The sequence below is a fragment of the Bufo bufo genome, chromosome 6, assembly GCF_905171765.1.
Source record: "Bufo bufo chromosome 6, aBufBuf1.1, whole genome shotgun sequence".
NCBI classification, from domain to species: domain Eukaryota; kingdom Metazoa; phylum Chordata; class Amphibia; order Anura; family Bufonidae; genus Bufo; species Bufo bufo.
This window is the reverse complement of record NC_053394.1, coordinates 2,346,606-2,490,784: the sequence shown is the minus strand read 5'-3', so window position 1 is coordinate 2,490,784 and position 144,179 is coordinate 2,346,606. Positions and strand designations below refer to the sequence as shown.

General features: G+C 39.1%; 1 protein-coding gene across 1 annotated transcript; it reads left to right on the top strand.

Annotated features, from left to right (window-relative positions):
* The first annotated feature begins 35,332 nt into the window (after window positions 1-35,332).
* On the top strand, window positions 35,333-107,284 carry EMX2 (empty spiracles homeobox 2). Its single transcript, XM_040435668.1, has 3 exons — window positions 35,333-35,792; window positions 95,081-95,265; window positions 106,912-107,284. Exons 1-3 carry the CDS (start codon window positions 35,420-35,422, stop codon window positions 107,077-107,079), a joined length of 726 nt encoding a protein of 241 aa, XP_040291602.1. The 5' UTR covers window positions 35,333-35,419; the 3' UTR covers window positions 107,080-107,284.
* The last annotated feature ends 36,895 nt before the right edge of the window (window positions 107,285-144,179 follow it).

Genomic DNA, 144,179 nt, shown 5'->3' with positions numbered 1-144,179 from the left:
GGTAGGGGACTTCATAGACTGGTACTGGGAGGAACCCCAGTCGGCAGGTGGAGATGGGACTGTAGTCACTCCACCGTCCCAACAGGGTGGCTGGGCAGGCGGCCCAGATCTCCAACTGCCACTGGGAATACAGGGAGAGGAGATTGTCGGTCCCTCATCTCTGCAACAACCAGATTCACTGGTAGTGGAGACAGCCGGTCTCACTACCCAGCGGCAGTATACTCTACAGGTAGAGAAGACAGTTGGTTATCCAGAGGAGGAGGTAAGCGATTCCTCCTCTCCACAGCCGATCTGCAACAAGGTCCTGGGGATATGATTCCCTGACCACATCCCAGCGGAAGAGCTAGCATCTGGGCAGAGCTCAGTCGGCCTCTGCCCTCCTCTATCCTCTTCTCCAGAGGCTGACTTTCCACAGGCTACCCCAGTGGAAGCGCTTGCATCTGGGCAGAGCGCAGTCGGCCTCTGCCCTCCCCTATCCTCTTCTCCAGAGCCGGACTTCCCATAGGCTACCCCATCGGAAGAGCTGGCATCTGGGCAGAGCGCAGTCGGCCTCTGCCCACCAAGTACCTACAGCTCCAAGCTAGAGAACCACAAGGAAGCAAGGAGTAGCAGATGCCCACTCAACAGCTGGGGACATACAGAACAGAGCCAGGCTCTAAGATTCAACAGGTCCAGTATTGGGGTGTGGTTGGACTGCCAGACTAACTCAGGTACTGACCGTGAGGTCAGGTATCTGGTTAGTCTTCCCTGGGAGGGGGAGATGTGTGGCGAAACCAACCTCGCCACTGGGTTTTGGAGAGGCCTGTTTACCAGCCTCTTGCCCTACGACTATGGCCCCGGGACATATTACCCTTCAAGAACAGTGTAACAGAACTATGCCGCATGTCTGGACTGTTAATAGGACCGAACGCAGTCAGCGGTGTATACTAAAGATTCTGTGGAACTAAAATCGGATGCGCAAATACACGAACACCGCTGACCCTTACTTCTTCCATACAGAACTTTCAGCTCCAGAGACTAAGTCCCGTTCGAAGATGGGACTTAGTCGTTTTTCTGCATGAAATTGACCGACCGCACAGCCCAAATCTATGGAACTGTTTTGGGCAGGAAATTGTGCTTGCGGTCGGTCATAAAGGACTTCCACTTAACTGTTGATCCGCTGGAGGGATTTGTGTGATTTTTCGAAGTGGTTATATTTGATGTATGCTGAGTTTAAATATGTAATTTTTATGGAGATGGAATGTATGGTTTTAAAGTTATAGAGTATGTTAAAAAACTGTATTTTTACTGTCTGTGATAGTTATGTTAATCCATAATTATATCCCAGACAGAAGGGAGGATTTTGTGTGTTTGGGTGGGGATTCCTCTCCTATTGTTCCCACATGTGTATTGGTGATTTCCCTTTGTCCTGAGAGATAATTGGATTGCTTCTTACTGTGCTTACAATAAGCGCAGTATATAATAGTACAGTGAGATATAAGCACAGTATAGAATAGTACAGTGAGATATAAGGACAGTATAGTATACTACAGTGAGATATAAGTAGTGTATAGAAAAGTACAGTGAGATATGAGCACAGTATTGAATAGAACAGTAAGATATACGCACAATATTGAATAGGACATTAACATAGAAGCACAGTATAGAACAAATCTGTGATAAATAAACACAGTACAGAATAGTACAGTGAGATATAAGCACAGTATATAATAGTACAGTGAGATATAAGCACAGTATATAATAGTACAGTAAGATATAAGGACAGTATAGAATAGTACAGTGAGATATAAGCACAGTATAGAATAGTACAGTGAGATATAAGCACAGTATATAATAATACAGTGAGATATAAGCACAGTATATAATAGTACAGTGAGATATAAGCACAGTATAGAATAGTACAGTGAGATATAAGCACAGTATATAATAATACAGTGAGATATAAGCACAGTATATAATAGTACAGTGAGATATAAGCATAGTATAGAATAGTACAGTGAGATATAAGCACAGTATATAATAGGACAGTGAGATATAAGCACAGTATATAATAGTACAGTGAGATATAAGCACAGTATAGAATAGTACAGTGAGATATAAGGACAGTATAGAATAGTACAGTGAGATATAAGCACAGTATAGAATAGTATAGGGAGATATAAGCACAGTATATAATAGTACAGTGAGATATAAGCACAGTATAGAATAGTACAGTGAGATATAAGGACAGTATAGTATACTACAGTGAGATATAAGCACAGTATTGAATAGAACAGTAAGATATACGCACAATATTGAATAGGACATTAACATAGAAGCACAGTATAGAACAAATCTGTGATAAATAAACACAGTACAGAATAGTACAGTGAGATATAAGCACAGTATAGAATAGTACAGGGAGATATAAGGACAGTATATAATAGTACAGTGAGATATAAGCACAGTATAGAATAGTACAGTGAGATATATGCACAGTATAATTTAGTACAGTAAGATATAAGCACAGTATATAATAGTACAGTAAGATATAAGGACAGTATAGAATAGTACAGTGAGATATAAGCACAGTATAGAATACTACAGTGAGATATAAGCACAGTATATAATAATACAGTGAGATATAAGCACAGTATATAATAGTACAGTGAGATATAAGCACAGTATATAATAGGACAGTGAGATATAAGCACAGTATATAATAGTACAGTGAGATATAAGCACAGTATAGAATAGTACAGTGAGATATAAGCACAGTATAGAATAGTACAGTGAGATATAAGCACAGTATATAATAGTACAGTGAGATATAATCACAGTATAGAATAGTACAGTGAGATATAAGCACAGCATATAATAGTACAGTGAGATATAAGCACAGTATATAATAGTACAGTGAGATATAAGCATAGTATATAATAGTACAGTGAGATATAAGGACAGTATATAATAGTACAGTGAGATATAAGCACAGTATAGAATAGTACAGTGAGATATAATCACAGTATAGAATAGTACAGTGAGATATAAGCACAGCATATAATAGTACAGTACGATATAAGCACAGTATATAATGGTACAGTGAGATATAAGCATAGTATATAATAGTACAGTGAGATATAAGGACAGTATAGTATAGAATAGTACAGTGAGATATAAGCACAGTATAGAATAGTACAGTGAGATATAAGGACAGTATAGAATAGTACAGTGAGATATAAGCACAGTATAGAATAGTACAGTGAGATATAAGCACAGTATAGAATAGTACAGTGAGATATAAGTACAGTATAGAATAGTACAGTGAGATATAAGCACAGTATATAATAGTACAGTGAGATATAAGCAAAGTATAGAATAGTAGAGTTAGATATAAGCACAGTATATAATAGTACAGTGAGATATAAGCAAAGTATAGAATAGTACAGTGAGATATAAGCACAGTATAGAATAGTACAGTGAGATATAAGCACAGTATAGAATAGTATAGGGAGATATAAGGACAGTATATAATAGTACAGTGAGATATAAGTACAGTATATAATAGTACAGTGAGATATAAGGACAGTATAGAATAGTCCAGTGAGATATAAGTACAGTATAGAATAGTACATTGAGATATAAGCACAGTATAGAATAGTACAGTGAGATATAAGGACAGTATATAATAGTACAGTGAGATATAAGTACAGTATATAATAGTACAGTGAGATATAAGGACAGTATAGAATAGTACAGTGAGATATAAGCACAGTATATAATAGGACAGTGAGATATAAGCACAGTATAGAATAGTATAGTGAGATAAAAGCACAGTATAGAATAGTACAGTGAGATATAAGCACAGTATAGAATAGGACAGTGAGATATAAGCACAGTATAGAATAGTACAGTTAGATATAAGCACAGTATATAATAGTACAAGGAGATATAAGCACAGTATAGAATAGTACAGTGAGATATAAGCACAGTATATAATAGTACAGTGAGATATAAGGACAGTATATAATAGTATAGGGAGATATAAGCACAGTATAGAATAGTACAGTGAGTTATAAGCACAGTATATAATAGTACAGTGAGATATAAGGACAGTATAGAATAGTACAGTGAGATATAAGCACAGTATAGAATAGTACAGTGAGATATAAGCACAGTATATAATGGTACAGTGAGATATAAGCATAGTATATAATAGTACAGTGAGATATAAGGACAGTATAGTATAGAATAGTACAGTGAGATATAAGCACAGTATAGAATAGTACAGTGAGATATAAGGACAGTATAGAATAGTACAGTGAGATATAAGCACAGTATAGAATAGTACAGTGAGATATAAGCACAGTATAGAATAGTACAGTGAGATATAAGTACAGTATAGAATAGTACAGTGAGATATAAGCACAGTATATAATAGTACAGTGAGATATAAGCAAAGTATAGAATAGTACAGTTAGATATAAGCACAGTATATAATAGTACAGTGAGATATAAGCAAAGTATAGAATAGTACAGTGAGATATAAGCACAGTATAGAATAGTACAGTGAGATATATGCACAGTATAGAATAGTATAGGGAGATATAAGGACAGTATAGAATAGTACAGTGAGATATAAGCACAGTATAGAATAGTACAGTGAGATATAAGCACAGTATAGAATAGTACAGTGAGATATAAGCACAGTATAGAATAGTACAGTGAGATATAAGCACAGTATAGAATAGTACAGTGAGATATAAGTACAGTATAGAATAGTCCAGTGAGATATAAGTACAGTATAGAATAGTACATTGAGATATAAGCACAGTATAGAATAGTACAGTGAGATATAAGGACAGTATATAATAGTACAGTGAGATATAAGTACAGTATATAATAGTACAGTGAGATATAAGGACAGTATAGAATAGTACAGTGAGATATAAGCACAGTATATAATAGGACAGTGAGATATAAGCACAGTATAGAATAGTATAGTGAGATAAAAGCACAGTATAGAATAGTACAGTGAGATATAAGCACAGTATAGAATAGTACAGTGAGATATAAGCACAGTATAGAATAGGACAGTGAGATATAAGCACAGTATATAATAGTACAAGGAGATATAAGCACAGTATAGAATAGTACAGTGAGATATAAGCACAGTATATAATAGTACAGTGAGATATAAGGACAGTATATAATAGTATAGGGAGATATAAGCACAGTATAGAATAGTACAGTGAGTTATAAGCACAGTATATAATAGTACAGTGAGATATAAGGACAGTATAGAATAGTACAGTGAGATATAAGCACAGTATAGAATAGTATGGGGAGATATAAGCACAGTATAGAATAGTACAGTGAGTTATAAGCACAGTATATAATAGTACAGTGAGATATAAGGACAGTATAGAATAGTACAGTGAGATATAAGCACAGTGTAGAATAGTACAGTGAGATATAAGCACAGTATAGAATAGTACAGGGAGATATAAGGACAGTATATAATAGTACAGTGAGATATAAGGACAGTATATAATAGTACAGTGAGATATAAGGACAGTATAGAATAGTACAGTGAGATATAAGGACAGTATATAATAGTATAGGGAGATATAAGGACAGTATAGAATAGTACAGTGAGATATGAGCACAGAATATAATAGTATAGGGAGATATAAGTACAGTATAGAATAGGACAGTAAGATACAAGCACAGTATATAATAGTACAGTGAGATATAAGCACAGTATAGAATAGTACAGTGAGATATAAGCACAGTATAGAATAGTACAGTGAGATATAAGTACAGTATATAATAGTACAAGGAGATATAAGCACAGTATAGAATAGTACAGTGAGATATAAGCACAGAATAGAATAGTACAGTGAGATATAAGGACAGTATATAATAGTACAGTGAGATATAAGCACAGTATAGAATAGTATAGGGAGATATAAGCACAGTATAGAATAGTACAGTGAGATATAAGCACAGTATAGAATAGTACAGGGAGATATAAGCACAGTATAGAATAGTACAGGGAGATATAAGCACAATATAGAATAGTATAGTGAGATATAAGCACAGTATAGAATAGTACAGTGAGATATAAGCACAGTATATAATAGTATAGGGAGATATAAGCACAGTATAGAATAGGACAGTAAGATATAAGCACAGTATATAATAGTACAGTGAGATATAAGCACAGTATAGAATAGTACAGTGAGATATAAGCACAGTATATAATAGTACAAGGAGATATAAGCACAGTATAGAATAGTACAGTGAGATATAAGCACAGTATATAATAGTACAAGGAGATATAAGCACAGTATAGAATAGTACAGTGAGATATAAGCACAATATAGAATAGAACAGTGAGATATAAGCACAGTATATAATAGTACAGTGAGATATAAGCACAGTATATAATAGTACAGTGAGATATAAGCACAGTATATAAAAGTACAGTGAGATATAAGCAAAGTATATAATAGTACAGTGAGATATAAGCACAGTATATAATAGTACAGTGAGATATATGCACAGTATAGAATAGTACAGTGAGATATAAGCACAGTATAGAATAGTACAGGGAGATATAATCAAAGTATAGAATAGTACAGTGAGATATAAGCACAGTATAGAATAGTACAGTGAGATATAAGCACAATATAGAATAGAACAGTGAGATATAAGCACAGTATATAATAGTACAGTGAGATATAAGCACAGTATATAATAGTACAGTGAGATATAAGCACAGTATATAAAAGTACAGTGAGATATAAGCACAGTATATAATAGTACAGTGAGATATATGCACAGTATAGAATAGTACAGTGAGATATAAGCACAGTATAGAATAGTACAGGGAGATATAATCAAAGTATAGAATAGTACAGTGAGATATAAGCACAGTATAGAATAGTACAGTGAGATATAAGCACAGTATAGAATAGTACAGTGAGATATAAGTAGTGTAAAGAAAAGTACAGTGAGATATAAGCACAGTATAGAATAGTACAGTGAGATATAAGCACAGTATAGAATAGTACAGGGAGATATAAGCACAGTATATAATAGTATAGGGAGATATAAGGACAGTATAGAATAGTACAGTGAGATATAAGCACAGAATAATTTAGTACAGTGAGATATAAGCATAGTATAGAATAGTACAGTGAGATATAAGCACAGTATAGAATAGTACAGTGAGATATAAGTACAGTATATAATAGTACAGTGAGATATAAGCACAGTATAGAATAGTACAGTGAGATATAAGCACAGTATATAATAGTACAGTGAGATATAAGTACAGTATAGAATAGTACAGTGAGATATAAGCACAGTATAGAATAGTACAGTGAGATATAAGCACAGTATAGAATAGTACAGTGAGATATAAGCACCATATAGAATAGTATAGTGAGATATAAGGACAATATAGAATAGTACAGTGAGATATAAGGACAGTATAGAATAGTACAGTGAGATATAAGGACAGTATATAATAGTACCGTGAGATATAAGGACAGTATAGAATAGTACAGGGAGATATAAGGACAGTATAGAATAGTACAGTGAGATATAAGCACAGTATTGAATAGTACAGTGAGATATAAGCACAGTATATAATAGTACAGTGAGATATAAGCACAGTATAGAATAGTACAGTGAGATATAAGCACCATATAGAATAGTATAGTGAGATATAAGTACAGTATATAATAGTACAGGGAGATATAAGGACAGTATAGTATAGAATAGTACAGTGAGATATAAGCACAGTATAGAATAGTACAGTGAGATATAAGCACAGTATAGAATAGTACAGTGAGATATAAGGACAGTATATAATAGTATAGGGAGATATAAGGACAGTATAGAATAGTACAGTGAGTTATAAGCACAGTATATAATAGTACAGTGAGATATAAGGACAGTATAGAATAGTGCAGTGAGATATAAGCACAGTATAGAATAGTACAGGGAGATATAAGCACAGTATAGAATAGTACAGTGAGATATAAGCACAGTATAGAATAGTACAGGGAGATATAAGCACAGTATAGAATTGTACAGTGAGATATAAGCACAGTATAGAATAGTACAGTGAGATATAAGGACAGTATATAATAGTATAGGGAGATATAAGGACAGTATAGAATAGTACAGTGAGATATAAGGACAGTATATAATAGTACCGTGAGATATAAGGACAGTATAGAATAGTACAGTGAGATATAAGCACAGTATAGAATAGTACAGTGAGATATAAGCACAGTATAGAATAGTACAGTGAGATATAAGCACAGTATAGAATAGTACAGGGAGATATAAGTAGTGTAAAGAAAAGTACAGTGAGATATAAGCACAGTATAGAATAGTACAGTGAGATATAAGCACAGTATAGAATAGTACAGGGAGATATAAGCACAGTATATAATAGTATAGGGAGATATAAGGACAGTATAGAATAGTACAGTGAGATATAAGCACAGAATAATTTAGTACAGTGAGATATAAGCATAGTATAGAATAGTACAGTGAGATATAAGCACAGTATAGAATAGTACAGTGAGATATAAGTACAGTATATAATAGTACAGTGAGATATAAGCACAGTATAGAATAGTACAGTGAGATATAAGCACAGTATATAATAGTACAGTGAGATATAAGTACAGTATAGAATAGTACAGTGAGATATAAGCACAGTATAGAATAGTACAGTGAGATATAAGCACAGTATAGAATAGTACAGTGAGATATAAGCACCATATAGAATAGTATAGTGAGATATAAGGACAATATAGAATAGTACAGTGAGATATAAGGACAGTATAGAATAGTACAGTGAGATATAAGGACAGTATATAATAGTACCGTGAGATATAAGGACAGTATAGAATAGTACAGGGAGATATAAGGACAGTATAGAATAGTACAGTGAGATATAAGCACAGTATAGAATAGTACAGTGAGATATAAGCACAGTATATAATAGTACAGTGAGATATAAGCACAGTATAGAATAGTACAGTGAGATATAAGCACCATATAGAATAGTATAGTGAGATATAAGTACAGTATATAATAGTACAGGGAGATATAAGGACAGTATAGTATAGAATAGTACAGTGAGATATAAGCACAGTATAGAATAGTACAGTGAGATATAAGCACAGTATAGAATAGTACAGTGAGATATAAGGACAGTATATAATAGTATAGGGAGATATAAGGACAGTATAGAATAGTACAGTGAGTTATAAGCACAGTATATAATAGTACAGTGAGATATAAGGACAGTATAGAATAGTGCAGTGAGATATAAGCACAGTATAGAATAGTACAGGGAGATATAAGCACAGTATAGAATAGTACAGTGAGATATAAGCACAGTATAGAATAGTACAGGGAGATATAAGCACAGTATAGAATTGTACAGTGAGATATAAGCACAGTATAGAATTGTACAGTGAGATATAAGGACAGTATATAATAGTATAGGGAGATATAAGGACAGTATAGAATAGTACAGTGAGATATAAGGACAGTATATAATAGTACCGTGAGATATAAGGACAGTATAGAATAGTACAGTGAGATATAAGCACAGTATAGAATAGTACAGTGAGATATAAGCACAGTATAGAATAGTACAGTGAGATATAAGCACAGTATATAATAGTATAGGGAGATATAAGGACAGTATAGAATAGTACAGTGAGATATAAGCACAGTATAGAATAGTACAGTTAGATATAAGCACAGTATATAATAGTACAGTGAGATATAAGCACAGTATAGAATAGTACAGTGAGATATAAGCACCATATAGAATAGTATAGTGAGATATAAGTACAGTATATAATAGTACAGGGAGATATAAGGACAGTATAGTATAGAATAGTACAGTAAGATATAAGCACAGTATATAATAGGACAGTAAGATATAAGCACAGTATAGAATAGTACAGTGAGATATAAGCACAGTATAGAATAGTACAGTGAGATATAAGCACAATATAGAATAGTACCGTGAGATATAAGCACAGTATAGAATAGTAAAGTGAGATATAAGCACAGTATATAATAGTACAGTGAGATATAAGCACAGTATAGAATAGTACAGTGAGATATAAGGACAGTATATAATAGTATAGGGAGATATAAGGACAGTATAGAATAGTACAGTGAGATATAAGCACAGTATAGAATAGTACAGTGAGATATAAGGACAGTATAGAATAGTACAGTGAGATATAAGCACAGTATAGAATAGTACAGGGAGATATAAGCACAGTATAGAATTGTACAGTGAGATATAAGCACAGTATAGAATAGTACAGTGAGATATAAGGACAGTATATAATAGTACAGTGAGATATAAGCACAGTATAGAATAGTACAGTGAGATATAAGTACAGTATATAATAGTACAGTGAGATATAAGCACAGTATAGAATAGTACAGTGAGATATAAGGACAGTATAGAATAGTACTGTGAGATATAAGGACAGTATATAATAGTATAGGGAGATATAAGGACAGTATATAATAGTACAGTGAGATATAAGCACAGTATATAATAGTACAGTGAGATATAAGCACAGTATATAATAGTATAGGGAGATATAAGGACAGTATAGAATAGTACAGTGAGATAAAAGGACAGTATATAATAGTATAGGGAGATATAAGGACAGTATAGAATAGTACAGTGAGATATAAGGACAGTATATAATAGTATAGGGAGATATAAGGACAGTATAGAATAGTACAGTGAGATAAAAGGACAGTACAGTATAGAATAGTACAGTGAGATATAAGCACAGTATATAATAGTACAGTGAGATATAAGGACAGTATAGAATAGTACAGTGAGATATAAGCACAGTATAGAATAGTACAGTGAGATATAAGCACAGTATAGAATAGTACAGTGAGATATAAGGACAGTATATAATAGTACAGTGAGATATAAGCACAGTATAGAATAGTACAGTGAGATATAAGTACAGTATATAATAGTACAGTGAGATATAAGCACAGTATAGAATAGTACAGTGAGATATAAGCACAGTATATAATAGTATAGGGAGATATAAGGACAGTATAGAATAGTACAGTGAGATATAAACCCAGTATAGAATAGTACAGTGAGATATAAGCACAGTATAGAATAGTACAGTGAGATATAAGGACAGTATAGAATAGTACAGTTAGATATAAGCACAGTATATAATAGTACAGTGAGATATAAGCACAGTATATAATAGTACAGTGAGACATAAGCACAGTATTTAATAGTACAGTGAGATATAAGCACCATATAGAATAGTACAGTAAGATATAAGCACAGTATATAATAGTACAGTGAGATATAAGCAAAGTATATAATAGTACAGTGAGATATAAGCACAGTATATAATAGTACAGTGAGATATTTGCACAGTATAGAATAGTACAGTGAGATATAAGGACAGTATAGAATAGTACAGTTAGATATAAGCACAGTATATAATAGTACAGTGAGATATAAGCACAGTATATAATAGTACAGTGAGACATAAGCACAGTATTTAATAGTACAGTGAGATATAAGCACCATATAGAATAGTACAGTAAGATATAAGCACAGTATATAATAGTACAGTGAGATATAAGCAAAGTATATAATAGTACAGTGAGATATAAGCACAGTATATAATAGTACAGTGAGATATTTGCACAGTATAGAATAGTACAGTGAGATATAAGTACAGTATATAATAGTATAGGGAGATATAAGCACAGTATAGAATAGTACAGTGAGCTATAAGAACAGTATAGAATAGTACAGTGAGATATAAGCACAGTATAGAATAGTACAGTGAGATATAAGCACAGTATAGAATAGTACAGTGAGATATAAGTACAGTATATAATAGTACAGTGAGATATAAGCACAGTATATAATAGTACAGTGAGATATAAGCAAAGTATATAATAGTACAGTGAGATATAAGCACAGTATATAATAGTACAGTGAGATATAAGCAAAGTATAGAATAGTATAGTTAGATATAAGCACAGTATAGAATAGTACAGTGAGATATATGCACAGTATAGAATAGTACAGTGAGATATAAGTACAGTATATAATAGTACATTGAGATATAAGCACAGTATAGAATAGTACAGTGAGATATAAGCACAGTATAGAATAGTACAGGGAGATATAAGTACAGTATAGAATAGTACAGTGAGATAAAAGCACAGTATAGAATGGTACAGTGAGATATAAGTACAGTATAGAATAGTACAGTGAGATATAAGGACAGTATATAATAGTACAGTGAGATATAAGCACAGTATAATTTAGTACAGTAAGATATAAGCACAGTATATAATAGGACAGTAAGATATAAGCACAGTATAGAATAGTACAGTGAGATATAAGCACAGTATAGAATAGTACAGTGAGATATAAGCACAGTATAGAATAGTACAGTGAGATATAAGCACAGTATAGAATAGTACAGTGAGATATAAGGACAGTATAGAATAGTACAGTGAGATATAAGCACATTATATAATAGTACAGTGAGATATAAGCACAGTATAGAATAGTACAGTGAGATATAAGCACATTATAGAATAGTACAGTGAGATATAAGCACAGTATAGAATAGTACAGTGAGATATAAGCACATTATAGAATAGTACAGTGAGATATAAGCACAGTATAGAATAGTACAGTGAGATATAAGCACAGTATAGAATAGTACAGTGAGATATAAGGACAGTATATAATAGTACAGTGAGATATAAGCACAGTATAGAATAGTACAGTGAGATATAAGCACAGTATAGAATAGTACAGTGAGATATAAGCACAGTATAGAATAGTACAGTGAGATATAAGCACAGTATATAATAGTACAGTGAGATATAAGCACAGTATAGAATAGTACAGTGAGATATAAGGACAGTATATAATAGTACAGTGAGATATAAGCACAGTATAGAATAGTACAGTGAGATATAAGCACAGTATAGAATAGTACAGTGAGATATAAGCACAGTATATAATAGTACAGTGAGATATAAGCACAGTATAGAATAGTACAGGGATATATAAGGACAGTATATAATAGTACAGTGAGATAAAAGGACAGTACAGTATAGAATAGTACAGTGAGATATAAGCACAGTATATAATAGTACAGTGAGATATAAGCACCATATAGAATAATACAGTAATATATAAGCACAGTATAGAATAGTACAGTGAGATATAAGCACAGTATAATTTAGTACAGTGAGATATAAGCACAGTATAGAATAGTACAGTGAGATATAAGTACAGTATATAATAGTACAGTGAGATATAAGGACAGTATAGAATAGTACAGTGAGATATAAGGACAGTATATAATAGTATAGGGAGATATAAGGACAGTATATAATAGTACAGTGAGATATACGCACAGTATAGAATAGTACAGTGAGATATAAGTACAGTATATAATAGTACAGTGAGATATAAGGACAGTATAGAATAGTACAGTGAGATATAAGGACAGTATATAATAGTATAGGGAGATATAAGGACAGTATATAATAGTACAGTGAGATATAAGCACAGTATATAATAGTACAGTGAGATATAAGCACAGTATATAATAGTATAGGGAGATATAAGGACAGTATAGAATAGTACAGTGAGATATAAGTACAGTATAGAATAGTACAGTGAGATATAAGCACAGTATAGAATGGTACAGTGAGATATAAGTACAGTATATAATAGTACAGTGAGACATAAGCACAGTATATAATAGTACAGTGAGATATAAGCACAGTATATAATAGTACAGTGAGATATAAGCACAGTATAGAATAGTACAGTTAGATATAAGCACAGTATATAATAGTACAGTGAGATATATGCACAGTATAGAATAGTACAGTGAGATATAAGTACAATATATAATAGTACATTGAGATATAAGCACAGTATAGAATAGTACAGTGAGATATAAGCACAGTATAGAATAGTACAGTGAGATATAAGGACAGTATATAATAGTACCGTGAGATATAAGGACAGTATAGAATAGTGCAGTGAGATATAAGGACAGTATATAATAGTACAGTGAGATATAAGCACAGTATATAATAGTACAGTGAGATATAAGCACATTATAATTTAGTACAGTGAGATATAAGGACAGTATAGTATAGAATAGTACAGTGAGATATAAGCACAGTATAATTTAGTACAGTAAGATATAAGCACAGTATATAATAGGACAGTAAGATATAAGCACAGTATAGAATAGTACAGTGAGATATAAGCACAATATAGAATAGTACAGTGAGATATAAGCACAGTATATAATAGTACAGTGAGATATAAGCACAGTATAGAATAGTACAGTGAGATATAAGCACAATATAGAATAGTACAGTGAGATATAAGCACAGTATAGAATAGTACAGTTTGATATTAGCACAGTATAGAATAGTACAGTGAGATATAAGCACAGTATAGAATAGTACAGTGAGATATAAGCACAGTATAGAATAGTACAGTGAGATATAAGCACAGTATAGAATAGTACAGTTTGATATTAGCACAGTATAGAATAGTAAAGTGAGATATAAGCACAGTATAGAATAGGACAGTGAGATATAAGGACAGTATATAATAGCATAGGGAGATATAAGGACAGTATAGAATAGTACAGTGAGATATAAGCACATTATAGAATAGTACAGTGAGATATAAGCACAGTATAGAATAGTACAGGGAGATATAAGCACAGTATAGAATAGTACAGTGAGATATAAGCACAGTATAGAATAGTACAGTGAGATATAAGGACAGTATATAATAGTACAGTGAGATATAAGCACAGTATAGAATAGTACAGTGAGATATAAGCACAGTATAGAATAGTACAGGGAGATATAAGGACAGTATATAATAGCATAGGGAAATATAAGGACAGTATAGAATAGTACAGTGAGATAAAAGGACAGTATAGAATAGTACAGTGAGATATAAGCACAGTATAGAATAGTACAGTGAGATATAAGCACAGTATATAATAGTACAGTGAGATATAAGCACCATATAGAATAGTACAGTGAGATATAAGGACAGTATATAATAGTACAGTGAGATATAAGCACAGTATATAATAGTGTAGGGAGATATAAGGACAGTATAGAATAGTACAGTGAGATATAAGCACAGTATAATTTAGTACAGTGAGATATAAGCACAGTATAGAATAGTACAGTGAGATATAAGTACAGTATATAATAGTACAGTGAGATATAAGGACAGTATAGAATAGTACAGTGAGATATAAGCACAGTATATAATAGTACAGTGAGATATAAGCACAGTATATAATAGTATAGGGAGATATAAGGACAGTATAGAATAGTACAGTGAGATATAAGGACAGTATAGAATAGTACAGTGAGATATAAGCACAGTATAGAATGGTACAGTGAGATATAAGTACAGTATATAATAGTACAGTGAGACATAAGCACAGTATATAATAGTACAGTGAGATATAAGCACAGTATATAATAGTACAGTGAGATATAAGCAAAGTATATAATAGTACAGTGAGATATAAGCACAGTATATAATAGTACAGTGAGATATATGCACAGTATAGAATAGTACAGTGAGATATAAGTACAGTATATAATAGTATAGGGAGATATAAGCACAGTATAGAATAGTACAGTGAGATATAAGCACAGTATAGAATAGTACAGTGAGATATAAGCACAGTATAGAATAGTACAGTGAGATATAAGCACATTATATAATAGTACAGTGAGATATAAGCACAGTATAGAATAGTACAGTGAGATATAAGCACATTATAGAATAGTACAGTGAGATATAAGCACAGTATAGAATAGTACAGTGAGATATAAGTACAGTATATAATAGTACAGTGAGATATAAGGACAGTATAGAATAGTACAGTGAGATATAAGCACAGTATAGAATAGTACAGTGAGATATAAGGACAGTATAGAATAGTACAGTGAGATATAAGGACAGTATATAATAGTATAGGGAGATATAAGGACAGTATATAATAGTACAGTGAGATATAAGCACAGTATATAATAGTACAGTGAGATATATGCACAGTATAGAATAGTACAGTAAGATATAAGCACAGTATAGAATAGTACAGTGAGATATAAGCACAGTATAGAATAGTACAGTGAGATATAAGCACAATATAGAATAGTACAGTGAGATATAAGCACAGTATAGAATAGTACAGTGAGATATAAGCACATTATATAATAGTACAGTGAGATATAAGCACAGTATAGAATAGTACAGTGAGATATAAGCACATTATAGAATAGTACAGTGAGATATAAGCACAGTATAGAATAGTACAGTGAGATATAAGGACAGTATATAATAGTACAGTGAGATATAAGCACAGTATAGAATAGTACAGGGAGATATAAGTACAGTATATAATAGTACATTGAGATATAAGCACAGTATAGAATAGTACAGTGAGATATAAGCACAGTATATAATAGTACATCGAGATATAAGCACAGTATAGAATAGTACAGTAAGATATAAGCACAGTATATAATAGTACAGTGAGATATAAGCACAGTATAGAATAGTACAGTGAGATATAAGTACAGTATAGAATAGTACAGTGAGATATAAGCACAGTATAGAATAGTACAGTGAGATATAAGGACAGTATAGAATAGTACAGTGAGATATAAGCACAGTATAGAATAGTACAGTGAGATATAAGGACAGTATAGAATAGTACAGTGAGATATAAGCACAGTATATAATAGTACAGTGAGATATAAGCACAGTATATAATAGTACAGTGAGATATAAGCAAAGTATATAATAGTACAGTGAGATATAAGCACAGTATATAATAGTACAGTGAGATATATGCACAGTATAGAATAGTACAGTGAGATATAAGTACAGTATATAATAGTATAGGGAGATATAAGCACAGTATATAATAGTACAGTGAGATATAAGCAAAGTATATAATAGTACAGTGAGATATAAGCACAGTATATAATAGTACAGTGAGATATAAGCAAAGTATATAATAGTACAGTGAGATATAAGCACAGTATATAATAGTACAGTGAGATATAAGCAAAGTATAGAATAGTACAGTTAGATATAAGCACAGTATATAATAGTACAGTGAGATATATGCACAGTATAGAATAGTACAGTGAGATATAAGCACAGTATAGAATAGTACAGTGAGATATAAGGACAGTATAGAATAGTACAGTGAGATATAAGGACAGTATATAATAGTACAGTGAGATATAAGTACAGTATATAATAGTACATCGAGATATAAGCACAGTATAGAATAGTACAGTAAGATATAAGCACAGTATATAATAGTACAGTGAGATATAAGCACAGTATAGAATAGTACAGGGAGATATAAGCAAAGTATAGAATAGTACAGTTAGATATAAGCACAGTATATAATAGTACAGTGAGATATATGCACAGTATAGAATAGTACAGTGAGATATAAGTACAGTATATAATAGTACATTGAGATATAAGCACAGTATAGAATAGTACAGTGAGATATAAGCACAGTATAGAATAGTACAGTGAGATATAAGGACAGTATATAATAGTACAGTGAGATATAAGTACAGTATATAATAGTACATCGAGATATAAGCACAGTATAGAATAGTACAGTAAGATATAAGCACAGTATATAATAGTACAGTGAGATATAAGCACAGTATATAATAATACAGTGAGATATAAGCACAGTATAGAATAGTACATTGAGATATAAGCACAGTATAGAATAGTACAGTGAGATATAAGCACAGTATAGAATAGTACAGTGAGATATAAGGACAGTATAGAATAGTACAGTGAGATATAAGCACAGTATAGAATAGTACAGTGAGATATAAGTATAGAATAGTACAGTGAGATATAAGGACAGTATAGAATAGTACAGTGAGATATAAGGACAGTATAGAATAGTATAGTGAGATATAAGGACAGTATAGAATAGTACAGTGAGATATAAGCACAGTATAGAATAGTACAGTGAGATATAAGCACAGTATAGAATAGTACAGTGAGATATAAGGACAGTATAGAATAGTACAGTGAGATATAAGCACAGTATATAATAGTACAGTGAGATATAAGCACAGTATATAATAGTACAGTGAGATATAAGGACAGTATAGAATAGTATAGTGAGATATAAGGACAGTATAGAATAGTACAGTGAGATATATGCACAGTATAGAATAGTATAGGGAGATATAAGGACAGTATAGAATAGTACAGTGAGATATAAGCACAGTATAGAATAGTATAGTGAGATATAAGGACAGTATAGAATAGTACAGTGAGATATATGCACAGTATAGAATAGTATAGGGAGATATAAGGACAGTATAGAATAGTACAGTGAGATATAAGCACAGTATAGAATAGTACAGTGAGATATAAGCACAGTATAGAATAGTACAGTGAGATATAAGCACAGTATATAATAGTACAGTGAGATATAAGGACAGTATAGAATAGTACAGTGAGATATAAGCACAGTATAGAATAGTACAGTGAGATATAAGGACAGTATAGAATAGTACAGTGAGATATAAGCACAGTATATAATAGTACAGTGAGATATAAGCACAGTATATAATAGTACAAGGAGATATAAGCACAGTATAGAATAGTACAGTGAGATATAAGGACAGTATATAATAGTACAGTGAGATATATGCACAGTATAGAATAGTACAGTGAGATATAAGTACAATATATAATAGTACATTGAGATATAAGCACAGTATAGAATAGTACAGTGAGATATAAGCACAGTATAGAATAGTACAGTGAGATATAAGGACAGTATATAATAGTACCGTGAGATATAAGGACAGTATAGAATAGTGCAGTGAGATATAAGGACAGTATATAATAGTACAGTGAGATATAAGCACAGTATATAATAGTACAGTGAGATATAAGCACATTATAATTTAGTACAGTGAGATATAAGGACAGTATAGTATAGAATAGTACAGTGAGATATAAGCACAGTATAATTTAGTACAGTAAGATATAAGCACAGTATATAATAGGACAGTAAGATATAAGCACAGTATAGAATAGTACAGTGAGATATAAGCACAATATAGAATAGTACAGTGAGATATAAGCACAGTATATAATAGTACAGTGAGATATAAGCACAGTATAGAATAGTACAGTGAGATATAAGCACAATATAGAATAGTACAGTGAGATATAAGCACAGTATAGAATAGTACAGTTTGATATTAGCACAGTATAGAATAGTACAGTGAGATATAAGCACAGTATAGAATAGTACAGTGAGATATAAGCACAGTATAGAATAGTACAGTGAGATATAAGCACAGTATAGAATAGTACAGTTTGATATTAGCACAGTATAGAATAGTAAAGTGAGATATAAGCACAGTATAGAATAGGACAGTGAGATATAAGGACAGTATATAATAGCATAGGGAGATATAAGGACAGTATAGAATAGTACAGTGAGATATAAGCACATTATAGAATAGTACAGTGAGATATAAGCACAGTATAGAATAGTACAGGGAGATATAAGCACAGTATAGAATAGTACAGTGAGATATAAGCACAGTATAGAATAGTACAGTGAGATATAAGGACAGTATATAATAGTACAGTGAGATATAAGCACAGTATAGAATAGTACAGTGAGATATAAGCACAGTATAGAATAGTACAGGGAGATATAAGGACAGTATATAATAGCATAGGGAAATATAAGGACAGTATAGAATAGTACAGTGAGATAAAAGGACAGTATAGAATAGTACAGTGAGATATAAGCACAGTATAGAATAGTACAGTGAGATATAAGCACAGTATATAATAGTACAGTGAGATATAAGCACCATATAGAATAGTACAGTGAGATATAAGGACAGTATATAATAGTACAGTGAGATATAAGCACAGTATATAATAGTGTAGGGAGATATAAGGACAGTATAGAATAGTACAGTGAGATATAAGCACAGTATAATTTAGTACAGTGAGATATAAGCACAGTATAGAATAGTACAGTGAGATATAAGTACAGTATATAATAGTACAGTGAGATATAAGGACAGTATAGAATAGTACAGTGAGATATAAGCACAGTATAGAATAGTACAGTGAGATATAAGGACAGTATAGAATAGTACAGTGAGATATAAGGACAGTATATAATAGTATAGGGAGATATAAGGACAGTATATAATAGTACAGTGAGATATAAGCACAGTATATAATAGTACAGTGAGATATAAGCACAGTATATAATAGTATAGGGAGATATAAGGACAGTATAGAATAGTACAGTGAGATATAAGGACAGTATAGAATAGTACAGTGAGATATAAGCACAGTATAGAATGGTACAGTGAGATATAAGTACAGTATATAATAGTACAGTGAGACATAAGCACAGTATATAATAGTACAGTGAGATATAAGCACAGTATATAATAGTACAGTGAGATATAAGCAAAGTATATAATAGTACAGTGAGATATAAGCACAGTATATAATAGTACAGTGAGATATATGCACAGTATAGAATAGTACAGTGAGATATAAGTACAGTATATAATAGTATAGGGAGATATAAGCACAGTATAGAATAGTACAGTGAGATATAAGCACAGTATAGAATAGTACAGTGAGATATAAGCACAGTATAGAATAGTACAGTGAGATATAAGCACATTATATAATAGTACAGTGAGATATAAGCACAGTATAGAATAGTACAGTGAGATATAAGCACATTATAGAATAGTACAGTGAGATATAAGCACAGTATAGAATAGTACAGTGAGATATAAGTACAGTATATAATAGTACAGTGAGATATAAGGACAGTATAGAATAGTACAGTGAGATATAAGCACAGTATAGAATAGTACAGTGAGATATAAGGACAGTATAGAATAGTACAGTGAGATATAAGGACAGTATATAATAGTATAGGGAGATATAAGGACAGTATATAATAGTACAGTGAGATATAAGCACAGTATATAATAGTACAGTGAGATATAAGCACAGTATAGAATAGTACAGTAAGATATAAGCACAGTATAGAATAGTACAGTGAGATATAAGCACAGTATAGAATAGTACAGTGAGATATAAGCACAATATAGAATAGTACAGTGAGATATAAGCACAGTATAGAATAGTACAGTGAGATATAAGCACATTATATAATAGTACAGTGAGATATAAGCACAGTATAGAATAGTACAGTGAGATATAAGCACATTATAGAATAGTACAGTGAGATATAAGCACAGTATAGAATAGTACAGTGAGATATAAGGACAGTATATAATAGTACAGTGAGATATAAGCACAGTATAGAATAGTACAGGGAGATATAAGTACAGTATATAATAGTACATTGAGATATAAGCACAGTATAGAATAGTACAGTGAGATATAAGCACAGTATATAATAGTACATCGAGATATAAGCACAGTATAGAATAGTACAGTAAGATATAAGCACAGTATATAATAGTACAGTGAGATATAAGCACAGTATAGAATAGTACAGTGAGATATAAGCACAGTATAGAATAGTACAGTGAGATATAAGCACAGTATAGAATAGTACAGTGAGATATAAGGACAGTATAGAATAGTACAGTGAGATATAAGCACAGTATAGAATAGTACAGTGAGATATAAGGACAGTATAGAATAGTACAGTGAGATATAAGCACAGTATATAATAGTACAGTGAGATATAAGCACAGTATATAATAGTACAGTGAGATATAAGCAAAGTATATAATAGTACAGTGAGATATAAGCACAGTATATAATAGTACAGTGAGATATATGCACAGTATAGAATAGTACAGTGAGATATAAGTACAGTATATAATAGTATAGGGAGATATAAGCACAGTATATAATAGTACAGTGAGATATAAGCAAAGTATATAATAGTACAGTGAGATATAAGCACAGTATATAATAGTACAGTGAGATATAAGCAAAGTATATAATAGTACAGTGAGATATAAGCACAGTATATAATAGTACAGTGAGATATAAGCAAAGTATAGAATAGTACAGTTAGATATAAGCACAGTATATAATAGTACAGTGAGATATATGCACAGTATAGAATAGTACAGTGAGATATAAGTACAGTATATAATAGTACATTGAGATATAAGCACAGTATAGAATAGTACAGTGAGATATAAGCACAGTATAGAATAGTACAGTGAGATATAAGGACAGTATAGAATAGTACAGTGAGATATAAGGACAGTATATAATAGTACAGTGAGATATAAGTACAGTATATAATAGTACATCGAGATATAAGCACAGTATAGAATAGTACAGTAAGATATAAGCACAGTATATAATAGTACAGTGAGATATAAGCACAGTATAGAATAGTACAGGGAGATATAAGCAAAGTATAGAATAGTACAGTTAGATATAAGCACAGTATATAATAGTACAGTGAGATATATGCACAGTATAGAATAGTACAGTGAGATATAAGTACAGTATATAATAGTACATTGAGATATAAGCACAGTATAGAATAGTACAGTGAGATATAAGCACAGTATAGAATAGTACAGTGAGATATAAGGACAGTATATAATAGTACAGTGAGATATAAGTACAGTATATAATAGTACATCGAGATATAAGCACAGTATAGAATAGTACAGTAAGATATAAGCACAGTATATAATAGTACAGTGAGATATAAGCACAGTATATAATAATACAGTGAGATATAAGCACAGTATAGAATAGTACATTGAGATATAAGCACAGTATAGAATAGTACAGTGAGATATAAGCACAGTATAGAATAGTACAGTGAGATATAAGGACAGTATAGAATAGTACAGTGAGATATAAGCACAGTATAGAATAGTACAGTGAGATATAAGTACAGTATAGAATAGTACAGTGAGATATAAGGACAGTATAGAATAGTACAGTGAGATATAAGGACAGTATAGAATAGTATAGTGAGATATAAGGACAGTATAGAATAGTACAGTGAGATATAAGCACAGTATAGAATAGTACAGTGAGATATAAGCACAGTATAGAATAGTACAGTGAGATATAAGGACAGTATAGAATAGTACAGTGAGATATAAGCACAGTATATAATAGTACAGTGAGATATAAGGACAGTATAGAATAGTACAGTGAGATATAAGGACAGTATAGAATAGTATAGTGAGATATAAGGACAGTATAGAATAGTACAGTGAGATATATGCACAGTATAGAATAGTATAGGGAGATATAAGGACAGTATAGAATAGTACAGTGAGATATAAGCACAGTATAGAATAGTACAGTGAGATATAAGCACAGTATAGAATAGTACAGTGAGATATAAGCACAGTATAGAATAGTACAGTGAGATATAAGCACAGTATATAATAGTACAGTGAGATATAAGGACAGTATAGAATAGTACAGTGAGATATAAGTACAGTATATAATAGTACAGTGAGATATAAGGACAGTATAGAATAGTACAGTGAGATATAAGCACAGTATAGAATAGTACAGTGAGATATAAGGACAGTATAGAATAGTACAGTGAGATATAAGCACAGTATATAATAGTACAGTGAGATATAAGCACAGTATATAATAGTACAAGGAGATATAAGCACAGTATAGAATAGTACAGTGAGATATAAGGACAGTATATAATAGTACAGTGAGATATAAGCACAGTATAGAATAGTACAGTGAGATATAAGGACAGTATAGAATAGTACAGTGAGATATAAGCACAGTATAGAATAGTACAGTGAGATATAAGCACAGTATATAATATTAGAGATTATTTTTTGTACAGTATTGGTGCTGCACAGTTTTTTTCTTGGGGACATCCTTTATGTGTAGTACAGGAGATGGTTGTCTGGCTTGTTGTAATGCAGCACTATTTATGGCTTCCTCATTCCGTATTTTCCCTCCATATCGGACCCCTGCCTCCCTGTTTTGCAGCTTGCAGACCCGTCTCTGTCCACTGGGTGGCGCTGCAGACACACAGAAGGTTTGCCGTTTTCTTTGGCAGGGTCTCCTGTTTCAGAAGCCTCTGGAATCGCTGCACTTATCTGCTATTCCTTCAGTTTCTACTTTATCTTTTTCTATGGTCTTTAAACAGATTTTTCCTTTTTCTTGAATTTATTATTTTGATTTTTTATCACTTTTTTTTTTTAATCTTGTCTTTATAATATATTCTTCACTGCCTTTTCCCTTTGTTTTTACATCTTCTTCAGTAAGTTCTTCTGTCGGTTCTTCAGCATATTATTGGACATATCCTGTAGTATTTTTGCAATATTTACTGTTTTCCTATATTTTCCTCACCTATTCTTCTTTATATAATTATTTTTTTCTTATTGCTTTAAAAGACGTTCTTCCTTATTTCCTATTGTGCCTTCTTCTATATGTTGCTTCCCATTGTTCTAGATAGTGTTCAGTATTTTGTCTATATGTTCCATTTTCTTCTGCATGTTCTTACACATGATGTCTAGTTATTCTTCAGTTTTCATATTCTTCTGTAGATTGTTGTCTTCTTCTGCCTTGTGTTTTCTGTAGTTTGTTCTTCTAGATTGTATCTAGATATTTCCCTTCCCCCTGTATATACTCCTTGTCTCCTTTACTATATGTTCTTCTGCAGATCCGATTCCTTCCAGTGGAGGTGGACATCTTCTCCTGCACCTCCAGGATTGGAGCCCCAATGGGGCACCCAGCACCCAGCTCTTTCCAGAGGCTTCTGCTTCTTTTCTGGTTTTTCCTCGAAACCTTCCTGGAATTCTCCGCTTCCATATTAGACTCCTCACAGCTCCATGAGGTTCTCTCCAGGAATATATACTACAACCCACCAATTGTGTATATAAAGGGACAATCTGTGTATATAGAACTCATCCCTGCTGGTTATATATGTGTTATATATGCTATAATCTCTGGGTATATAGAACTCATCCCTGCTGGTTATATATGTGTTATATATGCTATAATCTCTGGGTATATATAGTACTCATCCCTGCTGGTTATATGTATTATATATGCTATAATATCTGTATATATAATACTCATCCCTGCTGGTCATATGTATGTATTATATATGCTATAATATCTATATATATAACACTCATCCCTGCTGGTTATATATGTGTTATATATGCTATAATCTCTGGGTATATATAGTACTCATCCCTGCTGGTTATATATGTATTATATATGCTATAATCTCTGTATATATAGTACTCATCCCTGCTGGTTATATATGTATTATATATGCTATAATATCTGTATATATAATAATCTCTGAATATATAGTACTCATTCCTGCTGGTTATATGTATGTATTATATATGGTATAATCTCTGTATATATAGTACTCATACCTGCTGGTTATATATCTATTATATATGCTATAATATCTGAGTATATATAGTACTTATCCCTACTGGTTATATATGTATCATATATGCTATAATCTCTGTATATATAGTACTCATTCCTGCTGGTTATATATGTATTATATATGGTATAATCTCTGTGTATATATAGTTCTCACCCCTGCTGGTTATATATGTATTATATATGATATAATCTCTGGGTATATATAGTACTCATTCCTGCTGGTTATATATGTATTATATATGGTATAATCTCTGTATACATAGTACTCATACCTGCTGGTTATGTATGTATTATATATGCTATAATCTCTGTATACATAGTACTCATACCTGCTGGTTATATGAATGTATTATATATGCTATAATATCTGTGTATATATAGTACTTATCCCTGCTGGTTATATATGTATTATATATGTTATAATCTCTGTATATATAGTACTCATCCCTGCTGGTTATATGAATGTATTATATATGCTATAATCTCTGTGTATATATAGTTCTCACCCCTGCTGGTTATATATGTATTATATATGATATAATCTCTGGGTATATATAGTACTCATTCCTGCTGGTTATATATGTATTATATATGCTATAATATCTGTATATATAATACTCATCCCTGCTGGTTATATATGTATTATATATGCTATAATCTCTGTGTATATATAGTACTCATCCCTGCTGGTTATATGTATGTATTATATATGCTATAATATCTGTATATATAATACTCATCCCTGCTGGTTATATATGTATTATATATGCTATAATATCTATGTATATAGTACTCATCCCTGCTGGTTATATATGTATTATATATGCTATAATCTCTGTATATATAATAATCTCTGAATATATAGTACTCATTCCTGCTGGTTATATGTATGTATTATATATGGTATAATCTCTGTATATATAGTACTCATACCTGCTGGTTATATATCTATTATATATGCTATAATATCTGAGTATATATAGTACTCATCCCTACTGGTTATATATGTATCATATATGCTATAATCTCTGTATATATAGTACTCATTCCTGCTGGTTATATATGTATTATATATGGTATAATCTCTGGGTATATATAGTACTCATTCCTGCTGGTTATGTATGTATTATATATGCTATAATCTCTGTATACATAGTACTCATACCTGCTGGTTATATGAATGTATTATATATGCTATAATATCTGTGTATATATAGTACTCACCCCTGCTGGTTATATATGTATTGTATGTGGTATAATCTCTGTATATATAGTACTCATTCCTGCTGGTTATATATCTATTATATATGCTATAATATCTGTGTATATATAGTACTTATCCCTGCTGGTTATATATGTATTATATATGGTATAATCTCTGGGTATATATAGTACTCATTCCTGCTGGTTATGTATGTATTATATATGGTATAATCTCTGTGTATATATAGTACTCATTCCTGCTGGTTATATATGTATTATATATTCTATAATCTCTGTATATACAGTACACATTCGTGCTGGTTATATATGTGTTATATATGCTATAATATCTGTGTATATATAGTACTCATCCCTGCTGGTTATATATGTGTTATATATGCTATAATATCTGTGTATATATAGTACTCATCCCTGCTGGTTATATATGTATTATATATGCTATAATCTCTGTATATATAATACTCATACCTGCTGGTTATATGTATGTATTATATATGCTATAATCTCTGTGTATATATAGTACTCATCCCTGATGGTTATATGAATGTATTATATATGCTATAATATCTGTGTGTATATATAGTACTCATTCCTGCTGGTTATATATGTATTATATATGGTATAATCTCTGGGTATATATAGTACTCATCCCTGCTGGTTATATATGTATTATATATTCTATAATCTCTGGGTATATATAGTGCTCATTCCTGCTGGTTATGTATGTATTATATATGCTATAATCTCTGTGTATATATAGTACTCACCCCTGCTGGTTATATATGTATTATATATGCTATAATCTCTGGGTATATATAGTGCTCAATCCTGCTGGTTATATATGTATTATATATGGAGAAAATACAAAGAAGCCAACTGAACTCCACTAAGGTCAAGGAATCAACGTGGTTTATTCACCCAGAGTCAAATAGCGACGTTTCAACCGCTTGTTGCAGTCTTTATCAGCTTCAGAAAGACCGTGACAAGCGGTTGAAACGTCGCTATTTGACTCTGGGTGAATAAACCACGTTGATTCCTTGACCTTAGTGGAGTTCAGTTGGCTTCTTTGTATTTTCTCCAGTGAATAGGACCTTGGTGCCGGTTCGTATTGGCCTGATCTTCCACCCGACTGGTGGTGTGCTGCGTTTTCATTTTCCATTTTTATGTATTATATATGCTATAATATCTGTGTATATATAGTACTCATCCCTGCTGGTTATATATGTATTATATATGCTATAATCTCTGTGTATATATAGTACTCATCCCTGCTGGTTATATATGTATTATATATGCTATAATCTCTGTGTATATATAGTACTCATCACTGCTGGTTATATATGTATTATATATGCTATAATATCTGTGTATATATAGTACTCATCCCTACTGGTTATATATGTATCATATATGCTATAATATCTGTGTATATAGTACTCACCCCTGCTGGTTATATATGTATTATATATGCTATAATCTCTGTGTATATATAGTACTCACCCCTGCTGGTTATATATGTATTATATATGCTATAATATCTGTGTATATATAGTACTCATCCCTGCTGGTTATATATGTATTATATATGCTATAATATCTGTGTATATATAGTACTCATCCCTGCTGGTTATATATGTGTTATATATGCTATAATATCTGTGTATATATAGTACTCATCCCTGCTGGTTATATATGTATTATATATGCTATAATATCTGTGTATATATAGTACTCATCCCTGCTGGTTATATATGTGTTATATATGCTATAATATCTGTGTATATATAGTACTCATCCCTGCTGGTTATATATGTATTATATATGCTGTAATCTCTGTGTATATATAGTACTCATCCCTACTGGTTATATATGTATTATATATGCTGTAATCTCTGTGTATATATAGTAATCATCCCTGCTGGTTATATATGTATTATATATGCTATAATATCTGTGTATATATAGTACTCATCCCTGCTGGTTATATATGTATTATATATGCTATAATCTCTGTATATATAGTACTCATCCCTGCTGGTTATATATGTATTATATATGGTATAATCTGTATATATAGTTATCATTATTTCTGTGTGTGTGTATATATATATTAGTGATGAGCGGCAGGGGCAATATTCGAATTCAAGATATTTTGCGAATATTTGGTAGAATATTCGTCATATATTCATGAATTCGCGATCTTGAGATTATTTTATCGCAAAAAATCGGCAATGTAATATTTACGTAATGCGCGTGAAATACAGGCGTAGGTCACTTTTGCTACATTTTCCAAGCTGCTAGAAGTTTCCTGAGACTGGAGACAATGGTCGGCAGAACGTTACAATAGCTTTATGTGCAGATAGAGGGCTCCAATATATTCACGATTGCACAAATCGGCAATTAATGATGCGCACATTTTGGCACAAAACGTGCAACTTCACATTTTTGCAGGTCTGACTACATATTACTGATTAGTGCACTAAGTATTGTTGTGACATCACAGCGCTGTGTCTGTAGCTGTATGTATGGACAGCTCCACTATATCACTATCTAACCTACACTGACTATCTGTAATATATATATATAAGCTAAGTAACTAATGTAATGAGACAGCAAAGCCCAGAGCACAGCAATGTCACTGCTCTCTCAGATCTGCAGGGTACTGCAGACAAGGGCTGCTGGGGAGGGTCTTATATAGTAAGGGGGAGGCAGCTTTCCTATTGGTTGCTAGGGATGTTGCTAAGCTCCGACAAAGACATTGCAGCCTTCTCATTGGCCCACAAGCAAGAAGGGAGGTTACTGATGAAAAAAAAAATCTGGAATATTCAAAAATACGAACATATATCACAACATTCTAAATATTCACGAATTCTCGAATTGCTGATATGCACGAATAATATTCGCTATTCCAATATTCGAGCCCAACACTAATATATAATTTTTCTAATCTGTATATATAGTACTCTTTTTTCTTCTGGTTATATGTACGTATTATATATAGTTTAATTTTATATATATATATATATATATATATATATATTGTGTGGCTGTATGTATGTTTATGTGTGTGTATATTAAATATTATATAATCCGTATATATATTACTCACCCCTGCTGTTTATGTCTTTGTGTGTGTATTATATATGGTACAGTCTGGGTATATAGTACTCCATTCTGCTTGTTTTGTGTGTATGTATTTAGTTTTTATGGTATAATATGGATGGATAGAAAAGAAAGAAAGAGATAAAGAATTGGTATAGATAGATGGCATCTCCCAGTTGAACGCGTATGTTGGTGACGTCAGCCTGTTGATACATTGTATATAATATTTTAAGTGCAGTTCTTCTCCAGACAGCTGATACATGTAGTGAGTTCAGTCTGCAAAAGCAAATTGAGACTTTGGAAATCATCTGGTGTGATATGGAGAAGATCAGGTCTGGAACCCCAGGAAGAAGCTAGAGCAGGGGAAAGAAGGAGAGAAGCCGGGAGATCAGGCTGGAGTCCCAGGAAGAAGCTAGAGCAGGGGAAAGAAGGAGAGAAGCCGGGAGGAGATCAGAGTTGGAACCCCCGGAAGAAGCTAGAGCAGGGGAAAGAAGGACAGAAGCCAGGAGGAGATCAGGGCTGGAACCCCCGGAAGAAGCTAGAGCAGGGGAAAGAAGGAGAGAAGCCGGGAGGAGATCAGAGTTGGAACCCTCGGAAGAAGCTAGAGCAGGGGAAAGAAGGACAGAAGCCAGGAGGAGATCAGGGCTGGAACCCCCGGAAGAAGCTAGAGCAGGGGAAAGAAGGAGAGAAGTCGGGAGGAGATCGGAGCTGGAACCCCTGGAAAAAGCTAGAGCAGGGGGAAGAAGGAGAGAAGTCCGGAGGAGATCAGACTGGAGTTCCAACAAGAAATTGTAGCAGGGGAAGGACGGGAGAACTGGGGAGGAGATCATTGCTGAACCCCAGGAAGAAGCTAGAAGAGGGAAAAGAAGGAGAGAAGCCGGTAGGAGATAAGGGCTGGAGCCCCAGGAAGGAGCTAGAGCAGGGGAAAGAAGGAGAAAAGCCGGGAGAGATCAGGGCTGGAGCCCCAGAAAGGAGCTAGAGAAGGGGAAAGGAGAGAAGCCGGGAGTAGATCAGGGCTGGAGCCCACAAGAAGAAGCTAGAGCAGTGGAAAGAAGGAGAGACGTCGGGAGGAGATCAGACTGGAGTTCCAGCAAGAAATTGTAGCAGGGGAAGGATGGGAGAACTGGGGAGGAGATCATTGCTGAACCCCAGGAAGAAGCTAGAGCAAGGGAAAGAAGGAGAGAAGCTGGGAGGAGATCAGGCTGGAGTCCCAGGAAGAAGCTAGAGCAGGGGAAAGAAGGAGAGAAGCCCGGAGGAGATCAGGCTGGAGTCCCAGGAAGAAGCTAGAGCAGGGCAAAAAAGGAGAGAAGCCCGGAGGAGATCAGGCTGGAGTCCTAGGAAGAAGCTAGAGCAGGGGAAAGAAGGAGAGAAGCAGGGAGGAGATCAGGCTGGAGTCCCAGGAAGAAGCTAGAGCAGGGGAAAGAAGGAGAGAAGCCGGGAGGAGATCAGACCGGAGTCCCAGTAAGAAGCTAGAGCAGGGGAAAGAAGGAGAGAAGCCGGGAGGAGATCAGAGCTCGAACCCCAGGAAGAAGCTAGAGCAGGGGAAAGAAGCAGAGAAGCCAGTAGGAGATCAGGGCTGGAACCCCCGGAAGAAGCTAGAGCAGGGGAAAGAATGAGAAAAGCCAGAAGGAGATCAGGGCTGGAGCCCCAGGAAGAAGCTAGAGCAGGGGAAAGAAGGAGAGAAGCCGGGGGGAGATCAGGCTATAAGAAATTATAGCAGGGAAAGGACGGGAGAACCGGGAAGGGGATTAATGCTGAACCCGGGAAGAAAGTAGAGCAAAAGAGGGATGGAGAAATACTGGGAGGAAGGAGATCAGGGCTGAAGCAACAGGAAGAAGCTAGAGCAGGAAAGAATGGAGAAAAGCCAGGAGATTAGATTAGGGCTAGAATCTCATGAAGAAACTCGAGCAGGAGGAGGAAGAAGAGAAGCCTGCTCAGTGCTGTTGAGGGTTAGGAGAAGAGCCTCTATCATTCCAAACAATTTCTGTTTCATTCGAGAGTCTTCAAACCAGAACATATATTGGAATTCAATGTTTTTCAGTGGGGCATCCATTATCTCAACAAAAATAGCCATTGTAACAGATACAAGATCAGGGAACCAAAAGTGACCTCAATCTATGAGACCGTATGTGAATCTCACCAGAGGAAGATGATGGACAGTATGGACAGAGGAAGATGATGGACAGCAACCTCAGTGGGCACAGATGACAGACAGAATGTCATGTGCTAGGTTCTAGAGCTGGAGACCCACTTGTAGGCTACATCACATGGGCATGGACATGAGCAGATACTCCAGATGCAGATCTTTGGATGTGAAAACGAATGAGCCGCTGCGTTCACACCTGAGCGTACGGGATGGAGCGCTCTGTATGCGCGATTGTATGCGCGTTTACAATCGCGGCTCCGGAACAAGCGAACGCCCATTGTCGCGCGTTCCCGGAAGTCTATGTACTGGAACGCGCGACAAGACGCCCCAAAGAAGCTCCTGAACTTCTTGGGCGTCGGGCGTTTTACAGAGCGATCGTACGCGCTGTAAAACGCCCAGGTGAGAACCATGCCGATAGGGAAGCATTGGTTTCTCCTTGTTGAGCGTTTTACAGCGCGTAGGAACGTGCTGTAAAACGCTCAGGTCTGAACCGGCTGTTAGTCTTTACTGGAAGTCCAGTACTCCTAGTCTATAACTAAAGTGCTCAGGTACTGCCCCAGACTATAAATTAAGTACTCAGGTGCTGCTCCAGTCCATAACTGAAGTACTCAGGTACTGCCCTAGTATATAACTGAAGTAATCAACTACTGCTCTCACATATAACGGAAGAACTCAGGAACTGTCCCAGTCTATAAGTGAAGTAATCAGTTACTGCCCCAGTCTAAAACTGAAGTACTCAGGTACTGCTCCAGTCTATAACTGAAGTATTTAGGTACTGCTCCAGTCTATAACGGAAGTACTCAGGTACTGCTCTAGTATATAACTGAAGTAATCAAGTACTGCTCTCGCATATAACGGAAGTACTCAGGTACTGTCCCAGTCTATAAGTGAAGTAATCAGTTACTGCCCCAGTCTATACCTGAAGTAATCAGTTACTGCCCCAGTCTATAACTGAAGTACTCAGGTACTGCCCCAATCTATAATTGTAGTACCCAGGTACTGTCCCCAGCTATAATTGTAGTACCCGGGTACTATCCAGGATATAATTGTAGTACCCAGGAACTCTCCAGGATATAATTGTAGTACCCAGGCATTGTCCCAGCATATAATTGTAGTACTCAGATACTGTCCCAGAGTATAATTGTAGTACTCAGGTACTGTCCCAGAGTATAATTGTAGTACTCAGGTACTGTCCCAGGCTGTAATTGAAGTACCCAGGTACTTTCCAGGATGTGGCACCTAGATATTTTGCTCCAGTCCATGGATGGGGCCCCCAGGTACTTTGCTCCAATCAATAGATGTGGCCCCCAAGTACTTTGCTCCAGTTGATGGATGTGGAGCTCAGGTACTTTGTCCCAGTCCATGGATGTGGTCCCTAGGTACTTTGACCCAGTCCATGGATGTGGCCCCCAGGTACTTCACCCCAGCCATGGATGTGGCCCCCAGGTACTTCACCCCAGTCCATGGATGTGGCCCCCCAGGTACTTCACCCCAGCCATGGATGTGGCCCCCCAGGTACTTCACCCCAGTCCATGGATATGGCCCCCAGGAACCTCACCCCAGCCAATGGATGTGGCCCCCAGTTAATCACCCCAGCCCATGGATGTGGCCCCCCAGGTACTTCACCCCAGTCCATGGATGTGGTCCCCAAGTACTTTGTCGCACTCTGTGGATAAGGCCCCCAGGTACCTCACCCCAGCCCATGAATGTGGCCCCCAGGTACTTCACCCCAGCCCATGGATGTGTCCCCCAGGAACTTCACCCCAGCCCATGGATTCGGCCCGCAAGTACTTTGTCCCACTCTGTGGATGGGGTTTCTAGGTACCTCACCCCAGCCCATGAATGTGGCCCCCAGATACTTCACCCCAGCCCATGGATGTGACCCCCAAGTACTTTGTCCCACTCTGTGGATGTGGCCCCTAGGTACTTCACCCCAGCTCATGGATGTGGCCCCCAGATACTTCACCCCAGCCCATGGATGTGACCCCCAAGTACTTTGTCCCACTCTGTGGATGTGGCCCCAGGTACTTTGCTCCAGTCCACGGATGTGGCCCCCAGGTACTTTGTCCCACTCTGTGGATGTGGCCCCCAGGTACTTTGTCCCACTCTGTGGATGTGGCCCCCAGGTACTTTGTCCCTCTCAGTGGATGTGGCCCCCAGGTACTTTGTCCCACTCTGTGGATGTGGCACCCAGGTACTTTGTCCCAGTCCATGGATGTGGCCCCCAGGTACTTTATCTCAGTCCAAGGATGTGGCCCCCAGGTACTTTGTCCCAGTCCATGGATGTGGCCCCCAGGTACTTTGATTCAGTCCATGTATGTGGCCCCCAGGTCATTTGGTCCAGCACATGGATGTGGCCCCCAGGTACTTTGTCCCACGATGTGGATGTGGCCCCCAGGTACTTTGTCCCACAATGTGGATGTGGCCCCCAGGTACTTTGTCCCAGTCCATGGATGTGGCCCCCAGGTACTTTGATCCAGTCAATGTATGTGGCCCCCAGGTACTTTGGTCCAGCACATGGATGTGGCCCCCAGGTACTTCACCCCAGTTCGTGGATGTGGCCCCCAGGTACTTCACTCCAGTCCATGGATGTGGCCCCCAGGTACTTCACTCCAGTCCATGGATGTGACCCTCAGGTACTTCACCCCAGTCCATGGATGTGGCCACCAGACACTTTGCTCCAGTCCATGGATGTGGCCCCCAGGTACTTTGATTCAGTCCATGGTTGTGGCCCCCAGGTACTTTGATCCAGTCCATGGATGCGGCCCGCAAGTACTTATCTCCAGTCCATGGATGTGGCCCCCAGGTACTTCACCCCAGCCCATGAATGTGGCCCCCAGGTACTTTGCTCCAGTCCATGAATGTGGCCCCCAGATACTTTGCTCCAGTTCATGGATGTGGCCCCCAGGTATTTCACCACGGTTCATGGCTGTGGCCCCCATGTAGTTTGCTCCAGTCCATGGATGTGGCCTCCAGGTATTTCACCATGGTCCATGGCTGTGGCCCCCATGTAGTTTGCTCCAGTCCATGGCTGTGGCCCCCAGATACTTTGCTCCAGTCCATGGATCTCGCTGCCAGCTACTCTACCCCGGTCCATGGCTGTGGCCCCCAGGTGATGGGGCAGTGTCAGGCAGGGGCGGGGCTCCCGGCACTCTGACGCACGAGGAGCCTCCCCTGTGGCGCGGCGTCCAATCAGAGCGTGCGACATGTGCGCAGGAAGCGGAGTGTCAGCGCCGCACTAATTACCGCAGCAGTCGCAGAGCGGGCAGAAGTTGTGGAGAGCGCGGCTCTTCCATGGGCTGAGGACGGAGAGCGCAGCCCGCACCCTGCCCGCACGCACCATGTTCCAGCCCGCTCCCAAGAGGTGCTTCACCATCGAGTCTCTGGTGGCCAAGGAGAGCCCGCTGCCCCGCATAGCCGAGGACCCGCTGCGCCCCGCCGCCCTCAGCTACGCGGGCTCCGGCCACATCAACCCCTTCCTGAACGGCTTCCACTCCGCGGGCCGCGGCGTCTACTCCAGCCCGGACTTGGTGTTCGCAGAGACGGTCTCTCACCCGCAGAACCCCCCGGTGCCCGTGCACCCGCTGCCCCCTCCGCACCCGCTGCCCGCCTCGCACTCCCCGCACCCGCTTTTCTCCTCTCAACAAAGGGACCCGTCCAGCTTCTACCCCTGGCTGCTGCACCGCTACAGGTACCTGGGGCACCGCTTCCAAGGTGAGTCCCGCAACCCTCAACTCCGCAGAAGTTTCCCGGAAAGTTCTGCCGCGGCGCCCGGACACCCCGGCTGCTCTGGTGTCAGGGAGGCGACCCGGGGCTGCCGACAACGAAAGCAAACGAAATCTCGGGGATCCGGGGCCCCGTGTGATCGGCACCGGGGGCCACAATATCCGGCCTCAGATCTGCGGCTCCGGAGAAGTTCACAGCGGAGTCCCGGGACCCGTACACACGGCGCGGCTCTGCTACCTGCGGCCCCGGCTCCGCTTATTGGATACGTAGATAAACAGCTGCGAGTTCACTGTATACAATATATACAATGTGTATGAGTGTAGGGTATATACTGTGTGTATATATATATATCATGTGTAGGATATATAATATGTACGAGTGTAGGGTATATACTGTGTGTGTATATATATATCATGTGTAGGATATATAATATGTACGAGTGTAGGGTATATACTGTGTGTATATATATATATATATCATGTGTAGGATATATAATATGTACGAGTGTAGGGTATATACTGTGTGTATATATATATATCATGTGTAGGATATATAATATGTACGAGTGTAGGGTATATACTGTGTGTGTATATATATATCATGTGTAGGATATATAATATGTACGAGTGTAGGGTATATACTGTGTGTATATATATATATATATCATGTGTAGGATATATAATATGTACGAGTGTAGGGTATATACTGTGTGTATATATATATATCATGTGTAGGATATATAATATGTACGAGTGTAGGGTATATACTGTGTGTATATATATATATATCATGTGTAGGATATATAATATGTACGAGTGTAGGGTATATACTGTGTGTATATATATATATATCATGTGTAGGATATATAATATGTACGAGTGTAGGGTATATACTGTGTGTATATATATATATATATCATGTGTAGGATATATAATATGTACGAGTGTAGGGTATATACTGTGTGTGTATATATATATATATATATATATATATATATCATGTGTAGGATATATAATATGTACGAGTGTAGGGTATATACTGTGTGTATATATATATATCATGTGTAGGATATATAATGTATATATATTATATGTACGAGTGTAGGGTATATACTGTATATATATAATATGTACGAGTGTAGGGTATATACTGTGTGTATATATATATATATATCATGTGTAGGATATATAATATGTACGAGTGTAGGGTATATACTGTATATATATAATATGTACGAGTGTAGGGTATATACTGTGTATATATATATAATGTGTATGAGTGTAGGATATATAATGTGTATATATTATATGTACGAGTGTAGGATATATAATGTGTATATATTATATGTACGAGTGTAGGGTATATACTGTGTATAATATGTATGAGTGTAGGGTATATACTGTATATAATATGTACGAGTGTAGGATATATACTGTATATAATATGTACGAGTGTAGGGTATATACTGTATATAATATGTACGAGTGTAGGATATATAATGTGTATATATTATATGTACGAGTGTAGGGTATATACTGTGTATAATATGTATGAGTGTAGGGTATATACTGTATATAATATGTATGAGTGTAGGATATATACGGTATATAATATGTACGAGTGTAGGATATATACTGTATATATATAATATGTACGAGTGTAGGGTATATACTGTATATATATTATATGTACGAGTGTAGGATATATACTGTATATATATTATATGTATGAGTGTAGGATATATACTGTATATATATTATATGTATGAGTGTAGGGTATATACTGTGTATAATATGTATGAGTGTAGGATATATACTGTATATATATAATATGTACGAGTGTAGGATATATACTGTATATATATTATATGTACGAGTGTAGGGTATATACTGTATATAATATGTACGAGTGTAGGATATATACTGTATATAATATGTACGAGTGTAGGATATATACTGTATATATATTATATGTACCAGTGTAGGATATATACTGTATATATTTAATATGTACCAGTGTAGGATATATACTGTATATATATAATATGTACGAGTGTAGGGTATATACTGTATATAATATGTACGAGTGTAGGATATATACTGTATATAATATGTACGAGTGTAGGATATATACTGTATACAATAGGTACGAGTGTAGGATATATACTGTATATAATATGTACGAGTGTAGGATATATACTGTATATAATATGTACGAGTGTAGGATATATACTGTATATAATAGGTACAAGTGTAGGATATATACTGTATATATATATAATGTGTAGGATATATACTGTTTGCAATATATATATATATATATATATATACTAAGTATGAGTGTAGGATATATACTGTATGTAATATATATAATATGTATGAGTGTAGGCTATATACTATATACAATGTGTATAATATGTGTAGGATATATACTGTATATAATATGTGTAGGATATATACGGTATATAATATATAATGTGTATGAGTGTAGAATATATACTGTATGTAATATATATAATGTGTATGAGTGTAGGATATATACTGTATGTAATATATATAATGTGTATGAGTGTAGGATATATACTGTATGTAATATATAATATGTATGAGTGCAGGATATATACACATATATGCTATAGACAGTATATAGCGGGTGACTGGCGAGCATTGTATGGATCGTGTCGTGCAGTTGTGTCCCGGAGATCTGCTGTATATACAGCTGGAGGTGTCCGGTATATTGTATACGGTATATACAGCTGGAGGTGTCCGGTATATTGTATACGGTATATACAGCTGGAGGTGTCCGGTATATTGTATACGGTATATACAGCGTCTCCTGCAGCTCCTAGCGCGGACTTTTCTGAGGCTGTGTACACCGGGTGTTTATAGGTTATATACTATCACTGCCAATGTATAGTATACCAGGTGTTTCCATAACCTACTGTGAATGAATAGTGTCCGGGGTATTTATATGATATCAGTGTATAATACTCATGGTATTGATATGATGTGAGTTTATAATATGCAGGGTATGTATATACCTATCAGTGTATAATACGCCGGGTATTGATATGATGTGAGTTTATAATATGCAGGGTATTTATATAACTGTCAGTGTATAATATGCAGGGTATTTATATACCTGTCAGTGTATAATACGCCGGGTATTGATATGATGTGAGTTTATAATATGCATGGTATTTATATAACTGTCAGTGTATAATATGCAGGGTATTTATATACCTGTCAGTGTATAATACGCCGGGTATTGATATGATGTGAGTTTATAATATGCAGGGTATTTATATAACTGTCAGTGTATAATATGCAGGGTATTTATATACCTGTCAGTGTATAATACGCCGGGTATTGATATGATGTGAGTTTATAATATGCATGGTATTTATATACCTGTCAGTGTATAATATGCAGGGTATTGATATGATGTAATTTTATAATATGCAGGGTATTTATATACCTGTCAGTGTATAATATGCAGGGTATTTATATACCTGTCAGTGTATAATACGCCGGGTATTGATATGATGTGAGTTTATAATATGCAGGGTATTTATATACCTGTCAGTGTATAATATGCAGGGTATTGATATGATGTCAGTGTATCATACCTCGGGTATTGATATGATGTGAGTTTATAATATGCAGGGTATTGATATGATGTCAGTGTATAATAAGCCGGGTATTGATATGATGTGAGCTTATAATATGCAGGGTATTTATATACCTGTCAGTGTATAATAAGCCCAGTATTGATATGATGTCAGTGTATAATACCCCGGGTATTGATATGATGTCGGGTATAATACCCCGGGTATTGATATGATGTCGGTGTATAATACCCCGGGTATTGATATGATGTCGGTGTATAATACGCCAGGTATTGATATGATGTGCGTTCAATATCCCGGGTGTTTGAATCACTGTGGTGTACAATCTGTCGGGGGTTTATGACGGACTGTACCACATGCCGGGTGTATTCATGACTGAGGGCATATTACACCGTTTTTGTTTCATTTGGTTGGGTATTTACAGTACTGTAATTGTATATAATTATTTGAGTGCAATATTACCGGGTGTGTATATTGAATGATGTCATTATACTATAGAGAACACATTTTTTTTTTTATATATATATCTCATTTTACATACTGAGTACTCCTAGTATACGCCGGCTCGTACTATCAGAGCTTCTGCTATGTGTCCGTTATCAACATCAATGTGAGGACATTATATACTGTAGATTTATATAACAGGATATTATATACTGGGTATTTATATAACTGTGAAGACATTATATACTGTGTATTTATATAACTGTGAGGATATTATATACTGGGTATTTATATTACTGGAAAGACATTATATACTAAGTATTTATATAACTGAGGATATTATATACTGGGTATTTCTATTACTGTCAGGACATTATATACTGGGTATTTATACAACTGTGAGCATATTATATACTAGGTATTTATATAACTGTGAAAACATTATATACTGAGTATTGTTCTATTACTGTGAGGATATTATATACTGAGTATTTATATAACTGTGAGGATATTATATACTGGGTATTTATATAACAGGATATTATATACTGGGTATTTCTATTACTGTCAGGACATTATATACTGGGTATTTATATAACGTAGGACAATATATACTGGGCATTTCTATTACTGTCAGGACATTATATACTGGGTATTTATATAACTGAGGACAATATATACTGGGTATTTATATTACTATGAGGACATTATATACAGGGTATTTATGTAACTGCGATGACATTATATACTGGATATTTATATAACTGAGGATATTATATACTGGGTATTTCTATTACTGTAAGGACATTATATACTGGGTATTTATATAACTGCGAGGACATTATATACTGGATATTTATATAACTGAGGATTTTATATACGGGGTATTTCTATTACTTTCAGGACATTATTTACTAGGTATTTATATAACTGAGGATATTATATACGGGGTATTTCTATTACTTTCAGGACATTATTTACTAGGTATTTATATAACTGTTAGAATATTATGTGCTGGGTATTTATATCAATAGTTAGATATTATTACACAGTCAAAATATTGTATATCGGGTATTTATAATACACGAGGACATAGTATAAGAAGTACTTCTATTACAGTGAAGACATCATCCGTATTGGATGTTTCAGTGCTGCTATTGTATAATAGCGTCCGTATCGCTTACCGCCGAGAGCACATTGTGTTCTGAGTGTCGGCGAGGCGGGGGATCGGGGGGGAGGGGGGGGGGGAATAGTCGCGATATTGTATCAAGCGCGTTTCTATTGCCGGGAAGCTTTGCCTTTAGCGCAACATAGAAGTTGTGTCAGTAATTTACTGCGAATCATTTTAACTGCCCGACTGTGATGTATTTCATGTCTATAGAGAGACTAACATGTAGTATATATACTGTAGAGTGTCTGTATATGATATATATCTGTAGTGTATACAGTATAGTGTATATAAGGTGTAGTTTATACTTGTATATAGTATAGTGTATATAAGGTGTAGTTTATACTTGTATACAGTATAGTGTATATAAGGTGTAGTTTATACTTGTATACAGTATAGTGTATATAAGGTGTAGTTTATACTTGTATATAGTATAGTGTATATAAGGTGTAGTTTATACTTGTATATAGTATAGTGTATATAAGGTGTAGTTTATACTTGTATATAGTATAGTGTATATAAGGTGTAGTTTATACTTGTATATAGTATAGTGTATATAAGGTGTAGTTTATACTTGTATATAGTATAGTGTATATAAGGTGTAGTTTATACTTGTATATAGTATAGTGTATATAAGGTGTAGTTTATACTTGTATATAGTATAGTGTATATAAGATGTAGTTTATACTTGTATATAGTATAGTGTATATAAGGAGTAGTTTATACTTGTATATAGTATAGTGTATATAAGGTGTAGTTTATACTTGTATATACTATAGTGTATATAAGATGTAGTTTATACTTGTATATAGTATAGTGTATATAAGGTGTAGTTTATACTTGTATATAGTATAGTGTATATAAGGTGTAGTTTATACTTGTATATAGTATAGTGTATATAAGGTGTAGTTTATACTTGTATATAGTATAGTGTATATAAGGTGTAGTTTATACTTGTATATAGTATAGTGTATATAAGATGTAGTTTATACTTGTATATAGTATAGTGTATGTAAGATGTAGTTTATACTTGTATATAGTATAGTGTATATAAGGTGTAGTTTATACTTGTATATAGTATAGTGTATATAAGGTGTAGTTTATACTTGTATATAGTATAGTGTATATAAGATGTAGTTTATACTTGTATATAGTATAGTGTATATAAGATGTAGTTTATACTTGTATATAGTATAGTGTATGTAAGATGTAGTTTATACTTGTATATAGTATAGTGTATATAAGATGTAGTTTATACTTGTATATAGTATAGTGTATATAAGATGTAGTTTATACTTGTATATAGTATAGTGTATATAAGATGTAGTTTATACTTGTATATAGTATAGTGTATATAAGGTGTAGTTTATATTTGTATATAGTATAGTGTATATAAGGTGTAGTTTATACTTGTATATAGTATAGTGTATATAAGGTGTAGTTTATATTTGTATATAGTATAGTGTATATAAGGTGTAGTTTATACTTGTATATAGTATAGTGTATATAAGGTGTAGTTTATACTTGTATATAGTATAGTGTATATAAGGTGTAGTTTATACTTGTATACAGTATAGTGTATATAAGGTGTAGTTTATACTTGTATATAGTATAGTGTATATAAGGTGTAGTTTATATTTGTATATAGTATAGTGTATATAAGGTGTAGTTTATACTTGTATATAGTATAGTGTATATAAGATGTAGTTTATACTTGTATATAGTATAGTGTATATAAGGTGTAGTTTATACTTGTATATAGTATAGTGTATATAAGGTGTAGTTTATACTTGTATATAGTATAGTGTATATAAGATGTAGTTTATACTTGTATATAGTATAGTGTATATAAGGAGTAGTTTATACTTGTATATAGTATAGTGTATATAAGGTGTAGTTTATACTTGTATATAGTATAGTGTATATAAGGTGTAGTTTATACTTGTATACAGTATAGTGTATATAAGGTGTAGTTTATACTTGTATATAGTATAGTGTATATAAGATGTAGTTTATACTTGTATATAGTATAGTGTATATAAGGTGTAGTTTATACTTGTATATAGTATAGTGTATATAAGATGTAGTTTATACTTGTATATAGTATAGTGTATATAAGGTGTAGTTTATACTTGTATATAGTATAGTGTATATAAGGTGTAGTTTATACTTGTATATAGTATAGTGTATATAAGATGTAGTTTATACTTGTATATAGTATAGTGTATGTAAGATGTAGTTTATACTTGTATATAGTATAGTGTATATAAGGTGTAGTTTATACTTGTATATAGTATAGTGTATATAAGGTGTAGTTTATACTTGTATATAGTATAGTGTATATAAGATGTAGTTTATACTTGTATATAGTATAGTGTATATAAGATGTAGTTTATACTTGTATATAGTATAGTGTATGTAAGATGTAGTTTATACTTGTATATAGTATAGTGTATATAAGATGTAGTTTATACTTGTATATAGTATAGTGTATATAAGATGTAGTTTATACTTGTATATAGTATAGTGTATATAAGGTGTAGTTTATATTTGTATATAGTATAGTGTATATAAGGTGTAGTTTATACTTGTATATAGTATAGTGTATATAAGGTGTAGTTTATACTTGTATATAGTATAGTGTATATAAGGTGTAGTTTATACTTGTATATAGTATAGTGTATATAAGATGTAGTTTATACTTGTATATAGTATAGTGTATATAAGGTGTAGTTTATACTTGTATATAGTATAGTGTATATAAGGTGTAGTTTATACTTGTATATAGTATAGTGTATATAAGATGTAGTTTATACTTGTATATAGTATAGTGTATATAAGATGTAGTTTATACTTGTATATAGTATAGTGTATGTAAGATGTAGTTTATACTTGTATATAGTATAGTGTATATAAGATGTAGTTTATACTTGTATATAGTATAGTGTATATAAGATGTAGTTTATACTTGTATATAGTATAGTGTATATAAGGTGTAGTTTATATTTGTATATAGTATAGTGTATATAAGGTGTAGTTTATACTTGTATATAGTATAGTGTATATAAGGTGTAGTTTATACTTGTATATAGTATAGTGTATATAAGGTGTAGTTTATACTTGTATATAGTATAGTGTATATAAGGTGTAGTTTATACTTGTATATAGTATAGTGTATATAAGGTGTAGTTTATACTTGTATATAGTATAGTGTATATAAGGTGTAGTTTATACTTGTATATAGTATAGTGTATATAAGGTGTAGTTTATACTTGTATATAGTATAGTGTATATAAGGTGTAGTTTATACTTGTATATAGTATAGTGTATATAAGGTGTAGTTTATACTTGTATATAGTATAGTGTATATAAGGAGTAGTTTATACTTGTATATAGTATAGTGTATATAAGGTGTAGTTTATACTTGTATATACTATAGTGTATATAAGGTGTAGTTTATACTTGTATATAGTATAGTGTATATAAGGTGTAGTTTATACTTGTATATAGTATAGTGTATATAAGGTGTAGTTTATACTTGTATATAGTATAGTGTATATAAGGTGTAGTTTATACTTGTATATAGTATAGTGTATATAAGGTGTAGTTTATACTTGTATATAGTATAGTGTATATAAGATGTAGTTTATACTTGTATATAGTATAGTGTATATAAGGAGTAGTTTATACTTGTATATAGTATAGTGTATATAAGGTGTAGTTTATACTTGTATATAGTATAGTGTATATAAGGTGTAGTTTATACTTGTATATAGTATAGTGTATATAAGGTGTAGTTTATACTTGTATATAGTATAGTGTATATAAGGTGTAGTTTATACTTGTATATAGTATAGTGTATATAAGGTGTAGTTTATACTTGTATATAGTATAGTGTATATAAGGTGTAGTTTATACTTGTATATAGTATAGTGTATATAAGGTGTAGTTTATACTTGTATATACTATAGTGTATATAAGATGTAGTTTATACTTGTATATAGTATAGTGTATATAAGGATGTAGTTTATACTTGTATATAGTATAGTGTATATAAGGAGTAGTTTATACTTGTATATAGTATAGTGTATATAAGGTGTAGTTTATACTTGTATATAGTATAGTGTATATAAGGTGTAGTTTATACTTGTATATAGTATAGTGTATATAAGATGTAGTTTATACTTGTATATAGTATAGTGTATATAAGGTGTAGTTTATACTTGTATACAGTATAGTGTATATAAGGTGTAGTTTATACTTGTATATAGTATAGTGTATATAAGGTGTAGTTTATACTTGTATATAGTATAGTGTATATAAGGTGTAGTTTATACTTGTATATAGTATAGTGTATATAAGGTGTAGTTTATACTTGTATATAGTATAGTGTATATAAGGAGTAGTTTATACTTGTATATAGTATAGTGTATATAAGGTGTAGTTTATACTTGTATATAGTATAGTGTATATAAGGTGTAGTTTATACTTGTATATACTATAGTGTATATAAGATGTAGTTTATACTTGTATATAGTATAGTGTATATAAGGTGTAGTTTATACTTGTATATAGTATAGTGTATATAAGATGTAGTTTATACTTGTATATAGTATAGTGTATATAAGGTGTAGTTTATACTTGTATATAGTATAGTGTATATAAGGTGTAGTTTATACTTGTATATAGTATAGTGTATATAAGGTGTAGTTTATACTTGTATATAGTATAGTGTATATAAGGTGTAGTTTATACTTGTATATAGTATAGTGTATATAAGGTGTAGTTTATACTTGTATATACTATAGTGTATATAAGGAGTAGTTTATACTTGTATATAGTATAGTGTATATAAGGTGTAGTTTATACTTGTATATACTATAGTGTATATAAGATGTAGTTTATACTTGTATATAGTATAGTGTATATAAGGTGTAGTTTATACTTGTATATAGTATAGTGTATATAAGGTGTAGTTTATACTTGTATATAGTATAGTGTATATAAGGTGTAGTTTATACTTGTATATAGTATAGTGTATATAAGGTGTAGTTTATACTTGTATATAGTATAGTGTATATAAGGTGTAGTTTATACTTGTATATAGTATAGTGTATATAAGGTGTAGTTTATACTTGTATATAGTATAGTGTATATAAGATGTAGTTTATACTTGTATATAGTATAGTGTATATAAGGTGTAGTTTATACTTGTATATAGTATAGTGTATATAAGGAGTAGTTTATACTTGTATATAGTATAGTGTATATAAGGTGTAGTTTATACTTGTATATACTATAGTGTATATAAGATGTAGTTTATACTTGTATATAGTATAGTGTATATAAGATGTAGTTTATACTTGTATATAGTATAGTGTATATAAGGTGTAGTTTATACTTGTATATAGTATAGTGTATATAAGGTGTAGTTTATACTTGTATATAGTATAGTGTATATAAGGTGTAGTTTATACTTGTATATAGTATAGTGTATATAAGGTGTAGTTTATACTTGTATATAGTATAGTGTATATAAGGTGTAGTTTATACTTGTATATAGTATAGTGTATATAAGATGTAGTTTATACTTGTATATAGTATAGTGTATATAAGGTGTAGTTTATACTTGTATATAGTATAGTGTATATAAGGAGTAGTTTATACTTGTATATAGTATAGTGTATATAAGGTGTAGTTTATACTTGTATACAGTATAGTGTATATAAGGTGTAGTTTATACTTGTATATAGTATAGTGTATATAAGGTGTAGTTTATACTTGTATATAGTATAGTGTATATAAGGAGTAGTTTATACTTGTATATAGTATAGTGTATATAAGGTGTAGTTTATACTTGTATATAGTATAGTGTATATAAGGTGTAGTTTATACTTGTATATAGTATAGTGTATATAAGGTGTAGTTTATACTTGTATACAGTATAGTGTATATAAGGTGTAGTTTATACTTGTATACAGTATAGTGTATATAAGGTGTAGTTTATACTTGTATATAGTATAGTGTATATAAGGTGTAGTTTATACTTGTATATAGTATAGTGTATATAAGGTGTAGTTTATACTTGTATATAGTATAGTGTATATAAGGTGTAGTTTATACTTGTATACAGTATAGTGTATATAAGGTGTAGTTTATACTTGTATATAGTATAGTGTATATAAGGTGTAGTTTATACTTGTATATACTATAGTGTATATAAGATGTAGTTTATACTTGTATATAGTATAGTGTATATAAGGTGTAGTTTATACTTGTATACAGTATAGTGTATATAAGGTGTAGTTTATACTTGTATATAGTATAGTGTATATAAGGTGTAGTTTATACTTGTATACAGTATAGTGTATATAAGATGTAGTTTATACTTGTATATAGTATAGTGTATATAAGGTGTAGTTTATACTTGTATATAGTATAGTGTATATAAGGTGTAGTTTATACTTGTATATAGTATAGTGTATATAAGATGTAGTTTATACTTGTATATAGTATAGTGTATATAAGATGTAGTTTATACTTGTATACAGTATAGTGTATATAAGGTGTAGTTTATACTTGTATATAGTATAGTGTATATAAGGTGTAGTTTATACTTGTATACAGTATAGTGTATATAAGGTGTAGTTTATACTTGTATATAGTATAGTGTATATAAGGTGTAGTTTATACTTGTATATAGTATAGTGTATATAAGGTGTAGTTTATACTTGTATATAGTATAGTGTATATAAGGTGTAGTTTATACTTGTATATAGTATAGTGTATATAAGGTGTAGTTTATACTTGTATATAGTATAGTGTATATAAGGTGTAGTTTATACTTGTATATAGTATAGTGTATATAAGATGTAGTTTATACTTGTATATAGTATAGTGTATATAAGGTGTAGTTTATACTTGTATATAGTATAGTGTATATAAGGTGTAGTTTATACTTGTATATAGTATAGTGTATATAAGGTGTAGTTTATACTTGTATATAGTATAGTGTATATAAGGTGTAGTTTATACTTGTATATAGTATAGTGTATATAAGATGTAGTTTATACTTGTATATAGTATAGTGTATATAAGATGTAGTTTATACTTGTATATAGTATAGTGTATATAAGGAGTAGTTTATACTTGTATATAGTATAGTGTATATAAGATGTAGTTTATACTTGTATATAGTATAGTGTATATAAGATGTAGTTTATACTTGTATATAGTATAGTGTATATAAGGTGTAGTTTATACTTGTATACAGTATAGTGTATATAAGGTGTAGTTTATACTTGTATATAGTATAGTGTATATTAGGTGTAGTTTATACTTGTATATAGTATAGTGTATATAAGGTGTAGTTTATACTTGTATATAGTATAGTGTATATAAGGTGTAGTTTATACTTGTATATAGTATAGTGTATATAAGGTGTAGTTTATACTTGTATATAGTATAGTGTATATTAGGTGTAGTTTATACTTGTATATAGTATAGTGTATATAAGGTGTAGTTTATACTTGTATATAGTATAGTGTATATAAGATGTAGTTTATACTTGTATATAGTATAGTGTATATAAGGTGTAGTTTATACTTGTATATAGTATAGTGTATATAAGATGTAGTTTATACTTGTATATAGTATAGTGTATATAAGGTGTAGTTTATACTTGTATATAGTATAGTGTATATAAGGTGTAGTTTATACTTGTATACAGTATAGTGTATATAAGGTGTAGTTTATACTTGTATATAGTATAGTGTATATTAGGTGTAGTTTATACTTGTATATAGTATAGTGTATATAAGGTGTAGTTTATACTTGTATATAGTATAGTGTATATAAGGTGTAGTTTATACTTGTATATAGTATAGTGTATATAAGGTGTAGTTTATACTTGTATATAGTATAGTGTATATAAGGTGTAGTTTATACTTGTATATAGTATAGTGTATATAAGGTGTAGTTTATACTTGTATATAGTATAGTGTATATAAGGTGTAGTTTATACTTGTATATAGTACAGTGTATATAAGGTGTAGTTTATACTTGTATATAGTATAGTGTATATAAGGTGTAGTTTATACTTGTATATAGTATAGTGTATATAAGGTGTAGTTTATACTTGTATATAGTATAGTGTATATAAGGTGTAGTTTATACTTGTATATAGTATAGTGTATATAAGGTGTAGTTTATACTTGTATATAGTATAGTGTATATAAGGTGTAGTTTATACTTGTATATAGTATAGTGTATATAAGATGTAGTTTATACTTGTATATAGTATAGTGTATATAAGATGTAGTTTATACTTGTATATAGTATAGTGTATATAAGGTGTAGTTTATACTTGTATATAGTATAGTGTATATAAGATGTAGTTTATACTTGTATATAGTATAGTGTATATAAGGTGTAGTTTATACTTGTATACAGTATAGTGTATATAAGGTGTAGTTTATACTTGTATATAGTATAGTGTATATTAGGTGTAGTTTATACTTGTATATAGTATAGTGTATATAAGGTGTAGTTTATACTTGTATATAGTATAGTGTATATAAGGTGTAGTTTATACTTGTATATAGTATAGTGTATATAAGGTGTAGTTTATACTTGTATATAGTATAGTGTATATAAGGTGTAGTTTATACTTGTATATAGTATAGTGTATATAAGGTGTAGTTTATACTTGTATATAGTATAGTGTATATAAGGTGTAGTTTATACTTGTATATAGTATAGTGTATATAAGGTATAGTTTATACTTATATATAGTACAGTGTATATAAGGTGTAGTTTATACTTGTATATAGTATAGTGTATATAAGGTGTAGTTTATACTTGTATATAGTATAGTGTATATAAGGTGTAGTTTATACTTGTATATAGTATAGTGTATATAAGGTGTAGTTTATACTTGTATATAGTATAGTGTATATAAGATGTAGTTTATACTTGTATATAGTATAGTGTATATAAGGTGTAGTTTATACTTGTATATAGTATAGTGTATATAAGGTGTAGTTTATACTTGTATATAGTATAGTGTATATAAGGTGTAGTTTATACTTGTATATAGTATAGTGTATATAAGGTGTAGTTTATACTTGTATATAGTATAGTGTATATAAGATGTAGTTTATACTTGTATATAGTATAGTGTATATAAGGTGTAGTTTATACTTGTATATAGTATAGTGTATATAAGATGTAGTTTATACTTGTATATAGTATAGTGTATATAAGGTGTAGTTTATACTTGTATACAGTATAGTGTATATAAGGTGTAGTTTATACTTGTATATAGTATAGTGTATATAAGGTGTAGTTTATACTTGTATATAGTATAGTGTATATAAGATGTAGTTTATACTTGTATATAGTATAGTGTATATAAGGTGTAGTTTATACTTGTATATAGTATAGTGTATATAAGGTGTAGTTTATACTTGTATATAGTATAGTGTATATAAGGTGTAGTTTATACTTGTATACAGTATAGTGTATATAAGGTGTAGTTTATACTTGTATATAGTATAGTGTATATAAGGTGTAGTTTATACTTGTATACAGTATAGTGTATATAAGGTGTAGTTTATACTTGTATATAGTATAGTGTATATAAGGTGTAGTTTATACTTGTATATAGTATTGTGTATGTAAGGTGCAGGTTTTATTTTTTTACACTAATGGGATTATGCTTACTGGGGCCCAAATTGGATTCTTAATTCTGAGCGGCACTAATGGGGTCAATAATAGTATTGGGAGCCACAGTATGATAGCAACTTCCCGCCCCCTTGTAAAGCCAAGCCTTTGCCACCACATCCACTTTGGGTTGTGGCTTAACTTTGCCGGTATTTTTTGTTGGGAAAGGTGTCAACCCGAAATGTGTATATTATATGTATGTAGTATAGGTTGCAGTATATATGGTGTATGTAGTATAGGGTGCAGTATATATGGTGTATGTATGTAGTATAGGGTGCAGTATATATGGTGTATGTATGTAGTATAGGGTGCAGTATATATGGTGTATGTATGTAGTATAGGGTGCAGTATATATGGTGTATGTATGTAGTATAGGGTGCAGTATATATGGTGTATGTATATAGTATAGGGTGCAGTATATATGGTGTATGTATGTAGTATAGGGTGCAGTATATATGGTGTATGTAGTATAGGGTGCAGTATATATGGTGTATGTATGTAGTATAGGGTGCAGTATATATGGTGTATGTATGTAGTATAGGGCGCAGTATATATGGTGTATGTAGTATAGGGTGCAGTATATATGGTATATGTATGTAGTATAGGGTGCAGTATATATGGTATATGTATGTAGTATAGGGTGCAGTATATATGGTGTATGTATGTAGTATAGGGTGCAGTATATATGGTGTATGTATGTAGTATAGGGTGCAGTATATATGGTGTATGTATGTAGTATAGGGCGCAGTATATATAGTGTATGTATGTAGTATAGGGTGCAGTATATATGGTGTATGTATGTAGTATAGGGTGCAGTATATATGGTGTATGTAGTATAGGGTGCAGTATATATGGTGTATGTATGTAGTATAGGGCGCAGTATATATGGTGTATGTAGTATAGGGTGCAGTATATATGGTGTATGTATGTAGTATAGGGTGCAGTATATATGGTGTATGTATGTAGTATAGGGTGCAGTATATATGGTGTATGTATGTAGTATAGGGTGCAGTATATATGGTGTATGTAGTATAGGGTGCAGTATATATGGTGTATGTATGTAGTATAGGGCGCAGTATATATGGTGTATGTAGTATAGGGTGCAGTATATATGGTGTATGTATGTAGTATAGGGTGCAGTATATATGGTATATGTATGTAGTATAGGGTGCAGTATATATGGTGTATGTATGTAGTATAGGGTGCAGTATATATGGTGTATGTATGTAGTATAGGGTGCAGTATATATGGTGTATGTATGTAGTATAGGGCGCAGTATATATAGTGTATGTATGTAGTATAGGGTGCAGTATATATGGTGTATGTATGTAGTATAGGGTGCAGTATATATGGTGTATGTAGTATAGGGTGCAGTATATATGGTGTATGTATGTAGTATAGGGCGCAGTATATATGGTGTATGTAGTATAGGGTGCAGTATATATGGTGTATGTATGTAGTATAGGGTGCAGTATATATGGTGTATGTATGTAGTATAGGGTGCAGTATATATGGTGTATGTATGTAGTATAGGGTGCAGTATATATGGTGTATGTATGTAGTATAGGGCGCAGTATATATGGTGTATGTAGTATAGGGTGCAGTATATATGGTGTATGTATGTAGTATAGGGTGCAGTATATATGGTGTATGTATGTAGTATAGGGTGCAGTATATATGGTGTATGTATGTAGTATAGGGTGCAGTATATATGGTGTATGTATGTAGTATAGGGTGCAGTATATATGGTGTATGTATGTAGTATAGGGTGCAGTATATATGGTGTATGTAGTATAGGGTGCAGTATATATGGTGTATGTATGTAGTATAGGGTGCAGTATATATGGTGTATGTATGTAGTATAGGGTGCAGTATATATGGTATATGTATGTAGTATAGGGTGCAGTATATATGGTGTATGTATGTAGTATAGGGTGCAGTATATATGGTGTATGTATGTAGTATAGGGTGCAGTATATATGGTGTATGTATGTAGTATAGGGCGCGGTATATATGGTGTATGTATGTAGTATAGGGTGCAGTATATATGGTGTATGTATGTAGTATAGGGTGCAGTATATATGGTGTAAGTATGTAGTATAGGGTGCAGTATATATGGTGTATGTATGTAGTATAGGGTGCAGTATATATGGTATATGTATGTAGTATAGGGTGCAGTATATATGGTGTATGTATGTAGTATAGGGTGCAGTATATATGGTGTATGTATGTAGTATAGGGTGCAGTATATATGGTGTATGTATGTAGTATAGGGTGCAGTATATATGGTGTATGTATGTAGTATAGGGTGCAGTATATATGGTGTATGTATGTAGTATAGGGTGCAGTATATATGGTATATGTATGTAGTATAGGGTGCAGTATATATGGTGTATGTATGTAGTATAGGGTGCAGTATATATGGTGTATGTAGTATAGGGTGCAGTATATATGGTGTATGTATGTAGTATAGGGTGCAGTATATATGGTGTATGTATGTAGTATAGGGTGCAGTATATATGGTGTATGTATGTAGTATAGGGTGCAGTATATATGGTGTATGTAGTATAGGGTGCAGTATATATGGTATATGTATGTAGTATAGGGTGCAGTATATATGGTATATGTATGTAGTATAGGGTGCAGTATATATGGTGTATGTATGTAGTATAGGGTGCAGTATATATGGTGTATGTATGTAGTATAGGGTGCAGTATATATGGTGTATGTATGTAGTATAGGGTGCAGTATATATGGTGTATGTATGTAGTATAGGGTGCAGTATATATGGTGTATGTATGTAGTATAGGGTGCAGTATATATGGTGTATGTATGTAGTATAGGGTGCAGTATATATGGTGTATGTATGTAGTATAGGGTGCAGTATATATGGTGTATGTATGTAGTATAGGGTGCAGTATATATGGTGTATGTATGTAGTATAGGGTGCGGTATATATGGTGTATGTATGTAGTATAGGGTGCAGTATATATGGTGTATGTATGTAGTATAGGGTGCAGTATATATGGTGTATGTATGTAGTATAGGGTGCGGTATATATGGTGTATGTATGTAGTATAGGGTGCAGTATATATGGTATATGTATGTAGTATAGGGTGCAGTATATATGGTGTATGTATGTAGTATAGGGTGCGGTATATATGGTGTATGTATGTAGTATAGGGTGCAGTATATATGGTGTATGTAGTATAGGGTGCAGTATATATGGTGTATGTATGTAGTATAGGGTGCAGTATATATGGTATATGTATGTAGTATAGGGTGCGGTATATATGGTGTATGTATGTAGTATAGGGTGCAGTATATATGGTGTATGTAGTATAGGGTGCGGTATATATGGTGTATGTATGTAGTATAGGGTGCAGTATATATGGTGTATGTATGTAGTATAGGGTGCAGTATATATGGTGTATGTAGTATAGGGTGCAGTATATATGGTATATGTATGTAGTATAGGGTGCGGTATATATGGTGTATGTATGTAGTATAGGGTGCAGTATATATGGTGTATGTAGTATAGGGTGCGGTATATATGGTGTATGTATGTAGTATAGGGTGCAGTATATATGGTGTATGTATGTAGTATAGGGTGCAGTATATATGGTGTATGTAGTATAGGGTGCAGTATATATGGTGTATGTAGTATAGGGTGCAGTATATATGGTATATGTATGTAGTATAGGGTGCAGTATATATGGTGTATGTATGTAGTATAGGGCGCGGTATATATGGTGTATGTATGTAGTATAGGGTGCAGTATATATGGTGTATGTATGTAGTATAGGGTGCAGTATATATGGTGTATGTAGTATAGGGTGCAGTATATATGGTGTATGTAGTATAGGGTGCAGTATATATGGTGTAAGTATGTAGTATAGGGTGCAGTATATATGGTGTATGTATGTAGTATAGGGTGCAGTATATATGGTATATGTATGTAGTATAGGGTGCAGTATATATGGTGTATGTATGTAGTATAGGGTGCAGTATATATGGTGTATGTAGTATAGGGTGCAGTATATATGGTGTATGTATGTAGTATAGGGTGCAGTATATATGGTGTATGTATGTAGTATAGGGTGCAGTATATATGGTGTATGTATGTAGTATAGGGCGCGGTATATATGGTGTATGTATGTAGTATAGGGTGCAGTATATATGGTGTATGTATGTAGTATAGGGTGCAGTATATATGGTATATGTATGTAGTATAGGGTGCAGTATATATGGTGTATGTATGTAGTATAGGGTGCAGTATATATGGTGTATGTAGTATAGGGTGCAGTATATATGGTGTATGTATGTAGTATAGGGTGCAGTATATATGGTGTATGTATGTAGTATAGGGTGCAGTATATATGGTGTATGTAGTATAGGGTGCAGTATATATGGTATATGTATGTAGTATAGGGCGCGGTATATATGGTGTATGTATGTAGTATAGGGTGCAGTATATATGGTGTATGTATGTAGTATAGGGTGCAGTATATATGGTGTATGTATGTAGTATAGGGTGCGGTATATATGGTGTATGTATGTAGTATAGGGTGCAGTATATATGGTGTATGTATGTAGTATAGGGTGCAGTATATATGGTGTATGTAGTATAGGGTGCAGTATATATAGTATATGTATGTAGTATAGGGCGCGGTATATATGGTATATGTATGTAGTATAGGGTGCAGTATATATGGTGTATGTATGTAGTATAGGGTGCAGTATATATGGTGTATGTATGTAGTATAGGGTGCAGTATATATGGTGTATGTATGTAGTATAGGGTGCAGTATATATGGTGTATGTATGTAGTATAGGGTGCGGTATATATGGTGTATGTATGTAGTATAGGGTGCAGTATATATGGTGTATGTATGTAGTATAGGGTGCAGTATATATGGTGTATGTATGTAGTATAGGGTGCAGTATATATGGTGTATGTATGTAGTATAGGGTGCGGTATATATGGTGTATGTATGTAGTATAGGGTGCAGTATATATGGTATATGTATGTAGTATAGGGTGCAGTATATATGGTGTATGTATGTAGTATAGGGTGCAGTATATATGGTGTATGTATGTAGTATAGGGTGCAGTATATATGGTATATGTATGTAGTATAGGGTGCGGTATATATGGTGTATGTATGTAGTATAGGGTGCAGTATATATGGTGTATGTAGTATAGGGTGCGGTATATATGGTGTATGTATGTAGTATAGGGTGCAGTATATATGGTGTATGTATGTAGTATAGGGTGCAGTATATATGGTGTATGTATGTAGTATAGGGTGCAGTATATATGGTGTATGTAGTATAGGGTGCAGTATATATGGTGTATGTATGTAGTATAGGGTGCAGTATATATGGTGTATGTAGTATAGGGTGCAGTATATATGGTGTATGTATGTAGTATAGGGTGCAGTATATATGGTGTATGTAGTATAGGGTGCAGTATATATGGTGTATGTAGTATAGGGTGCAGTATATATGCAGGGACGGTGTTAGACAAAATGTGGCCCTGGGCAAATTCAAAAGTGGGGCCCAAATCTTGTAATGTACTAACAACACAGTTACATTGTGTCGATTCCGGCCTCCCTCACAGATTTACACCCCGTAAAGCTCCTCACACAGATCTTCACCCTCATGGCCCCAGAATATGCCACATGCCCCCTGCCCTCACAGCAATGAGTTCCTCTTACTCACTGCATCTGAGAGTGTTAAAAACCGGAAGCGCGGGATTCCACTCCAGGCGCGTTTCTCCCCAGAGGAGATAAGGGAAAGCATCTTGTTCTAAAAATGAGTCTCAGCCTGTTCTCGGCTTCCAGGCTCATTGTCAGTATATCCCAGTTCAGGCCACTAGGTGGCAGCACTGAACTGTGATAAAGTGATTTCTATACAGAATAATGGAGCATTTTACATCTGATGATTGTAAGTTGTGGTCCACTTGGGGGACTTGGCAAAAAGAAAAAAAATGTAAAAAAAAGTTTTCAAAAATATGAAAAAAACATAAAAATTTAAATCACTTCCATTCCCCAAAATAAAAAGAAACAAAAAAAATAGAATTATAGGCATCGCAGCATGTGAAAGCGTCCATACTGTTAAAATATTTTTAAAAAGTTAGCCCTTACGGTGAATGGCATAACAGAATAAAATTAAAAAAAAAAACATTTTGAGTTTTTTTCATCACTTTATCTCTCAAGAAAATTTAAGTGATCAAGTCATACACAACCCAAATGGTATTGTCAAAAACGACAGATCCTCTGATCCAAAAATGAGCCCCCACACATCTCCGTGGACATAACTATAAAAAAGTTATAACGGTCAGAATATTGCGATGAAAATAAAAAAAATAATAAGGTCCGTAGTGGGGGGGGCTGTTAGGGTTGCCACCTTTCCCAACAAAAAATACTGGTTACCTAAAAGTTAAAAAGGTTGGTGTGGGTTAATACAGGTGTTATTTGATCATGTTTTGCTCCATTTTTTTCACAATAAAATCTAATTTCTCACTGTTGGGAACACCCTGTGTATTTAAGTTTTATTTAGCCTCTATTTAAAAAGAGTTTCTGTAGGGATTTGAACTCACAACCTTCTACATTATGGGCAAGTACCTTAACCACTGGGCTATAGAGCTCAAGGCTGAGTCACTTCTGAAAAACAGCATAGAAGTTTCTCTTCTATTATACAAGAGAAACTTCTATGAGGTTTTTCAGCACCGACTCAGCATTGAGCTCTATAGCCCGGTGGTGATGTTTCTTGCCCTTTAATGTAGAAGGTTGTGAGTTCAAATCCCCATAGAGACATTTAAAAAAATGAAGTCTAAGTTAGATTCATATACACAGGGTGTCCCTAAGCATAATGACACCTAAGCTGGGAACTTCCCCACTCTGGAGTCCCGACTGTTAACCCTTTATATGGTATAGGGAGGAGTATATATATATATACATAGTGTTTAGGAGGTGTGTGTGTATATATAATATTTTTTTTTTTATATATATATACTAGCAGAAGGGCCCGGCCTCGCTCCGGTATATTTCATCTATTTCATTTAATGTTTGTGTGTCCAGTATCCACTATAACAGTGACCTCCACAGCGGTCGCCCCTTTATTAGTGACCTCTACAGTACCCCATCTCCTTAAGGCTACATGCACACGACCATGGTGTGTTTTGCAGTGCGCAAATCGTGGATCTGCAAAACACGGATGGCGTCCGTGCGCGTTCCGCAATTTGCAGAACGGCACGGACAGCCTTTACATAGCGCGGACAAGAATAGGACATGTTATATTTTTTTTGCGGGGCCATGGAACAGAACAACAGATGCGGACAGCACACGTAGTGCTGTCCGCATCTTTTGCGGCCCCATTGAAGTGAATGGGTCCGCACCCGAGCCGCCAAAACGGTGGCTCAGATGCGGACTAAAACAACGGCGTGAGGCCTAACAGTGATTTCCACAACACCCCGTCTCCTTAACAGTGGCCTCTACAGCAATCTGCCTCTTAACACTGACCTTCATAGTGGACCGTCCCCTTAACTGTGACCTCCACAGCAGCCTGCCCCCAGGGTGGCCAGAGGTCCGGTTTTAGGCCGGACAGTCCGGCTTTCAGACTCCCTGTCCTCCATCCGGCGCAGGGCCTGGACGGACACAGGGATGTCCTTTTGAACAGCTCACTCTTGGACAGCAGCACTGTGATGTCTGAGCGTGAGCTGCAGGGAGAAAGTCACCCTCCCCCCCACCCCTGTAGCTGACAGAAGTTGATTTTAACCTTCATTTTTTTCAACCCCCGCCAGCTGCGGAGTGGGAGGGGCGTGGCCTTTCTGAGTGGGGCGTGGCTTAGCGGGACTGGGGGCGGGGTTTTTAAGTCTGTCTTTTGCCCCCTGAACTATGATCTGCACAGCAATCCTCTCCCTTTAAAGCTGACCTACAGCAGTGAAGAAAAATGGCTGGGTTGTTATGGAAACCTGGTGTAAAACTGTGTGTATGTGGAGACTAAGGGTCCGCGAGCTTCTCTTGGCTGATAACCGTCATGTGACCAGGCTTCTATTGGCTAATGCATTTTTTGGGAATATCTCAGGAACGGACACCTGATGTACCGGTGTGCCAAATTTTGTGATTGTAAATGCGACGGTGCGGATTCCTTTAGTGGACATACACATATACATACACTGAGCTTTATATATTATATATATTATATTAGTTGGTAGTCACTGAGGTGGTGGAAATTTGCATTTGGCACTAGTGTATTATAAATGTACCGTAAATTATAAATGAATAAAGCCTTAGCTGGTAGTTAATTTATAATTTACATTTATAATATTCTAGTGCCAAATGCCAATTTCCACACTATCCCCCCTGTAACGGACCGTTTCAGCAGACAAGGGGTTAAAATCCGTTTAGGTGATAAGCCCCTTTCTGAGAGACAGGCACAGCTACTGCAGGATACACCAAACTCCCGAACTGGATACAAAGTAGCACTCCAAACTGGAACCTCACGAATAGCTGCTAGCAGACGAACAGGGATCAGCTTACACTTCTGGCAATCGGTCTTCTAACAGCATACAGTGAATCCCCCCAATAACGAGACAAGGCTCCGTGTTGAGGGTCAAGCAGTGGTCTGACTGTACTTCAAGTACAGCCTCTTTTATTCATAAACCACAAACATAGTACTGCCCACAGGGGTTTGAAATACAACCAATCAGTAATTTACAACACATACAATGTAACTACAGCAACCAATCGTTCACGCCCCCAGAGGACCAGAATGAAGACTGTGACATAGGACAAATACAACATATCCCCACAATGCATCATGGTTCCCTCCTCTCTGTCCCGGAGACAACCTGAGGAGCAATCCAATTATCTCTCAAGACAAAGAGAAGTCACCAATACACATGTGCAGACAATAGGTCAGACATCACCCTTTAAACACACAATGGGACAATGGCACAATAGAAACACACCCAGCATTTTCTCCCAAGCTGACAAGTTACACTTATTATAAATTGTTACAACTTTGTGAGTTTACATTGGCCATACATATAACTTACATCAATTTAAACAGTATAACTTGGGGACAAACCTATCCAAAATTCACTTGAATAGGTTCAGGGGTTTAAAAGTTAGTATATGGCCCATAATCCAGGGGCAAGAGGCCAGCAGCCAGTCCTCTCCAAAACCCAGTGGCGAGGTTGGTTTCGCCACACCCCCCTTCTCACTGACTTTATTAACCCCTATCAGACCTCAGATCAGACTTTATTTAACCCCTATCAGACCTCAGATGAGTAAAATAAAAAAAACTTCTCACCTCTCCTGCGCCGCAGCTCCTCTTCTTCATCTCTGGTGTTGTGCTCCGCTGTGTTCTCCGGCCCGCGCTGCACTGTCACCTGACAGCGTGCAGCATCAGGTCATAGTGCGCGCACTACGTCCTGACGCTGCACGGGGTCAGGACAGCGCAGCGCGGGCCCCATCAAAGAAGACCAGGGAGGGTGAGTATCGGAAGCGCTTGCTGCGCTTCTTCCCTGCTCCCGACACCTGATGCATACTAGTGCGCGCTCACTAGTATTCGCTTTATACGCATTATCGGCACATCAGCCAATAATACCGGTACGTCCGATAATCGGTCGATCCCTACTCCACGGGACAACACCCCCTTAACATTGGTCTCCACAGCACCACGCCCCCTTAACATTGGTCTCCACAGCACTACGCCCCTTTAACATTGGTCTCCACGGCACTACGCCCCCTTAACATTGGTCTCCACAGCACTACGCCCCTTTAACATTGGTCTCCACAGCACCACGCCCCTTTAACAGTGGTCTCCACAGCACTACGCCCCTTTAACATTGGTCTCCACAGCACCACACCCCCTTAACATTGGTTGTGGCGAAACCGACCTCGCCACTGGGTTTTGGAGAGGACTGGCTGCTGGCCTCTTGCCCCAGGATTATGGGCCATATACTAACTTTTAAACCCCTGAACCGATTCAAGTTAATTTTGGATAGGTTTGTCCCCAAGTTATACTGTTTAAATTAATGTAAGTTATGTGTATGGCCAATGTAAACTCACAAAGTTGTAACAATTTATAATAAGTGTAACTTGTCAGCTTGGGAGGAATATGCTGGGTGTGTTTCTATTGTGCCATTGTCCCATTGTGTGTTTAAAATGGTGATGTCTGTTCTGTTGTCCTCACATGTTTATTGGCGATCTCCCTTTGTCCTCAGAGATAATTGGATTGCTCTTCAGGTTGTCTGGACAGAGAGGAGGAAACCATGATGCATTGTGGGGATATGTTGTCCTATGTCACAGTCTTCATTCTGGTCCTCTGGGGGCGTGAACGATTGGTTGCTGTAGTTACATTGTATGTGTTGTTAATTACTGATTGGTTGTATTTCGAACCCCTGTGGGCAGTACTATGTTTGTGGTTTATGAATAAAAGAGGCTGTACGTGAAGTACAGTCAGACCACTGCTTGACCCTCAACACGGAGCCTTGTCTCGTTATTGGGGGGATCCGCTGTATGCTGTTAGAGACTGATTGCCAGGAGTGTAAGCTGATCCCTGTTCGTCTGCTAGCAGCTATTCGTGAGGTTCCAGTTTGGAGTGCTATTTTGTATCCAGTTCGGGAGTTTGGTGTATTCTGCAGTAGCTGTGCCTGTCTCTCAGAAAGGGGCTTATCGCCTAAACGGATTTTAACGCCTTGTCTGCTGAAACGGTCCGTTACATTGGTGGAAAGCAGCGGGATCGTTCCTACAGCCAGAAGGACAGCTACAGGAGACACCATTTCTGTGGATTCTACAATTTAAGGACAACGCATGTCCCAGTACAGCGTCCCTGACAGCAGCAGGATGGAACCAGCAGTGTTATACGAGGAGGAGGACCTGGATGGCCGGGATGCATTAAGGAAAGGCATCTGGTACCAGGCCCTGGATAATCTAGAATACCAGCGGGGTGAGAGTCTCCCCAGTGAAGAGCAGCGGTTGCAGAAGCAAGTGGCCCTGCGGATGCCCTTCCTGGGAGAGCAGCCCCTGGAGGAATGGGTGAAGGAACTAGAGCACCGGGTATGGCAGGAGCTATGGCTGGAGGATGCCTACCAGGCGCTTTGGTGGTATATGGCACAGTATATACCCTGGACAGCCGAACATGACAAGCCAGAGGGAGAGGAGTTTTATGGTCCTGGCTTGTTATGGGAGTCCTTTACAGAGCCTGACTTTGGGAGCCCTGCACAGTCCAGACTTCAGGACATTTTTTATGAGAGGGAGGCTAGGCATGAGTGGGATGACCCCCATGAGGTAGAGCAAGACCTGGCTCACCTAGCAACCCTGGAGTGGGAACTGGAGCAGGACTACCGAGATCTCTTCCACTCCATTCAGAAGGCTCAGCAGGACGGTAAGGTGACAGACCCAGATCCAGACCCATTCAGCTGGGCAGATATTGTAGAGTGTTACTGGGAAGGACCCCAGGTGGCCGGTAGAGATGGGACCGAGGTCTCTCCACCGGTCCTGCAGGGAATTGGGAGCCCAGTCTCCATTCCCCAGCGGCAGTGTGAAGTGCAGGGAGAGGAGAGCAGCGTCCTCCCTCCCCAGCGGCAGGCTGAGTTACAGGGGGCAAAGGTAGTTGTTCCTGTCCCCCAGCAGCAGCATGATTTTTTGGGAATTGGGAGCCCAGTCTCCATTCCCCAGCGGCAGGCGGAGTTACAGGGGGCAGAGACAGTCGGTCCTGTCCCCCAGCGGCAGAGTGTCCAGCAGGGAATAGAGAGCCCAGTCTCCTTTCCCCAGCAACAGGACACTGTATTGGGAGCGGAGGCGGTCGGTCGCCCTCCCCAGCGGCTGGAAGTATGTATGGGAGAGGAACTCGTTACCCCCTCTCCCCAGCGGCAGCTTAACGCACCAGGGGGAGACAGTAAAACCCACAACCGTGCAGATGGGACCGTGGTCTCTGCACCTACAGCACAGGGGGTAGAGACAGTCGGTCTCCCCCTCCAACAACCAGGCTCCAACCAGGCTTCTTCCGTGGTAGCGCTGGCACCAGGGCAGAGTACCGCTGATACCTGCCCCAAAGCAACCTCCACTCCAAGCCAGGGAGCAACACAGAGACCGGGAGTACCAGCTTCCAACATAATCTTGGTGGACTCACTGGACAGAGACAGGCTACTAAAGTCAACAGGTCCAGTATTTGGTTGTGGGTGGGCTGCAAGACTAACTCAGGTACCGACCGGCGTGAGGTCAGGTATCTGGTTAGTCTTCCCTGGGGGGGGGAGATGTGTGGCGAAACCGACCTCGCCACTGGGTTTTGGAGAGGACTGGCTGCTGGCCTCTTGCCCCAGGATTATGGGCCATATACTAACTTTTAAACCCCTGAACCGATTCAAGTGAATTTTGGATAGGTTTGTCCCCAAGTTATACTGTTTAAATTAATGTAAGTTATGTGTATGGCCAATGTAAACTCACAAAGTTGTAACAATTTATAATAAGTGTAACTTGTCAGCTTGGGAGGAATATGCGGGTGTGTTTCTATTGTGCCATTGTCCCATTGTGTGTTTAAAATGGTGATGTCTGTTCTGTTGTCCTCACATGTGTATTGGCGATCTCCCTTTGTCCTCAGAGATAATTGGATTGCTCTTCAGGTTGTCTGGACAGAGAGGAGGAAACCATGATGCATTGTGGGGATATGTTGTCCTAAGTCACAGTCTTTATTCTGGTCCTCTGGGGGCGTGAACGATTGGTTGCTGTAGTTACATTGTATGTGTTGTTAATTACTGATTGGTTGTATTTCAAACCCCTGTGGGCAGTACTATGTTTGTGGTTTATGAATAAAAGAGGCTGTACGTGAAGTACAGTCAGACCACTGCTTGACCCTCAACACGGAGCCTTGTCTCGTTATTGGGGGGATCCGCTGTATGCTGTTTAGAGATTGATTGCCAGAAGTGTAAGCTGATCCCTGTTCGTCTGCTAGCAGCTATTCGTGAGGTTCCAGTTTGGAGTGCTATTTTGTATCCAGTTCGGGAGTTTGGTGTAATCTGCAGTAGCTGTGCCTGTCTCTCAGAAAGGGGCTTATCACCTAAACGGATTTTAACCCCTTGTCTGCTGAAACGGTGCCGTTACATTGGTCTCCACGGCACCACGCCCCTTAACATTGGTCTCCACAGCACCACGCCCCCTTAACATTGGTCTCTACAGCACCACGCCCCCTTAACATTGGTCTCCACTGCACCACGCCCCCTTAACATTGGTCTACACAGCACCACGCCCCCTTAACATTGGTCTCCACAGCACCACGCCCCCTTAACAGTGGTCTCCACAGCACCACGCCCCCTTAACAGTGGTCTCCACGGCACCACGCCCCCTTAACAGTGGTCTCCACGGCACCACGCCCCCTTAACATTGGTCTCCACGGCACCACGCCCCCTTAACATTGGTCTCCACAGCACCACGCCCCCTTAACATTGGTCTACACAGCACCATGCCCCCTGAACATTGGTCTCCACAGCACCACGCCCCCTTAACAGTGACCTCTAACAGAGAAGAAAAATGACTGAGTTGTTATGGAAACCTGGTGTAATTGTGTATGTCCAAACTGAAGCACCTGTGAGTTTCTATTGGATAATAAGGGTCATGTGACTGTGTGAATGGCAGTTAGAATGTGAGTGAAGCTGCGAGCTCCTATTGGCTAATACATTTATTTTTTGAGGGATATCTCAGGAACAGTGCACCCTAGAGAGCTGAGATAATGTGGGGTAGATCGGTCCAGTCATTTGGCCGTGCATTAAGAACAGACAGACATTCAGGATGAGGCGGCTTCTCACAGGTATATTACATCCATTTAATTTAATGTTTGTGTGAGAGGTTAAATATCAACAGTGTTCCCCTTAATTGTGACCTCCACAGCATCCCTCCCCCTTAATAGTGACCTCCACAGCACCCCCCCTTAATAGTGACCTCCACAGCACCTCTCCCCCTTAATAGTGACCTCCACAGCACCTCTTCCCCTTAATAGCGACCTCCACAGCACCTCTCCCCCTTAATAGCGACCTCCACAGCACCCCTCCCCCTTAATAGTGACCTCCACAGCACCCCTCCCCCTTAATAGTGACCTCCACATCACCTCTCCCCCTTAATAGTGACCTCCACAGCACCTCTCCCCCTTAATAGTGACCTCCTCAGCACCCCTCCCCCTTAATAGTGACCTCCACAGCACCCCTCCCCCTTAATAGTGACCTCCACAGCACCCCTCCCCCTTAATAGTGACCTCCACAGCACCTCTCCCCCTTAATAGTGACCTCCACATCACCTCTCCCCCTTAATAGTGACTTCCTCAGCACCCCTCCCCCTTAAGTGACCTCCACAGCACCTCTTCCCCTTAATAGTGACCTCCACAGCACCTCTCCCCCTTAATAGTGACCTCCACAGCACCTCTCCCCCTTAATAGTGACCTCCACAGCACCTCTTCCCCTTAATAGTGACCTCCACAGTACCTCTCCCCCTTAATAGTGACCTCCACAGCAGGCCACCCACTTAACTTTAAACTCCACAGCAGCCCGCCCCTTTAACAGTGACCTCCACAGTGCCCCACCCCGTTAACTGTGACCTTCACACACACCCCGCTCCCACCCATAACAATGCCCTCCACAGCACACTGCCCCTTAACTTTGACCTCCACAGAACCCCGTCCTTTAAACAGGGCCTCCACAGTTCCCTGCCCTCCATAGCAGTACGCCCCCTTAACAGTGACCTCCACAGCATTCTGCCCCTTAACAGCGACCCCCTCCACAGTGCCCTACACTTTGCTTCATTAAAAAGGGAACTCTACAACACCCCACCTCCTTAATAGTGACCTCTACAGCACCCCGCCCCTTAACACTGACTTCCACAGCATCCTGCCCTCTTAACTGTGACCTCCACAGCATCCTGCCCCCTTAACTGTGACTTCCACAGCATCCTGCCCCCTTAACTGTGACCTCCACAGCACTCCACTTCCTTAACAGTGTCATCCACAGCGCCTTGCCCATTTAAAGGTGACCTACAGCAGTGAAAAAATTGGTTGTTATGGAAACCTGGTGTAAAACTGTGTGTATGTCGAGACTAAAGATGTGCAAGTTTCTATTGGCTGATAAGGGTCATGTGACCGAGTGTAGGGCAGTTGGAATATGAGTGAAAGACCTGCAGGCTTCTATTGGCTAATGCAGGTCATGTGATGTGCCATATTTGCATTTTTTTGGAACATCTCAGGAACGGTACATGCTAGAGAGCTGAGACCCGGTCTAAAACCTTCCCGGACACCTGATGTACCTGTGTGCCAAATGTGGGGCAGATTGGTCCAGTCGTTTGGCTGTGCATAAAAAACAGACAGATAGACATATATAAGAGACTAGCAGGATGAGGAGGCTTCGCAGGGGTTTATTACATCTATTTCATTTAATATTTGTGTCTGAGGTTAAATTATATACACAGTGTCCTCCATCACAGTGACCTCTACAGCACCCTGCCCCTTTAAAAGTGGCTTCCACAGTACCCCACTCCCTTAACAGTGAGCTCCACAGTACTCCACTGCCTTAACAGTAACATCCACAACGCCCGCCCCTTTAACAGTGACCTCCACAATGGCTGCCCTTTTATTAGCGACCTCCACAGTACCCCGTCTCCTGAACAGTGATTTCCACAATTACCAGTCCCCTTAACAATGACCTCCACAAAGCTCAGTTTCCTTAACAATGGCTTCGAGAGTGCCCACCCCTTTAACAGAGACCTACACAGTGCCCGCCCCTTTAAAAGCGATTTTCACAGTGACCACCCCTTTAACAGTGACTTTCACAGTAACCGCCCCTGTAACAGTGACTTTCACAGTGACCGCCCCTTTAACAGTGACTTTCACTGTGACCGCCCCTTTAACAGTGACTTTCACAGAGATGAGACGGGGTCTAAAACCTTCCCGGACACCTGATGTACCTGTGTGCCAAATTTGGTGAAGATCGGTCCAGTCGTTTTGTCACGCATAAAGAACAGACAGACAGAAATTCATTTTTATATATATAAGAGATATACAGTATATAAAAATGAGTTTCTTTCTATCTGTCTAGATGTTCTTTATGCGCGAACAAACGACTAGACCGATCTTCACCAAATTTGGCACACAGGTACATCAGGTGTCCGGAAGGGTTTTACACTGGGTCTCAGCTCTCTCGGATGTACCGTTCCTGAGATATTCCCAAATTCCCCACATTAGCCAATAGAAGCCAGCAAGCCTTTCACTTAAATCCGAACTGCCATTTACAGGGTCACATGTCCCTTATTTGCCAATAGAAGCTCGCAGGTCCTACTCCAGGTTGCCATAACAACTGAAGTTTGCAGGTCCTTAAGTATTCAGTCATATGATGTATGACGGCACAACTACACTGCTACATGCATGGGGGGCAGGGGCCACTATTAAACGGACGGGCGCTGTGGAGTTCAGTGTTAAAGGGGCGGCCACTATGAAGGTCACTGTTAAAGGGGTGGTCAATGTTAAAGGGGCGGGCACTGTGGTAGTCACTGCTAAAGGGGCAGGTACTATGAAGGTCACTGTTAAAGGGGGGGCCACTATGAAGGTCACTGTTAAAGGGGTGGTCAATGTTAAAGTGGCGGGCACTGGAGGTCATTGTTAAATGGGCTGGCACTGTGGAGGTCACTGATAAAGGGGTGGTCAATGTTAAAGGGGCGGGCACTGTGGAGGTCACTGTTAAAGGGGAAGGTACTATTGAGGTCACTGTTAAAGGGGCGGGCACTGTGGAAGTCACTGTTAAGGGGGCGGTCACGCATGGCAAGACATGTATTTGACTGGATTAATGGATCTAGCTATTATTCAGCCCTGGCATTAGAGCGGGAATTCTGTGCTCCCTGGTCTCCGGTCGCGTTGTTACATGCGAGGTTGCAGGTGATTCCTGTGTGGATCAAGCAGTCTATGCTGTTCAAAGATACGATAGCTACGTGGAGAATTCTCCGGAAAAAATACTGGCCATCTTATAGGATCTCCAAACATCTTCCTTTGTGGAACAATCCCGAATTTGCGCAGGGTAGAACGAATAGATTGTTTGAGGAATGGAGACGAAAGGGGATTTTGCAGGTAAAACACCGACTTCGTGACACGGATCCTAGATGGCCGATGGGAGGGGAATTGATTGAAAAGTTTTGTTTATCGTCCTTTCAGACTATCCAATGGTCCCAGATAAAGGAGGCCATGATGAGTCAGCTGGTGTTGGTACAAAAGGAGGTTCGCAGGAATATTTTGGATAAAATCCTGGATTTAGGGGGTGGGAGGGTCTCGATTTCTATGATCTACACTGACATGAGGAGAGAGGACGGGATAAGTGATAGGAGTAAGAGTTTTGGGAAATGGGCTGAGCAGATAAATTATATTGACATCGAACAAAAGATATTGAAAGGGTTTGAAACGGTCAGGAGACATGTCGTTAATGAGTCGTGGAGAGACACTCGGGTCAGATTTATGTATCGGGCCATATATGGCTTTAATATCCCCCCACATCCAGCTAAACCAGACCGAATAACAAACTGTCCGAAGTGTGGTACGGGATACACCGACTTATTTCACGGTATTTGGACATGCCCGTATAGCAGGCGATTGTGGGAAGAGGTGGGGGATTTGGTCCAGAGGTTCTGGGGAAGGGAGTTTACATTGACCCCCAATTGTATTTATTTCACTATGAGGAGGGTGAGGTTGGCCGAGGAGGTCTACCCCGCTTATTTCATACTATATGTATGGTAGTAAAACGAAGTATCTTACAAAAATGGCTTCAGGGAGATGCACCGAGGTAGAACAATTTAAAAAATGTATTTCATATGGAAAGATTGAAAACCCTCGATGTGAAAGAACGACAAGCTAAGGGTTTGTTTCAAAAATGGAAACCATTTATTATTCACTGTATGTCTGATGAAGAAATACAGCAAATGATGAAACCTTTCACACTCGCTAAGTGGTACTTAGATGGTCAACTGAGGGGGACGTTGGGCCGCCTGTTACTCCAGCCTTCTAGCTCATCTTAGTTACATGGAAAGATTACTTGATAACGCTCATGTACTTTGGCTGCTTGTATTTGCCGCACCTTATTCTTGTATGTCTAATACCCCGATGTCATTTTTGAATTGCTCTTTTTGCACTCATTGTGCTGTTTTATGTTCAGAGGTTTACACTCTGGATGTGATGTCTGTCTGTTGAAAAGTAATAAAGAATTATATATATAAAAAAAAAGGGCGGTCACTATGAAAGTCACTGTTAAAGGGGCGGTCACTGTTAAAGTCACTGGTAAAGGGGCGGTCACTGTGAAAGTCACTGGTAAAGGGGGGTCACTGTGAAAGTCACTGGTAAAGGGGCGGTCACTGTGAAAGTCACTGGTAAAGGGGCGGTCACTGTGAAAGTCACTGTTAAAGGGGCGGTCACTGTGAAAGTCACTGTTAAAAGGGGGGTCACTGTGAAAGTCACTGTCAAAGGGGCGGGCACTGTGAAAGTCACTGTCAAAGGGGCGGGCACTGTGAAAGTCATTGGTAAAGGGGCGGGCACTGTGAAAGTCACTGGTAAAGGGGCGGGCACTGTGAAAGTCACTGGTAAAGGGGCGTTCACTGTGAAAGTCACTGGTAAAGGGGCGGTCACTGTGAAAGTCACTGTCAAAGGGGCGGTCACTGTGAAAGTCATTGGTAAAGGGGCGGGCACTGTGAAAGTCACTGGTAAAGGGGCGGGCACTGTGAAAGTCACTGGTAAAGGGGCGTTCACTGTGAAAGTCACTGGTAAAGGGGCGGGCACTGTGAAAGTCACTGTCAAAGGGGCGGGCACTGTGAAAGTCACTGGTAAAGGGGCGGGCACTGTGAAAGTCACTGGTAAAGGGGCGGTCACTGTGAAAGTCACTGGTAAAGGGGCGTCACTGTGAAAGTCACTGGTAAAGGGGCGGTTCACTGTGAAAGTCACTGGTAAAGGGGCGGGCACTGTGAAAGTCACTGTAAAGGGGCGGTCACTGTGAAAGTCACTGGTAAAGGGGCGGTCACTGTGAAAGTCACTGGTAAAGGGGCGGTCACTGTGAAAGTCACTGGTAAAGGGGCGGTCACTGTGAAAGTCACTGTTAAAGGGGCGGTCACTGTGAAAGTCACTGGTAAAGGGGCGGTCACTGTGAAAGTCACTGTTAAAGGGGCGGTCACTGTGAAAGTCACTGTTAAAAGGGGGGTCACTGTGAAAGTCACTGTCAAAGGGGCGGGCACTGTGAAAGTCACTGTCAAAGGGGCAGGCACTGTGAAAGTCATTGGTAAAGGGGCGGGCACTGTGAAAGTCACTGGTAAAGGGGCGGGCACTGTGAAAGTCACTGGTAAAGGGGCGTTCACTGTGAAGTCACTGGTAAAGGGGCGGTCACTGTGAAAGTCACTGTCAAAGGGGCGGTCACTGTGAAAGTCACTGTCAAAAGGGTGGGCACTGTAAAAGTCACTGTCAAAGGGGCGGGCACTGTGAAAGTCACTGGTAAAGGGGCGGGCACTGTGAAAGTCACTGGTAAAGGGGCGGTCACTGTGAAAGTCACTGGTAAAGGGGCGGTCACTGTGAAAGTCACTGTCAAAGGGGCGGGCACTGTGAAAGTCACTGGTAAAGGGGCGGTCACTGTGAAAGTCACTGTCAAAGGGGCGGGCACTGTGAAAGTCACTGGTAAAGGGGCGTTCACTGTGAAAGTCACTGGTAAAGGGGCGGTCACTGTGAAAGTCACTGGTAAAGGGGCGGTCACTGTGAAAGTCACTGGTAAAGGGGCGGTCACTGTGAAAGTCACTGGTAAAGGGGCCGTCACTGTCAAAGTCACTGGTAAAGAGGCGGTCACTGTGAAAGTCACTGGTAAAGGGGCCTGAACTGTGAAAGTCACTGTTAAAGGGGCGGTCACTGTGAAAGTCACTGTTAAAGGGGCGGGAACTGTGAAAGTCACTGTTAAAGGGGCGGTCACTGTGAAAGTCACTGTTAAAGGTGCAGTCACTGTGAAAGTCACTGTCAAAGGCGCGGGCACTGTGGAAATCACTTTCAAAGGTGCTTTCACTGTTAAAGGGGCAGGCACTGTTAAAGGGGCGGGCTCTGTGAAGATCATTGTTAAAGGGGCAGCCACTGTGGAAGTCAGGGTTAAAGGGTCTGGCACTGTAGAGGTCACTGTTATGGGGGAAACTGTCTATCTTTTTATGACACACGGAAACATAAAATTAAATAGATGAAATATACCTGTGCGAAGCCGGTTCCTTCTGCAAGTCTCTTATATATATAAAAATGAGTTTCTGTCTGTCTGTCTGTCTAGACGTTCTTTATGCACGACCAAACGACTGAACCGATCTTCACCAAATTTGGCACACATGTACATCAGGTGTCCGGGAAGGTTTTAGCTCTCTAGGACGTACCGTTCCTGAGATATTCCCAAAAAAAGACCCAGATTAGCCAATACAAGTCTGCAAGTCTTTCCTTTCAAATCCCAACTGCCATAAACACAATTTTACTCCAGGTTTCTATAACAACCCAGCCATTTTTCTTTACTGCTTAAAGGGGCAGGCACTGTGGAGGTCACTGTTATTAAAGGGGCGGGCACTGTGGAGGTCACTGTTATTAAAGGGGCGGGCACTGTGGAGGTCACTGTTATTAAAGGGACGGGAACTGTGGAGGTCACTGTTTTTAAAGGGGCGGGCACTGTGGAGATCACTGTTATTAAAGGGGCGGGCACTGTGGAGGTCACTGTTATTAAAGGGGCGGGCACTGTGGAGGTCACTATTATTAAAGGGGCAGGCACTGTGGAGGTCACTGTTATTAAAGGGGCAGGCACTGTGGAGGTCACTGTTATTAACCGCTTCACGTCCGCCCATAGACTATAAACGTCCTATGGGTGGACGTCTATTTCTGACAGCACGTTTTAGAACGTCCTGTCAGAAATAGCAGCTGCACGCTAATCGTGCAGCTGCTGATCGGGTTGCCCGCTGTCAGTGACAGCAGGGCAACCCTAAGACAAGGCAGGGACAGTTCCCAGGTGTCCCTGCCTTCACGATCGCTGCAGACACAGCGCTCACCAAGCGCTGTGTCTGCAGAGAAGGAAGCGCTGTGCGCTTCCTGTTCCGGCCCGGCGGTCATCTGACCGCCGGGACCGGAGTGTGCAGGAGCTGTGTGAGGTCTCTCAGAGACCTCGATCAGCCCTGCTGTGAGGCTGTACAGCGCAGGATTGCTGCTGTACAGCCTCTATAGGGGTGCATTTGTCCTGTAACTGGGGCTACTATGTCAGCCCCAGTTACAGGAGAAATCAACTGTGAAAAAAAAAAGAAAAAGTGAAGCAAATGTCCCCCAGAGGTCTTGTATGACCTTATGGGGGACGAAAAGTGTAAAAAAAAATTAAAATAAAGGGTTGAAAAAATAAAATAAAGTTTCACATGTAAAAAAAAAAAAAAGTTCCCAAGTAAGGAATAAAAAAAAAAAATTAAAAATAGAAAAAATAAAATAAAATAGACATATTTGGTATTGCCGCGTCCGTAAAAACCAGCTCTATAAAAATATCACATGACCTAACCCCTCGGGTGAACACCGTAAAAAAAAAAAAAAAAAAAGTGTCAAAACAAGCAATTTTTGTCACCTTGCATCACAAAAGGTGCAACACCAAGTGATCAAAAATGCGTATGTCCCACAAAATAGTACCAATAAAACCGTCACCTCATCCCGCAAAAAATGAGCCCCTACATAAGAAAATCTCTCAAAAAATAAAAAAACTATAGCTCTCAGAACCTGGACACATTAAAACATAATTTTTTTGTTTCAAAAATGCTATTATTGTGTAAAACTTTAATAAATGAGAAAAAGTATACATATTAGGTATCGCCACGTCCGTAACAATCTGCTCTATAAAAATGTCACTTGACCGAACCCCTCAGGTGAACGCTGTAAAAATAAATAAATAGAAACTCTGCTAAAACAACCAATTTTTTGGTCACCTTGCCCCATAAAGTGTTATAATGAATGATCAAAAAATCATATGTACCCAAAAATAGTACTAATAAAACTGGCACCTTATCCCCTAGTTTCCAAAATGGGGTCACTTCTTGGGAGTTTCTACTGTAAGGGTGCATCAGGGGGCTTCAAATAGGACATGGCATCTAAAAACCACGTGGCGCTCCTTTTCTTCTGCGCCCTGCCGTGGGCCCATACAGCAGTTTATGACCATATATGGGGTGTTTCTGTAAACCGCAGAATCTGGGTAATAAATATTGAGTTTTGTTTGGCTGTTAACCATCGATGTGTTAAAGAAAAAAAATGATTAAAATGGAAAATCTGCCAAAAAAGTGAAATTTAAAAATTTGATCTCCATTTTCCTTTAATTCTTGTGGAACGCCTAAAGGGTTAACAAAGTTTGTAAAATCGGTTTTGAATACCTTGAGGGGTGTAGTTTCTACAATGGGGTCATTTATGGGGGTATCCACTATGTAGGCCCCACAAAGTGACTTCATACCTGAACTGGTCCTTAAAAAGTGGGTTTTGGCAATTTTCTTAAAAATTTGAAGAATAGCTTCTAAACTTCTAAGCCTTCTAACGTCCTAAAAAAATAAAATGACATTTCCAAAATGATGCCAACATAAAGTAGACATATGGGGAATGTTAAATAATAAATATTTTATGAGGTATCACTTTCTGTTTTAAAAGCAGAGAAATTGAAATTTAGAAAATTGCGAATTTTTCAAATTTTTGGGTAAATTTGGGATTTTTTCATAAATAAAGGGGAAATATTTTGACTCAAATTTATGACTATCATGAAGTACAATGTGTCACGAGAAAACAATCTCTGAATGACTTGGATAAATAAAGGCGTTCCAAAGTTATTACCACATAAAGTGAGATATGTCAGTTTTGCAAAATTTGGCCTGGTCAGGAAGGGGGCAAATGGCCCAGATGGCAAGTGGTTAAAGGGGCGGGCACTATGAAGGTCCCTGTTAAAGGGGCGGTCACTGTGAAAGTCACTGTTAAAGGGGCGGTCAGTGTGAAAGTCACTGTTAACCTGTAACGGACACAGCGCGTACTTGGAAATTTGCAAATTTTTGGTAAATTTGGTAATTTTTTATAAATAAAAATGTTTTGTTTTTACTCCATTTTACCAGTGTCATGAAGTATAATATGTGACGAAAAAACAATCTCAGAACGGCCTGGATAAGTAAAAGCGTTTTAAAGTTATCACCACATAAAGTGACACTGGTCAGATTTGCAAAAAATGGCCTGGTCCTTAAGGTGAAAATGAGCCCGGTCTTTAAGGGATTAAAGGGGCGGTCACTGTTAAAGGGGCTTTCACTGTGAAAGTCACTGTTAGAGGGGCGGTCAGTGTGAAAGTCAATGTTAAAGGGGCGGTCAGTGTGAAAGTCACTGTTAAAGGGGCAGTCAATGTGAAAATCACTGTTAAAGGGGCTTTCACTGTGAAAGTCACTGTTAGAGGGGCGGTCAGTGTGAAAGTCAATGTTAAAGGGGCGGTCAGTGTGAAAGTCACTGTTAAAGGGGCAGTCAATGTGAAAATCACTGTTAAAGGGGCGGTCACTGTGAAAGTCACTGTTAAAGGGGGGGGCACTGTAAAAGTCACTGTTAAAGGGGCGGTCACTGTTAAAGGGGCAGGCACTGTTAAAGGGGCTGGCACTGTGAAAGTCACTGTTAAAGGGGCGGTCACTGTGAAAGTCACTGTTAAAGGGGCGGTCACTGTGAAAGTCACTGTTAAAGGGGCGGGCACTGTAAAAGTCACTGTTAAAGGGGCGGTCACTGTTAAAGGGGCAGGCACTGTTAAAGGGGCTGGCACTGTGAAGGTCACTGTTAAAGGGGCGGCCACTGTGGAGGTCAATGTTAAAGGGTCTGGCACTGTGGAGGTCACTGTTATGGGGAAACTGTCGATATATTTTTACGACACACGGAAACATAAAATGAAATGGATGAAATATACCTGTGCGAAGCCGGGTCCTTCTGCTAGTCTCTTATATATATAAAAATGAGTTTCTGTCTGTCTGGACGTTCTTTATGCGCGACCAAACGATTGGACCGATCTTCACCAAATTTGGCACACAGGTAAATCAGGTGTCTGGGAAGGTTTTAGACCGGGTCTCGGCTCTCTAGGACGTAACGTTCCTGAGATGTTCCCCAAAAATTACCTGCATTAGCCAATAGAAGCCAGCAAGCCTTTCACTTACATCCGAACTGCCATTTACACGGTCACATGTCTCTTATTAGCCAATAGGAGCTCGCAGGTCCTACTCCAGGTTGCCATAACAACTGATCACAAGTTTTAGCAGTTCGCAGGTCCTTAAATATTCAGTCATATGAGGTATGACGGCACAACTACACTGCTACATGCATTGGGGGCAGGGGCCACTATTAAACGGACGGGCGCTGTGGAGGTCACTGTTAAAGGGGCGGCCACTATGAAGGTCACTCTTAAAGGGGTGGTCAATGTTAAAGGGGCGGGCACTGTGGAAGTCACTGTTAAAGGGGCGGGCACCTTGCTAGTCACTTTAAAGGGGCGGCCACTATAAAGGTCACTGTTAAAGGGGTGGTCATTTTTAAAGGGACAGGCACTGTGGAGGTCACTGTTAAAGCGGCGGGCACTGTGGAGGTCGCTGTTAAAGGGGTGTTCAATGTTAAAGGGGCAGGCACTGTGGAGGTCACTGTTAAAGCGGCGGGCACTGTGGAGGTCGCTGTTAAAGGGGTGTTCAATGTTAAAGGGGCAGGCACTGTGGAGGTCACTGTTAAAGGGGCGGGCACTGTGGAAGTCACTGTTAAAGGGGCAGCCACTATGAAGGTCTCTGTTAAAGGGGTGGTAAATGTTAAAGGGGCGGGCACTGTAAAAGGGGCAGACACTGCTGAGGTCAATGTTAAAAGGGCAGCCACTATGGAGGTCACTGTTAAAGGGGCGGGAACTGTGGAGATCACTGTTAAAGAGACGGGCACTGTGGAGGTCATTTTTAAAGGGGCGGGTGTTGTAGAGGTCACTTATGGGGGAAACTGTCGATATCTTTTTACGACACACGGAAACATAAAATGAAATAGATGAAATATACCTGTGCGAAGCCGGGTCTTTCTGCTAGTATATATAAAAATGAGTTTCTTTCTGTCTGGACGTCTGTCTGTTCTTTATGCACGACCAAACGACTGGACCGATCTTCACCAAATTTGCCACACAGGTACATCAGGTGTCCGGGAAGGTTTTAGAGTGGGTCTCAGCTCTCTAGGACTTACCGTTCCTGAGATATTCCCAAAAAATGACCTGCATTAGCCAATACAAGCCCCCAACTGCCATGCACACGGTCACATGTCCCTTATCTGCCAATAGAAGTTCACAGGCCCTTAGTCTCCACATACACACACTTTTACTCTAGGTTTTCATAACAGGTTTTCTTCACTGCTGTAGGGTCAGCTTTGGGCTAGGGCTACACAACTACATGCACAGCTCAACAGGCAGTATCACACAATAGACTTAGATACACAGCAGATAGTATCACACATGATAGGATTAGATACACAGCTCAGCAGACAGTATCACACAGGCTAGGATTAGATACACAGCTCAGCAGACAGTATCACACAGGAGAGGATTAGATACACAGCTCAGCAGACAGTATCACACAGGATAGGATTAGATACACAGCTCAGCAGACAGTATCACACAATAGACTTAGATACACAGCAGATAGTATCACACATGATAGGATTAGATACACAGCTCAACAGACAGTATCACACAGGATAGGATTAGATACACAGCTCAGCAGACAGTATCACACAGGATAGGATTAGATACACAGCTCAGCAGACAGTATCACACAGGATAGGATTAGATACACAGCTCAGCAGACAGTATCACACAGGATAGGATTAGATACACAGCTCAGCAGACAGTATCACACAGGATAGGATTAGATACACAGCTCAGCAGGCAGTATCACACAGGATAGGATTAGATACACAGCTCAGCAGACTGTATGACACAGAATAGGATTAGATACACAGCTCAGCAGACAGTATCACACAGGATAGGATTAGATACACAGCTCAGCAGACAGTATCACACAGGATAGGATTAGATACACAGCTCAGCAGACAGTATCACACAGGATAGGATTAGATACACAGCTCAGAAGACTGTATCACACAGGATAGGATTAGATACACAGCTCAGCAGACAGTATCACACAGGATAGGATTAGATACACAGCTCAGCAGACAGTATCACACAGGATAGGATTAGATACACAGCTCAGCAGACTGTATCACACAGGATAGGATTAGATACACAGCTCAGCAGACAGTATCACACAGGATAGGATTAGATACACAGCTCAGCAGATAGTATCACACAGAACAGGATTAGATACACAGCTCAGCAGACAGTATCACACAGGATAGGATTAGATACACAGCTCAGCAGACTGTATCACACAGGATAGGATTAGATACACAGCTCAGCAGACAGTATCACACAGGATAGGATTAGATACACCGCTCAGCAGATAGTATCACACAGAACAGGATTAGATACACAGCTCAGCAGACAGTATCACACAGGATAGGATTAGATACACAGCTCAGCAGACTGTATCACACAGGATAGGATTAGATACACAGCTCAGCAGACTGTATCACACAGGATAGGATTAGATACACAGCTCAGCAGACAGTATCACACAGGACAGGATTAGATACACAGCTCAGCAGACTGTATGACACAGAATAGGATTAGATACACAGCTCAGCAGACAGTATCACACAGGATAGGATTAGATACACAGCTCAGCAGACAGTATCACACAGGATAGGATTAGATACACAGCTCAGCAGACAGTATCACACAGGCTAGGATTAGATACACAGCTCAGAAGACTGTATCACACAGGATAGGATTAGATACACAGCTCAGCAGACAGTATCACACAGGATAGGATTAGATACACAGCTCAGCAGACAGTATCACACAGGAGAGGATTAGATACACAGCTCAGCAGACAGTATCACACAGGATAGGATTAGATACACAGCTCAGAAGGCAGTATCACACAGGATAGGATTAGATACACAGCTCAGCAGACAGTATCACACAGGATAGGATTAGATACACAGCTCAGCAGACGGTATCACACAGGATAGGATTAGATACACAGCTCAGCAGACAGTATCAAACAGGAGAGGATTAGATACACAGCTCAGCAGACAGTATCACACAGGATAGGATTAGATACACAGCTCAGCAGGCAGTATCACACAGGATAGGATTAGATACACAGCTCAGCAGACAGTATCACACAGGATAGGATTAGATACACAGCTCAGCAGACAGTATCACACAGGATAGGATTAGATACACAGCTCAGCAGACAGTATCACACAGGATAGGATTAGATACACAGCAAGGCAGACAGTATCACACAGGTCAGGATTAGATACACAGCTCAGCAGACAGTATCACACAGGATAGGATTAGATACACAGCTCAGCAGACAGTATCACACAGGATAGGATTAGATACACAGCTCAGCAGGCAGTATCACACAGGATAGGATTAGATACACAGCTCAGCAGACAGTATCACACAGGATAGGATTAGATACACAGCTCAGCAGACAGTATCACACAGGCTAGGATTAGATACACAGCTCAGCAGACAGTATCACACAGGATAGGATTAGATACACAGCTCAGCAGGAAGTATCACACAGGATAGGATTAGATACACAGCTCAGCAGACAGTATCACACAGGATAGGATTAGATACACAGCTCAGCAGACAGTATCACACAGGATAGGATTAGATACACAGCTCAGCAGACTGTATCACACAGGATAGTATTAGATACACGGCTCAGCAGGCAGAATCACACAGGATAGGATTAGATACACAGCTCAGCAGACAGTATCACACAGGATAGGATTAGATACACAGCTCAGCAGACAGTATCACACAGGATAGGATTAGATACACAGCTCAGCAGACGGTATCACACAGGATAGGATCAGATACACAGCTCGACAGACAGTATCACACAGGATAGGATTAGATACACAGCTCAGCAGGCAGTATCACACAGGATAGGATTAGATACACAGCTCAGCAGGCAGTATCACACAGGATAGGATTAGATACACAGCTCAGCAGACAGTATCACACAGGATAGGATTAGATACACAGCTCAGCAGACAGTATCACACAGGTCAGGATTAGATACACAGCTCAGCAGACAGTATCACACAGGATAGGATTAGATACACAGCTCAGCAGACAGTATCACACAGGATAGGATTAGATACACAGCTCAGCAGACAGTATCACACAGGATAGGATTAGATACACAGCTCAGCAGACAGTATCACACAGGCTAGGATTAGATACACAGCTCAGCAGACAGTATCACACAGGATAGGATTAGATACACAGCTCAGCAGGCAGTATCACACAGGATAGGATTAGATACACAGCTCAGCAGGCAGTATCACACAGGATAGGATTAGATACACAGCTCAGCAGACAGTATCACACAGGATAGGATTAGATACACAGCTCAGCAGACAGTATCACAGAGGAGAGGATTAGATACACAGCTCAGCAGACAGTATCACACAGGATAGGATTAGATACACAGCTCAGCAGGCAGTATCACACAGGATAGGATTAGATACACAGCTCAGCAGACAGTATCACACAGGATAGGATTAGATACACAGCTCAGCAGACAGTACCACACAGGATAGGATTAGATACACAGCTCAGCAGACAGTATCACAGAGGAGAGGATTAGATACACAGCTCAGCAGACAGTATCACACAGGATAGGATTAGATACACAGCTCAGCAGGCAGTATCACACAGGATAGGATTAGATACACAGCTCAGCAGGCAGTATCACACAGGATAGGATTAGATACACAGCTCAGCAGACTGTATCACACAGGATAGGATTAGATACACAGCTCAGCAGTCAGTATCACACAGGATAGGATTAGATACACAGCTCAGCAGACAGTATCACACAGGATAGGATTAGATACACAGCTCAGCAGACAGTATCACACAGGATAGGATTAAATACATAGCTCAGCAGACAGTATCACACAGGATAGGATTAGATACACAGCTCAGCAGATAGTATCACACAGGATAGGATTAGATACACAGCTCCGCAGGCAGTATCACACAGGATAGGATTAGATACACAGCTCAGCAGACAGTATCACACAGGATAGGATTAGATATACAGCTCAGCAGACAGTATCACACATGATAGGATTAGATACACAGCTCAGCAGGCAGTATCACACAGGATAGGATTAGATACACAGCTCAGCAGACAGTATCACACAGGATAGGATTAGATACACGGCTCAGCAGACTGTATCACACAGGATAGGATTAGATACACAGCTCAGCAGACAGTATCACACAGGATAGGATTAGATACACAGCTCAGCAGACTATATCACACAGGTCAGGATTAGATACACAGCTCAGCAGACAGTATCACACAGGATAGGATTAGATACATAGCTCAGCAGACTATATCACACAGGTCAGGATTAGATACACAGCTCAGCAGACAGTATCACACAGGATAGGATTAGATACACAGCTCAGCAGGCAGTATCACACAGGATAGGATTAGATACACAGCTCAGCAGACAGTATCACACAGGATAGGATTAGATACACAGCTCAGCAGACTGTATCACACAGGATAGGATTAGATACACAGCTCAGCAGACAGTATCACACAGGTCAGGATTAGATACACAGCTCAGCAGACAGTATCACACAGGATAGGATTAGATACACAGCTCAGCAGACAGTATCACACAGGATAGGATTAGATACACAGCTCAGCAGACAGTATCACACAGGTCAGGATTAGATACACAGCTCAGCAGACAGTATCACACAGGATAGGATTAGATACACAGCTCAGCAGACTGTATCACACAGGATAGGATTAGATACACCGCTCAGCAGACAGTATCACACAGGATAGGATTAGATACACAGCTTAGCAGACAGTATCACACAGGATAGGATTAGATACACAGCTCAGCAGACAGTATCACACAGGATAGGATTAGATACACAGCTCAGCAGACAGTATCACACAGGATAGGATTAGATACACAGCTCAGCAGACAGTATCACACAGGATAGGATTAGATACACAGCTCAGCAGACAGTATCACACAGGTCAGGATTAGATACACAGCTCAGCAGACAGTATCACACAGGATAGGATTAGATACACAGCTCAGCAGACAGTATCACACAGGATAGGATTAGATACACAGCTCAGCAGACAGTATCACACAGGATAGGATTAGATACACAGCTCAGCAGACAGTATCACACAGGATAGGATTAGATACACAGCTCAGCAGACAGTATCACACAGGATAGGATTAGATACACAGCTCAGCAGACAGTATCACACAGGATAGGATTAGATACACAGCTCAGCAGACTGTATCACACAGGATAGGATTAGATACACAGCTCAGCAGACAGTATCACACAGGACAGGATTAGATACACAGCTCAGCAGACAGTATCACACAGGAGAGGATTAGATACACAGATCAGCAGACAGTATCACACAGGATAGGATTAGATACACAGCTCAGCAGACAGTATCACACAGGATAGGATTAGATACACAGCTCAGCAGACAGTATCACACAGGATAGGATTAGATACACAGCTCAGCAGACAGTATCACACAGGATAGGATTAGATACACAGCTCAGCAGACAGTATCACACAGGATAGGATTAGATACACAGCTCAGCAGACAGTATCACACAGGATAGGATTAGATACACAGCTCAGCAGACAGTATCACACAGGACAGGATTAGATACACAGCTCAGCAGGCAGTATCACACAGGAGAGGATTAGATACACAGCTCAGCAGACAGTATCACACAGGATAGGATTAGATACACAGCTCAGCAGACAGTATCACACAGGATAGGATTAGATACACAGCTCAGCAGGCAGTATCACACAGGACAGGATTAGATACACAGCTCAGCAGACAGTATCACACAGGAGAGGATTAGATACACAGCTCAGCAGACAGTATCACACAGGATAGGATTAGATACACAGCTCAGCAGGCAGTATCACACAGGATAGGATTAGATACACAGCTCAGCAGGCAGTATCACACAGGAGAGGATTAGATACACAGCTCAGCAGACAGTATCACACAGGATAGGATTAGATACACAGCTCAGCAGGCAGTATCACACAGGATAGGATTAGATACACAGCTCAGCAGACAGTATCACACAGGACAGGATTAGATACACAGCTCAGCAGACAGTATCACACAGGATAGGATTAGATACACAGCTCAGCAGACAGTATCACACAGGATAGGATTAGATACACAGCTCAGCAGACAGTATCACACAGGATAGGATTAGATACACAGCTCAGCAGACAGTATCACACAGGATAGGATTAGATACACAGCTCAGCAGACAGTATCACACAGGATAGGATTAGATACACAGCTCAGCAGACAGTATCACACAGGAGAGGATTAGATACACAGCTCAGCAGACAGTATCACACAGGATAGGATTAGATACACAGCTCAGCAGACAGTATCACACAGGATAGGATTAGATACACAGCTCAGCAGACAGTATCACACAGGATAGGATTAGATACACAGCTCAGCAGACAGTATCACACAGGATAGGATTAGATACACAGCTCAGCAGACAGTATCACACAGGAGAGGATTAGATACACAGCTCAGCAGACAGTATCACACAGGATAGGATTAGATACACAGCTCAGCAGACAGTATCACACAGGATAGGATTAGATACACAGCTCAGCAGACAGTATCACACAGGATAGGATTAGATACACAGCTCAGCAGACAGTATCACACAGGATAGGATTAGATACACAGCTCAGCAGACAGTATCACACAGGATAGGATTAGATACACAGCTCAGCAGACAGTATCACAGAGGAGAGGATTAGATACACAGCTCAGCAGACAGTATCACACAGGATAGGATTAGATACACAGCTCAGCAGGCAGTATCACACAGGAGAGGATTAGATACACAGCTCAGCAGACAGTATCACACAGGATAGGATTAGATACACAGCTCAGCAGACAGTATCACACAGGATAGGATTAGATACACAGCTCAGCAGGCAGTATCACACAGGACAGGATTAGATACACAGCTCAGCAGACAGTATCACACAGGATAGGATTAGATACACAGCTCAGCAGACAGTATCACACAGGATAGGATTAGATACACAGCTCAGCAGACAGTATCACACAGGATAGGATTAGATACACAGCTCAGCAGGCAGTATCACACAGGATAGGATTAGATACACAGCTCAGCAGACAGTATCACACAGGATAGGATTAGATACACAGCTCAGCAGACAGTATCACACAGGATAGGATTAGATACACAGCTCAGCAGACAGTATCACACAGGAAAGGATTAGATACACAGCTCAGCAGACAGTATCACACAGGATAGGATTAGATACACAGCTCAGCAGACAGTATCACACAGGTCAGGATTAGATACACAGCTCAGCAGACAGTATCACACAGGATAGGATTAGATACACAGCTCAGCAGACAGTATCACACTTGATAGGATTAGATACACAGCTCAGCAGACAGTATCACACAGGATAGGATTAGATACAGAGCTCAGCAGACAGTATCACACAGGATAGGATTAGATACACAGCTCAGCAGACAGTATCACACTTGATAGGATTAGATACACAGCTCAGCAGACAGTATCACACAGGACAGGATTAGATACACAGCTCAGCAGACAGTATCACACAGGACAGGATTAGATACACAGCTCAGCAGACAGTATCACACAGGATAGGATTAGATACACAGCTCAGCAGACAGTATCACACAGGACAGGATTAGATACACAGCTCAGCAGACAGTATCACACAGGACAGGATTAGATACACAGCTCAGCAGACAGTATCACACAGGACAGGATTAGATACACAGCTCAGCAGACAGTATCACACAGGAGAGGATTAGATACACAGCTCAGCAGACAGTATCACACAGGATAGGATTAGATACACAGCTCAGCAGACAGTATCACACAGGATAGGATTAGATACACAGCTCAGCAGACAGTATCACACAGGAGAGGATTAGATACACAGCTCAGCAGACTGTATCACACAGGATAGGATTAGATACACAGCTCAGCAGACAGTATCACACAGGATAGGATTAGATACACAGCTCAGCAGACAGTATCACACAGGAGAGGATTAGATACACAGCTCAGCAGACAGTATCACACAGGACAGGATTAGATACACAGCTCAGCAGACAGTATCACACAGGATAGAATTAGATACACAGCTCAGCAGACAGTATCACAGAGGATAGGATTAGATACACAGCTCAGCAGACAGTATCACACAGGTCAGGATTAGATACACAGCTCAGCAGACAGTATCACACAGGATAGGATTAGATACACAGCTCAGCAGGCAGTATCACACAGGATAGGATTAGATACACAGCTCAGCAGACAGTATCACACAGGATAGGATTAGATACACAGCTCAGCAGACAGTATCACACAGGATAGGATTAGATACACAGCTCAGCAGACAGTATCACACAGGATAGGATTAGATACACAGCTCAGCAGACAGTATCACACAGGATAGGATTAGATACACAGCTCAGCAGACAGTATCACAGAGGAGAGGATTAGATACACAGCTCAGCAGACAGTATCACACAGGATAGGATTAGATACACAGCTCAGCAGGCAGTATCACACAGGAGAGGATTAGATACACAGCTCAGCAGACAGTATCACACAGGATAGGATTAGATACACAGCTCAGCAGACAGTATCACACAGGATAGGATTAGATACACAGCTCAGCAGACAGTATCACACAGGACAGGATTAGATACACAGCTCAGCAGACAGTATCACACGGGATAGGATTAGATACACAGCTCAGCAGACAGTATCACACAGGATAGGATTAGATACACAGCTCAGCAGACAGTATCACACAGGATAGGATTAGATACACAGCTCAGCAGACAGTATCACACAGGATAGGATTAGATACACAGCTCAGCAGACAGTATCACACAGGATAGGATTAGATACACAGCTCAGCAGACAGTATCACATAGGATAGGATTAGATACACAGCTCAGCAGACAGTATCACACAGGATAGGATTAGATACACAGCTCAGCAGACAGTATCACACAGGACAGGATTAGATACACAGCTCAGCAGACAGTATCACACAGGATAGGATTAGATACACAGCTCAGCAGACAGTATCACACAGGATAGGATTAGATACACAGCTCAGCAGACAGTATCACACAGGATAGGATTAGATACACAGCTCAGCAGACAGTATCACACAGGATAGGATTAGATACACAGCTCAGCAGACAGTATCACACAGGATAGGATTAGATACACAGCTCAGCAGACAGTATCACACAGGATAGGATTAGATACACAGCTCAGCAGACAGTGGGGCAGGGTGCTGTAGAGGTCACTGTTATAGGTGGATACTGTCTATATCTTTTAACGACACACAGAAACATTAAGGCTCAGTTCACACCTGAGCGTTTTACAGAGCGTTCCTACGCGCTGTAAAACGCTCAACAAGGAGAAACCAATGCTTCCCTATCGGCATGGTTCTCACCTGGGCGTTTTACAGCGCGTACGATCGCGCTGTAAAACGCCCGACGCTCAAACAAGTGCATGAGCGTTTTTTCGGGCGTTTGTCGCGCGTTCCCGTACATAGACTTTCAGGAACGCGCGACAATGTGTGTTCACTTGTCTCTGTATGCGCGCTTGTGAACGCCCGTACAATCGCGCATACAGAGCGCTCCTTTCAGAACGCTCTGGTGTGAACCCAGCGTAAATGAAATCTACCGGTGGGAAGCCGCGTCCTTCTGCTAGAAAATACAGTGGATAAAATGTCAGGTTTCTGTGATGTAAAAAAATGAGACAAAGATAAATAATTTCAAAACTTTTTCCACCTTTAATGTGACCTATAAACTGTACAACTCAATGGAAAAACAAACGGAAATCTTTTAGGTGGAGGGAAGAAAAAACACCTAAAATAATGTGGTTGCATAAGTGTGCACACCCTAAACTAATACTTTGTTGAAGCCCCTTTTGATGTTATTCCAGCCTCAGTCTTTTTGGGGATGAGTCTATCAGCATGGGCACATTTTGACTCTTCTTTGCAAAAACCCTCCAAATCTGTCAGATTGTGAGGGCATCTCCTGGGCACAGCCCTCTTCAGATCACCTCACAGATTGCGAGGGCATCTCCTGGGCACAGCCCTCTTCACATCACCCCACAGATTGCGAGGGCATCTCCTGGGCACAGCCCTCTTCAGATCACCCCACAGATTGTCAATCGGATTCAGGTCTGTGCTCTGGCTGGGCCGTTCCAAAACTGTCATCTTCTTCTGGTAAAGCCATTCCTTGGTTGATTTGGATGTCTGCTTTGTGTCGTTGTCATGCTGAAAGATGAAGTTCCCCTTCATGTTCAGCTTTCTAGCAGAACCCTGAAGGTTTGGTGCCAATATTGACCGGTATTTGGAGCCGTTCAGAATTCCCTCCAGCTTAACTAAGGCCCCAGTTCCAGCTGAAGAAGAACAGCCCCTTGGCATGATGCTGCCCCCACCAGGCTTCACTGTGGGGATGGGGTTCTTCTGGTGATGGGCAGTGTTGTTTTTGGGCCAAACATATCTTTTGGAATTATGGCCAAAATGTCCAACCTTGGTTTCATCAGACCATAACACCTTTTCCCAGATGCTTCTGGGAGACTTCAGATGTGTTTTTGCAGAATGTAGCCTGGCTTGGATGATTTTCTTGGTAAGAAGAGGCTTTCGTCTTGTCCATCTACCCCATAGCCCAGACATATGAAGAATACGGGAGATTGTTGTCACATGGACCACACGGCCAGGACTTGCCAGATATTCCTGCAGCTCCTGTAATGTTGCTGTAGGCCTCTTGGTCGCCTCCCAGACCAGTTTTCTTCTCGTCTTTTCATCAATTTTGGAGGGACGTCAAGTTCTTGGTGAGGTCACTGTTGGGCCATATTTCCTCCACTTGATGATGACGGTCTCCACTGTGTTCCATGGTAGATCTAATGCCTTGGACATTCTTTTGTCCCCTTCTCCTGACTGATACCTTCTAACAATGAGATCCCTCTGATGCTTTGGAAGCTCTCTGTGGACCGTGGCTTCTGCTGTGGGATGTGACTAAGAACATTTCAGGAAAGACCAACTAGAGCAGCTGAGCTTTATCTGGGGTTAGTCAGAGGCCCTTTACATGATGGCCGGTGTATGCCGACTGCTATCTAACAGGATTGTGAATGTGATTGCTTCATTCTGAACACAGCTACATCCCCAGTTATAGGAGGGTGTGCACACTTCTGCAACCACAATATTTTAGGTGTTTTTTTCTTCCCTCCACCTAAAAGATTTCAGTTTGTTTTTCAATTGAGTTGTACAGTTTATAGGTCACATTAAAGGTGGAAAAAGTTCTGAAATGATTTATCTTTGTCTCATTTTTTTTTTACATCACAGAAACCTGACATTATAACAGGGGCGTGTAGACTTTATATCCACTGTATATATATTGAGATGTATGTATACAGTTATATATAGTAAGGTGTATGTATATATATACAGTACAGACCAAAAGTTTGGACACACCTTCTCATTCAAAGAGTTTTCTTTATTTTCATGACTATGAAGGCATCAAAACTATGAATTAACACATGTGGAATTATATACATAGCAAACAAGTGTGAAACAACTGAAAATATGTCATATTCTAGGTTCTTCAAAGTAGCCACCTTTTGCTTTGATTACTGCTTTGCACACTCTTGGCATTCTCTTGATGAGCTTCAAGAGGTAGTCCCCTGGAATGGTCTTCCAACAGTCTTGAAGAAGTTCCCAGAGATGCTTAGCACTTGTTGGCCCTTTTGCCTTCACTCTGCGGTCCAGCTCACCCCAAACCATCTCGATTGGGTTCAGGTCCGGTGACTGTGGAGGCCAGGTCATCTGGTGCAGCACCCCATCACTCTCCTTCATGGTCAAATAGCCCTTACTTTCAAAGTTTTCCCAATTTTTCGGCTGACTGACTGACCTTCATTTCTTAAAGTAATGATGGCCACTCGTTTTTCTTTACTTAGCTGCTTTTTTCTTGCCATAATACAAATTCTAACAGTCTATTCAGTAGGACTATCAGCTGTGTATCCACCTGACTTCTCCTCAACACCACTGATGGTCCCAACCCCATTTATAAGGCAAGAAATCCCACTTATTAAACCTGACAGGGCACACCTGTGAAGTGAAGACCATTTCAGGGGACTACCTCTTGAAGCTCATCTAGAGAATGCCAAGAGTGTGCAAAGCAGTAATCAAAGCAAAAGGTGGCTACTTTGAAGAACCTAGAATATGACATATTTTCAGTTGTTTCACACTTGTTTGTTATGTATATAATTCCACATGTGTTAATTCATAGTTTTGATGCCTTCATAGTCATGGAAATAAAGAAAACTCTTTGAATGAGAAGGTGTGTCCAAACTTTTGGTCTGTACTGTATATAGTGGGTGGTGTGTATATATATATAGTGGGTGGTGTGTATACAGTTATGTATAGTAAGGTGTATATATATATATAGTTGGTGGTGTGTATACAGTTATGTATAGTAAGGTGTATATATATATATATATATATATATATATATATTCCTGCTGGCAGGGATGGGAAAGACAACGAGGAGGAGGGGGGGGGGATATCATCATATCCCTCATCCTCCTCTGGACAACTCTCTGGTGTGGCCCTTCCAAGCCCATCCAATTTTTTAGCAAAGGGCCCCTCTGCTTACCAGCTAAGGGACTATTCGAGGATGGAGGAAGGGGGCAAACAATAAAGCAAGACAAATTGGAGATAGTTAACCTTTCATCGTCTACACTAAGTAATTTGGAAATTGGCCTCTTACAAAAAGGACTCTCTTTTGTCCCGACTACCAAATTCAACGCTTTCATGTGGGTCAAGGATTTGCATCTTTTTGGCAGGAAATTAAATTGGCAGACAGGCCTGTGAACAATCGGCGATTTACCCGATATTCATATTTTAGGGGATCTATGGGAGGAAGGGTCTAGATTGCCCGGACAAGGCCCATTCACAGAACTTAGACCAAAGAGCAAGAGACTACCCCCCCCCCTCCATGAGTTCAGATCATAGTGATATATTTCTTGAATTGGTGACTTCTGAACTGGAAAAAATAACAGACCTCCCCACCTGTAGAGAAAGGCACACCAAAGGGCCCATTTTTAAGGATGAGGAGGAACTGTTCGGACGTGGAGGGATTTTACCAGGAGTCGAGAAAACTCAGTGATCGGTGTAAAGATGGAGGGTGTCCGGAATCGACTCTGAGAGAAGCGTTTAAATACTCTCGGGATCAGGATCGGAACGAATTTCTGAATCCCAAAAATAAATTGCGTGGTCATGAAGAAAATATTATCCGTATCATCTCTATCTTTGATACAGAAAATAAGGAACTTAGAGACATTCCCCATACTGAGAATGGATCCGGACCTCTCTGATGCGGTCCCTCCACGTCCGTACTTTTCGTAAAGGAAGGAGCCCGCGGGACCATCTTGTACACAGCCACTATTCCAGCCCGAAACAGATGGGCACTTGGCTTGACCGTAAGCCTTTGGGAATGTTTCAATGTGGCCGATGTAAGGCCTATATCCAATATCAAGATCAATACCTGTTCCACTAACGGCCAAAGATTTGTCCTCAGGGATTTTGTTAACTGTAAAAGTAATGGTGCGATCTACTTGTGCCCAAAATACTGTACAGGCAAAACATGCAGAGAACTGCGACCAAGAGTGAGCACGTTAATGATGTGAACACCAGTAGATAACCGTGTGTTGGAAGTAGATGGAGGTAGGCCTGAGGTCCTCAGCACTGGAAGTGGATCGACAATCCCAAAGAGGCGCTGATTGGGACCGACGGATTCTGCAAATAGAATCCGAATGGATTTATCGCTTTCGATCCCAGTCCCCCCATGGGACTTAATGAAAGATTGACCTTCTCATGTTTTTTATGGGGTCTCAGATGTCTTTGGTGTAGTAGGGGGTCGGTTTGGTCTATTGTCCTCTCCTTCCCCTTTATGATATGTATAAGGGGCGATGGAACTGGCTGTGATCACCGACGCGGGAAGCGTCATAATACAAAGGGCCTTCATCTAGCAGTATTTCTGTTTATTGTTTTGGCTGCAGTACATGTCGCAGTGGGGGTCATTATCTATGTAACACTCACGCAGATTGTGGGCAGCCCAATCTCTAATGGCCCAATAAACAATACGTCTCCCCTTCTCTTTGTGAGTTTGAATCTAAATCTTGAGAGGCACCGATGATATCAGCGCTACTGATAAATGCCTTCACTATCTGTGGAACACATTTCCGTAAAGTTGAACGCATTTACCGGACTTTCGCCATTCAGGAGACGCACGTGGAGCTGGCATGTGCTCCATTAGCTGGAAGTACTGCGCATAAACTAGCGCTATAAGAAGGGGTAAAATTATTCTCCGGGGACGCATCCATATCGCGGAAGGACCCCAGAGCAATGGACATAATGGGAATCCGCCAAACATATACGTGAGAGGTCCTTTGGAGCACTATCTGTTATTTATCTATTACCTAATTCCGGGTAATCAATCACTGGCGTATTGTAATAGGGGAGTATTAATACCCTAATGTCCGGGGAATGACCTCTAGGGCTCCATCAATTGTAGACGATATATCGGTTTCTAACTATTTATCTAATTGATTATGAATTGTGGGATCACAGATGGTTAAAGAGGACCTTTCACCGATTCTTACCCTATGAACTAACTATACAGACATGTAGAGCGGCGCCCGGGGATCTCCCTGCACTTACTATTATCCCCGGGCACCGCTCCGTTCTGCCGCTATGCCCTCCGGTATCTCCGTTCCCTAAGTTATGGTAGGCGGAGTCTGCCCTTGTTCTTCTGTAGCGCTGGCCAATCGCATTGCAGAGCTCACAGCCTGGGAGAAAATAACCTCCCAGGCTGTGAGCTCTGCGCTGCGATTGGCCAGCGCTAGGGCAGACTCCGCCTACCATAACTTAGTGACTGGAATCTCCGCCTACTATAACTTAGTGAGCGGAGATACCGGAGGGCATAGCGGGAGAACGGAGCGGCGCCCAGGGATAATAGTAAGTGCAGGGAGATCCCCGGGTGCCGCTCCACATGTCGGTATAGTTAGTTCATAGGGTAATAATCGGTGAAAGGTCCTCTTTAAAGGATTGATTGATGTGTCTTTAACCCTTCAAGACAATTCATCTTGGTCTTGAAATGTCATGTTTTTGAAGGATTTAACTGTGTATTAACCTGTGGGCATAATAACTAGAGATAATATTACTGGTATCTCTGTGTCTTACACAGATCTGAGGCCCCCACTGTGATCATGTTTATCTGAGATTTATGTCCTTGCAACTATAGTTTTTTTTCCTTTTTAAATTTTTTCATTATTGATTTATCTTGTGTTGATGAATAATTTCCCCATAGTATTCCCCTGATGAACCGCTATGGGGAAACGCGTTGGGAGTGTTTAGGGTAATGAGAGGGTGAGGCAGGGCAGGTACCGGACCACAGGCCCCCCACCATCAGGGTGTTCCTGTGGGTTGAGCTACTAGCCAGGGATCTGGCAGGGACATCTTCTTTCCAAAGTGAACCCCTGTAGGTCTCCCCTGTAAATTTGAGGATTTATGTTTATGATCTATTGATATGAGATGGGGATGTTTGCTTAATTGCAGTTTTAGAGTATATCGAAATAAAGTATTATTGAGATAGTTATTAAAAGTTAAGGTATATATATATATAGTGGGTGGTGTGTATACAGTTATATATAGTAAGGTGTGTATATGTATGTATAGTGGGTGGTGTGTATACAGTTATATATAGTAAGGTGTATATATATATATAGTGGGTGGTGTGTATACAGTTATATATAGTAAGGTGTGTATATGTATGTATAGTGGGTGGTGTGTATACAGTTATATATAGTAAGGTGTATATATGTATGTATAGTGGGTGGTGTGTATACAGTTATATATAGTAAGGTGTATATATATAGTGGGTGGTGTGTATACAGTTATATATAGTAAGGTGTATATATATATAGTGGGTGGTGTGTATACAGTTATATATAGTAAGGTGTGTGTATATATATAGTGGGTGGTGTGTATACAGTTATATATAGTAAGGTGTATATATGTATGTATAGTGGGTGGTGTGTATACAGTTATATATAGTAAGGTGTATATATATATATATGTATAGTGGGTGGTGTGTATACAGTTATATATAGTAAGGTGTGTATATATATATATGTATAGTGGGTGGTGTGTATACAGTTATATATAGTAAGGTGTGTATATATATACTCTACAGAGGACAGTATACAATATATATATACAGGTCCTTCTCAAAAAATTAGCATATTGTGATAAAGTCCATTATTTTCTGTAATGTACTGATAAACATTAGACTTTCATATATTTTAGATTCATTACACACAACTGAAGTAGTTCAAGCCTTTTCTTGTTTTAATATTGATGATTTTGGCATACAGCTCATGAAAACCCCAAATTCCTATCTCAAAAAATTAGCATATCATGAAAAGGTTCTCTAAACGAGCTATTAACCTAATCATCTGAATCAACTAATTAACTCTAAACACCTGCAAAAGATTCCTGAGGCTTTTAAAAACTCCCACCCTGGTTCATTACTCAAAACCGCAATCATGGGTACGACTGCCGACCTGACTGCTGTCCAGAAGGCCATCATTGACACCCTCAAGCAAGAGGGTAAGACACAGAAAGAAATTTCTGAACGAATAGGCTGTTCCCAGAGTGCTGTATCAAGGCACCTCAGTGGGAAGTCTGTGGGAAGGAAAAAGTGTGGCAGAAAACGCTGCACAACGAGAAGAGGTGACCGGACCCTGAGGAAGATTGTGGAGAAGGACCGATTCCAGACCTTGGGGGACCTGCGGAAGCAGTGGATTGAGTCTGGAGTAGAAACATCCAGAGCCACCGTGTACAGGCGTGTGCAGGAAATGGGCTACAGGTGCCGCATTCCCCAGGTCAAGCCACTTTTGAACCAGAAACAGCGGCAGAAGCGCCTGACCTGGGCTACAGAGAAGCAGCACTGGACTGTTGCTCAGTGGTCCAAAGTACTTTTTTTCGGATGAAAGCAAATTTTGCATGTCATTCGGAAATCAAGGTGCCAGAGTCTGGAGGAAGACTGGGGAGAGGGAAATGCCAAAATGCCTGAAGTCCAGTGTCAAGTCCCCACAGTCAGTGATGGTCTGGGGTGCCATGTCAGCTGCTGGTGTTGGTCCACTGTGTTTTATCAAGGGCAGGGTCAATGCAGCTAGCTATCAGGAGAGTTTGGAGCACTTCATGCTTCCATCTGCTGAAAAGCTTTATGGAGATGAAGATTTCATTTTTCAGCACGACCTGGCACCTGCTCACAGCGCCAAAACCACTGGTAAATGGTTACTGACCATGGTATTACTGGGCTCAATTGGCCTGCCAACTCTCCTGACCTGAACCCCATAGAGAATCTGTGGGATATTGGGAAGAGAAAGCTGAGAGACGCAAGACCCAACACTCTGGATGAGGCCGCTATGGAAGCATCCTGGGCCCCCATAACACCTCAGCAGGGCCACAGGCTGATCGCCTCCATGCCACATTGCCGCATTGAAGCCGTCATTTCTGCAGAAGGATTCCCCACCAAGTATTGAGGGCAGAACTGAACTTAATTATTAGAAGGTTGACTTTTTTTGTATTAAAAACACTTTTCTTTTATTGGTCGGATGAAATATGCTAATTTTTTTAGATAGGAATTTTGGGTTTTCATGAGCTTTATGCCAAAATCATCAATATTAAAACAAGAAAAGGCTTGAACTACTTCAGTTGTGTGTAATGAATCTAAAATATATGAAAGTCTAATGTTTATCAGTACATTACAGAAAATAATGAACTTTATCACAATATGCTCATTTTTTGAGAAGGACCTGTATATATACTACAGAGGACAGTACACTATATACAGTACAGACCAAAAGTTTGGACACACCTTCTCATTCAAAGAGTTTTCTTTATTTTCATGACTATGAAGGCATCAAAACTATGAATTAACACATGTGGAATTATATACATAACAAACAAGTGTGAAACAACTGAAAATATGTCCTATTCTAGGTTCTTCAAAGTAGCCACCTTTTGCTTTGATTACTGCTTTGCACACTCTTGGCATTCTCTTGATGAGCTTCAAGAGGTAGTCCCCTGAAATGGTCTTCACTTCACAGGTGTGCCCTGTCAGGTTTAATAAGTGGGATTTCTTGCCTTATAAATGGGGTTGGGACCATCAGTGGCGTTGAGGAGAAGTCAGGTGGATACACAGCTGATAGTCCTACTGAATAGACTGTTAGAATTTGTATTATGGCAAGAAAAAAGCAGCTAAGTAAAGAAAAACGAGTGGCCATCATTACTTTAAGAAATGAAGGTCAGTCAGTCAGCCGAAAAATTGGGAAAACTTTGAAAGTAAGGGCTATTTGACCATGAAGGAGAGTGATGGGGTGCTGCGCCAGATGACCTGGCCTCCACAGTCACCGGACCTGAACCCAATCGAGATGGTTTGGGGTGAGCTGGACCGCAGAGTGAAGGCAAAAGGGCCAACAAGTGCTAAGCATCTCTGGGAACTCCTTCAAGACTGTTGGAAGACCATTTCAGGGGACTACCTCTTGAAGCTCATCAAGAGAATGCCAAGAGTGTGCAAAGCAGTAATCAAAGCAAAAGGTGGCTACTTTGAAGAACCTAGAATATGACATATTTTCAGTTGTTTCACACTTGTTTCTTGTGTATATAATTCCACATGTGTTAATTCATAGTTTTGATGCCTTCATAGTCATGAAAATAAAGAAAACTCTTTGAATGAGAAGGTGTGTCCAAACTTTTGGTCTGTACTATATATATATATATAGTTGGTGGTGTGTATACAGTTATATATAGTAAGGTGTGTATATATATATATAGTGGGGTGTGTGACTGATGCCAGGGTCGAGGGGGGTGTGTGCTGCTGGATTCTGCCCCGGCTGAGCCTGCTCACTGCTCTCTCCACAGGTAATGACACAAGTGCAGAGAGCTTCCTATTGCACAATGCTTTGGCCCGAAAACCCAAGCGGATCCGAACTGCCTTCTCCCCGTCCCAGTTACTGCGGCTGGAGCACGCCTTTGAGAAGAACCACTATGTGGTCGGCGCAGAGAGGAAGCAGCTGGCGCACAGCCTGAGCCTCACAGAGACGCAGGTACTGATTCCCGAGCCTGACTACAAGACCTGGTACTGACCCTCAAACCTGGGCACAAGACCTGGTACTGACCCTCAAACCTGACCACAAGACCTGGTACTGACCCTCAAACCTGGGCACAAGACCTGGTACTGACCCTCGAACCTGGGCACACAGCCTGGTACTAACCCCTGAGCCCTGGCACATGGCCTGGTACTGATTCCCGAGCCTGGGCACACAGCCTGTAGTAACCCTCGAGCCTAGGCACACGGCTTGGTACTGACCCCTGAGTCTGTATTATTAGCATTAATAATACAGTATTATGATTAATACAGTGCTAGTATTTTATTATCTTCCTCCTGGGCCTAATTGTCAGCTTCAGTATTGTATTATCTTCCTCCTCCTCCTGGGCCTGGTTGTCAGCTGCAGTATTATACTATTGTTATGTTCCTCCTCCGCCTGGGACTGGTTGTCAGCTGCAATATAATATTAATGTTAACTTCCTCCTCCTCCTGGACCTGATTGTCAGCTTCAGTATTTTATTATTATTTTATTCCTCCTGGGCCTGGTTGTCAGCTGCAGTATTATACTATTATTATCTTCCTCTTCCTGGTTGTCAGCTGCAGTATTATATTTTTATTATCGTCCTCCTCTACTGGGCCTGGTTGTCAGCTGCAGTATTGTATTATTGGTCCTCCTCTTGGGCCAGTTTACAGAATGTGCAGTGAGTGTATGAGGATTACAGTACGCTTATAGAAGGTGCAGTGAGTGTATAGGAGTTGAAGTAACTTTACAGAAGGTGCAATGAGTGAATGAAAGTTGCATTAAGTTTACAGAAGGTGCAGTGAGTGTATGAGAATTACAGTAAACTTATAAAAGGTGCAGTAAGTGTATCAGGGTTGCAGTAAGTTAACAGAAGGTGCAGTGAGTGTATGAGAGTTAAAGAAACTTTACAGAAGGTGCAGTGAGTATGAGTTACAGTAAGTTTACAGAAGGTGCAGTTAGTGTATGAGAGTTACAGTAAGTTTACAGAAGGTGCAGTTAGTGTATGAGAGTTACAGTAAGTTTACAGAAGGTGCAGTGAGTGTATAGGAGTAGAAGTATATTAACAGAAGGTGCAGTTAGTGTATGAGAGTTACAGTAAGTTTACAGAAGGTGCAGTGAGTGTATGAGAGTTACAGTAAGTTTACAGAAGGTGCAGTGAGTGTATAGGAGTAGAAGTATATTAACAGAAGGTGCAGTGAGTGTATAAGAGTTGCAGTAAGTTTGCAGATGGTGCAGTAAGTGAATGAGAGTTACAGTACAATTACAGAAGATGCAGAGAGTGTATAGGAATTGGAGTATATTAACAGAAGGTGCAGTGAGTGTATGAGAGTTGCAGTGAGTTTACAGAAGATGCAGTGAGAGAATGAGAGTTGTGGTAAGTTTACAAAAAGTGTAGTGAGTGTATGAGAGTTGCAGTAAGTTTACAGAATGTGCAGCAAGTGTATGAGAGTTGCAGTAAGTTTAAAGAAGGTGCAGTGAGTGAAAGAGAGTTGCAGTAAGTTTACAGAAAGTGCAGTGATTATATGAGAGTTGCAGTAAGTTTACAGACGGTGCAGTTAGTGTAGTAGAGTTAAAGAAACTTTACAGAAGGTGCAGAGAGTATGAGTTGCAGTAAGTTTACAGAAGGTGCAATGAGTGAATGACATTTGCAGTAAGTTTACAGAAGGTGCAGTGAGTGTATAAGAGTTGCAGTATGTTTACAGAAGGTGCCGTTAAATAGCAGAGTTGCAGTAAGTTTACAGAATGTGCAGTGAAAGAATAAAAGTTGCAGTAAGTTTGCAAAAAGTGCAGTGATTATATAAGAGTTGCAGTAAGTTTACAGAAGGTGCCGTTAGTGTATGAGAGTTACAGTAAGTTTACAGAAGGTGCAGTGAGTGTATAGGAGTAGAAGTATATTAACAGAAGGTGCAGTGAGTGTATGAGAGTTGCAGTAAGTTTGCAGATGGTGCAGTAAGTGAATGAGAGTTGCAGTACGTTTACAGAAGATGCAGAGAGTGTATAGGAATTGGAGTATATTAACAGAAGGTGCAGTGAGTGTATGAGAGTTGCAGTGAGTTTACAGAATATGCATTGAGTGTGAGAATTGCAGTAAGTTTACAGAAGGTGCAGTGAGTGTATGAGGGTTGCAGTAAGTTTACAGAAGGTGCAGTGAGTGTATGAGGGTTGCAGTAAGTTTACAGAAGGTGCAGTAAGTGTATATGAGTTTCAGTAAGTTTACACAAGGTGCAGAGAGTGCATGGGTGTGAAAGAGAACCTTTTACTACTCCTGACATGTCTGTTTTAATAGCTACTAGAAGTTATGAATGAATTGCTAGCAGTCTGCAGTAACAGTACAAAGGGGTAGTAACAAATGGGGGGGGGGGGGGTACCTGTTTGAAATTGGCAGGACTGATTGGATAGAGTGAGTCTGTGCAGGTACACACCCATAACTAGTTTTCACCCCTCTGTACCCTTACTACAGACTGCTAGCAATTCATTCCTAACATCTAGCAGGAGTAATAAAAGAATGGTACAACATAGACCATAAGAATAGATGCTCCAGAATTGTTATTACATGGGGAATGCATGAAGCTATTAAAACAAGCATGTCAGGAGAAGTGAAAGGTCCTCTTTAAAGTAAGTTTACACAAGGTGCAATGAGTGAATGAGAGTTGCAGTGAGTGTATAGGAGTTGAAGTAAGTTTACAAAGGTGCAATGAGTGTATGAGAGTTGCAATAATAGTATGAGGGTTTCAGTAAGTTTACAGAAGGTACATTGAGTATATGAGGGTTGCAGTAAGTTTACAAAATGTGCAGTGAGTGTATGAGGGTTTCATTAAGTTTACAGAAGATGCAGTGAGTGAATGAGGGTTGCAGTAGGTTTACAGAAGGTGCAGTGAATGTAGGAGGGTTGCAGTAAGTTTACAGAAGATGCAGTGAGTGAATGAGGGTTGCAGTAAGTTTACAGAAGGTGCAGTGAGTGTATGAGAGTTGCAGTATGTTTTTAGAAGGTGCAGTGAGTGTATGAGAGTTACAGTAAATTTACAGAAAGTGCAGTGAGTGTATGGGGGTTGCAGTAAGCTTACAGAAGGTGCTATGAGTGTATAGGAGTTGAAGTAAATTTACAGAAGGTGCAGTGAGTATATAAGGGGTTGCAGTAGGTTTCCAGAAGGCGCAGTTAATGTAGGAGGGTTGCAGTAAGTTTACAGAAGGTGCAATAAGTGTATGAGGGTTGCAGTAGGTTTATAGATGTGCAGTGAGTGTATGAGGGTTTTAGTAAGCTTACACAAGGTGCAGTGAGTTTGAGGGTTGCAGTAAGTTTACAGAAGGTGCAGTGAGTATATTAGAGTTGCAGTAAGTTTAAAGAAGGCACAGTGAGTGTATGAGGGTTGCAGTAAGTTTAAAGAAGGTGAAGTGAATGTAGGAGGGTTGCAGTAGGTTTACAGAAGGTGCAGTGAGTGTATGAGAGTTTCAGTAATTTTTCAGAAGGTGCAGTGAGTGTATGAAAGTTGCAGTAAGTTTATAGAAGGTGCAGTGAGTGTATGAGAGTTGCAGTAAGTTTATAGAAGGTGCAGTGAGTGTATGAGAGTTGCACTAAGTTTATATAAGGTGCAGTGAGTGTATGAGGTTTGCAGAAAGTTTACAGAAGGTGCAGTGAATGCAGGAGGGTTGCAGTAAGATTATAGAAGGTGCAGTGAGTGTATGAGACTTTCACTAAGTTTATAGAAGGTGAAGTGAGTGTATGAGGGTTGCAGTAAGTTTACAGAAGGTTTAGTGAGTGTATGAGAGTTACAGTAAATTTACAGAAAGTTCAGTGAGTGTATGAGAGTTGCAGTAAGTTTACAGAAGGTGCATTAAGTGTATAGGAGTTGAAGTACGTTTACAGAAGGTGCAGTGAGTGTATGAGGGTTGCAGTAGGTTTACAGAAGGTGCAGTGAGTGTCTGAGAGTTGCAGTAATTTTACAGAAGATACAGTGAATGTAGGAGGGTTGCAGTAAGTTTACATAAGGTGCAGTGAATGTAGGAGGGTTGTAAGTTTACAGAAGGTACAGTGAGTGTATGAGGGTTGCAGTAAGTTTACAGACGGTGCAGTGAGTGTATAGGAGTTGAAGTAAGTTTACAGAAGGTGCAGTGAGTGTATGAGACTTTCACTAAGTTTATAGAAGGTGCAGTGAGTGTATGAGGGTTGCAGTAAGTTTACAGAAGGTTTAGTGAGTGTATGAGAGTTACAGTAAATTTACAGAAAGTTCAGTGAGTGTATGAGAGTTGCAGTAAGCTTACAGAAGGTGCATTGAATGTATAGGAGTTGAAGTAAGTTTACAGAAGGTGCAGTGAGTGTATGAGGGTTGCAGTAAGTTTACAGAAGGTGCAGTGAATGTAGGAGGGTTGTAAGTTTACAGAAGGTACAGTGAGTGTATGAGGGTTGCAGTAAGTTTACAGAAGGTGCAGTCAGTGTATAGGAGTTGAAGTAAGTTTACAGAAGGTGCAGTGAGTGTATGAGACTTTCACTAAGTTTATAGAAGGTGCAGTGAGTGTATGAGGGTTGCAGTAAGTTTACAGAAGGTTTAGAGAGTGTATGAGAGTAACAATAAATTTACAGAAAGTTCAGTGAGTGTATGAGAGTTGCAGTAAGCTTACAGAAGGTGCATTGAATGTATAGGAGTTGAAGTAAGTTTACAGAAGGTGCAGTGAGTGTATGAGGGTTGCAGTAAGTTTACAGAAAGTGCAGTGAATGTAGGAGGGTTGTAAGTTTACAAAATGTACAGTGAGTGTATGAGGGCTGCAGTAAGTTTACATAAGGTGCAGTGAGTGTCTGAGAGTTGCAGTAAGTTTACAGAAGGTGCAGTGAATGTAGGAGGGTTGTAGTAAGGTTACAGAAGGTGCAGTGAATGTAGGAGGGTTGTAGTAAGTTTACGGAAGGTGCAGTGAGAGTATGAGAGTTTCAGTAGGTTTACAGAAGATGCAGTCAGTGTATGAGGTTTGCTGTAGGTTTACAGAAGGTGCAGTGAATGTAGGAGGATTGCAGTAAGTTTTCAGAACGTGCAGTGAATGTATGAGGGTTGCAATAGGTTTACAGAAGGTGCAGTTAATGTATTAGGGTTGCAGTAAGTTTTTCAGAAGGTGCAGTGAGTGTATAAGGGTTGCAGTAGGTTTACAGAAGGTGCAGTGATTGTATGAGGGTTGCAGTAAGCTTACAGAAGGTGCATTGAGTGTATCGGAGTTGAAGTAAGTTTACAGAAGGTGCAGTGAATGTAGGAGGGTTGCAGTAAGTTCACAAAAGGTGCAGTTTGTGTATGAGGATTGCAGTAGGTTTACAGAAGGTGCAGTGAATGTAGGAGGGTTGCAGTAAGTTTACAGAAGGTGCAGTGAGTTTATGAGGGTTGCAGTAAATTTACAGAAGGTGCAGTAAGTGTATGAGGGTTGCAGTAGGATTACAGAAGGTGCAGTTAATGTAGGAGGGTTGCAATAAGTTTACAGAAGGTGCAGTGAGTGTATGAGGGTTGCAGTAGGTTTACAGAAGGTGCAGTTAGTGTATGACAGTTGCGGTAAGTTTACAGAAGGTGCAGTTAATGTATTAGGGTTGCAGTAAGTTTATAGAAGGTGCAGTGAGTATATAAGGGTTGCAGTAGGTTTACAGAAGGTGCAGTGAGTTTATGAGGGTTGCAGTAAGCTTACAGAAGGTGCATTGAGTGTATCGGAGTTGAAGTAAGTTTACAGAACGTGCAGTGAATGTAGGAGGGTTGCAGTAAGTTCACAGAAGGTGCAGTGAGTGTATGAGGATTGCAGTAGGTTTACAGAAGGTGCAGTGAATGTAGGAGGGTTGCAGTAAGTTTACAGAAGGTGAAGTGAGTTTATGAGGGTTGCAGTAAGTTTACAGAACGTGCAGTGAGTGTATGAGGGTTGCAGTAGGTTTACAGAAGGTGCTGTGAGTGTCTGAGAGTTGCAGTAAGTTTACAAAAAGTGCCGTGAGTGTATGAGAGTTGCAATAGGTTTACAGAAGGTGCAGTTAATGTGTTAGGGTTGCAGTAAGTTTTTCAGAAGGTGCAGTGAGTGTATAAGGGTTGCAGTAGGTTTACAGAAGGTGCAGTGAGTGTATGAGGGTTGCAGTAAGCTTACAGAAGGTGCATTGAGTGTATCGGAGTTGAAGTAAGTTTACAGAAGGTGCAGTGAATGTAGGAGGGTTGCAGTAAGTTCACAGAAGGTGCAGTGGGTGTATGAGGATTGCAGTAGGATTACAGAAGGTGCAGTAAATGTAGGAGGGTTGCAGTAAGTTTACAGAAGGTGCAGTGAGTTTATGAGGGTTGCAGTAAGTTTCCAGAAGGTGCAGTGAGTGTATGAGGGTTGCAGTAGGATTACAGAAGGTGCAGTTAATGTAGGAGGGTTGCAATAAGTTTACAGAAGGTTCAGTGAGTGTATGAGGGTTGCAGTAGGTTTACAGAAGGTGCAGTTAGTGTATGACAGTTGCAGTAAGTTTACAGAAGGTGCAGTGAGTGTATGAGGGTTGCAATAAGTTTACAGAAGGTGCAGTGAATGTAGGAGGTTTGCAGTAAGTTTACAGAACGTGCAGTGAGTGTATGAGGGTTGCAGTAGGTTTACAGAAGGTGCAGTTAATGTATTAGGGTTGCAGTAAGTTTATAGAAGGTGCAGTGAGTGTATAAGGGTTGCAGTAGGTTTACAGAAGGTGCAGTGAGTGTATGAGGGTTGCAGTAAGCTTACAGAAGGTGCATTGAGTGTATCGGAGTTGAAGTAAGTTTACAGAACGTGCAGTGAATGTAGGAGGGTTGCAGTAAGTTCACAGAAGGTGCAGTGAGTGTATGAGGATTGCAGTAGGTTTACAGAAGGTGCAGTGAATGTAGGAGGGTTGCAGTAAGTTTACAGAAGGTGCAGTGAGTTTATGAGGGTTGCAGTAAGTTTACAGAACGTGTAGTGAGTGTATGAGGGTTGCAGTAGGTTTACAGAAGGTGCAGTGAGTGTCTGAGAGTTGCAGTAAGTTTACAGAAGGTGCAGTGAGTGTATGAGAGTTGCAGTAAGTTTACAAAAAGTGCCGTGAGTGTATGAGAGTTGCAGTAAGTTTACAGAAGGTGCAGTGAATGTAGGAGGTTTGCAGTAAGTTTACAGAAGGTACAGTGAGTGCATAAGGGTTGCAGTAAGTTTACATAAGGTGCAGTGAGAGTATGAGAGTTGCAGTAGGTTTACAGAAGATGCAGTGAGTGTATGAGGTTTGCAGTAGGTTTACAGAAGGTGCAGTTAATGTATTAGGGTTGTAGTAAGTTTTTCAGAAGGTGCAGTGAGTGTATAAGGGTTGTAGTAAGTTTTTCAGAAGGTGCAGTGAGTGTATAAGGGTTGCAGTAGGTTTACAGAAGGTGCAGTGAGTGTATGAGGGTTGCAGTAGGTTTACAGAAGGTGCAGTGAGTGTATGAGGGTTGCAGTATGTTTATAGAAGGTGCAGTTATGTAGCAGAGTTGTAGTGATTACTGCAGAGCGGTGTCATGAGCTTTGGAGATGGAGAACAATATTTGGAAGCAGAGGGATGGCGGGTGTTGGGCGCTGGCGCTAATTTTATGTGGTTTCTCTAGATATTGGTCGCATTTAGGAGCGGGAGGTGTTGGCCGGAGAATTTGCACTTGTCACTAATCTAATTCACTGTGTGACCCGGCGGGAGTGAGTGACGGACCAGTCTGTTTCTGTGTATCGTCCTGGCATGACAGTGTTTGGAGGGCGGCGGTAAGTGGCCCTCACTGGGTGTCCACTGTAATAGCAGCTGCAGAAGAGAGGGGCCCGTCCGATATCCAAGCAGTAAGGGCTCCAGAAGTGGAAATGTATTACCCTCCAGAGCCGCCCACAAAACATAGATGGAGAGGAAGATGAGGGCGGACGCTGCTCGAATTCTATCTGAGGAGGGAAATCACCCGTCGTTACTACTACACCCAACAGGGAGGGAATCTGATATCCAGAGGAAAGACTGTAATAATGAAAGGAGGAGGAGGAGACCGAATGATGCAAATAATTACTATAAAATAATCCTAAATCACAATAATAATAATGAGAGGAGGAGACGGAGTCGTCAGTTGATCAATGAAATTAGTTGTCAGTTCCGTGTTGTTGGTTGACAATTACCTTGTTTGTCAATTGTTATAAGTTGTCAGGATATTTTATATATATATATTTTTTTTTATTCTCTTTATTTCGATTTTATAAAAACATATACATTTATACACGGATCATGAAAATTCAACAATAAGAAAATCCATATTACAAATTAATAAATATTATTATAACTTTTTTTTCTTTTTTCCTGTTTTACCCCTAATACCCACCCACCGCCCCGAGGGAGAGGGAGAGGGACGGGGGGAAAAAAAACAAAAAACACAAGAGTAACTTCCAGCCCTAATATAGCCATTTTTTCCATATTTCATCAAGTTTTTTAGATTTTTTGATATAGCATTCAGTAACCCGTTCCACTTTGATCAAGTTGACAACTGCTTCTCGCCACCGTCCCACTGTCGGGGGATCTTCCTTTACCCATTTCCTTAATATAAGGAGTCTAGCTTGGAAAAGTACTTCACCCAAAACCAATGGTGTCTCTTTATTTAACTTCAGATGTTCGGTTGCCCCTAATATACAAACTACTGGGTCGTCAAACACATGAACCTCCAAACGTACGAATACAATCTCAGCTATTTCTTTCTATCTAAACAATCTGGGGAGTCTCCAAAAACAGTGCATTAGGTCTGCGTTCTCTCCCCTACATTTTGGGCACTTCTCTGAGGCTCTCACGCCCATTCTCTTTAACATCCAAGGGGATCGATGTCATCTATGCAGTAAAAAAACTGTGATATCTTATGTGAACCCCTGTCCGACACCATAACAGAACTTCTAAGGGCGTCTTTCCATTTCGTTGTCAGGATATTAGTTGTCTGTTGCATTGGTCCAGCAGTGAGGAGGTATATAGGGGGCAGTATAGCAGTGAGGAGGTATATAGGGGCAGTATAGCAGTGAGGAGGTATATAGGGGGCAGTATAGCAGTGAGGGGTATATAGGGGGCAGTATAGCAGTGAGGGGTATATAGGGGGCAGTATAGCAGTGAGGAGGTATATAGGGGGCAGTATAGCAGTGAGGAGGTATATAGGGGGCAGTATAGCAGTGAGGGGGTATATAGGGGGCAGTATAGCAGTGAGGGGGTATATAGGGGGCAGTATAGCAGTGAGGGGGTATATAGGGGTCAGTATAGCAGTGAGGGGGTATATAGGGGGCAGTATAGCAGTGAGGAGGTATATAGGGGTCAGTATAGCAGTGAGGGGGTATATAGGTGGCAGTATAGCAGTGAGGGGGTATATAGGGGGCAGTATAGCAGTGAGGGGGTATATAGGGGGCAGTATAGCAGTGAGGAGGTATATAGGGGGCAGTATAGCAGTGAGGGGGTATATAGGGGGCAGTATAGCAGTGAGGGGGTATATAGGGGGCAGTATAGCAGTGAGGGGGTATATAGGGGGCAGTATAGCAGTGAGGAGGTATATAGGGGGCAGTATAGCAGTGAGGGGGTATATAGGGGTCAGTATAGCAGTGATGGGGTATATAGGGGGCAGTATAGCAGTGAGGAGGTATATAGGGGTCAGTATAGCAATGAGGGGGTATATAGGGGGCAGTATAGCAGTGAGGGGGTATATAGGGGGCAGTATAGCAGTGAGGGGGTATATAGGGGGCAGTATAGCAGTGAGGAGGTATATAGGGGCAGTATAGCAGTGAGGGGGTATATAGGGGGCAGTATAGCAGTGAGGGGGTATATAGGGGGCAGTATAGCAGTGAGGAGGTATATAGGGGGCAGTATAGCAGTGAGGAGGTATATAGGGGTCAGTATAGCAGTGAGGGGGTATATAGGGGGCAGTATAGCAGTGAGGGGGTATATAGGGGGCAGTATAGCAGTGAGGGGGTATATAGGGGGCAGTATAGCAGTGAGGGGGTATATAGGGGGCAGTATAGCAGTGAGGGGGTATATAGGGGGCAGTATAGCAGTGAGGGGGTATATAGGGGGCAGTATAGCAGTGAGGAGGTATATAGGGGGCAGTATAGCAATGAGGAGGTATATAGGTGGCAGTATAGCAGTGAGGGGGTATATAGGGGCAGTATAGCAGTGAGGGGGTATATAGGGGGCAGTATAGCAATGAGGAGGTATATAGGGGGCAGTATAGCAGTGAGGAGGTATATAGGGGTCAGTATAGCAGTGAGGGGGTATATAGGGGGCAGTATAGCAGTGAGGAGGTATATGGGGGCAGTATAGCAGTGAGGGGTATATAGGGGGCAGTATAGCAGTGAGGAGGTATATAGGGGGCAGTATAGCAGTGAGGAGGTATATATGGCGCAGCATAGCAGTGAGGGGGATATGTGGGGCAGTATATCAGTGAGGAGGTATATAGGGGGCAGTAAAGCAGTGAGGGGGATATAGGGGGCAGTATAGCAGTGAGGGGAATATAGGGGGCAGTATAGCAGTGAGGAGGTATATGGGGGGCAGTATAGCAGTGAGGAGGTATATAGGGGGCAGTATAGCAGTGAGGAGGTATATGGGGGGCAGTATAGCAGTGAGGAGGTATATAGGGGGCAGTATAGCAGTGAGGAGGTATATAGGGGGCAGTATAGCAGTGAGGAGGTATATAGGGGCAGTATAGCAGTGAGGAGGTATATAGGGGGCAGTAAAGCAGTGAGGGGGATATAGGGGGCAGTATAGCAGTGAGGAGGTATATAGGGGGCAGTATAGCAGTGAGGGGGATATAGGTGGCAGTATAGCAGTGAGGAGGTATATGGGGGGCAGTATAGCAGTGAGGAGGTATATAGGGGGCAGTATAGCAGTGAGGAGGTATATAGGGGGCAGTATAGCAGTGAGGAGGTATATGGGGGGCAGTATAGCAGTAAGGGGGGATATAGGTGGCAGAATAGCAGTGAGGGGGATATAGGGGGCAGTATAGCAGTGAGGGGGATATAGGGGGCAGTATAGCAGTGAGGAGGTATATAGGTGGCAGTATAGCAGTGAGGGGGATATAGGGGGCAGTATAGCAGTGAGGGGGATATAGGTGGCAGTATAGCAGTGAGGAGGTATATAGGGGGCAGTATAGCAGTGAGGGGGTATATAGGGGGCAGTATAGCAGTGAGGGGTATATAGGGGTCAGTATAGCAGTGAGGGGGTATATAGGGGGCAGTATAGCAGTGAGGGGGATATGGGGGGCAGTATAGCAGTGAGGGGGATATAGGGGGCAGTATAGCAGTGAGAGGGATATGGGGGGCAGTATAGCAGTGAGGGGGGATATAGGGGGCAGTATAGCAGTGAGGAGGTATATGGGGGGCAGTATAGCAGTGAGGGGGGATATAGGGGGCAGTATAGCAGTGAGGGGGGATATAGGGGGCAGTATAGCAGTGAGGAGGTATATGGGGGGCAGTATAGCAGTGAGGGGGATATAGGGGGCAGTATAGCAGTGAGGGGGATATAGGGGGCAGTATAGCAGTGAGGAGGTATAAAGGGGGCAGTATAGCAGTGAGGGGGATATAGGGGGCATTACTGTGTCAGTCGGATATGTATTAGGACTCGCACAGAAAACGCAGGGCTGCCGCAGGTGTGATCTGAGGCTTATTCCCGCCTTTTGTGTCTTGCAGGTAAAAGTTTGGTTCCAGAACCGGAGGACGAAGTTCAAGCGGCAGAAGCTGGAGGAGGAAGGCTCGGACTCTTCCCAGAAGAAGAAGGGCACCCACCACATCAACCGCTGGAGGATCGCCACCAAGCAGGCCAGCCCCGAGGAGATCGACGTCACATCGGACGATTAACATTGCGACATTCGGCACTTTTCAGGACACTTTTGTATACTGGGGCCGGCGATGGACAGGAGTGGCCCCCGGGGCCCCCCGCCGGGCGGAGACGCTGGAGTATATGTGGATCCGCGGACCTGCTCCGCACACTGCTGCCGGAGGACGTGTAAATGGCGCAGAGGTGTCGCGGATTGTACAGACGTCTGTGTGTTGTGGTGACACTTCCGAGAAGTATGATGATGACCTGTCAATATTTTGTCAATAAAGAGTCATTATTACCCCGATGTGTGCGGCCTCCAAGTGTCGCAGCGCCTTGTCGCACCTGCCCGGGTGATGTCCGCGATAAAGGCGCTCATTTGTCTCTTCTTCCTACAAGAGCTCCCGGCCCTTTGTGAAAGTGCAAATCAGATGATGCGATTATCCGGCCGCGATCTGGGGGAGGGGCAGACTTGTCGCACAGGGGGCACTTTCGGCGCTGATAAAGCGGATTAGCTCGGAGGATTAGGGCTGATGCTAATGAGGGGCCCCCACAGCTCCATTATCCGGGGCCCCTCTCTGCTCGCCGCTGATAATAGCGCCATGAAGCCGGCCTGCGACTTTCATGTCCCAGAGCAGATAAAGCGGCAGCTGCGGATCTGGGCTCAGCAGACAAGTGTCGCAGGCGTTCAGACACCGCTGGGCGACATTCGCCGGCTGCAGGCAGCTTCTGGTCTCACCGCATTTTCTGCGACATTTCATTTGCATCTCAGGGAAAAAGAAAGTAAAAGCAAAACCTTTATCCTGATGATTAATAAAGAGAAGAAAGATTGAGACCTTTAACTGTGTACAAAATGTACTGCCCTATAATACTGTACATACTGCCCTATAATACTGTATATACTGCCCTATAATACTGTATATACTGCCCTATAGTACTGTATATACTGCCCTATAATACTGTACATACTGCCCTATAATACTGTATATACTGCCCTATTATACTGTGTATACTGCCCTATAATACTGTATATACTGCCCTATAGTACTGTATATACTGTCCTATAATACTGTATATACTGCCCTATAATACTGTACATACTGCCCTATAATACTGTATATACTGCCCTATAATACTGTATATACTGCCCTATAATACTGTATATACTGCCCTATTATACTGTATATACTGCCCTATTATACTGTATATACTGCCCTATAATACTGTACATACTGCCCTATAATACTGTACATACTGCCCTATAATACTGTATGTACTGCCCTATAATACTGTATATACTGCCCTATAATACTGTACATACTGTCCTATAATACTGTATATACTGCCCTATAATACTGTACATACTGCCCTATAATACTGTATATACTGCCCTATAATACTGTATATACTGCCCTATAATACTGTACATACTGCCCTATAGTACTGTATATACTGCCCTATTATACTGTATATACTGCCCTATAATACTGTACATACTGCCCTATAATACTGTACATACTGCCCTATAATACTGTATATACTGCCCTATAATACTGTATATACTGCCCTATAATACTGTACATACTGCCCTATAGTACTGTATATACTGCCCTATTATACTGTATATACTGCCCTATAATACTGTACATACTGCCCTATAATACTGTATATACTGCCCTATAATACTGTATATACTGTGTATACGGCCCTATAGTAATGTATACACTGTATATACTGCCCTATAATACTGTATATACTGCCCTATAGTAATGTATATACTGTGTATACTGCCCTATAATACTGTATATACTGTCCTATAATACTGTATATACTGTCCTATAATACTGTACATACTGCCCTATAATACTGTATATACTACCCTATTATACTGTATATACTGCCCTATAGTACTGTATATACTGTCCTATAGTACTGTATATACTGCCCTATAGTACTGTATATACTGTCCTATAATACTGTATATACTGCCCTATAATACTGTATATACTGCCCTATTATACTGTATATACTGCCCTATAGTACTGTATATACTGCCCTATAGTACTGTACATACTGCCCTATAATACTGTACATACTGCCCTATAATACTGTATATACTGCCCTATTATACTGTATATACTGCCCTATAGTACTGTATATACTGTCCTATAATACTGTACATACTGCCCTATAATACTGTATATACTGCCCTATTATACTGTATATACTGTGCTATAATACTGTTTATACTGCCCTATAGTACTGTATATACTGTCCTATGCTGTATATACTGCCATATAATACTGTGTATACTGCCCTATAATACTGTATATACTGCCCTATAATACTGTACATACTGCCCTATAATACTGTATATACTGTCCTATGCTGTATATACTGCCATATAATACTGTTTATACTGCCCTATAATACTGTATATACTGCCCTATAATACTGTACATACTGCCCTATAATACTGTATATACTGCCCTATTATACTGTATATACTGCCCCATAATACTGTATATACTGCCCTATTATACTGTATATACTGCCCTATAGTACTGTATATACTGTCCTATAGTACTGTACATACTGCCCTATAATACTGTATATACTGCCCTATTATACTGTATATACTGCCCTATAGTACTGTATATACTGTCCTATAGTACTGTACATACTGCCCTATAATACTGTATATACTGCCCTATTATACTGTATATACTGCCCTATAGTACTGTATATACTGTCCTATAGTACTGTATATACTGCCCTATAGTACTGTACATACTGCCCTATAATACTGTATATACTGCCCTATAATACTGTATATACTGCCCTATTATACTGTATATACTGCCCTATAGTACTGTATATACTGTCCTATAGTACTGTACATACTGCCCTATAATACTGTATATACTGCCCTATTATACTGTATATACTGCCCTATAGTACTGTATATACTGTCCTATAGTACTGTACATACTGCCCTATAATACTGTATATACTGCCCTATTATACTGTATATACTGCCCTATAGTACTGTATATACTGTCCTATAGTACTGTATATACTGCCCTATAGTACTGTACATACTGCCCTATAATACTGTATATACTGCCCTATAATACTGTACATACTGCCCTATAATACTGTATATACTGCCCTATTATACTGTATATACTGTGCTATAATACTGTTTATACTGCCCTATAGTACTGTATATACTGCCCTATTATACTGTATATACTGCCCTATAGTAATGTATATACTGCCCTATAATACTGTACATACTGCCCTATAATACTGTTTATACTGCCCTATAATACTGTTTATACTGCCCTATAGTACTGTATATACTGTCCTATAATACTGTACATACTGTCCTATAATACTGTATATACTGCCCTATTATACTGTATATACTGCCCTATAGTACTGTATATACTGTCCTATAATACTGTATATACTGCCCTATAATACTGTACATACTGCCCTATAATACTGTATATACTGCCCTATTATACTGTATATACTGCCCTATAGTACTGTATATACTGTCCTATAGTACTGTACATACTGCCCTATAATACTGTATATACTGCCCTATTATACTGTATATACTGCCCTAAAGTACTGTATATACTGTCCTATAGTACTGTTTATACTGCCCTATAGTACTGTATATACTGTCCTATAATACTGTACATACTGCCCTATAATACTGTATATACTGCCCTATTATACTGTATATACTGCCCTATAATACTGTATATACTGCCCTATAATACTGTACATACTGCCCTATAATACTGTATATACTGCCCTATTATACTGTATATACTGCCCTATAATACTGTACATACTGCCCTATAATACTGTACATACTGCCCTATAATACTGTATATACTGCCCTATTATACTGTATATACTGCCCTATAATACTGTATATACTGTCCTATAGTACTGTATATACTGTCCTATACTGTATATACTGCCCTATAATACTGTGTATACTGCCCTATAATACTGTATATACTGTCCTATACTGTATATACTGCCCTATAATACTGTATATACTGCCCTATAATACTGTGTATACTGCCCTATAATACTGTATATACTGCCCTATAGTAATGTATATACTGTGTATACTGCCCTATACTGTATATACTGTACATACTGCCCTATAATACTGTATATACTGCCCTATTATACTGTATATACTGCCCTATAATACTGTACATACTGCCCTATAATACTGTATATACTGCCCTATTATACTGTATATACTGCCCTATAATACTGTATATACTGCCCTATAGTACTGTATATACTGTGTATACTGCCCTATACTGTATATACTGCCCTATAGTAATGTATATACTGCCCTATAATACTGTATATACTGCCCTATAATACTGTATATACTGCCCTATAATACTGGATATACTGTCCTATAGTAATGTATATACTGCCCTATAATACTGTATGTATATACTGTGTATACTGCCCTATAGTAATGTATATACTGTGTATACTGCCCTATAATACTGTATATACTGTGTATACTGCCCTATGCTGTATATACTGTATATACTGCCCTATAGTAATGTATATACTGTGTATGCTGCCCTATACTGTATACGCTGCCCTATAGTACTGTATACACTGTATATACTGCCCTATAATACTGTATATACTGCCCTATAGTAATGTATATACTGCCCTATAGTAATGTATATACGGTGTATACTGCCCTATACTGTATATACTGTATATACTGCCCTATCATGTATATACTGTGTATACTGCCCTATAATACTGTATATACTGCCCTATAATACTGTATATACTGTGTATACTGCCCTATAATACTGTATATACTGCCCTATAATACTGTATATACTGCCCTATACTGTATATACTGCCCTATACTGTATATATTGCCCTATGGTAATGTATATACTGCCCTATGGTAATGTATATACTGTGTATACTGCCCTATCATACTGTATATACTGCCCTATAGTAATGTATATACTGTGTATACTGCTCTATAGTAATGTATATACTGCCCTATAGTAATGTATATACTGTGTATACTGCCCTATCATAATGTATATACTGCCCTATACTGTATATACTGCCCTATAGTATTGTATATACTGCCCTATGGTAATGTATATACTGTGTATACTGCCCTATAATACTGTATATACTGCCCTATATTAATGTATATACTGGATATACTGCCCTATAATACTGTATATACTGCCCTATAATACTGTATGTACTGCCCTATAATACTGTATATACTGCCCTATAATACTGGATATACTGCCCTATAGTAATGTATATACTGCCATATAGTAATGTATATACTGTGTATACTGCCCTATACTGTATATACTGCCCTATAGTAATGTATATACTGCCCTATAATACTGTATATACTGCCCTATAATACTGTATATACTGCCCTATAATACTGGATATACTGCCCTATAGTAATGTATATACTGCCCTATAGTAATGTATATACTGTGTATACTGCCCTATAGTAATGTATATACTGTGTATACTGCCCTATAATACTGTATATACTGTGTATACTGCCCTATGCTGTATATACTGCCCTATAGTAATGTATATACTGTGTATGCTGCCCTATACTGTATACACTGCCCTATAGTACTGTATATACTGTGTATACTGCCCTATAATACTGTATATACTGCCCTATAATACTGTATATACTGTGTATACTGCCCTATAATACTGTATATACTGCCCTATAGTAATGTATATACTGCCCTATAGTAATGTATATACTGTATATACTGCCATATAATGTATATACTGTGTATACTGTCCTATAATACTGTATATACTGCCCTATAATACTGTATATACTGTGTATACTGCCCTATAATACTGTATATACTGCCCTATAATACTGTATATACTGTGTATACTGCCCTATAATACTGTATATACTGCCCTATAATACTGTATATACTGCCCTATACTGTATATACTGCCCTATACTGTATATACTGCCCTATAGTATTGTATATACTGCCCTATGGTAATGTATATACTGTGTATACTGCCCTATCATACTGTATATACTGCCCTATAGTAATGTATATACTGTGTATACTGCTCTATAGTAATGTATATACTGCCCTATACTGTATATACTGCCCTATAGTATTGTATATACTGCCCTATGGTAATGTATATACTGTGTATACTGCCCTATAATACTATATATACTGCCCTATATTAATGTATATACTGGATATACTGCCCTATAATACTGTATATACTGTGTATACTGCCCTATAATACTGTATATACTGCCCTATAATACTGGATATACTGCCCTATAGTAATGTATATACTGCCATATAGTAATGTATATACTGTGTATACTGCCCTATACTGTATATACTGCCCTATAGTAATGTATATACTGCCCTATAATACTGTATATACTGCCCTATAATACTGGATATACTGCCCTATAGTAATGTATATACTGCCCTATAGTAATGTATATACTGTGTATACTGCCCTATAATACTGTATATACTGTGTATACTGCCCTATAGTAATGTATATACTGTCTATACTGCCCTATAATACTGTATTTACTGTGTATACTGCTGTTTATACTGTATATACTGCCCTATAGTAATGTATATACTGTGTATGCTGCCCTATACTGTATACACTGCCCTATAGTACTGTATATACTGTGTATACTGCCCTATAATACTGTATATACTGCCCTATAATACTGTATATACTGTGTATACTGCCCTATAGTAATGTATACACTGTATATACTGCCCTATAATACTGTATATACTGCCCTATAATACTGTATATACTGCCCTATAGTAATGTATATACTGCCCTATAGTAATGTCTATACGGTGTATACTGCCCTATACTGTATATACTGTATATACTGCCCTATAATGTATATACTGTGTATACTGCCCTATAATACTGTATATACTGTCCTACAATACTGTATATACTGCCCTGTACTGTATATACTGCCCTGTACTGTATATACTGCCCTATAGTATTGTATATACTGCCCTATGGTAATGTATATACTGTGTATACTGCCCTATCATACTGTATATACTGCCCTATACTGTATACACTGCCCTATAGTATTGTATATGCTGCCCTATAGTAATGTATATACTGTGTATACTGCTCTATAGTAATGTATATACTGTGTATACTGCCCTATCATAATGGATATACTGCCCTATACTGTATATACTGCCCTATAGTATTGTATATACTGCCCTATGGTAATGTATATACTGTGTATACTGCCCTATAATACTATATATACTGCCCTATATTAATGTATATACTGTATATACTGCCCTATAGTAATGTATATACTGTGTATACTGCCCTATAATACTGTATATACTGCCCTATAGTAATGTATATACTGTGTATACCTCCCTATAGTAATGTATATACTGTATATACTGCCCTATACTGTATATACTGCCCTATAGTAATGTATATACTGTGTATACTGCCTTATAATACTGCATATACTGCCCTATAATACTGTATATACTGTGTATACTGCCCTATAATACTGTATATTCTGCCTTATAATACTGTATATACTGCCCTATAGTAATGTATATACTGTATATACTGCCCTATAGTGATGTATATACTGTGTATACTGCCCTATAGTAATGTATATACTGTGTATACTGCCATATAGTAATGTATATACTGTGTATACTGCCTTATAGTAATGTATATACTGTGTATACTGCCCTATAGTAATGTATATACTGTGTATACTGCCCTATAGTAATGTATATACTGTATATACTGCCCTATAGTAATGTATATACTGTATATACTGCCCTATCATAATGTATATACTGTGTATACTGCCCTATAGTAATGTATATACTGTTTATACTGCCCTATATTAATGTATATACTGTGTATACTGCCCTATAGTAATGTATATACTGTGTATACTTCCCTATCATAATGTATATACTGTGTATACTGCCCTATACTGTATATACTATGTTTACTGCCCTATAGTAATGTATATACTGTGTATACTGCCCTATCATAATGTATATACTGCCCTATACTGTATATACTGCCCTATAGTAATGTATATACTGTGTATACTGCCCTATTGTAATGTATATACAGCCCTATACTGTATATACTGCCCTATAGTAATGTATATACTGTATATACTGCCCTATAGTAATATATATACTGTGTATACTGCCCTATAGTAATGTATATACTGTATATACTTCCCTATAGTAATATATATACTGTGTATACTGCCCTATAGTAATGTATATACTGTGTATACTGCCCTATAGTAATGTATATACTGTGTATACTGCCTTATAATACTGTATATACTGTGTATAGTGCCCTATAGTAATGTATATACTGTGTATACTGCCCTATAGTAATGTATATACTGATCTATAATAACATATATACTGTATATACTGACCCATAATAATGTATATACTGTGTATACTGCCCTATAATATATATATACTGTATACACTGCCCTGTAATAATTTATATACTGTCCTATAATGTATATACTGCTCTATAATAACTTTTATACTGTGTATACTGCCCTATAATATATATACTGCTCTATAATAACATATATACTGACCCATAATAACGTATATACTGTGTATACTGCCCTATAATGTATATACCAGGGTGGATTTGATTTAAATCATAGTTTTCTACATAAAGACTGATTCCCGCTGGTATAACTTATAATATGCAAGTAGATGAAGATTTTTAGAATAACAACTTTTCCTATTAGTTTGATTCGGTTGATTCTGTATTCATAGGTTTGTAGAAGTTCGGATTAAGGTCTTTTTCTCAACTGTTCATGTTATAACATTTTTGCTGTGAAGAAGAGGAGGCCTGTGATCTCTGCTGAGTCAAATTCAGTTTTGAGAACTGCAAAAGTAAACCAAGCATCTGTGATAATATCTTGTAGACAGAGAAACTGCCCAATAATCCTACAAAAACCTCTGGAAGAGCCGGACATTGTGAATGGATTAATGGTATTTATTTACCAAAAAAATTACACACATAGAAACCTAGAAACCTAGAATGTGTCGGCAGATAAGAACCATTCGGCCCATCCAGTCTGCCCAATATACTGAGTACTATGGATAGCCCCTGGCCCTATCTTATATGAAGGATGGCCTTATGCCTATCCCATGCATGCTTAAACTCCTCCACTGTATTTGCAGCTACCACTTCTGCAGGAAGGCTATTCCATGCATCCACTACTCTCTCAGTAAAGTAATACTTCCTTATATTACTGTTAACCCTTTGCCCCTCTAATTTAACACTATGTCCTCTTGTGGTAGTTTTTCTTCTTTTAAATCTTCTCTCTTCCTTTACCGAGTTGATTCCCTTTATGTATTTAGCAGTTTCTCTCATCTCCCCTCTGTCTCGTCTTTCTTCCAAGCTCTACATGTTAAGGTCCTTTAATCTTTCCTGGTAAGTTTTATCCTGCAATCCATGGACCAGTTTAGTAGCTCTTCTCTGAACTCTCTCTAGAGTATCTATATCCTTCTGGAGATATGGTCTCCAGTACTGAGCATAATACTCCAAATGAGGTCTCACTAGTGCTCTGTAGAGCGGCATAAGCACTTCACTCTGTCTACTGGTAATGCCTCTCCCTATACACCCCAGCATTCTGCTAGCATCTCCTGCTGCTCTATGACATGGTCTGCCTACCTTTAAGTCTTCTGAAATAATGACCCCTAAATCCCTTTCCTCAGATACTGAGGTCAGGACTGTATCACTGATTTTATATTCTGCTCTTGGGTTTTTACGCCCCAGGTGCATTATCTTGCACTTATCAACATTACATTTTAGTTGCCAGAGTTCTGACCATTCCTCTAGTTTTCCTAAATCCTTTTCCATTTGGTGTATTCCTCCAGGAACATCAACCCTGTTACATATCTTGGTGTCATCAGCAAAAAGACACACCTTACCATCGAGGCCTTCTGCAATGTCGCTGATAAAGATATTAAACAATATGGGTCCCAGAACAGACCCCTGAGGTACCCCACTGGTAACAAGACCTTGGTCTGAATATACTCCATTGACTACAACCCTCTGTTGTCTGTCCCTCAGCCACTGCCTAATCTATTCAACAATATGGGAGTCCACGTACAGCCTTATTCTACAGAATTAAAAAAACGAATCTTTATTTCATGATGGAATAACCTTTGGATGGTAATATATTTTCCTCAAAAAGCATTTTATATTAAAAAAAAAATCCAATTTAAATTAAAAAAAATCTGATTTACGGTAAATCAAACAAATCCAATTTTTTAGATTTTTTTAAAAAAAATCATAGATTTTTTATCCACCCTGGTATATACTGTATATACTCCCCTATAATGTATATTGTAACGGACCGTTTCAGCAGACAAGGGGTTAAAATCCGTTTAGGCGATAAGCCCCTTTCTGAGAGACAGGCACAGCTACTGCAGGACACCAACCCCCCGAACTGGATACAAAATAGCACTCCAAACTGGAACCTCACGAATAGCTGCTAGCAGACGAACAGGAATCAGCTTACACTCCTGGCAATCGGTCCTCTAACAGCATACAGTGAATCCCCCCAATAACGAGACAAGGCTCCGTGTTGAGGGTCAAACAGTGGTCTGACTGTACTTCACGTACAGCCTCTTTTATTCATAAACCACAAACATAGTACTGCCCACAGGGGTTTGAAATACAACCAATCAGTAATTAACAACACATACAATGTAACTACAGCAACCAATCGTTCACGCCCCCAGAGGACCAGAATGAAGACTGGGACATAGGACAACATATCCCCACAATGCATCATGGTTTCCTGCTCTCTGTCCAGACAACCTGAAGAGCAATCCAATTATCTCTGAGGACAAAGAGAAGTCACCAATACACATGTGCAGACAACAGGACAGACATCACCATTTATACACACAATAGGACAATGGCACAATAGAAACACACCCGCATATTCCTCCCAAGTTGACAAGTTACACTTAATTTAAATTGTTACAACTTTGTGAGTTTACATTGGCCATACACATAACTTACATTAATTTAAACAGTATAACTTGTGGACAAACCTATCCAAAATTCACTTGAATAGGTTCAGGGGTTTAAAAGTTAGTATATGGCCCATAATCCAGGGGCAAGAGGCCAGCAGCCAGTCCTCTCCAAAACCCAGTGGCGAGGTTGGTTTCGCCACACATCTCCCCCCCCCCAGGGAAGACTAACCAGGTACCTGACCTCACGCCGGTCGGTACCTGAGTTAGTCTGGCAGCCCACCCACAACCCAATACTGGACCTGTTGCATTTGGTAGCCTGTCTCTGTCCAGTGAGTCCACCAAGGTTATGTTGGAAGCTGGTACTCCCGGTCTCTGTGTTGCTCCCTGGCTTCAAGTGGAGGTTGCTTTGTGGGCAGGGATCAGCGGTACTCTGCCCTGGTGCCAGCGCTACCACGGAAGAAGCCTGGTTGGAGCCTGGTTGTTGGAGGGGGAGACCGACTGTCTCTACCCCCTGTGCTGTAAGTGCAGAGACCACGGTCCCATCTGCACTGTTGTGGGGCTTACTGTCTCCCCCTGGTGCGTTAAGCTGCCGCTGGGGAGAGGGGGTAATGAGCTCCTCTCCCATACATACTTCCAGCCACAGCTCCTGCCATGCCAGGAGTTCCAATTCCTTTACCCATTCCTCCCGGGGCTGCTCTCCCAGGAAGGGCATCCGCAGGGCTACTCGCTTCTGCAACCGCTGGTCTTCCGTGGGGATTCTCTCGTGCTGCATATACTCCACAATACCCAGTACCTGGTACCAGATGCCTTTGCGGACTGCATCTCGGTCATCCATGACACCCTCATCGTACTCCACTGCTGTTTCCATTCTGGTGCTGTCAGGGTCGCTGTACTGGGACATGCGTTGCCCTCAAATTGTAATTCCAGGGAATGATGTTTCTTTGTAGCTGTCCTTCTGGGCTGTGGGAACGATCCCACTGCTGCCACCAATGTAACGGACCGTTTCCGCAGACAAGGGGTTAAAATCCGTTTAGGCGATAAGCCCCTTTCTGAGAGACAGGCACAGCTACTGCAGAACACCAATGTCCCGAACTGGATACAAAGTAGCACTCCAAACTGGAACCTCACGAATAGCTGCTAGCAGACGAACAGGAATCAGCTTACACTCCTGGCAATCAGTCTCTAACAGCATACAGCGGATCCCCCCAATAACGAGACAAGGCTCCGTGTTGAGGGTTAAACAGTGGTCTGACTGTACTTCACGTACAGCCTCTTTTATTCATAAACCACAAACATAGTACTGCCCACAGGGGTTTGAAATGCAACCAATCAGTAATTAACAACACATACAATGTAACTACAGCAACCAATCGTTCACGCCCCCAGAGGACCAGAATGAAGACTGTGACATAGGACAACATATCCCCACAATGCATCATGGTTTCCTCCTCTCTGTCCAGAGAACCTAAAGAGCAATCCAATTATCTCTGAGGACAAAGGGAGATCGCCAATACACATGTGAGGACAACAGGACAGACATCACCATTTTAAACACACAATGGGACAATGGCACAATAGAAACACACCCGCATATTCCTCCCAAGCTGACAAGTTACAATTATTATAACTTGTTACAACTTTGTGAGTTTACATTGGCCATACATATAACTTACATCAATTTAAACAGTATAACTTGGGGACAAACCTATCCAAAATTCACTTGAATAGGTTCAGGGGTTTAAAAGTTAGTATGGGCCATAATCCAGGGGCAAGAGGCCAGCAGCCAGTCCTCTCCAAAACCCAGTGGCGAGGTTGGTTTCGCCACATATATACTCCCGTATAATAATATATGTACTGTATATACTAACCTATAATGTATATACTGCCCTATAATAATGTTTATACTGTATATACTGACCCATAATGAATATACTGTGTATACTGACCCATAATAACGGATATACTATGTATACTGCCCTAAGTTAACGTATATTCTCTCTATACTGCCCTATAATGTATATACTGTGTATACTGATCTATAATAATGTATATACTGTGTATACTGACACTTAATAACATATATATTGTATATATGGATCCATAAGTTTTACTGTATAGACCCATCTATAATGATAATATAATGTACAGGAGGATTCTCTACAGAGCAGCGTGTGTACTGTAATTATATAATGTACAGGAGGATTCTCTACAGAGCAGCGCGTGTACTGTAATTATATAATGTACAGGAGGATTCTCTACAGAGCAGCGCGTGTACTGTAATTATATAATGTACAGGGGGATTCTCTACAGAGCAGCGAGTGTACTGTAATTATATAATGTACAGGAGGATTCTCTACAGAGCAGCGAGTGTACTGTAATTATATAATGTACAGGAGGATTCTCTACAGAGCAGCGCGTGTACTGTAATGATATAATGTACAGGGGGATTCTCTACAGAGCAGCGCGTGTACTGTAATTATATAATGTACAGGAGGATTCTCTACAGAGCAGCGCGTGTACTGTAATTATATAATGTACAGGAGGATTCTCTACAGAGCAGCGCGTGTACTGTAATGATATAATGTACAGGGGGATTCTCTACAGAGCAGCGCGTGTACTGTAATTATATAATGTACAGGAGGATTCTCTACAGAGCAGCGAGTGTACTGTAATTATATAATGTACAGGAGGATTCTCTACAGAGCAGCGCGTGTACTGTAATAATATAATGTACAGGAGGATTCTATACAGAGCAGCGCGTGTACTGTAATTATATAATGTACAGGAGGATTGTATACAGAGCAGCGCGTGTACTGTAATGATATAATGTACAGGAGGATTCTCTACAGAGCAGCGTGTACTGTAATAAAATAATGTACAGGGGGATTCTCTACAGAGCAGCGCGTGTACTGTAATGATATAATGTACAGGAGGATTCTCTACAGAGCAGCGAGTGTACTGTAATGATATAATGTACAGGAGGATTCTCTACAGAGCAGCGAGTGCACTGTAATTATATAATGTACAGGAGGATTCTCTACAGAGCAGCGCGTGTACTGTAATGATATAATGTACAGGAGGATTCTCTACAGAGCAGCGCGTGTACTGTAATTATATAATGTACAGGAGGATTCTCTACAGAGCAGCGAGTGTACTGTAATTATATAATGTACAGGGGGATTCTCTACAGAGCAGCGAGTGTACTGTAATTATATAATGTACAGGAGGATTCTCTACAGAGCAGCGCGTGTACTGTAATTATATAATGTACAGGAGGATTCTCTACAGAGCAGCGCGTGTACTGTAATTATATAATGTACAGGAGGATTCTCTACAGAGCAGCGTGTGTACTGTAATTATATAATGTACAGGAGGATTCTCTACAGAGCAGCGCGTGTACTGTAATTATATAATGTACAGGAGGATTCTCTACAGAGCAGCGCGTGTACTGTAATGATATAATGTACAGGAGGATTCTCTACAGAGCAGCGCGTGTACTGTAATTATATAATGTACAGGAGGATTCTCTACAGAGCAGCGCGTGTACTGTAATTATATAATGTACAGGAGGATTCTCTACAGAGCAGCGCGTGTAATGTAATTATATAATGTACAGGAGGATTCTCTACAGAGCAGCGCGTGTACTGTAATTATGTAATGTACAGGAGGATTCTCTACAGAGCAGCGAGTGTACTGTAATGATATAATGTACAGGAGGATTTTCTACAGAGCAGCGCGTGTACTGTAATTATATAATGTACAGGAGGATTCTCTACAGAGCAGCGAGTGTACTGTAATTATATAATGTACAGGGGGATTCTCTACAGAGCAGCGAGTGTACTGTAATTATATAATGTACAGGGGGATTCTCTACAGAGCAGCGCGTGTACTGTAATTATATAATGTACAAGAGGATTCTCTACAGAGCAGCGCGTGTACTGTAATTATATAATGTACAGGAGGTTTCTCTACAGAGAAGCGCGTGTACTGTAATTATATAATGTACAGGAGGATTCTCTACAGAGCAGCGCGTGTGCTGTAATTATATAATGTACAGGAGGATTCTCTACAGAGCAGCGAGTGTACTGTAATTATATAATGTACAGGAGGATTCTCTACAGAGCAGCGCGTGTACTGTAATTATATAATGTACAGGAGGATTCTCTACAGAGCAGCGCGTGTACTGTAATTATATAATGTACAGGAGGATTCTCTACAGAGCAGCGAGTGTACTGTAATTATATAATGTACAGGAGGATTCTCTACAGAGCAGCGCGTGTACTGTAATTATATAATGTACAGGAGGATTCTCTACAGAGCAGCGCGTGTACTGTAATGATATAATGTACAGGAGGATTCTCTACAGAGCAGCGCGTGTACTGTAATAATATAATGTACAGGAGGATTCTCTACAGAGCAGCGCGTGTACTGTAATGATATAATGTACAGGAGGATTCTCTACAGAGCAGCGCGTGTACTGTAATGATATAATGTACAGGAGGATTCTCTACAGAGCAGCGCGTGTACTGTAATAATATAATGTACAGGGGGATTCTCTACAGAGCAGCGCGTGTACTGTAATGATATAATGTACAGGGGGATTCTCTACAGAGCAGCGTGTACTGTAATAATATAATGTACAGGGGGATTCTCTACAGAGCAGCGCGTGTACTGTAATGATATAATGTACAGGAGGATTCTCTACAGAGCAGCGCGTGTACTGTAATAATATAATGTACAGGAGGATTCTCTACAGAGCAGCGAGTGTACTGTAATTATATAATGTACAGGAGGATTCTCTACAGAGCAGCGCGTGTACTGTAATTATATAATGTACAGGAGGATTCTCTACAGAGCAGCGCGTGTACTGTAATTATATAATGTACAGGAGGATTTTCTACAGAGCAGCGCGTGTACTGTAATTATATAATGTACAGGAGGATTCTCTACGGAGCAGCGAGTGTACTGTAATTATATAATGTACAGGAGGATTTTCTACGGAGCAGCGCGTGTACTGTAATTATATAATGTACAGGAGGATTCTCTACAGAGCAGCGCGTGTACTGTAATTATATAATGTACAGGAGGATTCTATACAGAGCAGCGCGTGTACTGTAATTATATAATGTACAGGAGGATTCTCTACAGAGCAGCGCGTGTACTGTTATTATATAATGTACAGGAGGATTCTCTACAGAGCAGCGAGTGTACTGTAATTATATAATGTACAGGAGGATTCTCTACAGAGCAGCGCGTGTACTGTAATGATATAATGTACAGGGGGATTCTCTACAGAGCAGCGCGTGTACTGTAATTATATAATGTACAGGAGGATTCTCTACAGAGCAGCGCGTGTACTGTAATTATATAATGTACAGGAGGATTCTCTACAGAGCAGCGAGTGTACTGTAATTATATAATGTACAGGAGGATTCTCTACAGAGCAGCGCGTGTACTGTAATTATATAATGTACAGGAGGATTCTCTACAGAGCAGCGCGTGTACTGTAATAATATAATGTACAGGAGGATTCTCTACAGAGCGGCGCGTGTACTGTAATTATATAATGTACAGGAGGATTCTCTACAGAGCGGCGAGTGTGCTGTAATTATATAATGTACAGGAGGATTCTCTACAGAGCAGCGCGTGTACTGTAATTATATAATGTACAGGAGGATTCTCTACAGAGCAGCGCGTGTACTGTAATGATATAATGTACAGGGGGATTCTCTACAGAGCAGCGCGTGTACTGTAATGATATAATGTACAGGAGGATTCTCTACAGAGCAGCGCGTGTACTGTAATTATATAATGTACAGGAGGATTCTCTACAGAGCAGCGCGTGTACTGTAATTATATAATGTACAGGAGGATTCTCTACAGAGCAGCGCGTGTACTGTAATTATATAATGTACAGGAGGATTCTCTACAGAGCAGCGAGTGTACTGTAATTATATAATGTACAGGAGGATTCTCTACAGAGCAGCGCGTGTACTGTAATGATATAATGTACAGGAGGATTCTCTACAGAGCAGCGCGTGTACTGTAATTATATAATGTACAGGAGGATTCTCTACAGAGCAGCGCGTGTACTGTAATAATATAATGTACAGGAGGATTCTCTACAGAGCAGCGAGTGTACTGTAATTATATAATGTACAGGAGGATTCTCTACAGAGCAGCGCGTGTACTGTAATAATATAATGTACAGGAGGATTCTCTACAGAGCAGCGCGTGTACTGTAATTATATAATGTACAGGAGGATTCTCTACAGAGCAGCGCGTGTACTGTAATTATATAATGTACAGGGGGATTCTCTACAGAGCAGCGCGTGTACTGTAATTATATAATGTACAGGGGGATTCTCTACAGAGCAGCGCGTGTACTGTAATTATATAATGTACAGGAGGATTTTCTACAGAGCAGCGCGTGTACTGTAATTATATAATGTACAGGAGGATTCTCTACAGAGCAGCGCGTGTACTGTAATGATATAATGTACAGGAGGATTCTCTACAGAGCAGCGCGTGTACTGTAATTATATAATGTACAGGAGGATTCTCTACGGAGCAGCGAGTGTACTGTAATTATATAATGTACAGGAGGATTTTCTACAGAGCAGCGCGTGTACTGTAATTATATAATGTACAGGAGGATTCTCTACAGAGCAGCGCGTGTACTGTAATTATATAATGTACAGGAGGATTCTATACAGAGCAGCGCGTGTACTGTAATTATATAATGTACAGGAGGATTCTCTACAGAGCAGCGCGTGTACTGTTATTATATAATGTACAGGAGGATTCTCTACAGAGCAGCGAGTGTACTGTAATTATATAATGTACAGGAGGATTCTCTACAGAGCAGCGCGTGTACTGTAATGATATAATGTACAGGAGGATTCTCTACAGAGCAGCGCGTGTACTGTAATTATATCATGTACAGGAGGATTCTCTACAGAGCAGCGCGTGTACTGTAATGATATAATGTACAGGAGGATTCTCTACAGAGCAGCGTGTACTGTAATTATATAATGTACAGGAGGATTCTCTACAGAGCAGCGCGTGTACTGTAATAATATAATGTACAGGAGGATTCTCTACAGAGCAGCGAGTGTACTGTAATTATATAATGTACAGGAGGATTCTCTACAGAGCAGCGCGTGTACTGTAATGATATAATGTACAGGAGGATTCTATACAGAGCAGCGCGTGTACTGTAATTATATAATGTACAGGAGGATTCTATACAGAGCAGCGCGTGTACTGTAATTATATAATGTACAGGAGGATTCTCTACAGAGCAGCGAGTGTACTGTAATTATATAATGTACAGGAGGATTCTCTACAGAGCAGCGAGTGTACTGTAATTATATAATGTACAGGAGGATTCTCTACAGAGCAGCGAGTGTACTGTTATTATATAATGTACAGGAGGATTCTCTACAGAGCAGCGCGTGTACTGTAATTATATAATGTACAGGAGGATTCTCTACAGAGCAGCGCGTGTACTGTAATTATATAATGTACAGGAGGATTCTCTACAGAGCAGCGAGTGTACTGTAATTATATAATGTACAGGAGGATTCTCTACAGAGCAGCGCGTGTACTGTAATGATATAATGTACAGGGGGATTCTCTACAGAGCAGCGCGTGTACTGTAATGATATAATGTACAGGAGGATTCTCTACAGAGCAGCGCGTGTACTGTAATTATATAATGTACAGGAGGATTCTCTACAGAGCAGCGAGTGTACTGTAATTATATAATGTACAGGGGGATTCTCTACAGAGCAGCGCGTGTACTGTAATTATATAATGTACAGGAGGATTCTCTACAGAGCAGCGCGTGTACTGTTATTATATAATGTACAGGAGGATTCTCTACAGAGCAGCGCGTGTACTGTAATTATATAATGTACAGGAGGATTCTCTACAGAGCAGCGCGTGTACTGTAATGATATAATGTACAGGGGGATTCTCTACAGAGCAGCGCGTGTACTGTAATTATATAATGTACAGGGGGATTCTCTACAGAGCAGCGAGTGTACTGTAATTATATAATGTACAGGAGGATTCTCTACAGAGCAGCGAGTGTACTGTAATTATATAATGTACAGGAGGATTCTCTACAGAGCAGCGCGTGTACTGTAATGATATAATGTACAGGGGGATTCTCTACAGAGCAGCGCGTGTACTGTAATTATATAATGTACAGGGGGATTCTCTACAGAGCAGCGCGTGTACTGTAATGATATAATGTACAGGAGGATTCTCTACAGAGCAGCGCGTGTACTGTAATTATATAATGTACAGGAGGATTCTCTACAGAGCAGCGCGTGTACTGTAATTATATAATGTACAGGAGGATTCTCTACAGAGCAGCGAGTGTACTGTAATTATATAATGTACAGGAGGATTCTCTACAGAGCAGCGCGTGTACTGTAATGATATAATGTACAGGAGGATTCTCTACAGAGCAGCGCGTGTACTGTAATTATATAATGTACAGGAGGATTCTCTACAGAGCAGCGCGTGTACTGTAATAATATAATGTACAGGAGGATTCTCTACAGAGCGGCGCGTGTACTGTAATTATATAATGTACAGGAGGATTCTCTACAGAGCGGCGCGTGTACTGTAATGATATAATGTACAGGGGGATTCTCTACAGAGCAGCGCGTGTACTGTAATGATATAATGTACAGGAGGATTCTCTACAGAGCAGCGCGTGTACTGTAATTATATAATGTACAGGAGGATTCTCTACAGAGCAGCGCGTGTACTGTAATTATATAATGTACAGGAGGATTCTCTACAGAGCAGCGAGTGTACTGTAATTATATAATGTACAGGAGGATTTTCTACAGAGCAGCGCGTGTACTGTAATTATATAATGTACAGGAGGATTCTCTACAGAGCAGCGCGTGTACTGTAATTATATAATGTACAGGAGGATTCTATACAGAGCAGCGCGTGTACTGTAATTATATAATGTACAGGAGGATTCTATACAGAGCAGCGCGTGTACTGTAATGATATAATGTACAGGAGGATTCTCTACAGAGCAGCGCGTGTACTGTTATTATATAATGTACAGGAGGATTCTCTACAGAGCAGCGAGTGTACTGTAATGATATAATGTACAGGAGGATTCTCTACAGAGCAGCGCGTGTACTGTAATTATATAATGTACAGGAGGATTCTCTACAGAGCAGCGCGTGTACTGTAATGATATAATGTACAGGAGGATTCTCTACAGAGCAGCGCGTGTACTGTAATGATATAATGTACAGGAGGATTCTCTACAGAGCAGCGCGTGTACTGTAATAATATAATGTACAGGAGGATTCTCTACAGAGCAGCGCGTGTACTGTAATGATATAATGTACAGGAGGATTCTCTACAGAGCAGCGCGTGTACTGTAATTATATAATGTACAGGAGGATTCTCTACAGAGCAGCGCGTGTACTGTAATTATATAATGTACAGGAGGATTCTCTACAGAGCAGCGAGTGTACTGTAATTATATAATGTACAGGAGGATTCTCTACAGAGCAGCGCGTGTACTGTAATTATATAATGTACAGGAGGATTCTCTACAGAGCAGCGCGTGTACTGTAATAATATAATGTACAGGAGGATTCTCTACAGAGCGGCGCGTGTACTGTAATTATATAATGTACAGGAGGATTCTCTACAGAGCAGCGAGTGTACTGTAATTATATAATGTACAGGAGGATTCTCTACAGAGCAGCGCGTGTACTGTAATGATATAATGTACAGGGGGATTCTCTACAGAGCAGCGCGTGTACTGTAATGATATAATGTACAGGAGGATTTTCTACAGAGCAGCGCGTGTACTGTAATGATATAATGTACAGGGGGATTCTCTACAGAGCAGCGAGTGTACTGTAATTATATAATGTACAGGAGGATTTTCTACAGAGCAGCGCGTGTACTGTAATTATATAATGTACAGGGGGATTCTCTACAGAGCAGCGCGTGTACTGTAATTATATAATGTACAGGAGGATTCTCTACAGAGCAGCGAGTGTACTGTAATTATATAATGTACAGGAGGATTTTCTACAGAGCAGCGCGTGTACTGTAATTATATAATGTACAGGAGGATTCTCTACAGAGCAGCGCGTGTACTGTAATTATATAATGTACAGGGGGATTCTCTACAGAGCAGCGCGTGTACTGTAATAATATAATGTACAGGAGGATTCTCTACAGAGCGGCGCGTGTACTGTAATTATATAATGTACAGGAGGATTCTCTACAGAGCAGCGAGTGTACTGTAATTATATAATGTACAGGAGGATTCTCTACAGAGCAGCGCGTGTACTGTAATTATATAATGTACAGGAGGATTCTCTACAGAGCAGCGAGTGTACTGTAATTATATAATGTACAGGAGGATTCTCTACAGAGCAGCGCGTGTACTGTAATTATATAATGTACAGGAGGATTCTCTACAGAGCAGCGCGTGTACTGTAATGATATAATGTACAGGGGGATTCTCTACAGAGCAGCGCGTGTACTGTAATGATATAATGTACAGGAGGATTCTCTACAGAGCAGCGAGTGTACTGTAATTATATAATGTACAGGAGGATTTTCTACAGAGCAGCGCGTGTACTGTAATTATATAATGTACAGGAGGATTCTCTACAGAGCAGCGAGTGTACTGTAATTATATAATGTACAGGAGGATTTTCTACAGAGCAGCGCGTGTACTGTAATTATATAATGTACAGGAGGATTCTCTACAGAGCAGCGCGTGTACTGTAATTATATAATGTACAGGGGGATTCTCTACAGAGCAGCGCGTGTACTGTAATGATATAATGTACAGGAGGATTCTCTACAGAGCAGCGCGTGTACTGTAATTATATAATGTACAGGGGGATTCTCTACAGAGCAGCGAGTTTACTGTAATAATATAATGTACAGGAGGATTCTCTACAGAGCAGCGAGTGTACTGTAATTATATAATGTACAGGAGGATTCTCTACAGAGCAGCGCGTGTACTGTAATTATATAATGTACAGGAGGATTCTCTACAGAGCAGCGCGTGTACTGTAATGATATAATGTACAGGAGGATTCTCTACAGAGCAGCGTGTACTGTAATGATATAATGTACAGGAGGATTCTCTACAGAGCAGCGTGTACTGTAATGATATAATGTACAGGAGGATTCTCTACAGAGCAGCGTGTACTGTAATTATATAATGTACAGGAGGATTCTCTACAGAGCAGCGCGTGTACTGTAATTATATAATGTACAGGAGGATTCTCTACAGAGCAGCGCGTGTACTGTTATTATATAATGTACAGGAGGATTCTCTACAGAGAAGCGCGTGTACTGTAATTATATAATGTACAGGAGGATTCTCTACAGAGCAGCGCGTGTACTGTAATTATATAATGTACAGGAGGATTCTCTACAGAGCAGCGAGTGTACTGTAATAATATAATGTACAGGAGGATTCTCTACAGAGCAGCGCGTGTACTGTAATTATATAATGTACAGGAGGATTCTCTACAGAGCAGCGAGTGTACTGTAATTATATAATGTACAGGAGGATTCTCTACAGAGCAGCGCGTGTACTGTAATTATATAATGTACAGGAGGATTCTCTACAGAGCAGCGCGTGTACTGTAATTATATAATGTACAGGAGGATTCTCTACAGAGCAGCGCGTGTACTGTAATTATATAATGTACAGGAGGATTCTCTACAGAGCAGCGAGTGTACTGTAATTATATAATGTACAGGGGGATTCTCTACAGAGCAGCGCGTGTACTGTAATTATATAATGTACAGGAGGATTCTCTACAGAGCAGCGAGTGTACTGTAATTATATAATGTACAGGAGGATTCTCTACAGAGCAGCGCGTGTACTGTTATTATATAATGTACAGGAGGATTCTCTACAGAGCAGCGCGTGTACTGTAATTATATAATGTACAGGAGGATTCTCTACAGAGCAGCGCGTGTACTGTAATTATATAATGTACAGGAGGATTCTCTACAGAGCAGCGCGTGTACTGTAATTATATAATGTACAGGAGGATTCTCTACAGAGCAGCGAGTGTACTGTAATTATATAATGTACAGGAGGATTCTCTACAGAGCAGCGCGTGTACTGTAATGATATAATGTACAGGGGGATTCTCTACAGAGCAGCGCGTGTACTGTAATGATATAATGTACAGGAGGATTCTCTACAGAGCAGCGCGTGTACTGTAATTATATAATGTACAGGAGGATTCTCTACAGAGCAGCGCGTGTACTGTAATTATATAATGTACAGGAGGATTCTCTACAGAGCGGCGCGTGTACTGTAATGATATAATGTACAGGAGGATTCTCTACAGAGCAGCGTGTACTGTAATGATATAATGTACAGGAGGATTCTCTACAGAGCAGCGTGTACTGTAATGATATAATGTACAGGAGGATTCTCTACAGAGCAGCGCGTGTACTGTAATTATATAATGTACAGGAGGATTCTCTACAGAGCAGCGAGTGTACTGTAATAATATAATGTACAGGAGGATTCTCTACAGAGCAGCGCGTGTACTGTAATTATATAATGTACAGGAGGATTCTCTACAGAGCAGCGAGTGTACTGTAATTATATAATGTACAGGAGGATTCTCTACAGAGCAGCGCGTGTACTGTAATTATATAATGTACAGGAGGATTCTCTACAGAGCAGCGCGTGTACTGTAATTATATAATGTACAGGAGGATTCTCTACAGAGCAGCGCGTGTACTGTAATTATATAATGTACAGGAGGATTCTCTACAGAGCAGCGAGTGTACTGTAATTATATAATGTACAGGAGGATTCTCTACAGAGCAGCGCGTGTACTGTTATTATATAATGTACAGGAGGATTCTCTACAGAGCAGCGCGTGTACTGTAATTATATAATGTACAGGAGGATTCTCTACAGAGCAGCGCGTGTACTGTAATTATATAATGTACAGGAGGATTCTCTACAGAGCAGCGAGTGTACTGTAATTATATAATGTACAGGAGGATTCTCTACAGAGCAGCGCGTGTACTGTAATGATATAATGTACAGGAGGATTCTCTACAGAGCAGCGCGTGTACTGTAATGATATAATGTACAGGAGGATTCTCTACAGAGCAGCGCGTGTACTGTAATTATATAATGTACAGGAGGATTCTCTACAGAGCAGCGAGTGTACTGTAATTATATAATGTACAGGGGGATTCTCTACAGAGCAGCGCGTGTACTGTAATTATATAATGTACAGGAGGATTCTCTACAGAGCAGCGCGTGTACTGTTATTATATAATGTACAGGAGGATTCTCTACAGAGCAGCGCGTGTACTGTAATTATATAATGTACAGGAGGATTCTCTACAGAGCAGCGCGTGTACTGTAATGATATAATGTACAGGGGGATTCTCTACAGAGCAGCGCGTGTACTGTAATTATATAATGTACAGGAGGATTCTCTACAGAGCAGCGAGTGTACTGTAATTATATAATGTACAGGGGGATTCTCTACAGAGCAGCGCGTGTACTGTAATTATATAATGTACAGGAGGATTCTATACAGAGCAGCGCGTGTACTGTAATTATATAATGTACAGGAGGATTCTATACAGAGCAGCGCGTGTACTGTAATTATATAATGTACAGGAGGATTCTCTACAGAGCAGCGCGTGTACTGTTATTATATAATGTACAGGAGGATTCTCTACAGAGCAGCGAGTGTACTGTAATGATATAATGTACAGGAGGATTCTCTACAGAGCAGCGCGTGTACTGTAATTATATAATGTACAGGAGGATTCTCTACAGAGCAGCGCGTGTACTGTAATGATATAATGTACAGGAGGATTCTCTACAGAGCAGCGCGTGTACTGTAATGATATAATGTACAGGAGGATTCTCTACAGAGCAGCGCGTGTACTGTAATAATATAATGTACAGGAGGATTCTCTACAGAGCAGCGCGTGTACTGTAATGATATAATGTACAGGAGGATTCTCTACAGAGCAGCGCGTGTACTGTAATTATATAATGTACAGGAGGATTCTCTACAGAGCAGCGAGTGTACTGTAATGATATAATGTACAGGAGGATTCTCTACAGAGCAGCGCGTGTACTGTAATTATATAATGTACAGGAGGATTCTCTACAGAGCAGCGCGTGTACTGTAATTATATAATGTACAGGAGGATTCTCTACAGAGCAGCGAGTGTACTGTAATTATATAATGTACAGGAGGATTCTCTACAGAGCAGCGCGTGTACTGTAATTATATAATGTACAGGAGGATTCTCTACAGAGCAGCGCGTGTACTGTAATAATATAATGTACAGGAGGATTCTCTACAGAGCGGCGCGTGTACTGTAATTATATAATGTACAGGAGGATTCTCTACAGTGCAGCGAGTGTACTGTAATTATATAATGTACAGGAGGATTCTCTACAGAGCAGCGCGTGTACTGTAATGATATAATGTACAGGGGGATTCTCTACAGAGCAGCGCGTGTACTGTAATGATATAATGTACAGGAGGATTCTCTACAGAGCAGCGAGTGTACTGTAATTATATAATGTACAGGAGGATTTTCTACAGAGCAGCGCGTGTACTGTAATTATATAATGTACAGGGGGATTCTCTACAGAGCAGCGCGTGTACTGTAATTATATAATGTACAGGAGGATTCTCTACAGAGCAGCGAGTGTACTGTAATTATATAATGTACAGGAGGATTTTCTACAGAGCAGCGCGTGTACTGTAATTATATAATGTACAGGAGGATTCTCTACAGAGCAGCGCGTGTACTGTAATTATATAATGTACAGGGGGATTCTCTACAGAGCAGCGCGTGTACTGTAATAATATAATGTACAGGAGGATTCTCTACAGAGCGGCGCGTGTACTGTAATTATATAATGTACAGGAGGATTCTCTACAGAGCAGCGAGTGTACTGTAATTATATAATGTACAGGAGGATTCTCTACAGAGCAGCGCGTGTACTGTAATTATATAATGTACAGGAGGATTCTCTACAGAGCAGCGAGTGTACTGTAATTATATAATGTACAGGAGGATTCTCTACAGAGCAGCGCGTGTACTGTAATTATATAATGTACAGGAGGATTCTCTACAGAGCAGCGCGTGTACTGTAATGATATAATGTACAGGGGGATTCTCTACAGAGCAGCGCGTGTACTGTAATGATATAATGTACAGGAGGATTCTCTACAGAGCAGCGAGTGTACTGTAATTATATAATGTACAGGAGGATTTTCTACAGAGCAGCGCGTGTACTGTAATTATATAATGTACAGGAGGATTCTCTACAGAGCAGCGAGTGTACTGTAATTATATAATGTACAGGAGGATTTTCTACAGAGCAGCGCGTGTACTGTAATTATATAATGTACAGGAGGATTCTCTACAGAGCAGCGCGTGTACTGTAATTATATAATGTACAGGGGGATTCTCTACAGAGCAGCGCGTGTACTGTAATGATATAATGTACAGGAGGATTCTCTACAGAGCAGCGCGTGTACTGTAATTATATAATGTACAGGGGGATTCTCTACAGAGCAGCGAGTGTACTGTAATAATATAATGTACAGGAGGATTCTCTACAGAGCAGCGAGTGTACTGTAATTATATAATGTACAGGAGGATTCTCTACAGAGCAGCGCGTGTACTGTAATTATATAATGTACAGGAGGATTCTCTACAGAGCAGCGCGTGTACTGTAATGATATAATGTACAGGAGGATTCTCTACAGAGCAGCGTGTACTGTAATTATATAATGTACAGGAGGATTCTCTACAGAGCAGCGCGTGTACTGTAATTATATAATGTACAGGAGGATTCTCTACAGAGCAGCGCGTGTACTGTTATTATATAATGTACAGGAGGATTCTCTACAGAGAAGCGCGTGTACTGTAATTATATAATGTACAGGAGGATTCTCTACAGAGCAGCGCGTGTACTGTAATTATATAATGTACAGGAGGATTCTCTACAGAGCAGCGAGTGTACTGTAATAATATAATGTACAGGAGGATTCTCTACAGAGCAGCGCGTGTACTGTAATTATATAATGTACAGGAGGATTCTCTACAGAGCAGCGAGTGTACTGTAATTATATAATGTACAGGAGGATTCTCTACAGAGCAGCGCGTGTACTGTAATTATATAATGTACAGGAGGATTCTCTACAGAGCAGCGCGTGTACTGTAATTATATAATGTACAGGAGGATTCTCTACAGAGCAGCGCGTGTACTGTAATTATATAATGTACAGGAGGATTCTCTACAGAGCAGCGAGTGTACTGTAATTATATAATGTACAGGAGGATTCTCTACAGAGCAGCGCGTGTACTGTTATTATATAATGTACAGGAGGATTCTCTACAGAGCAGCGCGTGTACTGTAATTATATAATGTACAGGAGGATTCTCTACAGAGCAGCGCGTGTACTGTAATTATATAATGTACAGGAGGATTCTCTACAGAGCAGCGCGTGTACTGTAATTATATAATGTACAGGAGGATTCTCTACAGAGCAGCGAGTGTACTGTAATTATATAATGTACAGGAGGATTCTCTACAGAGCAGCGCGTGTACTGTAATGATATAATGTACAGGGGGATTCTCTACAGAGCAGCGCGTGTACTGTAATGATATAATGTACAGGAGGATTCTCTACAGAGCAGCGCGTGTACTGTAATTATATAATGTACAGGAGGATTCTCTACAGAGCGGCGCGTGTACTGTAATGATATAATGTACAGGAGGATTCTCTACAGAGCAGCGTGTACTGTAATGATATAATGTACAGGAGGATTCTCTACAGAGCAGCGCGTGTACTGTAATTATATAATGTACAGGAGGATTCTCTACAGAGCAGCGCGTGTACTGTAATTATATAATGTACAGGAGGATTCTCTACAGAGCAGCGCGTGTACTGTAATTATATAATGTACAGGAGGATTCTCTACAGAGCAGCGAGTGTACTGTAATTATATAATGTACAGGAGGATTCTCTACAGAGCAGCGCGTGTACTGTAATGATATAATGTACAGGAGGATTCTCTACAGAGCAGCGAGTGTACTGTAATGATATAATGTACAGGAGGATTCTCTACAGAGCAGCGCGTGTACTGTAATTATATAATGTACAGGAGGATTCTCTACAGAGCAGCGAGTGTACTGTAATTATATAATGTACAGGAGGATTCTCTACAGAGCAGCGCGTGTACTGTAATTATATAATGTACAGGAGGATTCTCTACAGAGCAGCGCGTGTACTGTAATTATATAATGTACAGGAGGATTCTCTACAGAGCAGCGCGTGTACTGTAATTATATAATGTACAGGAGGATTCTCTACAGAGCAGCGAGTGTACTGTAATTATATAATGTACAGGAGGATTCTCTACAGAGCAGCGAGTGTACTGTAATTATATAATGTACAGGAGGATTCTCTACAGAGCAGCGAGTGTACTGTAATTATATAATGTACAGGAGGATTCTCTACAGAGCAGCGCGTGTACTGTAATTATATAATGTACAGGAGGATTCTCTACAGAGCAGCGCGTGTACTGTAATTATATAATGTACAGGAGGATTCTCTACAGAGCAGCGCGTGTACTGTAATTATATAATGTACAGGAGGATTCTCTACAGAGCAGCGAGTGTACTGTAATTATATAATGTACAGGAGGATTCTCTACAGAGCAGCGAGTGTACTGTAATTATATAATGTACAGGAGGATTCTCTACAGAGCAGCGCGTGTACTGTTATTATATAATGTACAGGAGGATTCTCTACAGAGCAGCGCGTGTACTGTAATTATATAATGTACAGGAGGATTCTCTACAGAGCAGCGCGTGTACTGTAATTATATAATGTACAGGAGGATTCTCTACAGAGCAGCGAGTGTACTGTAATTATATAATGTACAGGAGGATTCTCTACAGAGCAGCGCGTGTACTGTAATGATATAATGTACAGGGGGATTCTCTACAGAGCAGCGCGTGTACTGTAATGATATAATGTACAGGAGGATTCTCTACAGAGCAGCGCGTGTACTGTAATTATATAATGTACAGGAGGATTCTCTACAGAGCAGCGAGTGTACTGTAATTATATAATGTACAGGGGGATTCTCTACAGAGCAGCGCGTGTACTGTAATTATATAATGTACAGGAGGATTCTCTACAGAGCAGCGCGTGTACTGTTATTATATAATGTACAGGAGGATTCTCTACAGAGCAGCGCGTGTACTGTAATTATATAATGTACAGGAGGATTCTCTACAGAGCAGCGCGTGTACTGTAATGATATAATGTACAGGGGGATTCTCTACAGAGCAGCGCGTGTACTGTAATTATATAATGTACAGGAGGATTCTCTACAGAGCAGCGAGTGTACTGTAATTATATAATGTACAGGGGGATTCTCTACAGAGCAGCGAGTGTACTGTAATTATATAATGTACAGGAGGATTCTCTACAGAGCAGCGAGTGTACTGTAATTATATAATGTACAGGAGGATTCTCTACAGAGCAGCGCGTGTACTGTAATGATATAATGTACAGGGGGATTCTCTACAGAGCAGCGCGTGTACTGTAATTATATAATGTACAGGGGGATTCTCTACAGAGCAGCGCGTGTACTGTAATTATATAATGTACAGGAGGATTCTCTACAGAGCAGCGAGTGTACTGTAATTATATAATGTACAGGAGGATTCTCTACAGAGCAGCGCGTGTACTGTAATGATATAATGTACAGGAGGATTCTCTACAGAGCAGCGCGTGTACTGTAATTATATAATGTACAGGAGGATTCTCTACAGAGCAGCGCGTGTACTGTAATTATATAATGTACAGGAGGATTCTCTACAGAGCAGCGAGTGTACTGTAATTATATAATGTACAGGAGGATTCTCTACAGAGCAGCGCGTGTACTGTAATTATATAATGTACAGGAGGATTCTCTACAGAGCAGCGCGTGTACTGTAATAATATAATGTACAGGAGGATTCTCTACAGAGCGGCGCGTGTACTGTAATTATATAATGTACAGGAGGATTCTCTACAGAGCAGCGAGTGTACTGTAATTATATAATGTACAGGAGGATTCTCTACAGAGCAGCGCGTGTACTGTAATGATATAATGTACAGGGGGATTCTCTACAGAGCAGCGCGTGTACTGTAATGATATAATGTACAGGAGGATTCTCTACAGAGCAGCGCGTGTACTGTAATTATATAATGTACAGGAGGATTCTCTACAGAGCAGCGCGTGTACTGTAATTATATAATGTACAGGAGGATTCTCTACAGAGCAGCGAGTGTACTGTAATTATATAATGTACAGGAGGATTTTCTACAGAGCAGCGCGTGTACTGTAATTATATAATGTACAGGAGGATTCTCTACAGAGCAGCGCGTGTACTGTAATTATATAATGTACAGGAGGATTCTATACAGAGCAGCGCGTGTACTGTAATTATATAATGTACAGGAGGATTCTATACAGAGCAGCGCGTGTACTGTAATGATATAATGTACAGGAGGATTCTCTACAGAGCAGCGCGTGTACTGTTATTATATAATGTACAGGAGGATTCTCTACAGAGCAGCGAGTGTACTGTAATGATATAATGTACAGGAGGATTCTCTACAGAGCAGCGCGTGTACTGTAATTATATAATGTACAGGAGGATTCTCTACAGAGCAGCGCGTGTACTGTAATTATATAATGTACAGGGGGATTCTCTACAGAGCAGCGCGTGTACTGTAATGATATAATGTACAGGAGGATTCTCTACAGAGCAGCGTGTACTGTAATTATATAATGTACAGGGGGATTCTCTACAGAGCAGCGCGTGTACTGTAATTATATAATGTACAGGAGGATTCTCTACAGAGCAGCGAGTGTACTGTAATTATATAATGTACAGGAGGATTCTCTACAGAGCAGCGAGTGTACTGTAATTATATAATGTACAGGGGGATTCTCTACAGAGCAGCGCGTGTACTGTAATTATATAATGTACAGGAGGATTCTCTACAGAGCAGCGAGTGTACTGTAATTATATAATGTACAGGAGGATTCTCTACAGAGCAGCGAGTGTACTGTAATTATATAATGTACAGGGGGATTCTCTACAGAGCAGCGCGTGTACTGTAATTATATAATGTACAGGGGGATTCTCTACAGAGCAGCGCGTGTACTGTAATGATATAATGTACAGGAGGATTCTCTACAGAGCAGCGTGTGTACTGTAATTATATAATGTACAGGAGGATTCTCTACAGAGCAGCGCGTGTACTGTAATGATATAATGTACAGGAGGATTCTCTACAGAGCAGCGCGTGTACTGTAATAATATAATGTACAGGAGGATTCTCTACAGAGCAGCGCGTGTACTGTAATGATATAATGTACAGGAGGATTCTCTACAGAGCAGCGCGTGTACTGTAATTATATAATGTACAGGAGGATTCTCTACAGAGCAGCGCGTGTACTGTAATTATATAATGTACAGGAGGATTCTCTACAGAGCAGCGCGTGTACTGTAATTATATAATGTACAGGAGGATTCTCTACAGAGCAGCGCGTGTACTGTAATGATATAATGTACAGGGAGGATTCTCTACAGAGCAGCGAGTGTACTGTAATTATATAATGTACAGGAGGATTCTCTACAGAGCAGCGCGTGTACTGTAATTATATAATGTACAGGAGGATTCTCTACAGAGCAGCGCGTGTACTGTAATTATATAATGTACAGGAGGATTCTCTACAGAGCAGCGCGTGTACTGTAATTATATAATGTACAGGAGGATTCTCTACAGAGCAGCGCGTGTACTGTAATTATATAATGTACAGGAGGATTCTCTACAGAGCAGCGCGTGTACTGTAATTATATAATGTACAGGAGGATTCTCTACAGAGCAGCGCGTGTACTGTAATTATATAATGTACAGGAGGATTCTCTACAGAGCAGCGCGTGTACTGTAATTATATAATGTACAGGGGGATTCTCTACAGAGCAGCGCGTGTACTGTAATTATATAATGTACAGGAGGATTCTCTACAGAGCAGCGAGTGTACTGTAATTATATAATGTACAGGAGGATTCTCTACAGAGCAGCGAGTGTACTGTAATATATAATGTACAGGAGGATTCTCTACAGAGCAGCGCGTGTACTGTAATATAATGTACAGGAGGATTCTCTACAGAGCAGCGCGTGTACTGTAATTATATAATGTACAGGAGGATTCTCTACAGAGCAGCGCGTGTACTGTAATTATAATGTACAGGAGGATTCTCTACAGAGCAGCGCGTGTACTGTAATTATATAATGTACAGGAGGATTCTCTACAGAGCAGCGCGTGTACTGTAATTATATAATGTACAGGAGGATTCTCTACAGAGCAGCGCGTGTACTGTAATTATATAATGTACAGGAGGATTCTCTACAGAGCAGCGCGTGTACTGTAATTATATAATGTACAGGAGGATTCTCTACAGAGCAGCGAGTGTACTGTAATTATATAATGTACAGGAGGATTCTCTACAGAGCAGCGAGTGTACTGTAATTATATAATGTACAGGGGGATTCTCTACAGAGCAGTGCGTGTACTGTAATTATATAATGTACAGGAGGATTCTCTACAGAGCAGCGAGTGTACTGTAATTATATAATGTACAGGAGGATTCTCTACAGAGCAGCGAGTGTACTGTAATAATATAATGTACAGGAGGATTCTCTACAGAGCAGCGCGTGTACTGTAATATAATGTACAGGAGGATTCTCTACAGAGCAGCGCGTGTACTGTAATTATATAATGTACAGGAGGATTCTCTACAGAGCAGCGCGTGTACTGTAATATAATGTACAGGAGGATTCTCTACAGAGCAGCGCGTGTACTGTAATTATATAATGTACAGGAGGATTCTCTACAGAGCAGCGCGTGTACTGTAATTATATAATGTACAGGGGGATTCTCTACAGAGCAGCGCGTGTACTGTAATTATATAATGTACAGGAGGATTCTCTACAGAGCAGCGCGTGTACTGTAATTATATAATGTACAGGAGGATTCTCTACAGAGCAGCGCGTGTACTGTAATTATATAATGTACAGGGGGATTCTCTACAGAGCAGCGCGTGTACTGTAATTATATAATGTACAGGGGGATTCTCTACAGAGCAGCGAGTGTACTGTAATTATATAATGTACAGGAGGATTCTCTACAGAGCAGCGCGTGTACTGTAATTATATAATGTACAGGAGGATTCTATACAGAGCAGCGAGTGTACTGTAATTATATAATGTACAGGAGGATTCTCTACAGAGCAGCGAGTGTACTGTAATTATATAATGTACAGGGGGATTCTCTACAGAGCAGCGAGTGTACTGTAATTATATAATGTACAGGAGGATTCTCTACAGAGCAGCGCGTGTACTGTAATTATATAATGTACAGGAGGATTCTCTACAGAGCAGCGAGTGTACTGTAATTATATAATGTACAGGAGGATTCTCTACAGAGCAGCGCGTGTACTGTAATTATATAATGTACAGGAGGATTCTCTACAGAGCAGCGCGTGTACTGTAATTATATAATGTACAGGAGGATTCTCTACAGAGCAGCGCGTGTACTGTAATGATATAATGTACAGGAGGATTCTCTACAGAGCAGCGCGTGTACTGTAATTATATAATGTACAGGAGGATTCTCTACAGAGCAGCGAGTGTACTGTAATTATATAATGTACAGGAGGATTCTCTACAGAGCAGCGAGTGTACTGTAATTATATAATGTACAGGGGATTCTCTACAGAGCAGTGCGTGTACTGTAATTATATAATGTACAGGAGGATTCTCTACAGAGCAGCGAGTGTACTGTAATTATATAATGTACAGGAGGATTCTCTACAGAGCAGCGAGTGTACTGTAATAATATAATGTACAGGAGGATTCTCTACAGAGCAGCGCGTGTACTGTAATTATATAATGTACAGGAGGATTCTCTACAGAGCAGCGCGTGTACTGTAATTATATAATGTACAGGAGGATTCTCTACAGAGCAGCGCGTGTACTGTAATATAATGTACAGGAGGATTCTCTACAGAGCAGCGCGTGTACTGTAATTATATAATGTACAGGAGGATTCTCTACAGAGCAGCGCGTGTACTGTAATTATATAATGTACAGGGGGATTCTCTACAGAGCAGCGCGTGTACTGTAATTATATAATGTACAGGAGGATTCTCTACAGAGCAGCGCGTGTACTGTAATTATATAATGTACAGGAGGATTCTCTACAGAGCAGCGCGTGTACTGTAATTATATAATGTACAGGGGGATTCTCTACAGAGCAGCGCGTGTACTGTAATTATATAATGTACAGGGGGATTCTCTACAGAGCAGCGAGTGTACTGTAATTATATAATGTACAGGGGGATTCTCTACAGAGCAGCGCGTGTACTGTAATGATATAATGTACAGGGGGATTCTCTACAGAGCAGCGCGTGTACTGTAATTATATAATGTACAGGAGGATTCTCTACAGAGCAGCGCGTGTACTGTAATTATATAATGTACAGGAGGATTCTCTACAGAGCAGCGAGTGTACTGTAATTATATAATGTACAGGAGGATTCTCTACAGAGCAGCGAGTGTACTGTAATTATATAATGTACAGGAGGATTCTCTACAGAGCAGCGCGTGTACTGTAATAATATAATGTACAGGGGGATTCTCTACAGAGCAGCGCGTGTACTGTAATGATATAATGTACAGGAGGATTCTCTACAGAGCAGCGCGTGTACTGTAATTATATAATGTACAGGAGGATTCTCTACAGAGCAGCGAGTGTACTGTAATTATATAATGTACAGGAGGATTCTCTACAGAGCAGCGAGTGTACTGTAATTATATAATGTACAGGGGGATTCTCTACAGAGCAGTGCGTGTACTGTAATTATATAATGTACAGGAGGATTCTCTACAGAGCAGCGAGTGTACTGTAATTATATAATGTACAGGAGGATTCTCTACAGAGCAGCGAGTGTACTGTAATAATATAATGTACAGGAGGATTCTCTACAGAGCAGCGCGTGTACTGTAATATAATGTACAGGAGGATTCTCTACAGAGCAGCGCGTGTACTGTAATTATATAATGTACAGGAGGATTCTCTACAGAGCAGCGCGTGTACTGTAATATAATGTACAGGAGGATTCTCTACAGAGCAGCGCGTGTACTGTAATTATATAATGTACAGGAGGATTCTCTACAGAGCAGCGCGTGTACTGTAATTATATAATGTACAGGGGGATTCTCTACAGAGCAGCGCGTGTACTGTAATTATATAATGTACAGGAGGATTCTCTACAGAGCAGCGCGTGTACTGTAATTATATAATGTACAGGAGGATTCTCTACAGAGCAGCGCGTGTACTGTAATTATATAATGTACAGGGGGATTCTCTACAGAGCAGCGCGTGTACTGTAATTATATAATGTACAGGGGGATTCTCTACAGAGCAGCGAGTGTACTGTAATTATATAATGTACAGGAGGATTCTCTACAGAGCAGCGCGTGTACTGTAATTATATAATGTACAGGAGGATTCTATACAGAGCAGCGAGTGTACTGTAATTATATAATGTACAGGAGGATTCTCTACAGAGCAGCGCGTGTACTGTAATTATATAATGTACAGGGGGATTCTCTACAGAGCAGCGAGTGTACTGTAATTATATAATGTACAGGAGGATTCTCTACAGAGCAGCGCGTGTACTGTAATTATATAATGTACAGGAGGATTCTCTACAGAGCAGCGAGTGTACTGTAATTATATAATGTACAGGAGGATTCTCTACAGAGCAGCGCGTGTACTGTAATTATATAATGTACAGGAGGATTCTCTACAGAGCAGCGCGTGTACTGTAATTATATAATGTACAGGAGGATTCTCTACAGAGCAGCGCGTGTACTGTAATGATATAATGTACAGGAGGATTCTCTACAGAGCAGCGCGTGTACTGTAATTATATAATGTACAGGAGGATTCTCTACAGAGCAGCGAGTGTACTGTAATTATATAATGTACAGGAGGATTCTCTACAGAGCAGCGAGTGTACTGTAATTATATAATGTACAGGGGGATTCTCTACAGAGCAGTGCGTGTACTGTAATTATATAATGTACAGGAGGATTCTCTACAGAGCAGCGAGTGTACTGTAATTATATAATGTACAGGAGGATTCTCTACAGAGCAGCGAGTGTACTGTAATAATATAATGTACAGGAGGATTCTCTACAGAGCAGCGCGTGTACTGTAATATAATGTACAGGAGGATTCTCTACAGAGCAGCGCGTGTACTGTAATATAATGTACAGGAGGATTCTCTACAGAGCAGCGCGTGTACTGTAATTATATAATGTACAGGAGGATTCTCTACAGAGCAGCGCGTGTACTGTAATTATATAATGTACAGGGGGATTCTCTACAGAGCAGCGCGTGTACTGTAATTATATAATGTACAGGAGGATTCTCTACAGAGCAGCGCGTGTACTGTAATTATATAATGTACAGGAGGATTCTCTACAGAGCAGCGCGTGTACTGTAATTATATAATGTACAGGGGGATTCTCTACAGAGCAGCGCGTGTACTGTAATTATATAATGTACAGGGGGATTCTCTACAGAGCAGCGAGTGTACTGTAATTATATAATGTACAGGAGGATTCTCTACAGAGCAGCGCGTGTACTGTAATTATATAATGTACAGGAGGATTCTCTACAGAGCAGCGAGTGTACTGTAATTATATAATGTACAGGAGGATTCTCTACAGAGCAGCGAGTGTACTGTAATTATATAATGTACAGGAGGATTCTCTACAGAGCAGCGCGTGTACTGT

Coding starts and splice junctions, on each gene's coding strand:
- EMX2 (XM_040435668.1), top strand. CDS start 35,420: ATGTTCCAGCCCGCTCCCAAGAGGTGCTTCACCATCGAGTCTCTGGTG. Junction 35,793..95,080: donor CCTGGGGCACCGCTTCCAAG/GTGAGTCCCGCA, acceptor CTCTCTCCACAG/GTAATGACACAAGTGCAGAG. Junction 95,266..106,911: donor TGAGCCTCACAGAGACGCAG/GTACTGATTCCC, acceptor TGTGTCTTGCAG/GTAAAAGTTTGGTTCCAGAA.